General features: G+C 37.4%; 2 protein-coding genes and 1 pseudogene across 3 annotated transcripts; 2 read left to right on the top strand and 1 right to left on the bottom strand.

The window, feature by feature from the left end:
* Positions 1-29,766: 29,766 nt before the first annotated feature.
* On the bottom strand, positions 29,767-37,569 carry LOC127639914 (DNA-directed RNA polymerases I, II, and III subunit RPABC3). 2 transcript variants are annotated; one of them, XM_052122250.1, is made up of 6 exons: positions 37,439-37,569; positions 37,144-37,262; positions 35,595-35,678; positions 35,413-35,506; positions 33,380-33,463; positions 29,767-30,776 (listed from the first exon to the last, which is right to left on the bottom strand). In XM_052122250.1, the coding sequence occupies exons 2-6, from the start codon at positions 37,214-37,216 to the stop codon at positions 30,659-30,661; spliced, it is 453 nt and encodes a 150-aa protein (XP_051978210.1). In that variant the 5' UTR covers positions 37,217-37,262; positions 37,439-37,569; the 3' UTR covers positions 29,767-30,658. The 2 variants fall into 2 exon arrangements, with proteins under 2 accessions (XP_051978210.1, XP_051978209.1); XM_052122249.1 differs by having other exon boundaries at positions 29,768-30,776; positions 37,434-37,563.
* A 258-nt stretch (positions 37,570-37,827) lies between these two features.
* On the top strand, positions 37,828-101,189 carry LOC127639761 (lisH domain-containing protein ARMC9-like; annotated as a pseudogene).
* A 17,474-nt stretch (positions 101,190-118,663) lies between these two features.
* LOC127639381 (UDP-GlcNAc:betaGal beta-1,3-N-acetylglucosaminyltransferase 7-like) lies at positions 118,664-124,776 on the top strand. Its single transcript, XM_052121352.1, has 2 exons — positions 118,664-118,830; positions 121,455-124,776. Exons 1-2 carry the CDS (start codon positions 118,715-118,717, stop codon positions 122,689-122,691), a joined length of 1,353 nt encoding a protein of 450 aa, XP_051977312.1. The 5' UTR covers positions 118,664-118,714; the 3' UTR covers positions 122,692-124,776.
* The last annotated feature ends 19,403 nt before the right edge of the window (positions 124,777-144,179 follow it).

Below are 144,179 nucleotides of genomic sequence, written 5' to 3'. Positions count from 1 at the left end.
AGGCAGAATTAAATCTTCATATCCTAACACAGTAGCAGAAGTAAGCTTCTCCTTCAGCAGCTCAAACACTGATTGGCAAATTGATGACCACAAAGCTCAAAACTCTCTCTTTGTGGTGCCAGACTGCTTGATACACAGGTTCACTAAATCATGGAGGGGGCCAGCATTTTTAGAAAAACCTTCAATTAACTTTCTGTTGTAACTACAGAACCCTAAGAAAAAGTCATTAATTGTTTGACTGCTTCAACTTTAGTGTACCTGGATCAGTACCAATACTTCGAGCTGAGATTTGATGACCGAAGAAAGTTACATCTTGCTGCAAGAAATTACACTTTTCATGCTTAACTTTGAGACCTGTTTATTTTATTCTGTTAAAGACTACTTCCAGTCTCTGCAAGTGCTCTGGGAAAGTGAACAAGGTACACTAGCATGACCTGAAAAATTAGATCACCCATGGAAGCCTGCATACGATGTTGAAGGTCCATTGCAAACCCCAAAGGGCATTCGAGAATACTCAGAGATCCCAAATGTAGTCAGAAATGCTATATTATATCTGTCTTGCTCGTGGATGGTGACATGATGATATCCACTTGCTAAATCAATGGAAGAAAATAACTTTGGTCATTGTAACGTGTCTCGATTAGTCTTTGAGTTCAGCTTCCTGTAATAGACACAAAGCCTGAGACTGCCATCAGTTTTCCTAACAAGCATGATAGGTGAAGCATAAGCACTAGTGCTTTCTTGGATTACTCCTTTCTTAAGGAGTTTGGTGATATGTTCACCCCTACAAAATTCTCTGAAATCTCACCTCACATGTCTCATTGGACTTCACACTCGACATGAGACAGAGTACCAAGTATGGTTCTGGCCTGAAACCAGATATCTACTGGGGAGAGTTTCACAGCCTGTACAGGAAACAACAGTTTATCTAAAGACACAAGAGAGGGAACAAGAATAAGAGTAAAGGTGTGTTGGCTGGTTCTAACAGGAAGTCCTGTGAACCATCATCTAACATTCTTTGGTCCCTTGACCATTATCGTTGTAATTGATGAAGCTACTCTGACTATTTTATACTCAGACTCAGATGTTGGCTAAGCCTATGGACTGCTCTCGCACTGCCTGGCTCACAGCAAGTGAGGGTACAAGTTTCCCTGCTGCACTGACAATTTACCTTTCTTTTTGGCAGTCTGTTTGTTTTTCTTCACTCTTAGCTATGTGTCCTACACATTACACCGGTAACATATCATCTGTAAACCTTGGCTTCATCATGGGCTTAGAATGAGCCACAGGTTCTGACTTAGTGCACTTCTAAGTGAGTTTCTCGACAGCTTGTGTTAGCTCTCCTATAGTTTTCCTTGTTCTGCTATAATGTTTTTAGAGAGTAGCAGGGTTTTTCTCAGATATACCAACATCAGTGCACTAAGCTTCTGCTATCTCATACACAATACTTCTGTTGCTGTCTAATTTTGTGACACAAGATTTTGGATCTTCTAGAGACCACATAAAGGCTTAATCTCACGCTTCAATTTGTGTTAACGAAGCTCCCTTCTAAGGCCTGTGTCCGTGCTTAATTAGTTTCATAACAATATGGTACTTTTCCCCTCAATGAATTGATCTCAGATTGTCAGTTCACATTTGATATAGCATTTGAAGATTCTTTCAAAATAGAACTCAGAATTTGAGACAGCATGAGAGTAAGCACGAACATCCTCACCTTCCATTTGTTTATGGCTATAGAGCGTTCGTAATAACATGGACACACTGACATTCTCGAAAAGCTTCTCTAAGGTACACAAAGAGGTCACATAGTCACTTTGGTTCATTTTCCAACCCCAATTTAAGAGGGAGAATATGAGGACTAACTGGTCCTCTGTGGCCTGATTTCTAGCATGTAGTACCCTGCCACCTTCATCAATTAACTTATCAATTTGCCTCCCATCTTTGCTTAAATCACCACTGAATGGTTGTATGTGATGCTCTCTTGGCACATATACATAAGACCTGGTTGGCTCTCTACTCAAATTAGTGATAGCTGCGATTGTCTTGTCATGCTTTCTGTTGAGTTCATGAATCTGTCCCTGAACATCATGCACACTTCTACCTGCACAATGTTCATCATCGGTGTTTTGCAATACTGGACTATCATCATCAGATTGTGACATTTTGAAACGATCAAATTATCTCAGTTTGACTTTTTTGAAAATTATGTTATGTAACAAAAAGTCTCTTAATCAGTCCGTAAAGTTGAAACCAAAGGATATATTGTAGAATGTCTGAATAATATACTTATTTTCTTCCTTGGAGAAAGTCACTGGATAAGTGATCCATGATAGGTATAGGTACCTGAACAGTACCCCCGTGGAATCAGCAGTTCTCAGGTGCCCTCTCTCTCACATACAGCAGTCTTGTCACCTCGCCATGTCACTTCTGGCCAACGACTGTTCACTGGACCACTGAAGACAGCCTCCACTCTGTGTCCTACAGGCACAGATACCACACTCCTTGTAGTGGTCGATAGGGCTGTATATAAAGAAAAATAATGGTGATGAATTTCAGCATAGTGAAACACAGCAGAATGAAAAAAATGTAATGAAATACGGAAAATGGAATACAGTAGCGGGTAATAACCAAATGAAAGGAAAAACAGGGCATTAGCTTACCCATATACATTTAACATATACGTAACACGTGCTTAAATCACTAAAAGCATTTTATGAATTTTTAAGCAGGCTTTAAGGACATGTAACAGTTTAAAACAATACAATTCTCATTACACGTGTTCATTTAATTGTAAAACACTCTGGGCTATAAATCATTAAATTATATTTGATTAATACTAAATTTACATTCCCAGTCATCGCATGTGCACAAAACGTGGTCAAACTCCACACGTGCAATCCATAAGCATCCTTTAAAAATAACCCATAACAAACACTCAATTTTAACACATGACCCTTCTGAACACACAAGTAATGCAATTTATAAGCATTTTGTGAAAAATTTGATATTTACCCAAAGAATTCTCAAACGATGAACAAAATTGGGAGCTCTCTTGACAACGTATGTTCTCACGTTTCTAACACAAGTGAGTGCTGGAAAGTAGGTGTCGCAAAACTCGCAGGCGCAAAGCACGATCTGGCATCCATGACTGGCGTGATTTTTAAGGGCTTCAGAGATCATCACTCCTAGTCGGAGTTTCCAGGAATGTAAAGATGTTATCTATACAATGCATGCAAATCAAGCCACATATACATGTACTGTAATTAATCCAAACTGACTTCAAACTTATTTTTCTGTCTGCTCATATGAATGTAACACATCATTAGAAAGTGTGGGTGCTTTGTAGCCTATGTAATAATTATCAAGAATATGATTTTTGCCCTAATATCAATGGTCTTACTAGAAAAAACATTGCATGTAAAATGGCTAGAAATAGCATTTTAGCTTAGCGTAACGCTGATAGTTTACACAAGGTTTATTTCTCTTTCTTCTGCTCCAAACTGATTTCAAACTTATTTTTCTGTCTGCTCGTATGAATGTAACACATCATAAGAAAGTGTGGGTGTGCAAATTGATTAAATATGTCATTTTCTTTGTAGCCTATGTAATAATCTTTGGTGTCCCCAGAATGTGTCTATGAAGTTTCAGCTCAAAATACCCTACAGATAATTTATTATACCATGTTGAAAATGCCAATTTTGGGGTGGGAATAAAAACGAGCTGTTTATGTATTTGTGTCTTTAAATGCACATGAGCTGGTGCTCCCCGCCCAAAACCAGAATAGGGCGCAGTTTCTGCTTCGAATAACTAGACATCATAAGCAATATGACTGACAGTGAAAATAGTGGTGTTCAGCTCTATATGTTTGAGTCAGACACTGATTCCGTCAGAAGTAACAACTTTGAGAATGAACCAGGAAGTTTCCGAATGGTTATTTGATACATTTATTTATTTGTTGAAGAGTTTTTTCAACAGTTTTGCAATGATGGATGAGCAACACACACTCACAAATACTGTTACAATGTTCGCTATGCATTATAACGAAACAACACACACAAACAAACATGTCTAGATGTGCTACGCTGCTGCTTCTGCTACAGAGCAAGTACAGAGAATTGCTACTGCTAGAATATACACATACATACTGAGTAAATATGTGTACATATTGCTGCTGCACAGTTAGACAAAATGCAAGACATGCTGCATCGAGCATGTATGGCATACTGCTGCACAAACAGACATTACAAACAAACCCTAGTTTACAGATCTAGACCAATGGAACTGGGGTGGAGGTGGGTTTCAGAGAAAAACTCACCACGTGCTACAGTGAAACCAGCTGAACTGCAAAACTGAACAATTTAAAAGTTAGACAAAGAAAGAGACACAAGTTGATTGGCTACCCGATTATGTGTCAAAGGACCAATCAACTTACACCATGTGAGCTGACTGGTCATAAGCATCAAGAGACCATGCGTTACAATGATTTTGCCACAGGTAAGCAGTGTTTTAGTGTAAATTCCCCTTATCTGTGGTAAAATTACTGTAATGCATGGTCTCGGGTGTATTATTGCTTTTATAAAATGGCAGCATGAGCAATATGTTTAGACATCAATTAATTTACATATATTTATAATAAAAATCTGAATAAAAAATGATTCCAAGTAGTATAGTTAATTATCATAACTGTAGGCTGATTGAGGTTGCCAAGTAACATAGCAACCTGTCGCATTTATGCTGCATTTACATTGTATCGGAATTACTGTAATTATGAAATGGCAACTTGAAGATTCCATTTTATAGCTGTTCACGTCCTGAGACCTTGGAATATATTAATTTCTATGGCAACAATCATTACTAAATCAAAACAGCTCTGTTGTTGATAACAAAATCAATCGACCGATTAATTCATTAATTCACCTCTATATATATATTTATTTTTTATTTATTTATTCATTTATTTTATGTTTCTATCACAAACGATTTCCGAGTTAAATTAATTTAAAGGACGGCCGTAATAAAACCTTGTTTTTGAGAAAAACAGCCACTAAAGATTCTAAACTATTCTCATACAATGTTGAACAAAATTGGAAGATTTATTCAAGTGTTTAATTATTTAGAAATAATTAACAGTTTAAGTCCTCACAGACCACCATTGTTATGCACATGAATGCAATAGCGAAACATACATGTTAAAATTATTTTCTTTACTAATAAGCAGGATTCAAGCAGTCCACAGATGCGTTTTTTTTTTTCTTCTTCTTTTTTTTTTTCACTTCTGTTCACAGTGGCACAGGGAAATGAATGGTTAAGAAAAATCCTCTGAAAAAGCAGCTTTGAACTAAAGTGAAAAGCTCATTTGGTATTTTGGAATTATGTAAGATTCGCTAGATGTCACGGAAACACTGTTACCGAGCAAAGCAACAATTACAACTTAAATTCAAGTCTGTTCCCCATGTAATTGTCATTGTTGACAGCCTCAGTCCTTATTTATATTCATTATATGGAAAATAGTGGCCTGCATATTCTTTGAAAAATTCACCATTTACATTCAGCAGAAGAAAGTCATACAGAGTAAATAATGAAAGAAATAAACTTTTTAGATATACTATTCATTTAAATAAAGTATACTGATTTAAATGAATAATCATGATTTTCCTGTAAAAAATATAAAAACAAATCCTTAAAACAAGATCAATTAGATTTATCTTGTTTTAGAAACAACACTGCATAAGATATTTGGGTTTTTCAAAGAATGTATTTTTAACATGTGTATTTTGTCTTACTGTTCTGGCAGAGTTTTTATAGTCAAAACAAGAGAAAAAAATCGACCAGTGCTGAAGAAGTTATCCAAAGTATTTAGAATACGTTACTGACCTTGAGTAATCTAATGGAATACGTTACAAATTAAATTTTACAGAATGTATTCTGTAATCTGTCGTAGAATACATTTCAAATGTAACCCTCCCAAGCCTGGTAACTTGAAACTAATTAAGTAGGGGCAAAGCATGTCAACCCAGGTGTTTGAAGTTCCACACCAAGAGTCAACACTTGGAATCATGCTGTTAATATGGCATGTAATTCAATGTGAAGCTAGCATTAGCCAACAACAGAGGCATTACCAAGATGTCTAAGAATGTGTGGCAAGCAGCGATCGCAGCCGAAGATAAGGTCACATCTGTTTTGCTACCTCCAGCGGGCCTATAACAAGAACCAGACAAGTCCCATCGCTTGGGTTCCGAGACCTAGCTTGGATTAGGACCAGCGTCAGGCAACACTAGTTATTATTGTAGATTGTAAGAGCTGAATAAGGTCCCTTTCTTCTGCTCTATATTTTCCTGGCAGGATTAAGGGGCGAGCATGTGTTTCTCAGGCTACTATCAGAACATCTTTCTCGGTTCGTCACAACTCGGTCCTTCCATCTCCCTCAAGACAAAGTTCTGTGACATCTTCTTTAGGTTTAATGCTAATTTAATTAGATGTGCCAGTATGAAGGACATTTTTTTTTGTTCTACACGCTTTTTGTAGTGGACAAAATTAATGGGTAAAGTGGGTGCAGAATAATAGGGTTGAGGACTGAACTGCCCTCAACCATATATATACATCCCTTCAAAAAAAGGCTACTTACTGTATAACTATTATTATCATCATTATCATCATCATCATCATTATCATCATCATCTTTCTATTTTCTTTTTAATTACTAAAATAATTAATTGACACATCCAATATTAACCAGTGATTGAAGATTTTCTTTTGCACATGACTTGAGAGTGCAATGAGGTAAGCAGATTATCTGGATCCTAGAGTATGTTACACAATTTTGTTTTTTATGTCTTATGCATCTGCGATGGACTGGCGACCTGTCCAGGGTGTCCCCCGCCTTTCGCCCAATGTTAGCTGGGATAGGCTCCAGCCCCCCGCGACCCTGTACACAGGATAAGCGGTTGACGATGGATGGATGGATGGATGGATGGATGTCTTATGCATCTTCTTTTATTTGGACTCAGGTTTCGGCCTTGACTCAGACTTGACCCTCTCTGGTCTCTGCCTTGACTCTGACTTGACCCTCTGTTGTTTTTGTCTTGTCTCAGACTTGACACTTTCTAGTCTTGGTATTGTCTCATACATGATGCTCTCTGGTCTCAGTTTTGACTTGGACTCAACGCCCTCTGGTCTCAGTCTTTTCTCAGACTCCATGCTCTCTGGTCTCAGTCTTGTCTCTGACTTGACCCTCTCAGGTCTCAGTCTTGACTTGGACTCAACACTCTCTGGTCTCAGTCTTGACTCTGACTCAACCCTGTCTGTTCTCAGTCTTGACTCAGACTTGAACTTTTCTGGTCTTGGTATTGACACAGACTTGACCATCTTTGGTTTCAGCTTTGACTCAGACCTGTCCCTCTCAGGTCTCAATCTTGGCTCAGACACAACACTCTCTGGTCTCGGTCTTGACTCGGACTTGACCCTTTTTGGTCTCGCTCTTGAGTCAGATTTCACCTTCTCTGGTCTCGCTCTTGACTCGGACTTGACCCTCTCTGATTTTGGTCTTGATTTGGACTGGACCCTCTCTGTTCTCATTCTTGTCTCCGACTAAACCTTCTCTGGTCTCGGCATGGACTCTGGTTTGAACCTGGTCTTGACTACAACACTACCTATCAGAACAGATCTGCAATCCATTTTTGGGTCACGACCCACTAGTTAAGAACCACTGATCTAGACAATGCTCACATATCATCAATCACATCAAATATTTTGACATTTTCAAGGAAGTCTTTTCCCTCTCAAAAGTCTCTCAGAAGGTGACAGCCTGTTTTCACTTTAAAAAGTCGAGATTTGCACGCTGCGTTTCTTATCTGATAGCGGGCATACAATGAAAATTCACTTTAGAATGTCCACGGGGTTCATTATGCAATTGTGCAGGTGTCTAGCTGTTTCCTTAGACCACCTTCCGCTCTTAGCTACGATATTACAAACTATAAATACAGCAGATCATGTCTGGTGATAAGTCAGAACCCCATGTGTGCAATAGCAAAATAAATACAATGCCATCTCGATGGTCAATCAAAATCCTTTAAAAATACAAAAGCAGGGGGCCTGCTGACAAGATGTATTAACTGGGACATGTTAAAAATGACAGCTAATCAGCCACCAGTCTTCTGTATCTTTGTGACCTTGCTTTAGGAAAAGATCAAACTGCCGCCACGTCATCCCAACCTAACCACGCTTCCAGACTTATGTCAGATTTAACAAACCGCATGGGCCATCAGTCTTTAAATATTACTCATTAACTTGGACAAGGGACTTATGTTGGCTTGGCTTGAATGCAAGATCCTTTTGTTTTTAGTCACAAGTGTATAGGTTGGTCGTAAAGCATGGAGGTCTGTGTTTTGTACCAGAAATTACAAGCTTTCTTGAAATGTTCAGCTGTGTGCAGGTTTGTCTAAGTTGGGATCCAAAATGTGGATCTGTACTCAATTAGTCAGCTCATAAGCATAGGCCTAGTGTTATAGACTGAAAGCAAGGTGATGGGGAAGAAAGGAGTCAACAGGGGGGACTGTTTTTGGAGACAACCTAGCTAAGGAAGCTTAAATAGTCTTATTTGAATGTGCTACGAAAAAAAGGTATTTATTGTAACGAAATGGATGCCCTACTATATTTTGGAAAGATGATTTTTAAAGTACATTTATGTAAGATTCTAGTCATTCTATCAGACATTATGTTTTTAAGTGAAAATAAATTCCATTGTGCCATGTCAACCTAAATGAATAAAAATCAGTTATCAAGGATTCATTCAAGTGTTAACAATATGACTTTCCCATAAATAGTAGACAAAATGAAATATCCAAGGTTTCACTTTTTTTTTTTCTTCTTTCTTTCTTTCTTTCTGGCTATTTTATGTGATTTGTGAATATGTTACATTTGATGAATCTAGCATAATAAAAAATTACAGACTGAACTTTTTGAACTCAAATGAAGTACAAAGTGGGTATATTCAAACAAAGTATGAATATTTTGTTACTGTATTTAAGCTCATATATATATTTTTTTAAATTTGTATTTATTTTTTAGACTGAACACCGAATTAAATCCACATCTGCAAATGTAAACTGCATGTGCCGCCTTGATGGAGATATCCAATATGCAAACAAATCCTTTGAGTAAAATATTTTTATTAATTCGATTCAAATCTGTAAAATTGGTACCCTGGAGAGGATATGTTATGTGTCCACACAGGAACTGACGAGAAAAGACTGTTCATGTAAGTTTTAATCTGTGTTTCTGGCTATAAATTAATTTGGTACATTTTGGGGCTTAAATATTAAAAATGTGAAATTCTGATGAAGGTATGTGCCTCAACATTTGTTTCAAGTCTCACACCTTTCCTGCATGGAGAATTATTTTTATTTGTAATATTTAACAATTTGCAAGTGAGTGAATGCGTGTGAATCAATAATGACCAGTTGTGCCATTTACTTTTTTTTTCTTAATGAGCTACTCTAATATTTCAATTTCATAATAAGTATCTTAACTTGTACTTGTATGACAACTGGTGTCCAAAAGTCTTACACCCATAGTGAAAGTGCTTTAAATTATTATTATAATTTTTTTTTTTTCACATCAATCTACACTCATATTTTTGATAACTTTGCAAATTTATTAAAAAGAAAAATTTAAATATCACATTGACATAAGTATTCAGACCCTTTGCTATGACACTTGAAATAGCAAAGGGAAATATCAGTTTCTCTGGATCATCTTTGTGATGTTTCTACACTGTGATTGGAGTCCACCTGTGGCAAATTCCATTGATTGAACATGATTTTCAAAGGCACACGCCTGTCTATATAAGGTCTCACAGCTGAAAATGCATATCAGAGCAAAAATCAAGCCATGAACCAAGTCAAAGGAACTGACTGCACAGCTCAGAGACAGGATTGTGTCGAGGCGATTATGGGGAAGGCTGCACAATGTTTTTGGCTGCATTGAAGGTTCCCAAGAGCTCAATGGTCTCCATAATTCTTAAATGGAAGAAGTTTGGAACAACCAGGACTCATCCTAGAGCTGGCTGCCTGGCCAAAATGAGAAATCGGGGGAGAAGGGCCTTGGTAAGTGAGGTGACCAAGAACCCGATGCACTCTCTGGTTGAGCTCCAGAGATCATGTGTGGAGATAAGAGAAACTTGCAGAAAGACAACATCACTGCAACATTCCACCGATCTGGGCGTATGGCAGAGTGGCCAGACAGAAGCCTCTCCTCAGTGCAAGACACATGAAAGCCCGCTTGGAATTTGCAAAAAAATCACCTAAAGACTCTTAGACTGTGAGAAACAAGATTCTCTGGTCTGATGAAACAAAGATTGAACTGTTTGCCTCAATTCCAAGCGTCATGTCTGGAGGAAACCAAGCACCGCTCATTACCTGCGCAATACCATCCCAACGTTGAAGCATGGTGGTGGTTGCATCATGCTGTGGGTGTGTTATTCAGCGTCAGGGACTGGGGGACTGGTCAGGGTTGAAGTAAAGCTGAACACAGCAAAATACAGAGATATCCTTAATGAAAACCTGGTCCAGAGCGCTCAGGACCTCAGAATGGGCTGAAAGTTCACCTTCCAACAGGACAATTAACCTAAGCACACAGCCAAGACAATGGAAGAGTGGCTTAGGGACAACTCTGTGAATGTCCTTGAGTGGCACAACCAGAGCCCGGACTTTAACCCAATCGAACATCTCTGAAGAGACCTGAAAATGGATGTCCACCGATGGTCCCCATCCAACCTGACAGAGCTTGAGAGGATCTGTAGTGAAGAATGGCAGAAAATCCCCAAATCCAGGTGTGCAAAACTTGTAGCATCATATCTAAAAAGAATTTAGGCTGTTATTTCTGCCAAAGGTGCTTCAACTAAGTACTGAGTTAAGGGTCTGAATATTTATGTCAATGTGAGAATGTTTCAAAGAGAATCTTGTGTGACAAAAGTTAACTTTAACAAATTTGCAAATTTGCTTACATTTGATTAGTGACCAAAACTTATACATACATTTAAATGACAACAATCTCTCATTTTCAATGTGTTCCCCACTCAATAACTTTAAATGTGATTGATGAAGTCTACTTCCATCATCACATTACATAATATCTGATTACAATATATCTTAAAAATAATAAATTTAGAATGAATATGATTTTGCATGCCAAACCCATAACAGAAGATCATTTTCTTTATGTAAAACCATTTTTTTTTTTTTTTTTTGGAGGGGTGGGAGTGAAATGTGACCTGGACGGGCCTAGATAGCTCAGCAAGTATTGATGCTGACTACTACCTCTGGAGTTATGAGTTTGAATCCAGGGCATGCTGAGTGACTCCAGCCAGGTCTCCTAAAGTGGTGGCTCAGCGGTTAAGGCTCTGGGTTACTGACCAAAAGATTGGGGGTTCAAGCCCCAGCACCGCCAAGGTACCGCTGTTGGGCCCTTGAGCAAGGCCCTTGACCCTATCTGCTCCAGGGGTGCTGTTTCATGGCTGACCCTGCGCTCTGACCCCAGCTAGTTGGGATATGCAAAAACAACTGCATTTCATTGGCTCTGTACCTGTACTGTGCACAATGACAATAAAGTTGAATCTGTTTGGCCCGGTTGTTAGGGAGGGTAGAGTCACATGGGGTAACTGCGACATGGTTGCGATTAAGTGGTTCTGGCTCTCAATGGGGCGTGTGGTAAGTTGTAGCATGAGCCTCCACATGCTGTGAGTCTCTGTGGTGTCATGCACAACAAGCCACGTGATAAAATGCTCAGATTGGCGGTCTCAGAAGCAAAGGCAACCGAGACCGTCCTCCGCCACCCGGATTGAGTAAACACGCCACAACGAGGACCTAGTAAGTAGTGGTAATTGGGCATTCCAAATTTGGGGAGAAAAGGGGATAAACAAAAATAAAAAAAGTGACCTGGACATGTCTTCTGTGTGATTTACCCTTTACACCACATTCATTTCTGAAGGCCACGGTTACAGGCAAATGCTGGCTCCATAATGAGTCCATGGCCTTTTGGAAGTTGAACCGGTCTGAAAATTCACCTGGAGAAATTCGGACAGAAGCGGGTGAATCGTTCTTTCAACAAAAACACACAGAATTGATTCTCCAGCCAATGTCATGCTTCAGTAGTCAAGAGAATCCAGCTCATATCCAGCACAGGTGGATTGTCGACAGATCCTCAAACCAATCTTCAATCAATCTCTTACAAGATTATATAGCACAGCACTGTTTTATAGATATTGACTAAAATGTACACTGTGACCATCTGTCTTTTATTTTAGAGTTTAGAGGCCATCAATGGTAATATAAAGATTGTTCATTTTCTCTGTTACTCAGTATACACCTAATATATATATATATATATATATATATATATATATATATATATATATATATATATATATATCGTGTTACAAATGTAATTCAGTTGTAACTATGAATTTCTTTTTATTACTGATAATTCAATTCAGATATGTCCAGATCATATTCAGAGAAGGGATTTCTGTATTTCTCTTTACAAATTCTGTCCGCTTGTGCTCGAGTTTCGTCTACTGTTTTAAATTCATGGGCTGATGTGTGCAGCACACCGGCTCTTCCCCAGAAGTGAAAACCTGCCTGGCATTTCCTTGAGAGGTTACTTATTTATGAATTTCATTTCCACGCTTTATGAATGCTTCAGACACTTTAAGGAGGAGAAACTCTAAATAGCCTTAGCAATGTTAATAATAGCCTGAAAGCAATATTAACTCAAGAGTCAATTATTTGAATGAGATCAGATAAAATGCCATTTTATATGAGATTTACTTTTTTTATCAAATATAATTTGATGAAATTCACACACTGAAATATGTAGCTTAATAGGGCAGCAGGAAAAATGAATTAATAGGTTGGCATGCTAGATTATATGTATGTTATGCTGTATTTTATTTTCTGAATGTACAATACAACATGTGCTGTCTGCCTTAAACAGTATGCAAATACTTTTTTAATGAAAAATAAATTAATATGAATGTACATTTAATTTTGACGATAGAAATAAACTAGAATGTTTTGTGTGTATTATCCATTTGTAAATCGCTACTCTTTGTATTGAAATGATACTCCCTTACAGCGCACTATCCTTTTAAATAAAATTAATTACTTTACCTGAATGTATTTGTTTTTATAGTACTTTTAGGATGTCAAATACACTTCACGTACACATTTAATACACTTAAGTGTACTTTTTTTCACAGTGGTATTATAGGCGACAATCCAGTTTGGGTGCTGAATTGAATGGAAATGTTTGTGGTAATCAACATTATGCCACAAATCCTGACAATAGTGCAGTAGATATGTTATCTTAAGCACCTGAAACTTGATAACACTTTTTTATTATTATTATTAATAATAATAATAATAATAATAAACTAAATTAATTATTACAATTTATTATTATGAAAAATTTTAAATGCTCTTGCAACATTATTGCATGTTTTAACCTGATAAATATTATAACCTATATAAAATAATACATATTATAACCTATATAAACTTCTATTCACAGTTTCTTGTTTTTGCAGAAACATGATATAACACAACATTTATAACACAAAATGTAATAACATACACTGGGTTTTAGCCATAGATTTGCATAGAATTCTATTGTTTTTTGTATATATATATATATATATATATATATATATATATATATATATATATACACTACCGCTCAATTTGGGTTCATGATTGAAATGTTTCCCGTGATCTTAAAAATCTTTTGATCTGAAGGCGTATGCTTAAATGTTTGAAATTAGATTTGTAGACAAAAATAGAAGTGTGACACCATATTAATTTATTTCATTACAAAACAAACATTTTATTGAAAAAAAAAACTTGGACCGAATAGTTAAGAAAAACAGCAAATAAGTGCCCAACATATAGATGGGAACTCCTTCAATACTGTTTAAAAAGTTGGTTGAGAAAATTACATTTCTGCAAAATCTTGGCAAATTCTGGCCACATTGAAGATGCTAAAATATAACACAGTTTTTATTTATTTGAGATTTTTTTTCAAAGCAGCATAATTCTCAAATTTCTATTTCTATTATTCCATAGTTGTGAGGACTTTACTATTATTCTAAAATGTGGAATAAAATAAATAAAATAAAGAATGAGTAAGTGACCCTAAACTTTTGAATGGTAGTGTGTGTATATATATATAACACTACACCTAAAGTAAAATCTTATTTATTTTATTAATGAATAATTTTTCCAAATGAGGATGTCCACAGATCTTCCCAGAGGGAGGTTTTGTGTTTATTTTGCTTCTGTAGATAAATTTGTCCCCAAAGTATAGCCAAGTAAGCACACACACACACACACACACACACACACACACACACACACACACACACACGTGTTTTTATCCCACAGCTTGCTCCGATTACTCATGCTTAGTGCATCTTCAAAATGGACATGCTATCGGTTTCTGACACACTGCCATGTACAACTGACCCGCAGCATAAATGTGGACAGATGCAAGGCATGATGCTTAATAGTGCGCATTCGGAACAGGAAGTTTGAGCCTGTTTTTAGAAATATAGGCCATGCATTCAGCGCTAGTTTCATTGTCTGAGTATTGTATAATATAAGCCTGCAGTGCATCAGACAATGGAAATGGACAAAAATCGTATGATTTGGCATTTGGCATGGTTAATCTATGATCCCTAGTTCAGTCATCCGTTAAGATCATTAAGTTTGGTGGCTTAAGTATTGTCCCAGATATCCTGTTTATCTGTTTACATATCATACACTAAGCATTCACATAAAAGATAGACTATTCCCAAATCCAGCCAATGACGACAGGCTATGGGAAAACAGGACAAGCAATATAGAGAGATATAGCCTCACAACTGGCATGGCCCTAGTGACCCAAAGGGTGCAGAAGGACACGTCAACATGTTAAAGTAATAAGGGCAGCAGGCTATGGTTGCGAGTTCTTGCCCTATCGTTAGCATTTGTCATCACAACAGTTTCTTAAGCAATGATTTAATTGACTATGGCAGTATACAGTTCAACTATATTTAAAATAACAAGCACGAACTGAGGTCAAGAGTTCAGTCATGACTACTGTAGCCCTTGCAGCGCATTGTGCAGTAATGTTTTCTGAAAGATACTACAGCTTTATAGTCATCATAGCTCAGAGAACTTAAGAAATGATGGCGAGCAACACATCGACACTTGCCAAAGAACAATGAAAGTCTGCTTTAACGAAGATGTTTTAGGGGTGCCACTTGGCCATGTACTAGGACCTTTTTCGTTTTATATTCATTGTTTTTTATTGTATAGTATTTTCTTTTATTTTTTCTTGAGAACTCAGTTGTGAAGTCATTAATGGAGCATGGCTATTTTTAGAATGGCACACTAGTTTATAAATTGTTGAACACGGTGTAGTATGTACATTATACAGTTTTAAGCATTATTGCATGTTAAACTCTTTGAACAAGTAGTATGTGGTTATAGATGTATACAGAAGTGTGGGCCTCTCAGGCAAACTTGAGTAGACATCACATCTGTGTGTGCATGGATAAATATAAACTTATATTTTTTGTTAGAATTTGCTAGATTTGAAAAGGCAAATGAAGGTGGATAATGTGCTGCACATGTAAATAGTAGACAATAGATATGTGAGCAAATTGGATTGTACAGCATGAACCAAAAAGTAAATACAATTGAAAAAAAAATTTCCATTATGGCTTGTTTTTTTTTTATAACAAAAATTTTAATTTACATTTCTCAGTAGTTAAGCACAATCCTGCTATGTTATGTCATTGACATCACAAAACATAATTTAAAGCATTAGTCTGGGGTGAAAAAAAATCTAAAAGTGTTTAAATGTCCAGTCAAAGAATAATTCTTAAAAATATTTTAAATATGTTAAACTTTTATGATACATTTTAAATATTTATTTGATGATAAAGTGCCACCTGGCCAAAGAATATTTCAAACAGTAGTATTTCAACATCAAAAAAATATCTCTTTTGGATTTCTGTTTAATTTTGTATTAAAATGTATATTTCTTTGTAATTTCTATATGTTTCCTTAATAAGCTAAGAAATGGTATTGAGCTGGTAAAAAATCATTGTCACATTTTAAAGTAAAAAAAAAAATCTAAAAACAGATTTACAACCAGTCATTTTCCAAAGAGTAAAATGATCAGTAGTACTGTAAAGTAAAACTAAAAAAATAGTACTTTAAACTTCTAAACAAACTGAATTTTGTATCTTTAAACTTTTAATGAAACTTGGAAATATGCCTAGAAATGTACTACATCTTAAACTGTTGCCCTCATAAAATATGTGGCACTTATAGCACAGTCAGTCAAATATGCATTAGCATTTCAAATACTGATCTTGATTCACACTTCAAACATTTCTCACTACATGTGTTAACAGCATTATGATCAAAGGAAATAACCGCTCTGATGTTATTAGTGCAATTCTAGAAATATTTTAAAAATATGTAAATGCATGGCATTTGAGTGGGTCAGATCTTACTTTCATGACACATTTTTTAATACATATTATATATTTGATATATATATATATATTAGAATTTGACATTTAAATGTTTAAAAAATGCATGTACATGCATGTAATTTCAAATATGACACACTTAAATCTGAAAATGTAAATGAGACGCATGTCCAGACTCCAGATTTCAGAATTTGCAAAACCACTGAGATCTGAATGTGAGGGATAATAAATTATATAATAAATAAAGTCATTAGATGTAGAAATATTGTGAACGTAAAAGATGATTTTATTTGATATAGTTTTTATATAAATGACATATGTACAAGACTGTTGCATAAATTTCAGCCTTTCTGGATCATTACCGAGACATCTCATCTATCACGTTAAATATTTCAGTGCATGGTTCAGAGTGTTTTTGGGTGTGCTTCTTCTGTTATTTGAAAGGGATTGAGCACAGGGCTACTGCAGTAAACACATGCAATCTCTCTCAGGAGTTCGGAGGCCGATTAAAAGCACCTTTGCTAATTGGATTTAATGAATGATTTAACATGGCACAGCCTGATCAAATCAAACTGCCTCCATGCTGGCCAGTTAATCTCGGGTCAGTTATTTGTAATAGGAACATGTCTCAAGACACAGCAGCTCAAGCTCCTTAAGGGCCGGATGCCTCCCTCCCATCGAGTTTTTCAACTTCTGTTTACTTTGCCTTTATATGCCAGTCAGCTGTCTTTCTCTCTTTATGTCAATGTATGTCTCTTTGTTCATCTTTCCTTTCATCTGAGTTTGAGCTTTCATTTTCCCCCTCTTCTACAGTTCACACTTACATTGCACAAAGCATAATGTAACAACTGCACATAATGGAATGATGTTATTTCGCATGGTGTAATAAGTTATTTTATGGGAAATGATTACATTATGAACTCACTGCAGAAATATTGTAATAGCAGTACATAATGTAATAACACACAATGAATAAGTGAAACAATGTTTATAAAATAATTGTATCTCAACATAACATGAGCACAAAATATAATAATAATAAGAATTGATATATAAATATGTAGATATATAATGTTTATTTAGTTTATTTGTTATATATTGTATTAAAGTGTAGAAATTGTTATGCCTTAAAAAGGATACTATTATTTTGTTTAAAAATTATTACATGACAATATTATTATATTTTTTATTCAAATGTTTTAGTGAGTTCAAAATCTTATATTTTTCATATTGTAATAACCTATTACATTTTTCACACACAAAAACTATTTCATTATGCACTCTTACATAATGTAATAATTATTAATTTTGAGAAAATTATTACATTTATGAATGTAAAGCTTAACTTTTAAGCTTTCTTATTATGTCATGATTTGCTAAAATGTCTTATGTTGCATTTTTTATTACTAAATTAAATGTTATGAAATAATGAAAAAATTATTATTGTTGTCATGTTGGTTGTTTATTTTAACCAGAACCACTACAATATTATCACAATATTTATTTATTTCACCACCACTAACATACATTTATTACATTACTAGTATATAAATAATATATTTTTTAATTTTATTTGTTTTTTACCAGGTCCACTACAATAGTAGTTATTTATTTACAAATGTATTTATAAAATAATAATATATATATATATATATATATATATATATATATATATATATATATATATATATATATATATATATATATATATATATTCATATTCATATTCATATTCATTTATATATTCATATTCATATTAGAAATTTATTTATTTATTTTACTGAACAGAAATGTATTAAATTAATATCAGTAGTATTATTATAATTAAATATGTAATATAATAAAGTTAAACAATTAAGTAAAATAATAATTATTGTTGTTATTTTGGAAGTTTGGAACTCTACTTACAGTATGTTATAAATAATATATTTAGTAGTGGTCAATAAAGTAATTAATTATTTATGTAAGTATGGCAATTATAATAATATTAATAGTGAAAATAATAATAAGTGTTTCGTGTACATCCTTAAAATATGATTTACATTCTTGACTGGAAGATATAGATTACAGATGTTTAGAGACTGTATCTATGGACACTGATGGGACGGGGAGTGTGTCACATAATGCAGTTCTGCTAACAGACAAATGCATCTTAATTACTGGAAGTAGGTTTTGGTGGGTTGAGTGGTCATTATTCTGCAGCATTATTCACAATATGGTCATTATAAACACATACTTAAATGAGTTCACATACTATTCAGAATGTCAATACAACAATAACATAGTAATAACATTTTATTTTGTATTATATATAATGTTTAGAGAACATTTACCTTTTTCAACTTGCTCAGACTGACATGTTAGTCTCTGTTTTTTGTGTGTGTTTTGTTTGTTCTTGCTCTGTGAAGCTGCTCTCTCTCTCTCTCTCTCTCTCTCTCTCTCTCTCTCTCTCTCTCAGTTTCTCTCCCTCTCTTGCTGTATTCTGTGCTGGGTTCAACGACGGGGCACTGGGTCATGCCATGCGTTTGATTTTCACACTGTTTCTCCTCTGAATGCCACATCAATTTAATCAGGGTTAACAATCTAGGTGCCTAGCTAAGCAGAGGAGCCAGCGGCTTAACGTGGCCCTGCATGGGTGACACAGATGGGGTGATAATCCTGACGGCCGCGGGGAGGACGGGGCACTGAGGGGCCATCAGGTCAGCGAAGGGTGCACGAACACTAAACTGAAGTGAAAGCACTGGGGGCAAGAGAAGTTTACACTTCAGTTTATACTTTTTGTTTTTATAAGGGGGTGCTCTTTTTTGGATTGAATGAATGTGAACAATGGAATGCCATTTTGTTCACAAATAGCCACTGTTGTGAAAGTGTTTCGGATTTTGCACTGGACACCTGTTGTCTTAAACTAAAGGAGACAATAACAAATTTGTAATTTTAAGGAGACTTATTTTTTATTGTTATAGTAACAGTTAATTACTAAAAATAAATAAATAAATGTATAAATAAGATGATTTAAAATTATTAAAAAAATATATATATATATATATTTGTATAATGATAATAAATAGACTTAACATAAATTTAAAAAGAAAATAGGCATAATAAAAATAATAATAATAATAATAATAAAAGTTAATAATCTTTATTTAACATTTCTATATACATTTAGTTAATGTTTCTCAATACTTATGTTGGAAATTTATATATTTATTAATATTCATTAGAAATTAAAAACTTCCATATAATCTATACTTTTTTACTCAAATAACTCAAATTGTAATATATATTATTATAATCAAATTCTAAATATAATAATATTTTTTATACATTTAATGAATTGGACATTTTTGCTTAATGTGTTTATTTAACATATTAATATTTTATTTAAATATATAATACAAATAAATGAAACTAAAATACATAGTTTTATAATAACAATTAATGACTTGAATAAATAAATAATACAAATATGTATAATAATAATAATAATTCCTATTTTGTACGTTTTTGGAACTTGGACCACTACAATATGATATAAATGATAATAGTTGCTCTAATTCAAATTAAAATAAATAAATAAATAAATTATATTAATATATCATTGTATTTTTCTTATTTAATAATGATAATAGTAATAAAAAATAATAAATTTTTTATGTGGTTGCATATGATAGACAGATAGATAGACAGACAGACAGACAGACAGACAGATAGACAGACAGACAGACAGACAGACAGACAGACAGATAGACAGACAGACAGATAGATGGATGAATAGATATAAACCACTGATCTGTAAAGTCATTAACAAACAAGTGATGATTAATAAATCTTTAATGTACACTGAAGTTATTTATTTATATTCATTCATTAGAAACTTCCATATAATCTATACTTCTATACATTCACATTTTAATATATAGTAGTATATTAAAATTCAAAATATAGTAATAAAGACATTTAATACACTTAAATTTAATTATTTGGACATGCATTTATATTTAATGTGGTTATTTCTGTTTTGGTAATAAACACTTACTTTAAAAGCAATTAATGCTTAATAAAGGCCATATTAAAGCACTAAGTAATAAATAGCTAATCTAAGTGAGGGCTACATATGCATAATAAACATGTATGAATGATCCAATACTCTGAAAAGTTATAAAGAATATAATTCATAAATTATTGTTCAAGTTACATTAAAGTTTATTCAAATGTATTCATTAGAAACTTTGATCTATATGTATATTCATTTTGAAAATACTGATCATTTAAGCATTATATTTTGTTTATTAATGACTTCATAATGAAAGCTATCTATCTACACAATAAAAATGGCAATCTGGGTAGTTTTTAAACACTGTTGGGGAAATATAGGATAATCAAAGTTGGGTCATTCAGTTTATTGTTCGCTATGGGAAAAACATAAGCCTGAGCGATATAAAATAAAGCACATTAAATCAACATAATTCAACATAATTGGACCGAATTCATTCTGAGCAATGACATATATTGCTATTCTAAAGAATAGAAGTAGTGTGAGCACATCCAAACATTAAGGCAGGTGCACGATCATAAAAAGACAAAATTCATAAAACAAGGAGAGAATTGAATATTCCCATCAACCCCTCACATAATGAAGAATCAAGAATCTCCTTGTTTTAGACATATTGCTGTTCTCATATAAAGTTCAACAAAACTCTTCTTTTTTGTTAAACATTTGAATTAAGACCACTTGATATTCTCTCGTCTTCCTGTTACCATACTGTAACTGCCACCTCAATTAACACTTTTTACTTGAGCTAACCCATAAAAATGACCTAATGTACTGTATTCAGGTTGATTCAGTGATGTTAAATAATATTGTTTGATTAGAATAAAACCAGTTAATTTAGATATTACCACAAGAGGCACGTTTTTACCTAACTTAAAAAAACATTTACAGTGCATTAATGTGCCTTCAAGATATTTTTGTCAATTTTCTGCATTTATTTTTGTTATATGCATCCCACATGCATTATCACAGAGGACATTCAAATACAGACTGAATCTAGACATGCATGCCACAACACTTTCGGTAAAAGTCACACTGCTCACGCACAGTATGTATTATTTATATCATTTTTTTAGAGGCAGTGACACACATAATGTACAACTCTTAAAAGCATCCTTTAACACTATTGTATACCTTAATATTTAATAAAGCTCTTTTCAGCAATTTTGCCTGCGTGAAATACTGAACAAAACACTTGATGGTTTTGCATATTGCAGTGCTCTCTAGCAATATATTTTTAAATATCTGGGCAAAAGTGATGGTTTTCGGCATTACTAGTGTTACTAAAGTGCATAAATTGAACACTAAGAGGCTTTTAGAATGTGCAACACAAAGCGGCATGTTGGTGTCCCTTATAGTGACACTTTCAAAAGCTCAGAAAGTCGCAGAGTGCTTTAACCCTTGTGCATCAATAAAAAAAAAGTTACTCAGAGGTCCTTAGAGGACAAAAATGTCTGTGTCAAAAAACTGCCATAATAATATTATATATTAGTATTTTTTTTCACTTTCAATGAGTACATTTTTTTAACCAACATCAGCGCCGATTATAACTACCAAATAATCGTACATTTTCAGGATTTTAACCCTTTAAATGCCAGTTTGTTTACATAATACCACTGTTGTTCTCACACACACATTTCTCAATACAAAACACACTCTGACATCCATACCAACACACCCACACAAAATGCAGTGCTCTATAATCCAGCAAAAATACAATTGTAAAAAAGCATGTATTTGCTCCATAGGCTAAACATGAGAAAATGGCACCATTTGGTTAAAAATATATATATATTTTTGAATCCAGAGCTCCAGAATGAAATATATCATAGAATTCATGATTTTATGCTTTAATGGCACTGGGATCAAATATTGTAGTTTTAATGGGTTTCAATGGGGACATTTTTGTCCTGAAGGTCTTGAGTGTATTATAGATGTATTATAGGAACTGATGTTGAAATATGAAAATTCCCCCCAAAATACACACCTTTGGCAAAATGTATGCCGTTGGCATCAACACAGCCAAAATTATTGAAAAAACTAAAATGAAAAAGACCAAAATGTCCCGAAGATCGCACAAGGGTTAAACAAATTTTACACTTATTTTCGAGGTCAAATTAAGGTCATTATGGCCTCGTTTGAGCTTGCAAAATATCATATAATTTTCATCTCTAACAAACTACAAACTCCCAACAGATCCATTGACCGAAAAAAAAAATTGTGGACACCCTCCATCCCAATGAAAGAATTGGGATAAAGTTCATCTACAGTTCACTGATATGCAGTATCATAGATTGACATGGTTAAGAATGCTGTTCTTTTAAGCTGATTCTTTTTGGAGGGGTGGGGGGGCATGAGTGCATAACTAGCGGCAGACTTACTTCAGCTATGACACACGTGACATTTTCTGAACTTCTGACCCCAATCGACGGGTCATCTTTCGGTCAGACTTGTCCTGCGGGCCAGGGGTTGGTCCACTAAAACATGACTGAAATACCCCGCCATTGCTAATATGCATCATTTTCATCCTTTCCAGCCCCCAGTCTAGAACCAAGAGTTCAATGAAAGGCCACCAAATTTGCCCCGCCCTAAAAAAAAAACGTAATTTGTTGACAAGGAACTTTATAGAGCGAAGCTTTTTTGCTCCGCCCATCGTTTAGCGACATCCAATACCTGACATTTGCTTTGAATTAGATGGCTGTCCAGAAACACAGTGCCCCCTGTTGTTTAGAGCTGGAGTTGAAGTGTATTTTTAAAACATTTACTTTCTTTATTTCCATGATACATTTTGTTCTAGAATGAAGGTGTTATTATAGGAAAAGATCACAGAACATCACAGTCTACCTGAAAGTCAATCCGCCGTCTTCTACAATAGCAATTTAGTCTAATTTTTCACTAATCCGTGAACAATCCCATAAAGACTAAAAACAGAAACAATGTGTCAAATTGAAACATCGTTAAGTTAATTAAACTTCTTTTGAGATTTATATAATCGCAATTATACTATATTAAACACTTACTTACTGAAGCAATTAACGCTTAATAACAGTTGTAATAAAGCATTTACTAACTGATAGCTTGTATTTTGTGTAACCTAATCTAAAGTGATAACTATATACGCCTAATAAAACATTTATTAATGATCTTTTAATGAAAATATTTGTATTAATGGATGCAGTTTCACAAGTGGTCTCAGACTGAATACCCCACAGCCACATCTTATTTGATTTTATTCAACATTGTAAAGAGGTCCGAAATAAAATGCTTTCATAATCTTCAAATGGAGATACAATAGAACTGAATTACTCTCGGTGTAACCAGCCAGACAACATTTTTCCAAGAGACAATGTAAAATCATCCAGGAAGTCACAAAGGACCCTAAAACAATATTTATTGGCTCAGAGTTTCACAATCACAGTTTATGAAGAAAGATTTATTAAAAGGGGGGTAAAATAGGATTAACTGGAGAGTAACACTGAACCAAGACGTACGTCAAATCCTGTCTTCCATTTGTCAGAAGCACCTGGACGATCGCTCATGGGGAGATAAGTCAAATGGGAATTGTTCTGGCAAACACAGATCCCGTGTCTGATATAAATACCGTAAGAATAAGGTTAAAGTAATGTCTTTTTTTTTCTTTCTTGTGTTAAAGCATAGGAAGATAATGCAAAGAAGCAAGACCATGAAATTACACTAACAAAAAGTACCACATATTAACATATTTTATTTATTTATTTGCACGTGCAAAGGTACGTTTTCAATGTGATGTGAAAATATCACCTAAATATTGCATTGCAGTGTGTCTGCGGTGTTATTCATCCAACATGTTATAACTGAACTCAATAGGAAAATAAAGAGAAGTTCTCAAAACCTAAACAATTGTATTGTGTCACCTATGAGTGTCGGTTCACTGAGCTCAACATTCACACATGTTGTATTGTGTTTTAAGTAGTTTATGGGCTCCCTCTAGTGCTGTATTGCAGTGCATTATATTATATGTTGCATAAATACAATAAAGGTTTTTTTCAGCATTATGAAATGCACAGATAAAGGGGAGCATGGAAGTAATACATTAAAATGATAATAATAATAATAATAATAATAATAATATTGTATAAATTAACATTAAGCAAGATTAATATAATAAGTGATGTAAAAGTATTGTTCATTGTTTGCTCATGTGCGATTATTGTTAATGAACAGAACCTTATTGTAAAGTGCTTCCTATTTATATAAAAATAATTCACTTTGACTATCAGTAAATTTTCATGTCTCAGTTTATCATAATTACATTTTAATGAGCTACATATAATAATAATAATAATAATAATAATAATAATAATAATCTACCTTATTATTTAATTATTTCTTTCTACAATACTTTCCAAAAAATGCCATTGATAATTTTTTGTATTATCATTTTTCACAAATAAATAAATAAAATAAAAATAATAATATACATACTGTCCCGGCTCTTTTCTGTTTAACCCCATTATGCTGTGACATTTTCCCCTTTCTTTCTGTCAGTGTAACAGGAAAAAGACGGGCAAGGAGGAGGCGGCATCCGGCTGAACGGTAAATATAAACTTTAATAAGAAACTCAACATTAAACCAACATAAACAAACACAGACACACATGCAACGTGGCCGAGTGCGGCGCTCTCTCTCTCGAACTGGTGCCCCGGCTCCCCTTAATCTCGCTCTCCCACAGATCAGCTGATTCAGCGCCGGCCACACCCTCCTCCTCGTCACCCTCCTCCCCTGCCCGATTCACGCCGGGGCATCATCGGACTGACATCATTTTAAGGATCTGCATATGGGAAACCTGTATTTGTTGAACACAAATCTGAAAACAACCCTTTTGTGGTTCCCCAAAGTTTATGGTAGCCACTGCCCTGGTACTTTGTGCCCGAGGTGGGAAAATATAATTATTAGTAATAGTATTACTGTAATTGATTTGCCCATAGAAAGGCTCCAAAAGATTTTATTGGAGTCAAATGATCCATTAAAACAGTGCGAGAGCTCCGCTCTTACCACACTGGCAACAGGACATTCTAGATGACGTCAAACCTACAAACAAAGAAAGGACCATGTTTAAATAATTAGCTGTTTTTTAATTTCTCCTTCATCTGGGGAGTATTATATCAATTCCTAAGTTTCTTACTTCTGTCTACCCAGTACATCAGTCATTTCTGGATACTGCATGAGTCTGATTGTGCTAAATCTTGTTACAAATGACAAAAGTCAGACTGACATGCTGTCTGGGTGTGTTCAATTACCTATTGTCATGGAAAGAAATTAGTATGAAGTATGTTTTCTGTGTACCCTAAGTTCTGTGTGGTGTTTCTTCAGGCACTTTTAGCACTGTGGATTTCTAGAAACTAGTGTCTCAATAAAAATTTAAGTTTATTTAATTTGTCTACTGACAATGTTATTTTTTATTTTTTTTTCAGTTTTTCAAAACTTATGAAAATCCCTACCACAGTGTCATTTCCAGCACATCTCAAATTCTATATTGTGTTTAAACTTTGTGCGATCTTCGGGACATTTTTGTCTTTTTAATTTTAGTTTTTTCAATCATTTTGGCTGTTAATGCCAACGGCATATATTTTGTCAAAGGTGTGTATTTTGGGGGGAATTTTCATATTTCAACCTCAGTTCCTATAATACATCTATAATACACTCAAGACCTTCAGGACAAAAATGTCCTCATTGAAACCCATTAAAACTACAATATTTGACCCCAGTGCCATTAAAGCATAAAATCATGAATTCTATGATATAAAGCTTTCATTCTGGAGCCCTGGATTCAAAATTAAATGTTTAAATATTTTCCAACAGATGACACCATTTTCCCCTCATGTTTAGCCTATGGAGCAAATACATGCTTTTTACCTATTTTCTGTTTGCTGTATTATAAAGCACTGCAGGCCAACTGTATAAATGATGATGCAGCTAAACTAAAGGCTTACTCCTTTTTTCTAGCTGTTTCATAGCAAACATTTAATGTATCCTAAATACAAACAATTATTTTCGCACATTTTCCCCATAATACACATAATATATATATTATGGGGAAAATTGTATGATGTGGGGGAAATGACAGCACAACTAAGCAGGACAGTAGTAATAAAACACACACACACACACACACACACACACACATATATCTATATATATATACATTTTTATAGTAGTTCACTCTTTATCTAGATCATCATAATTTTAAACATGTAATAATTTGTATTTGTTTCATGTATTTTCATAGTTGAATAATGCAAGAATGTGTAAAATGTTAAAACAGTCTAAAATTAAAAGACATTTGAAGAGTAAAAAATATGAAGACCTGTTAAAAAGTCATAAAATCAGTTTTAATATTAATAATTTAATTTTAGTAGTATGATAGTATTCCATTCTGAACATAGCCTTTACTCTCAACAGTTCCACTAAATAGACCAAGTGTGTTCTAGCAACATAGATGAATACTGAATTCACATGAAGAATGAGTCAATAATGATCTTTTTTGCCAATAATGTGAACATACTAAAGACAGGGAGTCTGCTGTGATACAGCAGCAGGATCACTCATATTAAGTGATTACCTCATCTCATTCCTCAGATTCAGAGCCTGCTGGATGGTCTATTGTAGCGGGTTCCTCCAATCGCTCATAAGAGACCGCCATCATGACCTCTCAATTATATATATACAGGGTTTGGGAATAACGAAATACATGTAACAGGATTAAGTATTTAAAATAAAAATATAAGTAACTTTATTCCACAGCAGTTGCAATTGAAATCATTGGTAATTAGAATACAGTTACATTCAAAAAGTATTTTGATTACCGAAGAGATTACTTTTAATTTTATTGTCATATGTTTCATTTAATATTTAGTCCTTTCAGATGGAAAACATTTATACATATAAATGATGTGATCCAAAGTGCATTTGAACAGCGGTGAAACACTTTCTTATGATGTGTTACATTCATATGAGCAGACAGAGAAGTACGTCTGAAGTAAGTTTGGAGCAGAAGAAATAGAAATAAACCGTGTGAAAATTATCAGCTTTATGCAAAGATAAAATTATTTTCATATATATATATATATATATATATATATATATATACACTAAATATATACAGTAGTAGCCAATAATATTGGCCCCTTTTAAATATGCTTAACAAAGGTTGTGAAAACAAAAACTGCATTGTTTAGTCTTTTAATATTTAATTAAAAAATTCACAAAAATCTAACCTATAACTGAACTAGTGGAAATATCTCATTATTAAATAAATATTTTTCTCCAAAGCACATTGGCCATAATTATCAGCACACTTTTATTCAATACTTTTTGCAGCCTCCCTTTACCAAGATAACAGCTCGGAGTATTCTCTTTATTCTTTAGGGATTTCATTTCAGGACTCCTCTTTTAAACAATGCAAGTGAATGTACTCCATTTTGGACATTCCAAAATACATATCATGTCGACAAATTAAGTTCTTCTGAGAAGAACTTTATTTGTCAACTGGAGTTGTGTGGATTATTTTGATGCACCCTAAATATGTATTTTGGACCTTCAAAAAAATGGAGTACATTCACTTGCATTGTTTAGAAGAGGAGGCCTGAAATTAAATCCTAAAAATCTTAAATTCTCTTTTGATGAAGAAAGAAATTGGATGGCCTGAGGGTGAGTAAATTATCAGCACATTTTCATTTTTGGGTGAACTATTCCTTTAACACGATTCTCACGAATTAACACGAGATAAAAAATACAAATAAAAAATGACATCACGCAAGTTTTTCGGTATAATGGGGGTATAATGGGGGTGGCCTTAAAACCACCCCCCATTATAGCAGGGGAACGCCTTCTGACAGATGGGAATTACTGTCAGATTCTGTTCCCCCTGTGTGCAATAAGAAATAAAGCTCACACAAGTATTACATGGAATACTTTAATAAAACAAATTAAAATGTGGGAATTAAAGAAATATTAAAATAATATATATATATATATAGGCTATATATGGGAAAAATCTAAGTAATTCAAAACAAATATTCAAAATCAATGAAAAATACACAATTTCAATCTCTTAATTACAACTATGTAAAAAACATTCAACTTTATACATTTTTGGTATGTTTATCTCACTGAGATTCGGCATTGCTGCACATGCTGTGGCCTTACATACAAATATGGTGGAACCGCCTTCCACAGGCATCACGGGGTACAGAAGTGCAAAAACATTTGAACAATTGCGCTGTAATGTAAACATCAATGTTAATTTCTTTACCAAAATTAGCTTGAGGAATAATAGTGTTTTTTTGCAGAACGGGCCACAAAACGGCGCCGCGATATGCCGAAGGGGGCAGCTGCTGTCAAATCCACTGTTCTAAAATAAGGGACTTAAATGAGGGTCAGTTTTACCAATAAATGCGTTGTTAATATGAGATATTAATAAAAATTGTATACCCTTTCTTACATGCTGAAATTAGAACTTTCCTGACCCCTGATTGATATAAAAAAAAAATACATATTTATATGTTAAAAATATATGTAGCCTATTTTTATCTTATATATACAGTATGGTTGGTTTATATGTATTTTTTCTTCCTTCACCTGTACTTGTCTTTATGACACTGTCTGATCTTATCGAACATTCATTTAATAAAAATCCAGTTTTAGTACCATTTGTGGACTTTTCGGACGGTTCTTTACCCACCATAGGCACATTTTCCAACTTATATCAATGTTAAATTCGCCATCTGACCGGCTTAAATACGGGACAAATCGTGTCCCGTACTGATTGGATATGGGTCGCATTATTGTAACTTTAAATACAAGACGGGACGGGTGGCAACCCTAGGATGCACCTTTGGAAATCTGTGTGACGTCACTTCCAGTGCTGCAATAAAAAATAAATTATACAAACCATCCATAATATTTACTGTATATTTCTATGCAAACCATGCACATTTAAAGTCTCAGATTGATTTGCCTTATACAAATTCAAGCAAACTGTTGCAAGGCCGATTCACCAACTTTATACTTGCAAGATGATCTTTAGATTTATTTTTTCTTCCCGTCTGTTTTCTAAATTATTTATTTTATGGTGTTTTTTACAACACAGAATATATATATATATATGTGTGTGTGTCTATTTTCTGCATATTTGTCACATTGTTTTATCTTTCTCTTAATTTTTTTTTCATGGTATATAACTTGTAATACATTTCTTGATTAAAAACTTGTGATTTTGTGACTGATTGTACTTTTTTGAATTATTTAATGAAAAACAGTTCTGTCCTTCTGGGGTAAAAAACAAACACGCGAGCGCGCACACACACACACGCACACACATTCAAATAATCCAAAGAACAAGTTAATGTTCATTCAGTTTCAGTAACAATTATCTGCACCTTCCTAGTTAACAGAAATCAAAAATAGGTGGGTAACATTTCCAAAATCTCCTGACAGTTTATCTATGGGTTAAGCTACATTTTCAATGTACTACTTTGTGGCAGAATTCAAATATATTGATTATAATCAAGGGTTAAAATATTACGAGGTCCCCTCATTTAACTGCAAACTAGTACCAATGATGATTATTGTTCTTGTGATGCCACTATGACCCCAACACTGCATAATGTACTGCACACACTGGCACTTTCATGCAGTTGAAAGACCTCATACAGAAAAATGATATTTACTGAAAAAATAAACTTAGATTTATGTAACACACCATCACATCCATGGAATGATTCATAAATCTAAGTTTATTTTCTTTTAAAACATTTCTTGGTCATCATAGTGCATATGCACTAATAGCAATGAAAAACAATGCAACTATTGAGCAGTCACATTTACCGATCATTTGAACATACAGTATATATCCACATATTTTGAGCAATATCACTCTCATATCAAAGGAAAGCAATGATATTCTTATAAATTAAGTCATTTTCCAAAGTTTTCATAAGTCCAACGAAGTGAGCATCCCTAAACGTTCCACAGCAGAGGGAAAACAATCCAATCAGCACAAGTGTGGAGAGCAAGATGTTGCTTCTTCAGAAAGCAAGTTTCTTCATCAGTAGATAGACTCTGGAGTCCACTTCAAATCCATGCAAATTATTGGCATCCCCTTGAAGTCGCATCAGCAGGCCTCCATAAGACACATATGCAGATCTGTGCAGAGATGCATTTTCATGAATATTACATCAACTATTACATAAACTATGAGGCAACTTTGAAATAAAACTGAAGAAACCCACTAGTATTTTGTCATACTTTAATTGTACATTTTTATATATTGCATGTGTATATATATTGACATGACATTTCCAACAGTTTGAGAAGCGTCCTGTGGTGTGCAGTGTTCGGTTAATTACTGAAAAGTATCTCACTACAAATTACTTCTCTAAAATTGTAATCACATTGTACTTCCGATAATCATTTCCTCAGTCATAATTTCTAAAACATACACTTTCCCTTATAGAAATATTTAAATTTAAAATAAAAATCATATTGTTAATAAAGCCAAAATTCATGACCATGTCATGTGACTATAGGGGATTCTCAAACTCAGTAGCGGTTTTAGGCACGGGCGAACCGGGCATTCGCCCGGGGTGGCATTTTTTCATCTCACATGGGGGGCGGCACTCTTACGTTTGTTAGCCTATTTGCTATGATGCTTGCTATGCTTATACAACAATAATTCGGTTTTAAGTCAACAAACACGAGATCTAATGTCACCATAATATTGTGCTTTGCAACCAAACTGTTACAAGTTCAGTTATTATTTATTTCCATCAGTTGGGTTACGTTAGGCCCTGTAATTAGCCAACGGAATTTTTTTTTAATCTGTAGGTAGTTTCAAAAAGACGACATTTGCTATTTATTTACTACTTATTTGCTACATGACACATGCCACATGCCATGAATATGAAGGAGGTTTTTATGCATGTTTATGACATCTGTCATTAAGTGTCACATTAAGTGTCAACGTTGTCGTTGATGCAGCCACGTCAGCCATCAAGGAGAGATTTTCCACATTGGAAAATGTGGGAAAGAAATTCGGGGTTTTGACAAATTTCCCAAGTCTTGCAGGTGAGGAGCTGGCAGAGCAATGCGAGGCACTAGGCAGCACACTGCACTTTAAGGGGCACTCTGATGTGGACAGTAGAGAGCTTGTGCAGGAAATTAAGAACTTCCCTGAACTGCCATCAAAGACCATGAGCCTCCTTGAGCTTATCACTTTTATGCATGATAAGGATCTATCGGAGATCTACCCCAATTTTTGGACTGCTATCAGGATTGCACTTACTCTGCCAGTCACTGTGGCTCAAGCAGAGAGGAGCTTTTCAAAACTAAAGTTGATCAAGTCATACCTGAGATCAACCATGTCCCAGGTTGACGGCAAGGCTCACTGGCCTTGCCGTCATCAGTATCAATCACTCAATAGGGGAGCAGATTTCATACGATGACATCATTGATGATTTTGCATCAAGGAAAGCCAGAAAAGTCAGGTTTTAGTTTTAGTTTGTGTTTTCTGTTCTTAGTGCAATAGTGTAATAATTAGATTCTCTTTAGTGTGTTTTCACATTTGTGTGTAATATATAATATATATATTCTATTCTATATTTTATTTGTATATGATTCTTAATGTGTTATATTATTGTTGCTCTCTGCACTTGTTACATTTTTTATATATCTGATTGTGTATACATGTTTGGCACTTTTATGTATATAGTGTATATTTAAGTTCTGATAACTGTCATAGTTTGCCAAAAGACAATGAACACAATTCTGCACAATGTCGGATGTTAGGAAGGATTTGTGTTGAGGATTTGGGGGGGGGGCGCTCAAAGTTAGTCTCGCCCAGGGTGCAATTCAATGTAGAACCGCCACTGCTCAAACTTGACAAGAAAATGTCCAGGTCTTATTTAACCCAAAATCAATAGGGGGAAACATTTTTAAATATGTATATTTATGTAAACACCGACAGACATTTTCAGGTCTCTTCAGAGATATTGGATTGGGTTCAAGTCCAGGCTCTGGCTGGGCCACTAAAGGACGTTCACAGAGTTGTCCCAAAGCCACTCTTCCATTGTCTTGGCTGTGTGCTTAGGTTAATTGTCCTGTTGGAAGGTGAACCTTCGGCCCAGTCTGAGTTCCTGAGCACTCTGGACCAGGTTTTCATTAAGGATATCTCTGTATTTTGCTGTGTTCAGCTTTCCTTCAACCCTGCTCAGTCCATGCCACTGAAAAACACAGTGTGATGCTACAACCACCATGTTTCACTGTTGGGATGATATTGCACAGGTGATGATCAGTTCTTCCAGACATGACGCTTGGAATTGAGGCCAAACAGTTCGATCTTAATTTCATCACACCAGAGAATCTTGTTTCTCACAGTATGAGAGTCCTTGATTTGCTTTTTTGCAAATTCCAAGCAGGCTTTTATGTGTCTTGCATTGTGGAGGGGTTTCTGGATGCACTGTGTTTGTATGTGTATATATATATTGCAGAAAGATAATTAAGCCTGCATATACGACCAATAAGATTTGTTGCATTGTGACTATTTTCAGGACACTTAAGTGCATTTTAACCCCCAAATTCTCATTACTGGAACACATCTAGATGTTTTACTTTCACTATTTCCATTGTACAAATCCAGGACATTTTCTTGACAGGTTTCGTGAGAATCCACTTATAGGTCAACAACTCATTCTCAATAGCCAATGGAAGAATAAAAGAGAAAAAAATGAAATGAGTAAAAGCACACTCACAGTCGTGTGGCTGCTTCTGTTGAGGTCTCATCTCCTTCAATCCTATACACCTTACCATACATGACATAGTCAAACTGATCAGCCCTGTAAGCAAATACAGACAGCATCAATAATTACCAATCCATTCTGCTTTCATTAATGAAGAACAATGAGTGACACTTAAAAATAAATTCAACAAATCAATTGAACCTCTGAAATGTTTTTTTGTTTGTTACATTTAGCTATATTTATAAAACATGAATAAAAAAAAAATTCAACCTTAAAAAAGTGAAAAAAAGGTATATATATTTTGACACGTCAATTGTTTATTAAAAAAAATTAAAATAGACTTAGCCATTTATAATGGAAGTGAATGGGGCCAGTCCATAAATATTACAATGCACAAGATTTCAAAAGAGTAACCACAAGACGTAAACATTATAATTGTTAATATGATTTCAGTGTGATAAAATGTCTGTTCTACAACATTTTAGTGTTATTAAAGCAAAAATTACAGATACAGTAAGTCGCTTACAATGGAAGTGAATGGGGCCAATCCATGAAAGTTACAAGTATTTTCAGGGTCTTTGCAGGTTTGATGAAGCAACATTCAAGACTTTAAGACCAACTAAAGAAATGTAAGTAATAAAAAAAAAATATTTAGTACTGCCCCGAAGAAGCTTTTTGACATAACACATATTCACATGTATTCCACATGACAAAATAGAAACTGAATTTACACACATGATCCTGTTCAGAAGTTTACATTCTCTTGGTTTCTAATATGGTGTGTTGCTTTCTCAGTGATCAATGGCTGTTTATGTAATAATTGATTTGTGTAAATAAGTGTACATTTTGTGTACTATTTGTATACATTCTGAAAGGGGTGTGCAAACTTCTAAATACAAAAGGTTTATGCAAACTTCTGCACTTAACAGTATTGGCGATATAGTTTGTGAAAATGTATATTTGATTTTAGATTTAGTTTTTTCACAATTTAACCACATTTTAGCTTTTTTTAATGTACAAATTCCACGTAGCCTATCCTATCCAATCCATATGATGTCATATTGCATGTGTCATTTTTAAATGACTTGTCATGTCAGGTACACATTAACACAAAATTCACAACTCTGTAACCAAAAATTCGAAACACAACCCTGACATCTGAACATAAGTGCTTACGTAAAAAGTGCAGTGTAGCTGTCAAAATGTGACATTGTCTGATTTACCTCCGTCCTGTGGGGAAATGAACATAACAGAAAACCACTCGCTTACACATTCACGTGCTGCATGAAGAAATGGATTGGCTTCTTTCAGCTCATTGCTGAAAACACATTTTTTATTGGTGCATTTCTACTTGTGCTGACTGACAAGATGACAAAGAGTGCACGCCAAGTGTATGACATCATTGCCATGGTATCCAGATAAATTCAGCAGATTTGCAGAAAGACTAGAATGAAAGAATCGTCAAATCAACGTGCAACGCCTCGAAATTGCTTCTCTTCTCTGCAAATGATACCATAGACAATAGCGAGAAGGAAAATAAGTACATCAAATGTAAGTAGAAAATAATCAGTGAGCCTTCCAGCTGAAATCAGGACATAATTACAAAGTTTAGAGAATTGTCGGGACACCGGGACAAGCCTCTTCTAAACGGGATGTCTGGTCACCCAACTTAAACGCAACGAGAAAACAATCCCGCAAAGAGAAAACAACATTTAATGCCATGAACTTACGCATTAAAGACCTTACGATTTAAGACATTTTTAAGGCCTTATTTTGCGGAAGGACAAATTAAGACTCTTTAAGACCAGCGGAAACCCTGATTTTAACATTAACGGATTGGCCCCATTTACTTCCATTGTAAGTGCCAGCAGTTTTGCTTTTTCTTTAAACAAATGAGGGATGAGTTGTGATTATTTTTGTGGAAATCAAAATAATGCCAAAAATGCTGTTAAATGAGCTTAACTTGTATTGAACACAGAAGATTCCCATAAGTTCACCCCTATTCTTCCATGTTCATTCATACAAAAAAAGACAACCCACATTACCTGGATGGTCTATCATCTTGAGGGTTGTATTCTCCATCATCTGGAGTGCCGTCCTCATACAATGTGCTGGCTATCACCAATCTGAACTTGTCCCCTGAGCGAATGATACATTGTGATGAAGAAACTATCATTATGAGACAAACAAAACCGATGAGGACCATCAACAATCTGGAAAGACTTACCAAGATCAACAGGATAAATCTGAATGTTTACATCAAGGATGAGGTCCATCTTGAAAGACTCACTTTCACAGTGCAGACGAGATACTAACATAAAAAAGAGGGTTGGGTCCTGTTTTTTTATAACTGTTTATAACAATAATTCAAGTATACTTGCAGCCAGAAGTTTGGAAAAATGTACAGATTTAGCTGTTTCTTGTGATGTGTACTTAAATTCACCAAAGTGGCATTAAACTGATCACAAAGTATAGCCAAAACATTACTGACGTAAATAACAGCAACATCACTATTTGAAAAAGTCATTTTTGAACAAATCTTTACAGACCCCATTTCCAGCAGCCATCACTCCAACACCTTATACTTGAGTAATCGTGCTAAATTGATCATTTGGTTCTATAAAATCACTTACTATTATATCAAACACAGTTGAAAGATATTTGGTTCATTAAATGAAGATTAACATTGCCTTTGTGTTGTTTTTGAGTTGCCACAGTATGCAATATACTGGCATGTCTTAAGGTCAATATTAGGTCAAAAATAGCAAAAAAGAAACAACTTTCTCTAGAAACTCGTTAGCCAATCATTGTTTTGTGTAATGAAGGCTATAATGATTGAAATTGCCTAAAAACTGAAGATGTCATACAAATGTGTACACTACAGTCTTCAAAGACAAAGGACAGAAAGAGATGTGGAAGACCAGATGTACAACTAAACAAGAGTATAAGTACATCAGAGTCTCTAGTTTGAGAAATAGACGCTTCACACGTCCTCCGCTGACAGCTTCATTGAATTCTACCCGCTCAACACCAGTTTCATGTACAACAGTAAAGAGAAGACTCAGGGGTGCAGCCTTATGGGAAGAATTGCAAAGAAAAAGACACTTTTTAAACAGAAAAACAAAAAGAAAAGGTTCGAGAGGGTAAAGAAACACAGACATCGGACAACAGATAATTGGAACAGAGTGTTATGGATCTTAACCCCGTTGAGCTTTTGTGAGATCAGCTAGACCAGGGGTGACCAACCCTGCTCCTGGAGAGCTACCTTCCTGCAGAACACACCTGCCTGTCATTTTCAAGTAATCTTAAAGACCTTGATAAGTTGGTTCAGGTGTGTTTGATTAGGGTTGGATCTAAACTCTGCAGGAAGGTAGCTCTCCAGGAGCAGGGTTGGTCACCCCTGAGCTAGACTATAAGGTGCATGAGAAGTGAAAAGACAAGACAGACAAATCTATGGCAAGTGTTACAGGAAGTGTGGAGTGAAATGTCACCTGAGTATCTGGAGAAACTGACAGCTAGAATGTCAAGGATCTTCAAAGCTGTCATTGTTACAAGTAGAGTATTTTCTTATGAGAACTCTTTGAAGTAGATTAAGAAGTTCTGAACCTTTTTTTTCAAATTGTATTAGTAATTTTTCCATGTTATTAATGTCCTGACTAAATTGTGATCATTTGAACGCCACTGAGTAAAAGTACACATTTGTTTCCATAAGAGCAAAATCTGTCCATTAGTCAAACTTTTGGCCACCAGTGTATGTAAAAGCATCTTCAACTCACCTCTGTCAAACTTTTTCCCATCTGGATCAATGTCCTTCACGTCAAAGATATCCTCAAACAGAATTCCAGCCATTTATGCAGGAATTTAGCAATACACTCTGATATTGGGGGTGCGTTTTCTGACAAAACAAAACATAGAGCAGTTACTAATAGTAACTAAATAGTACCCTTCTGTCCATACTAGCATACTACCAGTCTTGTTAGTAACAACAGCAGCAAATATTGTCTATCTTTGTTTGAAGCAACATTAATACAAATAATCTTAAAAAAAAAAAACAAAAGTCACATACTTTACCCAAAGAAATTGTGTGTAAAATCGTTCCAATTAAAATAATCAAATTTACGGGTGTGGAAATAATTTCGTTTCTCCTTATTCAACACAAATCTGAAACATTGCCGCGCGACAATGTGCTCTTTCACTGCCCATGTGATTTCCTGTTCGATCCGGGTCATGTGAAGTTAATAAAATATGTGAATGTAAAAAAAAATAAATGTTTTAGCACATATGTAGCTTGAACTATATGATATTTAATTGAAAATATACGTATACAAATACTCTTTAAGTGTTATTTAATATTTGAAGGAAAAAATGTCCTACACTTTACGTCAATTAAAACTACAACGTTTTTACGACAGATAACTCCGACGACCGTGAGTTCCGGTGTGGTTGCTAAGAGAAAGCGTCTCCCTCATGGTTGCCAGTTCTAGCTAAACAGCTTATATTTATCGTGTAGAAATCGTCTTTAGTACCGTTTATATTTCTACAGGTTGGACATTAAAACCACGTTAGATATGTTCAGCGATTTTTGCCCATGAAATCACTTTGCTGAGGTGAGTTGTATATAATAATTAGATAACGAATGCAGGTAAATCAGTGGGATTCTAGCTAGACTTTAATCTGCTCCTTTTTATAAATAACGGCGACCGGGACTACTTTTTGCATGTGAAATATTTGTTTGACAAAATGGTTTGCTAATTTTGCTGTTAGCTTTTAAATGTTTGCTGTTTCATGCATTGTGTCGTGTTTGCATGTACAGTTGAACGCAGAAGTGTACATACACGGGTTGAAGTCATTAAAACTCATTTTTATAGTTTTGACAAGTTGTTTAGGACATCTACTTTTAATTGACTATATCACAATTCCAGTGGTCAGAAGTTTACATACACTAGTCAACTGTGCCTTTAAGCAGCTTGGACAATTCCAGAAAATGATCTCTAGCCTTTAAACCATTAGACAATTAGCTTCTGATAGGAGGTGTACTGAATTGGAGGTGTACCTGTGGATGTATTTTAAGGCCTACCTTCAAACTCAGTGTCTCTTTGCTTGACATCATGGGTAAATCAAATAAAATCAGCCAAGACCTCCAGAAAAATAATTGTGGACCTCCACAGGTCTGGTTCATCCTTGGGAGCAATTTCCAAATGCCTGAAGGTACCATGTTCATCTGTACTAACAATAGTATGCAAGTGTAAACATCATGGGACCACGCAGCCATCATACCACTCAGGAACAAGATGCATTCTGTCTCCTAGAGATGGTGCATGTAGTGCAAATCAATCCCAGAACAACAGCAAATTACCTTGTGAAGATTCTGGAGAAAACAGGTAGACAAGTATCTATATCCACAGTAAAAGAGTCCTATTTAACATAACCTGAAAGGCTGCTCAGCAAGGAAGAAGCCACTGCTTCAAAAACCACAATAACAAATCTAGACTACACTTTGCATGTGCTCATGGGGACAAAGATCTTACATTTTGGAGAAATTTCCTCTAGTCTGATGAAACAAAAATTGAACTTTTTGGCCATAATGACCATCTTTATGTTTGGAGGAAAAAGGGTGAGGCTTGCAAGCTGAAGAACACCATCCCAACTGTGAAGCATGGGGGTGGCAGCATCATGTGTTAGGGGTGTTTTGCTGCAGGAGGGGCTGGTGAACTTCACAAAACAGATGGCATCATGAGGAAGGAAAATGATGTGGATACATTGAAGCAACATCTCAAGACATCAGCCAGGAAGTTAAAGCTCGGTCATGGGTCTTCCAAATGGACAATGACCCCAAGCATACCTACAAAGTTGTGGCAAAGTGGCTTAAGGACAACACAGTCAAGGTACTGGAGTGGCCATCACAAAGCCCTGATCTCAGTCTGATAGAAAAATTGTGGGCAGAACTGAAAAAGCATGTGCGAGCAAGGAGGCCTAAAAACCAGATTCAGTTACACCAGTTCTGTCTGGAGGAATGGGACAATTCCAGCAACTTATCATGAGAAGCTTGTAGAAGGATACCCAAAACATTTGACCCAAGTTAAACAATTTAAAGGTAATGCTGCCAAATACTAACACATTGTATGTAAACGTCTGATCCACTGGAATGTGATGAAAGAAATAAAAGCTGAAATAAATAATTCTCTCTACTGTTATTCTGACATTTCTCATTCTTAAAATAAAGTAGTGATCCTAACTGACCTAAGACAGGGAATGTTTTCTACAATTAAATGTCAAGAATTGTGAAAAACTGAGTTTAAATTTATTTGGCTAAGATGTATGTAAACTTCTGACTTCAAATGTATTTATTCAGAATTTCACTTTCAAAATCAACCTACCCTAAGATATATTCACTGGATTAAAAAGTGTGACACCTGGCCCAGATTTGACCTACATATTATGTTTTCACCAGACTATATAACCCACTTCAGCTTAATTTTGACACCAGTTTATTCACTAAGCCTTTGGATATCTATTTACAAATCAACTTCTGCCCCAGTGACTCATTTGTAAAGCAAATGAGTCACAAATAAGTCATTGTAGAGCAAATGTTTGTGTTGATGTTATCATGTTTTACATATGATCAGCATGACAAGCAAATTTTTTTTTTAGCCTACAATTGAAGTATTTATTTACTTTTTAGCTTTGACATTGTGTGCATTTGACATCTTGATCTCATTCATTTATGTTTTGTTTTCCACAATCATAGTAAATTCATTCTTTATGTGCACATGGTGTTATCATTAATACAAATTAATAACACAACATTGTGTTGCCAATTTTGTTGTCCAGGCAGGTAAATTGTGGACTCAATGAACTCCAGAAAATCTCCAAAGATGGGTGACAATCTGGCAAGTGAAAGTGATCTGCTGTCAATGGTCAGCGAGGTGAGCTTACAAAACTTTCATTGGTTTCAATATATGTTTTGATAATATTCTTAAAAGTGCAGACCGATAAAAACAAACAATGTAACAATTTACAGTATCTGAAGTTTGGTGAGTTCGAAGATACTGTGAAAGTCTTTGAAAAGGAAGTCATATGCAAAGGAAAACCTGCCCTCAAAACTTCATCACCCTCACCCCGAGACTCCAAAACCATCCTCATTCACGTGAGAGTGTTTTCTGCTCTAATCATTCACAAACAACATGAAGAGTAAACTTGTAGTATGTGTGCAGGATTTTGAGATAAATAACTAAAAGTAAATATTTTATCCCTCACTACCGAATACTTATAAAGTATGTTTTAAGTGTGTAATTCAACCTGTCACTCCAATTAGTATGCTTGTAATATACGTTTTAATAGTTAAAAAAAAGAAAAGAAATGCAAAATCTAGAAAATAAAGAAAAGTATTTTCACTTGTAGTATCAGATTATTGGAACAAAATTACCCAATATACAGTGGGGCAAAAAAGTATTTAGTCAGCCACCAATTGTGCAAGTTCTCCCAGTTAAAAAGATGAGAGAGGCCTGTAATTTTCATCATAGGTACACTTCAACTATGAGAGACAAAATGAGAAAACAAAATCCAGAAAATCACATTGTAGGATTTTTAATGAATTTATTTGCAAATTATGGGAGAAAATAAGTATTTGGTCACCTACAAACAAGCAAGATTTCTGGCTCTCACAGACCTGTAACTACTTCTTTAAGAGGCGCCTCTGTCCTCCACTCATTACCTGTATTAATGGCACCTGTTTGAACTTGTTATCAGTATAAAAGACACCTGTCCACAACCTCAAACAGTCACACTCCAAACTCCACTATGGCCAAGACCAAAGAGATGTCAAAGGACACCAGAAACAAAATTGTAGACCTGCACCAGGCTTGGAAGACTGAATCTGCAATAGGTAAGCAGCTTGTTGTGAAGAAATCAACTGTGGGAGCAATTATTAGGAAATGGAAGACATACAAGACCACTGATAATCTCCCTCGATCTGGGGCTAAACGAAAGATGTCACCCCGTGGGGTCAAAATGATCACAAGAACGGTGAGCAAAAATCCCAGAACCACACAGGGGGACCTAGTGAATGACCTGCATAAGCCAGTGCATGTCCAGGCCCATCTGAAGTTTGCTAGAGAGCATTTGGATGATCCAGAAGAGGATTGGGAGAATGTCATATGGTCAGATGAAACCAAAATAGAACTTTTTGGTAAAAACTCAACTCGTCGTGTTTGGAGGAGAAGGAATGCTGAGTTGCATCCAAAGAACACCATACCTACTGTGAAGCATGGGGGTTGGAAACATCATGCTTTGTGGCTGTTTTTCTGCAAAGGGACCAAGACAACTGATCCGTGTAAAGGAAACAATAAATGGGGCCATGAAAACCTCCTTCCATCAGCAAGGGCATTGAAGATGAAACGTGGCTGGGTCTTTCAGCATGACAATGATCACAAACACACTGCACGGGCAACGAAGGAGTGGCTTCGTAAGAAGCATTTCAAGGTCCCGGAGTGGTCTAGCCAGTCTCCAGATCTCAACCCCATAGAAAATCTTTGGAGGGAGTTGAAAGTCTGTGTTGCCCAGCGACAGCCCCGAAACATCTCTGCTCTAGAGGAGATCTGCATGGAGGAATGGGCCAAAATACCAGCAACAGTGTGTGAAATCCTTGTGAAGACTTACAGAAAACGTTTGACCTCTGTCATTGCCAACAAAGGGTATATAACAAAGTATTGAGATAAACTTTTGTTATTGACCAAATACTTATTTTCTCCCATAATTTGCAAATAAATTCATTAAAAATCCTACAATGTACCTATGATGAAAATTACAGGCCTCTCTCATCTTAAGTTGGAGAACTTGCACAATTGGTGGCTGACTAAATACTTTTTTGCCCCACTGTATGTATATACTAACCTAAAAGATTATTAGGAACACCATACTAATACTGTGTTTGACCCCCTTTTGCCTTCAGAACTGCCTTAATTCTACGTGGCATTGATTCAACAAGGTGCTGAAAGCATTCTTTAGAAATGTTGGCCCATATTGATAGGATAGCATCTTGCAGTTGATGGAGATTTGTGGGATGCACATCCAGGGCACGCAGCTCCGTTCCACCACATCCCAAAGATGCTCTATTGGGTTGAGATCTGGTGACTGTGGGGGCCATTTTAGTACAGTGAACTCATTGTCATGTTCAAGAAACCAATTTGAAATGATTCGAGCTTTGTGACATGGTGCATTATCCTGCTGGAAGTAGCCATCAGAGGATGGGTACATGGTGGCCATAAAGGGATGGACATGGTCAGAAACAATGCTCAGGTAGGCCGTGGCATTTAAACGATGCCCAATTGGCACTAAGGGGCCTAAAGTGTGCCAAGAAAACATCCCCCACACCATTACACCACCACCACCAGCCTGCACAGTGGTAACAAGGCATGATGGATCCATGTTCTCATTCTGTTTATGCCAAATTCTGACTCTACCATCTGAATGTCTCAACAGAAATCGAGACTCATCAGACCAGGCAAAAATATTTCCAGTCATCAACTGTCCAATTTTGGTGAGCTCTTGCAAATTGTAGCCTCTTTTTCCTATTTGTAGTGGAGATGAGTGGTACCCGGTGGGGTCTTCTGCTGTTGTAGCCCATCCGGCTCAAGGTTGTGCGTGTTGTGGCTTCACAAATGCTTTGCTGCATACCTCGGTTGTAGCAGTGGTTATTTCAGGCAAAGTTGCTCTTCTATCAGCTTGAATCAGTCGGCCCATTCTCCTCTGACCTCTAGCATCAACAAGGCATTTTCAGCCCACAGGACTGCCGCATACTGGATGTTTTTCCTTTTCACACCATTCTTTGTAAACCCTAGAAATGGTTGTGCGTGAAAATCCCAGTAACTGAGCAGATTGTGAAATATTCAGACCGGCCCGTCTGGCACCAACAACCATGCCACGCTCAAAATTGCTTAAATCACCTTTCTTTCCCATTCTGACATTCAGTTTGGAGTTCAGGAGATTGTCTTGACCAGGACCACACCCCTAAATGCATTGAAGCAACTGCCATGTGATTGGTTGATTAGATAATTGCATTAATGAGAAATTGAACAGGTGTTCCTAATAATCCTTTAGGTGAGTGTGTATATATATGTATTTTTTGTTTCTCTAGGAAGATTTTGTCAGCTCCTTTAACAATGGAGACTACAAGATATTCTTTGAGCTGTGGGCTCAAACTATTCCTCCAGAAATTCGAGATTTTGATCAAGTTGCCCAAAAACTGGAATTCTACGTGCAGATTCATTTCACCATATATCCTCTAAAGTCCCCTGTTGGAAGTCACGTAAGTGTATTTTATAATTGATAAAGGTGATAAAATTGCTTTTTAAAATTCTTCCCACCTTAATTTGTTGTGTTGTTATTTGTAAAACCATACAGAAGTGTTTCTTCAACTTCTGGCACTTTGAAAGTTTTGATAAAAAAAATGTCACACTCACCAGTTTGTTTCATTTGTCTACTAGCAATAACAGTGTATGTACATGCATCTCAAGAGATTTTTGCCATTTTTTTTTATTTTTTTATTTGTAATTATTTTTAATTTATTTTATTTTGAAAGTCCTTAAAATTCCCACCACAATGTAATTTCCAGCACATCTCAAATTCTATATTGTGCAATATAAACAATGACATTTTTAGTGTTATATCAAAATAATTTTCCTACAATAAATATTCAAATGGTTTTATTTTACTCGTTATCCAGGTTATAGTTTAAAACATGTAATAATTTTTCTTTTTATAATAGATTTTCATAGTTTAATATTGAATGTCTGGGTCCAGCATAAGGCTAAAACAGTACAAATCTACACATAAAACATATTTGAAAAGTACCAAAAATAAATGATGAAGGCCTGGTGAAAAGTTTCCAAGTCAGTTTTAATGTGCTCCTCACATAACAAACAGAAAAGAAGTTCAAAATCTGTTTATTTGAAAAAAAGTCAACCCCTGTTACATGAAACTGGCCTTAGTTGAAGAATCACCCGTGTGTGCATGCATCCTGTTTAACCAACAGATGTCCCCACAAAGTAAAATATTCAAGCCTCCAAACCTCTGGTTCAGTTAAATACACAAGCTAAATCAAGATTAAGTTTGATTTAGCCTTGTAATTTAGTATTTTCAGCTTCTAAACCTCAGTCTGAATAAATTAATTGCTTATTACAGGATAAAGCCGAGTTTGACAAAAGGATCTCTCATTTCAAACATTACCTGGAGACTAGAGGGGCAGCTTTGAGTCAGACCACAGAGTTCCTGCCATACTACGCCCTGCCCTTTGTGCCCAATCCCATGCTGCAGCCATCCTTCCAGGAGCTTTTCCAGGTACTTCTTTGCACCCTTTTTATGCCTAGACTCCACTGCCTCATAGGTCCATTATAGTGCATATTAAAACACATTGTGAAATAATACTGTAAGATAAACCTCAAATACACTGAGCATTAATTGCATGATGGAAAAATGGAAGAGGTTTTAATGTGCTGGCAATTATTCCTATGGTATTGTAGGATTCCTGGATGCTAGAGTTGAGGGAAAGGCTTGAAGTTTCAGTCAACGACCCTGAAAGCTTCGAACGCACCAAGACTTCTGACTTTATATGTATCCTTTATCTCATTGCAAGCCTGTATAATTTTTATTAGAATTTCCCTGGCTGAAAAGTACATCTTTAACCAGCCCAATGTGAAACAAGCTTGTTTTCCAATGGTCTGGCTTTTATGGTTTGCTGTTTTTAGAGGGGTTTTGGGCACATGTGAGCTGGTCAGGCTGATAGACTAGCTAGGTAATAAACCTATTCAGAAAGCAGGAAATGTTATGTCTGTTATGTCCCATGTTTTGAAATTGTTTTAAGTAAACATGGCAGCAGTTGAAATGTATGACATCAAACAATAGCGACATTACAATAGCATAAATGCTTTCTTGCTTGCCTATTAATGGCAAGACTTCTCTCCAAATCCAGGAAAGCCAGAGGATTATTTTTAAATGACAATAACAGATTGCATGGAACAAAAATATGGTTAACTTCATTGTGCATTGTCATGTAATGTACATGTCCTTATATTGTGTCAGAAGAATGGTCAGTGGATTGTGAAAGCTTGTTCTATAAATGTTGTATTTAATGAGCAAATGGGGACATCTTTACTTGATGTTGTTTGAGGACCAGGACAATAACTGACATTAATCCACCTAAATGACAAATGATTTGTTCGCATGGCTCCTTAACACCCATTAACCAGAGAGAAGGCGCATAAGGCAACACAGGTAAAGTAGTATGAAGTATCTCATAGATTTTGACTAATATTGTAGTCTGGGTCCAAAATTAAGGTTTTTACACCCCTGCCAATGGGGAGGTTTTTTTTTTTAAATTTGCCCCTGATAATTGGGAAATTTTGCCGTTTTTATCTGACAAACAGTGTGTCATTGTGTCACATGCAGCAGCATAGGACGTAGTTGCGGACATACCCGTTCTAGATATCAGAAATGGAATTTAATCTAGTAAAAACTTTATCTGTAATTATCTGTAACTGCATTTTTCTAGTAGAATTTCATAATGATCTGTCATTAACTCCTGTTCAACTTACAGATATCCATTACTATCACTAGTCTGACTGGTTAAACATCTAAATACACACATCATCTATGTACTTATCATCGGAGATCAAGAAATGCATGCCAATTCCCATTACTGATATCAACAATCGAATTACAGCTAGTAAAAATGCTATTTTTTTTTTATCAGTATTTAAATTTGCACTAGTAAAAACATCCATTCTTTATCAAACAATATGCCATTACTCTCAGAAATACCAAGTATAGATATCAAAAGTGACATTATCTAGTAAAAATACTATTATTTACATGTAACTGCATTTTACTAGTAGAATTTCACAATGATCGGTCATTCACTCCTGTTCAAAATGCAATTATAGATATTCTGTATATTACTATTACAGGTCTTACAAGTTAAACATCTAAATACACGTATCAGCTATGTAACTCTCACCTGAGATCAAGGAATGCATGCAAATGCCCATTACTGATCGACAGTTGAATTACAACTAGTAAAAATGATCATTTGTGATAGCAGTATTTAAACTTGCACTAGTAAAAACATCTACTCTTAATAAAAAATGATGTCATTACTCTCAGAAATACCCATTCTAGATAACAAAAATTAAATGATCTAGTAAAAACATAATTATTTATGTGTAACTGCAGTTTTACTAGTAGAATTTCACAATGATGTGTTATTCACTTCTGTTGAAAGATTTCCATTACTATCATTAGTCTTACTCGTTAACAATCTAAATAAACATACAGTATCAGCTATGAACATCTCACCTGAGATCAAGGAATGCATGCAAATGCCCATTACTGATATCGCCAATTGAATTGATCTAGTAAAAATGCTAATCATTTTTAAATTATCTGTAATTTGAGTTTTACTATTGGCAATGTTAATTTTATATACACTCACCTAAAGGATTATTAGGAACACCATACTAATACTGTGTTTGACCCCCTTTCGCCTTCAGAACTGCCTTAATTCTACCTGGCATTGATTCAACAAGGTGCTGAAAGCATTCTTTAGAAATGTTGGCCCATATTGATAGGATAGCATCTTGCAGTTGATGGAGATTTGTGGGATGCACATCCAGGGCACGAAGCTCCCGTTCCACCACATCCCAAAGATGCTCTATTGGGTTGAGATCTGGTGACTGTGGGGGCCATTTTAGTACAGTGAACTCATTGTCATGTTCAAGAAACCAATTTGAAATGATTCGAGCTTTGTGACATGGTGCATTATCCTGCTGGAAGTAGCCATCAGAGGATGGTACATGGTGGCCATAAAGGGATGGACATGGTCAGAAACAATGCTCAGGTAGGCCGTGGCATTTAAGCGATGCCCAATTGGCACTAAGGGGCCTTAAGTGTGCCAAGAAAACATCCCCCACACCATTACACCACCACCACCAGCCTGCACAGTGGTAACAAGGCATGATGGATCCATGTTCTCATTCTGTTTATGCCAAATTCTGACTCTACCATCTGAATGTCTCAACAGAAATCGAGACTCATCAGACCAGGCAACATTTTTCCAGTCTTCAACTGTCCAATTTTGGTGAGCTCTTGCAAATTGTAGCCTCTTTTTCCTATTTGTAGTGGAGATGAGTGGTACCCGGTGGGGTCTTCTGCTGTTGTAGCCCATCCGCCTCAAGGTTGTGCGTGTTGTGGCTTCACAAATGCTTTGCTGCATACCTCGGTTGTAACAAGTGGTTATTTCAGGCAAAGTTGCTGTTCTATCAGCTTGAATCAGTCGGCCCATTCTCCTCTGACCTCTAGCATCAACAAGGCATTTTCGCCCACAGGACTGCCGCATACTGGATGTTTTTTCCTTTTCACACCATTTTTGTAAACCCTAGAAATGGTTGTGCGTGAAAATCCCAGTAACTGAGCAGATTGTGAAATACTCAGACCGGCCCGTCTGGCACCAACAACCATGCCACGCTCAAAATTGCTTAAATCACCTTTCGTTCCCATTCTGACATTCAGTTTGGAGTTCAGGAGATTGTCTTGACCAGGACCACACCCCTAAATGCATTGAAGCAACTGCCATGTGATTGGTTGATTAGATAATTGCATTAATGAGAAATTGAACAGGTGTTCCTAATAATCCTTTAGGTGAGTGTATCTGTAATGTGATTTGAAACTAGTAAGAAAACATTTTACAAAATCTTCAATTGCCCTCCAATTTATTGATATCTGAAATTCATATTTCAACTAGTGAAAACCAAATTCAAGGTATCGAAATTTAGCATTTCTACTAGTTGTAATTTAATTGCTGATATCAGAAAAGGTCATTCTACCAATAAAAGTTAAAGATATAAAATGGCTTTTAATGCATGAAATGCTGTTTTCCATATCAAGAGTCTATTTTTTATTAGAATTTTGATCTCAAAAATGAATGTTTTTACTAGAGCAAACGTAATTACTGACATCAAAAATGTACTTTTTCAGTAGTAGCAATTCCATTCCTAATTAGCATTTTAACTAGTGAATATTTAATTGTTCATATCTATAATTCATATCCTGCATGTGATTAAATGTCAAAAAAGCTGACGGTATATGAAAAAAGAAACTTTAGGCATCCTAGATAAACATCTAATGGTCATTTTTTCACAGGTAAACATTGTTATAAAACATGCGAGTTGCGACAGATGTTTTTATGTAGATACCACAGTTTGTATGTCTTTGATTTGCATTGTTCACTTCAAACCAATCAAATGTTTGGATGCACCTACTTATTCTTTATTATTACTGTTTTCTATAATTTAGAACAGGGGTGCCCACACTTTTTTGTGTGATGATCTACTTTTAAATGACCAACTCAATAAGATCTACCAACTAAAAAAAAAACAGTTTCATTTAAAATAAGAAAATGCTTGTTGGGACTACTGCATGTTTCCCTACATGGAATTCATCTTCTAATTAATAAAAAAATATATAATAATGTTCAATGTTGATATCATTCAGTTTTAAAACTAGACCCAAAACACCTACAGCACAATAGATTACAATAGCCAGGGCATTTACCTTATTCTGATGATGAGTAAATATTGACCAGGCAAGGTTTTGTTTATTCAGTTGCCATGACAACTAGGTTTGCGCATACGCGCCTTCCAAGGACTTCTGAGAACAGAGCGCGAAATTGCGACGCGCTCCTTTTCTGATTCCATTCAGTTTTGCCTAATCCGGGCAGTAGCATCACAATTTCGAGCACTGTTCTCAGAAGTCCTTGGAAGGCGCGTATGCGCAAACCTAGTTGTCATGGCAACTGAATAAACAAAACCTCGCCTGGTCAATATTTACTCGTCAATGCAAGTCAGACAGAAACTAAAAGATGGAAAGACATTGTATTTATTTTTATTAAAATTTAACAAAAGTACATATAAATTTTGTGCGATCTACCAACATTGCCTTTGCGATCGACGTATTGGGCACCCCTGGTTTAGAATAACAGTAAGTCATTCAAACTCTGAAATAACTCAAATTCAAGTGTGGGAATGGGTTATTATCCAAAAAGCATGTCATATTTTAGCTTTATCTAGAGTCCAGTTCTGAGTCTGCACACTCTGGTCAATTGCTCAGTGAACTTCTTGAGGTGCTATTTAAATGGTATTGAAGGCATTCCTATGTAAGATGGGCACTTGTTCAATGCCGTTCTTTTAAGGGTTAGTTCACCCAAAAATGAAGGTTAAGAGAAAGATAAATCAATTTTGACTGGTAGTGTACATTAGCAAGGAACAAACTAATGTCATTTTATTTACTTGTCGCATTTGCCGCTTGGAGATTGTTCATTTTGGACACTGATTGTGCTTAAAGAAGACCGTCATGGCAATGCAGCTCTTTTGCATCATGCAAGGAAGCTGACCATGTATTTGACTGCTTGTTTTGTGTCTTTTGTCAGGTCACGTAGATGTGATTCAGCAAATGCAACTTCATATGGCCGATGCAGAGGGGAAGTCTGCCAGCTACTTGAGGAGATTCACTAAACTGCAGGCCGACCATCACAACCTCATCGGAGTTACGGCCGAGCTGGTGGATTCACTGGAGGCCACAGTCTGTGGAAAGATGGCAAGCAAACGTCATCTCCTACTTTACATCCTTAATAACTTAAGACATTTTTACCTTTGTGATTTGATAGTTCATGCATCAGAGGGTTAAACGCAGATAATTACACCTGGCAACCTTCCTCCAAGCGTACTCATGGGAATGTCACTGTTTTGGTAGATCTCCCCGGAGTACCTGCAGGGCGTGTGTGTTCGGCTCTTCAGCGGTCCCATGAGACAGAGTGCTGCTGAGAGTATAGACTTCACCAGACCCGGCACTGTGAGTCACTGGACACACAGTCGTTCCACTCAAACACTTGGAGTTTCATTAAACCAAATGAGAATAGAACTCATAATAAGTGTTTAAAAAGATAAAACTTCCCAACCTTGGCTACATCTTGTGAAGTGGCAATACTTGTCTAAGTAAGATTTGCATTTTAGGCTAAATTCACACTGCAAGCAAATTTGAATTTGTGTTTTTAATCCAGGCCCTGTTTCCTGATAACGATGGAGCTTTGCTCTTCAAGTAATAGTTTGTCCAAATTTTATTTTTTGTTATACACTCACCCATGTTGTTTCAAACCTGTGTGACATTCTTCGAGTTGCTTTTTTGCCATTTTATCAAAGTGAAAGGGGACTGGGGCTTGCAAGCTCGATGATCTGTGTAAAGAACTGAAACCGAAATCCGAACCGATCATTCAGAATTCATACACATTTCTAAAACTTTGATTTGAATCCATTTTCAAACCACATATGAATGGCAAATAATCTGATTCGTTGCTGCATTTCAGAAAAAGAAAACCGCAAGATAAACTAGTTGGAAAAACACTTTTCCATAATCTCTTGTTTTTTTTAACATGCATTTAATTGTAAATGGTCAGTTTATTTAGTAGAGAAAGACAATTGTCGCCTATGACTTTGGAGCGAAACTACAGGTAAAAAAGGTAACAGAAAGGTGGCAGCACCATTATTTTATTTGTACACACCGATAGATGGGTCTATTACTAAATTCAGTTCACTCCTTTTTGCATTATATGCCAGAGTCCAAAATTGGAAGAATAAAAACCCCAGATTTGTGTTGTTTTTCAGAAGTTGGAATGCCTTTAGCAATATTCAGATATCTTAAAATCCTTTTAGATTCTGTTTTCAATGGTTAAAAAGGTTTTTTCTCGTCCAACAAAATGGAGGTCTAAAGTACAAATGACGGTGAAACTAAAAATGTTCCAATTTACGAATGGAGCCACATTGATACAAAAGGGCATGTTTGTTCTAGAACAGAATCTAAAGGGTTATTAAGATATCTTTAATACTTCTGGAGTTATAGGCACTCCAACTTTGGAAAAACAGCATGAAAAATGTTTCAGTAATAGATCTACCTATCTCTGTGTAAATAGAAAATAATGATGCTACTACTTTACTTGGGTTATGTAGTTATTTCATTGTTTTACCTCTAGTTTTGTTCCAAAATCAAAAGAAAAATAGTCATTTTGACACTCTTCCAAAAAAAATTAAATATTGGATTACTCTGTAAATATTAAAAAAGCCAAAAATAGGTGGCCTGGGTCGCTCAGCAAGTAAATACACTGACTACCACACCTGGAGTCGCAAGCTCGAATACAGGGAGTGCTGAGTGTTTCTGGCTTCCTAAGCAACCAATTGGCCTGGTTGTTAGGGAGGGTAGGGTCACACGGGGTAACCTCCTTGTGATTGCTATAATGTGGTTCTCTCTCTCGGTGGGGCGCGTGGTGAGTTGTGCGAGGATGCTGCAGAGAATAGCGTGAAGCCTCCACATGCACTAGGTCTCCGTGGTAACGCGCTCAACAAGCCATGTGATAAGATGCGTGGATTGATTGAGACGCAGAGGCAACTTCTATTCGTCCACTACACCACCACGAGGACTTAGCACATTGGGCATTCCAAATAAAAAAAATTATTGATATTTTGACTTTCATAATTTTAGGGTCGTTGACAAATAAGGTTGTCCGAGGTGATAAAAATGAGAAATATTTAAACTCTTAAAAACTTTTAAAAGTTTAAAACACATGTCATGTTTGTAGACATGTAAACTTTGAGTTCATGATGTTTTTAACAAATTGTTTGAAAAACATTTACAGCATTTTGTACAAAACAATTGATTTAATGACTTGTCATGAAATGTCATGTGGTGCAACCATCAAGTTAAAGTTATTAAAACAGTTTCCTTGCACCTTGAATACAACTCCATTGATAATTTTCAAAAAAGTTTTCAAACATATGATTCAAGGTGGAAAATGTTTTATACAAATATCATGAATGTTTAAGTCAAGAATACCAAGAAGTTCTCACAGTTGTATTAAATGACCTAAACAAATGTGCCTTTTTATTAAAATGTCAAATTATTGATATTTAATTATGATAAAATGATGTATTTTAAAATCTTCACACACAGTCTTGTGGGTCTAAAGAGATCTTCTCTGTTTTATAACTGTATTTAAAAAAAAGAAAGAAAGAATAATAATAAAAGTTTATTCTGCACAACTCATGCCAACATTTCTTTTTTCAAGAATTTCAGCTTTTAATGAGACACTGACTTTTTGTACTGTCTTGGTTGCAACAATTGATATTTTTACTTAACGCCCCAGAAAAAAAAATATAAAAATGACTTTGAACTAAATAATTGAAAACATGTTCATCATAGAATAGGTGTATTCAAGTAATTACTTGGTTTGAATTGCATTTGTAATGTATATTTGAAGAATTGGATAGATGCGGACCAAAAAATGAGCATCACGTCATTGACCCTTAAGTATATCTTTTAGCCGTAAAAAAATTTCATGAATCTAAATATTTTTTTTTTTTAAACTTTGAACCGGGACCTGGTTGAGTTGTCACTATAATGATTAATTAACTAAAAGCAAACATAATCTTACACAAATGAAACTACAGTGTTGCCAGTTTACAGAAGCTCAAACACACAATTGTTTTAATCGGTTTCACATTTCATGGTCATTACATAACTCCCATATTTGCCTTTGTGTTATTTCATTGTTTTGATGACTTGTCTGTTATTCTAACATGTGGAAAATTTTAGCTAATAATGTGTCCAAACATTTGATAGGTAGTGTATTTGTGCATAAATCCCAATAAGTCCAATGTGGACTGGAACATTTTTCATATACTGTACAAATGCTTTGAAGGATCCCATACTGTTTGGAAATTGTGATATTCCCTAAAATGTTCCATTATTTCCATGCTTTTGCAGCAAGTGTCTCCTCAATCTTATCTTCTTGTGTGTTTGTGTGTGTTTGATCATCCGTTCATGAAGGGATATTACTCTATGAGCCCTTATGATGATGGATATGTAAGTTCCTGAATGTTTCATCGTCTCACTTTCTGCACATATTACCATCAACCCTGCCTGTCTTCCCATATATATATATATATATAAAAACATTTGTTTTTCGTCCCAAAGCCCTTTTGTTAATCTAGTTCCCATTAGATCGCCCTAGTTTCATGGGACGCATGTCCTTGCAGGGCTCGACCTTAACGCTTGTCTAGGACAAGTGGATTTTTGTGCAAATGAAAGAGAATTTTGCTTGAACAAATGGACAAGCAGACTGATTAAAACGTCAATGACAAACAATATAACCGACTGTAGTTGTGATGGCCTAGGCGTGTGCCACTTAGTAGAAATGTCATATTCTTATTCTGCTGTTTTTATGAATGGAGCCACATTGATACAAAAGGGCATGTTTGTTCTAGAACAGAATCTAAAGGGATATTTGCACTTCACTGCAAAATGCTGCCTGCATTTTGTGAACAAACAGCGCTTCTCCTTCAGTGTTTAGTCAGAGATGTGTGAGCACGAGTGGGCCTCTAGTGGATATATGCGGCACTTCAGCACAGAAACATAATATACACAACACATTACAGTTTAATCATCTTGCATCGCCTTGCTGGAAAGCAAAAAACATTTAATAGGTCCTGATTTACTTCTCTGACTCTTAAAACGAGCTGAATTCCATTGTATTATCTATGCTGCTGAAAGAGATTAGGAAATGTTTTCAATTGCTATTTCTCACTCTTGCTATGTTGCTATGGTTACTAACAGCGCATTTAATATTGAATGGAACTACCTGTGCATTCAATGTTTAAACCGCAGACATTCCAGCTATTCAGAATTTAGTATTTCAACACTGATCAGCCATTTCTGTAACTGCTGATTTCTTGGGATTTTTACACACAACAGTCTCTAGAATTTACTCAGAATGGTACAAAAAACATCCATATGTGTATGTATATGTATGTATACTATTAGTATTTATGAATTATATGTGTGTGTGTGTGTGTGTGTGTGTGTGTGTGTATATATATATATATATATATTATATAACTCATTTTAAAGAATCTAGTAATAGAAGTAATTTAAGAATATTTTAATTGCTATGTAATACAATGGGTCAGTCCTTCTAGTCTTAATAGACATGTCAAGCCCTACCCATATAAGCAAACCCTATATTGCAACAGGATACACTTATTATGTGCCAACCCAATTCTTGTGAAAGCCACATACACAGACGAACTACAAATATAGAAAACATTTAAGATTTGCCAAACTTGAGATTGTTCACATACATAACTTTACCTAGTGGAAATGTTCCTATCATAATTAGTTTGAAGTTAAACCAGTATAGTGTGAACAGACCTTCAGAGAAGGATGTTTAAATATGACCTCAAAAATGCCCTCATATACCCATATCCTGCAAAACAAGTCAAGCAAAATAAAATCAACATTCCTCATTCTAAACATAATACAAAACCTTTTTACCTGATCTTCCACAGTTCGTTTTGTCTTGAGTTGCGGTGTAACCCTCCCTCCTGGAAATGCTTCTAATTGCATCCTTGAGATGCCAGAATCTGCCATGCACTTTGGCTTGCAGGAAACCAGATCCCACAGGTGCAGTACTATAAAGACCATGGGGAATTCCTCCCACTTACCCACCCCCATCTCCCCTTTAACTTTCCTGCTTTTCTGACAGGTTTGTCTTTTAGGTAATTCATAGCATATACATGTCGCCCCACCATTCTGCATGCGGTAGCAAATGTTGTTGTAGAATGCATGCTGGTGTATAACTGCAATAACAGCTCATACTATTGTTTGTTTATATTGAGCTAAACTCATGTTAGATGGTTATAGAATAACCATCTAACATTGAATTGACACACACATGCATTTGAAAGTCAGTGTATCAATTTACAGATCCAAGTCTTACATCTGTAAGGGTTTAAGTGATGAGCTGGCCCAGACGTTTTTTTTTTAATGATCTGCGCTAATATTGTGGGAAAATCTGTTTAATTCAGCAAAATGGATTTCATGCTACACTACGTGATTCTGAGCTCTCTATCAACATATGTGGTACCATGCAAGGAAAAATCTAATCAAAGCCTACAGCACTAAATGTAAAAGTGTTATTGTAGGCTTATACTGTAATGATTTGGCGGAAAATTGAAGACTACCATCATTCCTCCTTGTATGTTTACTGCATATCATGTCAGTAAACACGCAAGGATAAACGACGGAAGCCTGAAATTTCCCGCCAATTCAAATGACAGCTTTGATTTTGAAAATGTTGTAGGCTTACCGTAGTGACTTGGTAATATTTGGCTAGAAATTTCAGGCTTCCTTCATTCGTTCGTGAGTGTTTATGAACATGATGTCAACTCACAAGGGTAAATGGCAGAAGCCTGATGTTATCTACCACAAAGCTGGCAGCTGTGAATGTAAAATATTTATTGTAGGCTTCAATAATCCTGAATCAGGGTCAATTTCAGGCTTTCGTAATTCATCCTTGCACATTTACGTCATGTCCGTAAACACGCAAGGAAGAATGATGGAAGCCTGAAATTTCCCGCCAAATCAACCCAGACAGCTCTGAATGTAAAATCATTATTGTAGTCTTGGCGTAGTGAATTGGTGTAAGCCAAGAAAGCGTTTAACACAGATTTTTATGTACTGGCACAATTATTTTATTTTATTAATTCTAATTAAACTTTAAATGAAAAATCCACAGTGTACCTCTTAAAAATGGTCAAACATTACTGAGGTGAGAGTATAGCACTCAGAATCAAACATAATCAAATTTGGCCAAATATTGAATAAACAAACATGCATAGGGTGGGGGATGTGTAGAACTCTGTGAATGACAGACATTCAAATTCTGCAGAAGTCTGCTTTGTGCTGCGTTCGGTATCGGCAGATTCCATGTTGGCCTGATTGCAATTATAATATGCAAACCTTGTTATGGTGTGTCTTTACTTTATTTGTATTTTTTCTATTTAGGTGTCCTCAATGCTACGGGCATCTGGGGCACCTCAGTAAGTCCTTTTGAAGCATTTTGGATTGTGTGCTTTATGAAATTGGATTGCTTTAATTTGTGATAGTTGGATAGACCCCATGAAGTGGTTTGATGGACGCAGATTGTTGTGTTGGCATATTTACAATGCAAACAAGAAGAGTGGGTCAGGACATATTGTGAAGAGTGTTTTAATATCCAACAGCTTTTAGTTAAGCCATAAACCCCGATTTGGCAGTTAACATAAAATTTTTATGGACATTCTTTTTCTAAAGAGCATTCAATTGGACAAAAAATACTTACATGCCTTTATGAACAAGATGCTATCATCAATATTTTTGGCCTGTTTTCCTAAAAGAGGAAGACTGAATATTTGAGATTCATACAATACCATTCATGCAATACATACTATTTAGTTTTTTGTCCAGTAAGTGAAAAACTGTACATTTGAGATGTATACAGTCTTTTCTAAAATATCATTAAGTAGCTATAATATCATATAGATGACCTTAAAACTAATGGACAAAAAGTCACAGAACTTAAATGCTTATCTCCAGGAAGATAACGAGGAGCAGCACATGATCTGGTTTTTATCTTGTAATGTTCCAAACTTATTCTGTAAATGTGATCAAACCAGACCTGGTTTCAAACCAGACATAATATCCCCACTGATTAGACTGAAAGATTGATCCAATGCTTTCCCATCAGAAACCTGCAGATATCATGTGCTGATTCATCAGGAAATCATTTCTTTTTTTCCTGCTTTAGGAGACCCAAAGATGTGCCTTTGCTGCCTCCTCTGGACTATGAAAAGCTGAAGAAGGACTTGGTGAATGGATCAGACAGACTGAAGGCTTTACTGCTCCAGGCTTTGCGCTGGGTAAATCTCAACACAGTGAATAGTAAATTAAATAAAGCTATAAACATAAGCACAACTGGTGAGATATTGAAGCATCTCTTCTGATGTTCTAACTGACATTTGTTTCTTATTAGATTTTACAGTCCCTTACAACAATGGACCATTGTAGTCATAGTGTCCACTAAAATGGCATATTAACAACAGCTATTAATACTACTATAAAACTGTGGAAAATTAGTTTTTAAACACAAGAATGCATCCTGTTTTAATTCATTGTAGATTTACAGTAGTAACAATAGCTGTAGTAGCTATATTATTTTGGTGGAAACTGTGGTTACCATTGTAAAGTTATGTAAGGGATATGATGGTGATAATTTGTGTTTGGATATTTTAACACCAACATGAATGCTCCAATTGCATTTGTGAAGTTGTGTGTTTTCATGTCTTTTCTTTCTTTCTTGCAGAGGTTGACTCGATCTCTTCATGGTGAGCAAAGAGATACAGTACTTCAGGCTTTCATTAGCAATGATCTTCTGGAGCGCTACAGTACCAAACAGGTGCGTTATGAACTCTTACAAACCCTGTTTCACTATGTAATGACATGCATATTTGTATTCAGGGCTGGACAATATATTGAGTATTTACAATGTATTTATGATGTAAATTCAGTATTGCTTTTTTTCATCTTTACACTAGTTTCGCAAATGTTTCTTGCCTTGAGTTTCTAAGACAGATATTTATCAAAAAAATTCTGATTTAAACTTCAGCAGCAAAATTGAGTTGAATTGCTAAGTTTGATTCATCTATGTAAATTAGTTCATAGTCTCAGTGAATAGATTCATAACTTCGATTGAACAATTCGCTTGTAGCATCACTTGAAACTATTTGCTGTCTCTTTGTGGGATGTTCCATGTATTAAAGTTTGTGCTGTCCCACATACAAATATTTCAATACTTAAGTGATTAAGTAATTATAAATAATTATATTTAAATAATTCATTTAATCAGTTGTGACTATCACTTTTTACAATACAAAAAGTGGCTTTAGAATGCTGTATATTGTTTATTTCCATATCATTGAACATAAACCTATCATTGGCCTACAGTCCACAACAATCCATCACATGGATGCTTTTGGAGCATCTTAATTAGGTTGCATCATGTTATAAACAACAAACAAAAAACAGTTTGAAACTTAAAAGAAAAGACAGGGTGTGAGACTCATCCTGGGCCATGATTAATTGCATACATTTTTTAACACATTATTTTTTATATAATAACACTGAAGGAGGTTAAATTGACAGCCCTTAATTTAAATGTATTTGTGTGAGACTAAGACCATTTTTAATGGTGTTGATGATTGCAAATTAAGTAGCAAAAACAGCATTAGTGTTTGTAACTTCAGTTCATTTATGTGTATCAGTTCAATGTCTCCGTTTCAGTGATTTGAATAAAAACGTATGATTATGTGTAAAAACGTACGGTTATGATTTGTTTGCTCAAAAATGCTCACTGAAGTCTTCACATAGCATTTCACATGTCCCAAAATTTAGTAAAATATTGCTGTTTATTGTTGTGTATTTGTAATAATGTTTATTTTGTAACAAACACTGTGGAAAACATGTCTTGATTATTTGGGCCCGAGCACTGATGGTGCGAGGACCCTATTGTTGTTCTAGGCGTTTATTATTTATTTATTTTTTCCCAAATGAATTGAATTTTTGAGGGCCTAAACATACACGAAAAGTCATGAAACTTTGCACACGCATCAGAAGTGGTGAAAATTTACATCTGATATGGGTTTCAGAATTAGGTGTGGCAAAATGGCTCGATAGCGGCACTTACAAACTTTCAATATGCTTTTCACGCTACGTTTCACCTACACATACGACAATCGGTACACCTGTGTAACATGCCAATACCTACAAAAAAGTCTCCTGGACCCATGCCCTAAACTCAAAAGGAAGTCAGCCATTTAGATGTTTCTCTTCTATTTTTGCTCAGTTTTTGCCATTTCCAGGCCTCTACTTTAACAAACTCCTCCTAGAGATTAGATAATCAGATCTACTTTATATTTGGTTATTCTAATCTAAAGGCCTTGGCGATGCTACATTTCGAAGCTTTTGAGTTTTCACTGCATTAAGTGGCCATGGCGGTCTGACAAATTCGGTGTTTCACCATGAAACAGGAAGTTGTTATAACTCATACATGCAATATAAAATCTACCCCAAACTTCAGGGCACACACGTCAGATAATCACTTGCATGTTTTAGCTAACCATTCAATGTTTGTTTAGTTTGAAAGGCTCAGACTCAGGTGAAAATCACCCAAGCATAAACTCAGAACACAGAATAAAACATTAAGTAGCAGGAAACTGGACCAACAACTATACCCAGAGGCATCTAAATCAGCCGATTCACTTGTTGCCAAACCAGTTTTGTTTATTTTACAGAAAACTGTCCTTAATCTAATCAACTCTAAGAGTGAGATTGTCAGACAATATATGGCACGACTCATCAACGCCTTGGCCTCTTTGTGCGATGGTAAGTAAAAATGCAAAAAGAAAATAGGAACGCAAACACTTAGAATAATCATTTACTCTGGCTTTGTGTACCTGTGATATCATGAATTGTTGTACAAATATGAAGGTTTACAGGAATAGTTCACCCAAAAATGAAAATTCTCTCATTTTCTCACCCTCATTCCATTCCAGATGTGAGTTTATTGGAATAAACTTGAAAATGTTTTGCTTTGTTATAAAACAATATCAATGTGCAATATATATAATCACAATTTTAAAAATAAAATAAAACATAATAATAATGTTTATACAGATAAATGCTGGGAAATGCTAATATAACACATCCTCCATGTCTAGGGCGGCTGTACTTGTCTCAGATTCCCTCTCTACTGAGGTTTCTGCTCGACTGTCTGAAGACTGAAGAGAAAGAGTCTGTAACTCGAGAGAACGTGCTGGCAGCACTGCAGAAACTGAGCCTCAGGTACGACATTTGGGCCTGACTCGCACCTCGTTCAAAAACATGTTAAGTACTAAGTCCTACAGACTGTAATAGTGGGTTTCATGTTGTTGTTCATGCCATACATTTTTAAGGTGTGCACACACTGAGAGCAAGACTATAAAATTGCTAAACATCTTAGGACAGCTACAGTTGAAGTCAGAAGTTTACATACACCTTAGCCAAATACATTTAAACTCATTTAATACATTTAAACGTTTTTCATCATTCCTGACATTTAATCGTAGAAAACATTCCCTGTCTTAGGTCAGTTAGGATCACTACTTTATTTAAAGAATGTCAAATGTCAGAATTATAGTAGATAGAATGATTTATTTCAGCTTTTATTTCTTTCATCACATTCCCACTGGGTCAGAAGTTTTACACTTTGTTAGTATTTGGTAGCATTACCTTTAAATTGTTAAACTTGGGTCAAATGTTTTAGGAAGCCTTCCACAAGCTTCTCACGATAAGTTGCTGGAATTTTGTCCCATTCCTCCAGACAGAACTGCTGTAACTGAGTCAGGTTTGTAGGCCTCATTGCTCGCACATGCTTTTTCAGTTCTGCCCAAAAATCTTCTATCAGATTGCGGTCAGGGCTTTGTGATGGCGACTCCAATACCTTGACTTTGTTGTCCTTAAGCCATTTTGCCACAACTTTGGAGTTATGTTTGGGGTCATTGTCCATTTGGAAACCCATTTGCAAGCTTTAACTTCCTGGCTGACATCTGGAGATCTTGCTTCAATATATCCACATAATTTTCCTTCTTCATTATGCCATCTATTTTGTGAAGTGCACCAGTCCCTCCAAGCACCCCAACAACATGATGCTGCCACCCCCATGCATCACGGTTGGGATGGTGTTCTTCTGCTTGCAAGCCTCACCCTTTTTCCTCCAAACATAAAGATGCTCATTATTTCCAAAATTTAAATTTTTGTTTCATCAGACTAGAGGAAATTTCTCCAAAGTTCTTTGTCCCCATTTGCACTTGTAAACTTTTATGGTGGCTTTAGAGCATTGGCTGCTTTCTTGCTGCAGTGCCTTTGAGGTTATGTCGATATAGGACTCGTTTTACTGCGGATATAGATACTTGTCTACATGTTTCCTCCAGCATCTTCACAAGATCCTTTGCTGTTGTTCTCGGATTGATTTGCGCTTTTTGCACCAAACAACCTTCGTCTATAAGAGACAGAATGCGTCTCCTTCCTGAGTGGTATGATGGCTGCGTGGTCCCATGGTGTTTATACTTGCATACTATTGTTTGTACAGATGAACGTGGTACCGTCAGTTGTTTGGAAATTGCTCCCAAGGATGAACCAGACTTGTGGAGGTCCACAATTATTTTTCTGAGGTCTTGGCTGATATTATTTGATTTTCCCATGATGTCAAGCAAAGAGGCACTGAGTTTGAAGGTAGACCTGAAAATACATCCACAGGTACACCTCCAATACAGTACACCTCCTATGAGAAGCTAATAAGCTAATTGTCTAAAGGCTTGACATTATTTTCTGCAATTTTCCAAGCTGCTTAAGGCACCGTGTGGCTAATCAATCGAGGAGAGGGATAAATGCAGTGAGATGTGTCAGTTCGGGAGAGAGAGAGCTACAGGCAGCTGCCCTGTATGTGTTTATGTGTGTGTGTTTTTTTGTTTGAGTTTAATAAAACATTACTTTGATGCTTCATCCGGTTCCCGCCTCCTCCTTTCCATTGAACCCTGTTACATTGGTGTCGAAGCCCAGGAAGGAGGAGGAAAGTCCTGTTTCTGACGGCACAGCACGCACGCACGCTGCACGAGAGTTTGTTTGTTGCCTGCTTAGCACTGCTTATTCTCATACGTTCAACGTTATAGTCATCGTTCATAGTTATATCCTTTGTCATTTTACCGCGTTTCAGATTCTTCCGCTTTTTCTCCCGTTTCATCTGCGTGTATTTTACCGGTTGCTGCTGACACCTAGCTAGAGTCTGTGTTTGTAGCCTTTAATCCTTAAACATCTGCCATTTTTAAGCACGCATCGGGTCTTCCCGTATTATTCTCTTATCGGGATTCAACTGCGCGCATATTCCACCTGTATCCGCGTTCTATTTTTATCGCGGTTAAACTGCGTGCATTTTTTTTCAGCGCGCACCCGTTTTTTCTCCTCTGCGGTACACAGATTATTGCATCGATCTCAAAGCACCGCCTATCAAGAACAACCACCACCAACAACAAACAATTTTGTGAGGGATTCAAATCAATCTCAAAACCCTCACCGCTCAGGAACAACGAACAATTTGCGGTAAGTCATGGCATCGGCTCATGTTATTTGTTCATGCATTGCATGTCACATGTTTAAAATAGCCTCCTCCGTCAGCAGTGAGGGATTCACTTGTGATAAATGTAAGGAATTAGTCAGGCTGACGGAGAAGGTTAATGAGTTAGAGACTCGCATCCGAATGCTAGTAGAGGTCAGTGAGAAAGAGAAGCCGTTAGATACTGTTTCAGATGCGGGCAGTACAGAGAGCAACACACACACTTTGGTTCCGGTTATAGAGCCCCTGCAGCAGGGCATTTGGGTGACGTCTCGGCGGCATACTCGTTCAGCAAAGAGACACCACTCTCCCGCACCTGTTAGGGTTTCCAATAAATTCTCCCCACTCAGTGATACACCCACTGAGAATCATATTGAAAGAGCCCTTGTTATTGGTGATTCTATTGTAAGGAACGTGGAAATAGAGACTCCAGCCACTATTGTTAATTGCATTTCGGGGGCCAGAGCGTCTGACATCAAATCAAATTTACAAGTGCTGGCTAATGCTAAACGTAGATTTTCATGTCGGCACTAACAATGTCCGGCTTCGCCAGTCGGAGATCACTAAAGATAATGTTAAAGAGGTGTGCAAATTTGCAAAAACGATGTCAGACAATGTAATATGCTCTGGTCCCCTCCCTGCTGACGAGGTTTATAGTAGATTAGTGTCACTGAATGGCTGGATGTCTGAGTGGTGTCTGCAGAATAAAATAGGATTTATAGACAATTGGAAAAGTTTTTGGGGTAGACCTGACCTGCTAAAGAGAGACGGACTCCATCCCTCCAGGGAAGGTGCCGCTCTCCTCTCTAGTAATTTGGCTCATAGACTTAATAATGATATTAATTGACTAAATGGGGCCCAGGTCAGGAAGCAGACAAACTGGTTAATCCGAACGTCTGCTAGCTGCCTTGAGACGTCACACAGGTCACATAAACTACAACACATAGAGACTGTATCACCTAGATATCTCATAGAGACTGTGTCTGTTCCACGAACTACGAAACACAATACCCTCACTAAATCATTTAGAAAAAATGTGATTAAGGTCAAACTTGAACAAAACAAATAAATTAAAAATGTACATCAAATAAAAATAGGGCTACTAAACATTAGATCTCTTTCTACCAAAGCACTAATTGTCAATGAAATGATTACAGATCATAGATTGGATGCGCTCTGTTTGACTGAAACCTGGCTTAAACCGGATGAATATATTAGTTTAAATGAATCTACTCCCCCAGGTTATTGTTATAAACATGAGCCTTGTCTGAAGGGTCGAGGAAGAGGTGTTGCTACAATTTACAGTGAAGTTTTTGGTGTTACTCAGAGGACAGGATATAAATGTAAGTCTTTTGAACTAATAATGCTTAAGGTGACACCGTCAAATACAAATATAAATAAAAATTATCTGTCGTCCTTTACCCTTGCTACAGTGTATAGATCACCCGGGCCTTATTCAGATTTCCTTAGTGAATTTGCACATTTTTTATCAGATCTTGTAGTTACTGTAGATAGAGCCTTAATTGTTGGTGACTTCAACATTCACATAGATAATGAAAAAGATACATTGGGATTAGCATTTATCGATATTCTCAACTCTCTTGGAGTCAAACAAAATGTAACAGGACCAACTCATCGCCATAATCATACGCTAGATTTAATTCTTTCATATGGAGTTGATGTTGATAATACAGAAATTCTGCAGCAGAGCGATGACATCTCGGATCATTACCTCGTCTCTTGCATGCTGCAATCAGCTAATGTTACTCAATCTACACCACGCTATCGTTCAGGTAGAACTATTCTTTCGACCACTAAAGATAACTTCACTAATACTCTTCCAGATCTATCTCATATACTCAATAAACCCCAAAGCCCAGAAGAACTTGATGAAATAACAAAAAATTTAAATGCAGTCTTCTCTAGCACCCTTGATGTTGTCGCCCCACTTCAATTAAAGAAAATTAAAGAAATAAGCCCTGCACCATGGTACAATGATCGCACTCATTCTCTCAAGAGAGCAGCTCGGAAAATGGAGCGCATGTGGAAAAATACAAAATTAGAAGTATTTCAGGGTGCATGGAAGGATAGTGTCTGTAGCTACAAACACGCACTCAAAGCTGCCAGGTCAGCATATTTTAGTAAACTCATAGAAAATAACCACAACAATCCTAGATGTTTATTCAGTACTGTGGCTAAATTGGTTAGGAATAAAGCCTCAACCGAACCAGATATTACGTCACAGCTCAAGAGTAATGACTTCATGAATTTCTTCACAGATAAAATTGAAATAATCAGAAATAAAATTGGAATTATGCAATCATCTGTCATAGCACCTCAGAAAACAGTGTCGAATAATTTCCCTCATGTGCAACTTCAATCCTTCGCTATCATAGGTCATGAAGAGCTAACAAAACTTATCGAAACATCAAAAGCCACAACTTGTTTGTTAGATCCTATACCAATTAAGCTCTTAAAAGAGGTATCTCCTGTAATATCAGAACCTCTTCTTAATATCATTAACTCCTCGCTATGCTTAGGACATGTCCCAAGAAACTTTAAAATGGCAATTATCAAACCGCTAATTAAGAAGCCACAACTTAATCCTGGAGAACTTGCTAATTATAGACCGATTTCAAACCTCCCGTTTATGTCAAAAATACTAGAAAATGTAGTATCCTCCCAAATATGTTCATTTCTACAGAGAAATAGTATATATGAAGAATTTCATTCAGGATTTAGGCCTCATCACAGTACAGAGACTGCACTTATCAGAGTTACAAATGACTTGCTCTTATCATCTGATCGCGGCTGCATTTCTCTTCTAGTGCTTTTAGATCTTAGTGCTGCATTCGACACGATAGATCACGACATTCTCTTGAATAGGCTAGAGAATTATGTTGGAATTTGTGGAGTGGCATTAGCATGGTTTAGGTCATATTTAGCAGACCGCTACCACTTTGTCTATGTAAATGAGGAATTGTCAAACCAAACAAAAGTAAAATATGGAGTGCCACAGGGATCAGTTTTAGGGCCTCTGATTTTCTCCATGTATATGCTTCCCCTTGGAGATATTATCAGGAATCGTGGAATAAGTTTCCACTGCTATGCTGACGATACACAACTTTATATTTCTTCAAAACCTGATGAGATTTCACAATTCTCAAAATTAGCAGAGTGTATTAATGAAATAAAAGATTGGATGGCCAGAAATTTCCTTCTACTCAATTCTGACAAAACAGAGGTTCTAATTATTGGACCAAAAAACTCTAAAAATAAGCCACTAAAATATAATTTGACTCTAGATGGATGTACTGTTACATCATCTTCAACAGCGAAGAACTTAGGTGTTATATTTAATACCAATCTGTCCTTTGAAAATCAAATTACAAATGTTTGTAGAACAGCATTCTTCCACCTAAGAAATATTGCTAAATTAAGGCATATGCTCTCGGTTGCTGATGCCGAAAAACTAATTCATGCGTTCATGACCTCAAGACTAGATTATTGTAATGCATTACTGGGAGGATGTCCAGCAAGATCAATAAATAAACTTCAATTGGTTCAAAATGCAGCAGCCAGAGTGCTGACGAGAACCAAGAAATATGATCATATTAGCCCCATTTTATCATCGTTACATTGGCTACCTGTTAAATTCCGTATTGATTTTAAAATTCTGTTAACTACATACAAAGCTTTGAATGGTCTAGCTCTGCAGTACTTAAGTGATCTTCTACCACGCTATATTCCAACACGTTCATTAAGATCGCAAAATTCTGGCATATTAATAGTTCCTAGAATATCAAAATCCACTAAAGGAGGAAGATCCTTTTCATATTTGGCTCCTAAACTATGGAATAGTCTCCCAAACACTGTTCGAGATGCAGACACGCTCTCTCAGTTTAAGTCTAGACTAAAGACTCATCTATTTAGCCAGGCGTACACCTAATTTATCCTCCAACCCACAATTAGGCTGCTTTAGTTGGGTCTACCAGAACCAGAAACCAGAAACATTGAGCATGATCTCTAACTCTGCAATAAATTAAATGGCATCTACGCCTACATCTTTTTATTTGTTTCCCTGTCTCAACCTCGGGACTCCTATCCTGAGGTCACCAGATCCGGCTGGATCCAGCACCATTCCTGCTTCATGTTGGACTCCACTGCTACATGTCGCAGAATGATGATGACTAAATGCAGCCGGTGCCAGCCAAACATCACTTCAATCTATTATGACGGACTTCAGAGGATGAAATGATGCCAACTCCAACCTGCATCACCTCGGTCTATTTATGGACTACGATCTTGAAATGAAATGCTTAGACTAACTATTGCCAACAAAAGCCTTCATCAGCCAATTAACAAGGACAGTTGCATCTATGTGAACTTCTGCAATTAATCAAGATGGACTTCAAAGACTTTGGTCATTAATCTTACAGTTCAAACACAATCGATGTTTAATCACTGACCCTTAACACTTAGTTTAATAATTTTAAACCATGATTTTACCTATACATAATTAATATTTACATTACATTCATAATGTTAGCCAGAGGGAACTGGCCCCCACAGTGAGTCTGGTTTCTCCCAAGGTTATTTTTCTCCATTAATCTACATCTTATGGAGTTTTGTGTTCCTTGCCACAGTCGTCTACAGCTTGCTCACTGGGGTTATTAATACAATTATCATTTAATTATTTTTAAACACTATTAAAAATCGTATTTTATCTAAATTACACAATGATGATTAATCGACTTTATAGACATTACAGTTTTATCGACTGTTAATGCTGATATTCTGTAAAGCTGCTTTGAAACGATGTGTGTTGTGAAAGGCGCTATACAAATAAAATTGACTTGACTTGAATGCACTGATGTAGAGTTCCCGCCACAACAATCCATCCCAAAGGAGCCGCCGCGGCCATCCACCGGGAGACGGAGGAGTTGCTACCGGCCGCCTGGACTCAGAGAAATGTCCACCATCCGTGAGGAGAGGAGGGGCTCACTGCCGGCCACCTGGAGTGGTGGGGCTGCTGCCAGGGGCAGAGGAGTTCCCTACCGGCAGCCAAAACACGGCAGGTTCGGAAGAATGGCCACCGTCCACGAGGGGAGGAGGGGCTCACTGCCGACCGCTTAGAGAGGTAGAGCTGCTGCTCTAGTTCCATTTCATCTTCCAGTGGTCTGAGGACTGGCTCCGGTCCACCCGGGAAGGAGTGGCTGTTGTCCGCCAGATGGTGGAGGAGTGATGGAGGACCAGGCGACGTCGTATCTGGGAACTGGTAAGTTTTTCCTCTCTCTCTCTCTCACTGTCGCTCCGCATTGGCCTTTCCCTCTCCTCTGTTTGTTTTTGATTTTCCCTCCCCTTGTCTCCCTGCCAGGTCACTCAAGGGCAGGGAAAGGAGGGGAGGGGTGGATGTACGTCATACTGGGGGTTCCCTGGCCTGAGGCAAAGGAGCGAGGTGTGTACAAGGAGGAGGGCGGGCTAATTGGGCTAATCAGCCGATGAGGATAAATGCAATGAGATGCTGCAGTTTGGGAGAGAGAGCTACAGGCAGCTGTCCTGTTTGAGCTTATTAAAACATTACTTTGATGCTTCATCCGGCTACCACCTCCTCCTTTCCACTGAACCCTGTTACACACAGTTCACTTAGAAAATGTATTCTTCTGACCCACTGGAAATGTGATATAGTCTATTAAAAGTGAAACAATTTGTCCGTAAACAATTGTTGGAAAAATGACTTGTGTCATACACAAAGTAAACACCCTAAACGACTGTCTAAAACTATAGTTTGCTAATATGAAATCTGTGGAGTGGTTAAAAAATGAGTTTTAATGACTTCAACCTAAGTGTATGTAAACTTCTTGCTTCATCTGTAAATATGCTAAAAGTGAAGCTTTGTGCCATGTCTAGACGAGCACAACAGTCTGCTATGATTAGAGATGGTTTGATTGGCTGGTTGGTTAAAGAGCTCCATGAATCTGACTGTCCGTCTGACTACACGCTGGAATACGCCATCTCCCTCCTCATGAACCTCTGCCTGCGAACTCAAGGTAACAGCTACATGACCACACCATTTAATTATTATAAACGTATGAAAGAAATCCATTTTAAAGGGTCTAATTTAATTGTTTATCACCATTTGTTTAATTATTTGTCCACCATTTGCACTTAGCACTTTCCATGAATAAGTTACAAAATGAAACACACACACACACACACACACACACACACACACACACACACACACACACAAAAAGAAAAGTAGTAAAAGGAGACTTGTTTTTGAAAATGTCCCACCTCATGAGGTTCAAATTAATATAATATGAGCTGTTTTATTTTACATTTATTTAATTTTGAACGGTTTGCTGATTTTGTTATGGTCAGAACTGTCTGAATAGTTTAAACCCTGTTTGTTTATTTATTTATTTGTTTTTTAAACCAATTTTTACATTTTGCAACCCTGTTACTTTGTTTGAGTACAGTTTTAACGTCTATCTTTTTTCTATAAAAATTTAAATAAACAATAAATATGAATAAAAGGAATAATTGAATTTGTTAAATTGGAGAGAGAGAGAGAGGGAGGGAGAGAGAGAGAGCGAGAGGGAGAGGGGGAGAGAGAGAGAGAGAGGGAGAGAGAGAGGAACAACTTACCAGTTCCCAGTAAATTAGTAACTTAATTTAAACTAATCATTAACTAATTTTAACTGGTCATTAAATGTGTACGTGTGTACACTACCGGTAAAAAGTTTTGAAACACTCATTCTTTAGTATAATTTTTATATAATTTTTTTTTCACATTTTAGAATAATAGTAAAGTCATTAAAACTATGGAATAACAGAAATGGAACTATGGGAATTATGTTGTGACTAAACAAAATCCAAAATAAATCAAAACTCTGTTATATTCGAAAGTGTATGTTTGTGTATATGTGTGTATATATATATATATCTTCAAAGTAGTCACACTTTATCTAGATTTTGCAGACATGTACTCTTGACATTTTCTCAAGCAACTTCTTGAGGAATCACCCTGAGATGATTTTTAAACAGTATTGAAGGAGTTCCCATCTATGCTGAGCACTTATTGGATGCATTTCTTAATTATTCGATCCAAGTCATCCATTTCAAATATTTTCTTTTTTTTTTTTTTTATAAAAGTTTAGTTTTATAATTAAATAAATTAATATGGTGTCACAATTATATTTTTGTCTACAAAACTAATTTCAAACATTTGAGTATACGCCTTCAGATCAAACGATTTTTTGCCATGCCATTAGTGTATGAATGTGAGTGTGAATGGGTGATTGGGAAACAGTGTAAAGCGCTTTGGTAACCTCTGAGGTTAAAAAAAGCGCTATATAAGTGCAGACCATTTACCATTTACCATTTAGATCATGAGAAACATTTCAGTCAAGTGTCAATTATAATTATATATCATCATTTTTATCAAACATGTCTAAACATGCCTCTAATGTTAAAAAAAATAAAAAGTAATGGGACACCTATTTGTGGAAAGTGTCTCTTAATAACTAAAATCTTAATTTGCAAAGGTCTATACAGGAATGTAAACAGTACAATCATTATTTAAAGATGTCGCTCACATTATAGGTAAGAAAAAGTGCATGGAAGAGGCCAAGCACGTCTTGAAAGTTCTGACTGAGCTACTGGGACATGAGAACCATGAGGTAAATCCACAATTACTCAACCGCTAACTGCAAACAAGGTGTGTTATTTGAGTTAGCTTTCCTGTTTTAGTCACTGCCTATCCGATTAGTAAAAAGCCTGAGCCAACGTCACTTTGCTGACTCCTTGTTACGTCAAACGTTCCTCTAATAAGAGGGCTTTTGTCAACATTGGATTAAACAGTTTACTTGCAAGTGAACCATGAACATTTCACTAAATTCAGATTGTAGTTTTTGATCATGTATGTTGGAGATAAGGATTAATTAAACAACTGAAATTAATGAAAAAATAAAGATAAAAAGTGTCATACTTTGAAAATTATTCAACATTAGCTTTGGTCAGACCAACACTGCACTCTATTTAGAAACATTACACTGTATTACAATTATATATATATATATATATATATATATATATATATATATATATATATATATATATATATATATATTATTTTTTTGGGTTCCTGGGTAGTAAGTGTTATTTCCTAATTTCTTATGCCTCAAAAGTCTAGAAAATGGTTATTATTCCCCACAAACTTTGCTTTTGTGACCAGGACAGTGATATTTTGAAATGTACCTTCCAGAACATTCCAGATAGATTCAGTGCTGAGTAAACTCAAGTAAATTCTAGAATTTTCCAGTAATATAAATAGTAGTATAAATAAAGGGGCCTGAAGCCCAACAGTTCAGTTTAGTTCCAGCCGCCTGAGTGGATACATATCTGCATTTTTCTGAGATGGCATCGAGAGGATGTAAGCATCCGGCAGACACATTTTGCTTTGTCTGTGGACAATTTATCAAGATATGAGCGAAAAGTACTGTGTGGAAGCATCTGCTATGATGTCTGAGGCCTACAAGGCATATTTCGGCATGCCTGTGGGGGATCAAGATAAACCCTGGGCACCTCATTTCACCTGCGAGCACTGCAAAAAAACTTGTTGCTCGGAATTTTAAGTTTTAAAATGTGTTAATTTTTTAAATTTTGTTATTGAAAAAATATATAATATATGAAAAATGTTGCAAGAATCTCTTACACATTAGTCATGGGTGAAATAAATGTATTTTTGTAGGATGGTTCAGAGGGGAAAAGAGAGCCATGAAGTTCACTATTCCAAGAATTATGCGGGAACCCACTGACCACTCAAGAAACTGCTACTTCCAAATGTCGGACTGGCAAGACTGCACCTGCTATCACATATCCGGACCTTCATCCATCACCCCGGTGCCATACTGACATAAGCTCCCCTCACCCACTCCTCCGAGAGAGAGCAGCCGTCTTTAGAAGAGAGCAGCAAGTCAGAGAGCGAGGAAGATGTTGTAGATCCAGATGGCAATTTTAGATGTGGAGCTAAGGAGAGAAACCCATACTACAACAACCAAAAAGACCTCAATGACTTGATTAGAGATCTTGGTTTCACCAAGTCTAATGCCGAGCTTTTGACGTCTAGGCTCAAGCAGTGGAACTTGATGGATGAAAGTGTGTAAGTCGCAGATCAGAGGAAGCGTCACCAGACTTTTTCCAGCTTCTTCCCCCGTCAAGATGGGCTCTGCTTCTGCCACAATGTGACCAGTTTGTTTGAGGCAATCAGAATCGCCTGTAACCAGAATGAGTGGCGCCTCTTCATTGACAGCTCATCCAGGAGCCTCAAAGCCGTGCTGCTCCAAAATGATAACAAGTACCCGTCTCTTCCCCTGGATCAATCGGTGCACCTCAAAGAGGATTACAAGACTTTGCTGGACGACTTGAAGTATGATGAGTACATTTGGGGGCTGATTCATGAAAGTGATTTAAAGTATAATCGTAAATCTCGAAAAATGACTCCCTTCTAAATCATTTGTAGTCCTTATTGTATTACTTTAGTATAAATACATGTTCATTTGGATTCATATGTTGTACCGACGCGCAGCGCACGAGACTCGACTCGCAACTGATTTCAATTCAGGTGACGTAAGAGAAACAACACAATCCTCTAATGAGTGTAAATACGCATAGCAAACAGACGTTTTGGGTAAAGCAGTCAGTTTTCTATCATATTAAACTATTTTTTACTGCTGCTTTTCAGTATTGAATGGTTTATAAAGTATATTTATAATAAAAATGTCTCTCCCTTTATCCGCCATCTTGGATTTACCCTGGGAAATATACATACAATGCTACCTGAAAATGTGGCCAAAATCAGATATCTTTGGAGGCAGCATAATCTAGCTTTTGGAACAGCCACCACATTCGGAGTGTCAATGAAGTCTAAAATGTTGCCTCAGAAGGAAGTTTAGTTTACTTCAATACAGAGAACGTGAGGTGATCAAGTCTTTATTGGTGTTTTCAGAGTATGGAGGAGATCTTGCGATGTTACACAAAAGAAGAAAACCCTGAACTCAACAGACAGATCGAGTTCATCATTAAACAACTTAACTCAGGTGTGACAAACCCACAGTTAATATGTCATTAAAGCATATTATATGCATAGAAATGAACAATCAGCAGTGAAGGAGTAGTTAGAACATCAGTGAGTTGCTGCCAGTTTCCAAATTCAACTTAAACAGATATATGGTGTGTGTGTGTGTGTGTGTGTGTGTGTGTGTGTGTGTGTGTGTGTGTGTGTGTGTGTGTGTATATATATACTGTAAGTGTGTCATTCCTGTGCTATAGCCATTAGACTGGATTATTTATAGCTCTATCTGCATATTTAGCTGGAGAGGAGAAATTATTTAAAACTTCGCCTTGAAAAACTTCTGAAAGTGTGCTTCCGTCTTCCCTTCTACAAAAGTTTCCTTCTGCAACCTAGAGTTAATCATTGTTGATGATAGATTCTTTGTCATTAATAATTTTTAGATTAAGCTTAGCATACATAATGTTTGCTGGACCGAAATCTCAATTAGCTCGTTTACATGCACACCAATATGATCTTTAAAAAAATCTTTACATGAGATTCAAAATGATTGGATTATTCTTTGTTTTTGATGTCAAAACATAGAGTCATGTGCACAATGGATAAGCAAGTTGTTTATCTGCGATGCAAAATCCACGTGTGTCGATTGATTTTAGCTTAAACCGTTTAAGACATTACCCCGATAAAGGATTGAAGCTCAAGACATTTACTTGACCGCTGACATTGACGGCTTAAGCATAATCAGTCTAAGATTGTGCATGTCAATTTGATCATTGTAGTAAATTGCAATCATTTACTGTAGTACCAATATATTTAACTTTAATGAAATATTGGTAAATTACACAAATTAGTTTAACAATGAATCAATTTGTAGTTTAAAAATAGGCTGCACACATACATATTTGGAGTCGTCCTCATGCATTTTCATAAAAATAAAATATATCCCTAGTAAAAACCCAACACTGAGGTCACATTTACACTAATCCATTTTGGTTTAGAAACTCACATTTTCAGTTTCCTAACACTGCTTACAGTGGGGAAATACTGTTCTAGTGTAGGAGAGGCATAAACTAGCCAGAATGTTTGCATTTCTTTATTGGATGGCTGTTTCTCATTTGAAAACAGCAATTGCTGGCAAAATGTAAAACCCCAGTGCAGGCCTATACAGATTGTTCCCCATAAACAGTGAATAAAACATAAAAAAGGGGATTTCAGGGGCCAAATGTTTTTGTCTTTATTTTTCTCCCTTTATATTTGGGTGTTCACTTTATTCAGTAAATCTTTACCCTCTTCATTGACGATTTTGCTCTACAGCAGACGTCCCTGAACATGAAGTGGAGTCCGATGAGGATGATAATGATGATGATGAGGTAATTCAGTATGAACATGTCATTTGAGAAAATGCTTACCCACATTCTTTCTCTGCATGCCGCAAGATTGATTGTGGGGTAGAGATATCGAGGCTCAACTTAACATAAATTACTTAGACGTAGACTTTTTATTTCACATTATGAGTGTGGAAGGCTATGACTTTATGCATTTTAGCATTCGTTTAAGTAGGCTTGTGATGATGCCAAAATGTAAGTAGTTGATACAAATAACAGTAGTCACATTTCCATCCATGTTACCAATTTAATTTATGCGACAAAATAAGAATATTGCAAACAAAGCAGCAATTCTATCCCATGTGTTAAAGAGAACAAAATCTTCACTTCTGGGGAAATTGATGCAAAATAGAAATTAACATGGATGTTGAAGCCACTGTAGCTCTTTTATTAAATGTTATAAATTACTTACAGTGTAGATCATACAGACAAAACACTCATGTTTGCTCTTGTTCAGCCGCAGATGTCTTGTGTTTAGTAACAGACTCGTGGCAGACAGTTCTGCAAAGGAAAAGTAGCCAATCATTCTGATAAACAGAGCAACATTTGAGATCATATGACAGGGATCCCAATTTGTTTTCAACCAGGGACAAATTCTGTCAATTCTGTTCCTGCTCATCTCCAAACGGGATCTAGTCCCTGCACTTTCCCTATTGCTGATTCAATAATTAAACCTATTAGCATTAATATTGTTATTTTTCTTAAGGATAATATAACAAACTATTGCAATAATTTCAATAAAGAAAAGACTGTGAGCCAATGTTTTCTTATATTTTTATATTAGGCTATGCATTGTATTTTATACTGTACAATACATGTAATTCTTACTATGCACTATTCCATGTGTATTTGTTTATTATCCAGGCATTAATCCAGACATTATAAAAAGAGTTGGCTTCAGGAGTCCATTTGTATTATACTCATAGCAAAATACATTTGCAAATATGTATTCTGAGAACATTTTTTTATGTGCATCTGTATTCCTATACAAATTATATAGGGATATATTCAGTAACTGCATTTCCATCACAGTTTATGTGCATGTCTTCTTATTCTTATCTGCCTTAAGTGAGTGGAAATGTTTTATATTTGCATTTTGGAAATGATATTTGCATCTTAGTGTTAACATCCAGTATTTTTATGAAATATTCAAACCTGTGCATACAAATAATGGAGGTGGATTGAAACCCAGCTAGTGAAAATTCATGGTTCTCAATATCTATTTCAAAACTACAGCAAAAACTAATAAGCTGTTGAACTCACTGTTTTATTTATTCCTTTATGAACAAATTAAATTATAACAGTGACATGTAGTCTTCCAGTATTTCCAATAAGTAAACATTGCTTCATGTTTTTCAAGTAAACATTCAGTAATAAAAGAATAAAGAACAAAGAAACATTAAAAGAGTTAAGTATCTAACAGCAGTATGACGTATTCAAGCAAACATACAGAAAAGTAAAAAAAAACATTGCCAACAAATTAGGTACTTTAATTTTATGTGAAAGTCTTCAATGCATGATTAGTAAGTGATGATGTACAGTCAGCCGGTTGTTATCGATAAATAAACACTGACAGGGTGATCAGGAGGGTGTATCAGAGTTCTTTTGATGTTTATTTTGTGAAAATTACTGTCTGACTGCCCATTATTAAGCCAATTGCAAGACTACTTGCCAAATAAATAAATGTACATAAAACCTTAATTTGTGTTGAAATTTAGTAATTATGTGCGATTTTAAATAAATCGCTGTAAAGCTAAAATCCATCAACGGTTTGCGTGAGTTCTGTTGGTGTTTATTGTGTAATTAGGGAACGTCTGCTTCCTCATTATCCAGATTATTACAAGGCTATTTGCCAAATAAATAACATTGAAACATTGATTTGAGTTGAATTTATTTTGTAGGCTTATTTGTAGAGATCGCACAGTGATCCAAGAATCGGGAAAGATGGCTCGCAGAAGCCGCATGAGCGGTTTGATATGTGGAGGTGCGGTTGTTACAGAGAAATATAAAACCACTAGATGGTGCCATTGACAGAATCGAGTATTCCAGAGAGCTGTGTAAGTTGTAATGGAAAATGTACAGTCAGCTGGTTGGTAATGCAAAAGAAACACAGACAGGGTGAACAGTCACGTCTGGGTTTGTATCAGCCTAAAGGGGTTTATTTTGCGATAACGACTGGCTGACTGTATGCTTATTACATTGTAACTAAGCAAAGAAATTTATGAATGGACAAAGTATTGATTTCCATTGAAATTATGTAATGATATGACAAGAAATAAATTGCTGAACAGCTGCAATCCACCTGTTTTTTTGTTTTGTTTTCTTGGTACTTATTTACTGAAAATGATCATCTGGCTCCTCATTATTCAGGTTATTACAAGGCTACTTGCCAAATAAATGAATGAATGGATATGAAACATAGATTGGCGTTGAAATTATGTCATTAGATTACTTGTAGTGATCGCACAGTGAACCAAGAAGTTGGAAAGATGGTTCTCAAAACCCGATGAGCGGTCTGATACGTCTTAATCCCAATAAATGCGGTTGTTACTCAGAAATATCAGACCACTAGATGGCACCATTGACCAGTCAGAATTGAGTATTCCAGAGCGCCGTTTAATTACATAAAACATCGAGACAATATTGTCAGGGTTTGACATAGCAATAGGCCTGTTTACATTTCAATTTAGTCAAAATTGACTGCGATTACATTAATATCTCATGCCTAGAAGTGCATAAGTTGTGTTCAAGCTGCATGACTGCGAGGAGTGACCTGCAAGCGCTCTCAACCGTGTATGTAGAAATACACATGTGAGTTATAAAAAACAAAGCCTTTCAGTCAGGCAGTGCGCATTTATTCTAAGTCGATAGTACTACCGGTTCTGTAGAAAGACTGGTATCATCACTTTTTTTTTTTTACTGCCGTCACGGAAAAGTTCCAGAACTTTTGGCATCCTTAAGTGTTACAAATTTTTACCAACTTTTCCTTTCATCTCACCGTAATCTTTATTTATGGTTAACAGGAGGAGGTTATGGAGGCAGATCTGGATAAATACGAAGTCCTGCAGCCTCAGTCGAAAGAACTCACTGGGGAGTCTTTACTGACATCAGAGTATCTTGGGGTAAACCATTAATACACATTTATAATAAAACAACAGAAGATTGGCGTTTACACCAGGTGGACATGTGGTTTAAGGTGCCGTTCAGACCGAACGCATTTTTGCACTTAAAAAATCTAGACGAAAGGCAACACATTTAACAGAATGTGTTTTTTGAGGCGCAGTTCTGTTTTAACTGAAACGTGGCACTCCTGCACAAAAAGCTGAAAAACAGCTGAGCACAGCAAAACATTCAAAGATATCCATCTTGTGCAAGTTTACATAGAAAAACAATGGAATAAGAGTGCAAACAGACACACAAATTCATTTGGTGTGAACGGCCCTTAAGTCAGTTTGGAAAAGGACCTGCTACATGTCAAAATATTTCGTGAAATAGGCCTTTAAAGGTCTTTGAAATCTGCTCTAGCTTTAGTTTAGACATTGCTTGGATGATCAGGCGATGAGTTGCACTGTTTGTTTGACAAGTGTGTCTCTTTTGGTTTGTAGATAATGACCAATATGGTAAAAATGAAAAGAAGATCATGTCCTCCATCATCACGCAGCATAGATGAACCCCTCCAGAGGCCTGTTACACCCAGTTCCCACAAAAACATCAAGTAAGGACTTAATTCTGAATCAATAAACACAACAAACTAAATCTCCAACAAGAAGAAATGCTGTTTTATAAGGGAGTTCACAATGTTCAAAGTATGGGAAATATTAACCACTCTGCATATATACGTAATATTTTCGTAATCAAATGATCCTTGATCAAATAATAATTCTGAAGTGTTTGTGTAGCATTGATTTAAAGGAATGGTCCAGGTTCAATACAACAAATGGTAAGCTCTTATCGATTAAAGTATAAAAACTTTTGGGGACCTGGGTAGCCAGTCAGTGGCTACCCAGTCAGTCTTTACCACCTAGTCAGTGGTAAAGACTCTAGCTGCCACCCCTGGAGTTTGATTTGAATCCAGGGAGTGCTGAGTAACTCCAGCCAGGTCTCCTAAGAAACCAAATTGGCCCGGTTTCTAGGGAGGGTAAAGTCACATGGGGTATTCTCCTCATGCTCGCTATAATGTGGTTCGTTCTTGGTGGGGCGTGTGGTGAGTTGAACGTGGATGCCTTGTTTCTGTGGCAATGTGCTCAACAAGCCACATGATCAGATTCTTTGTTTGATGGTCACAGATGCGGAGGAAGCTGGGATTCGTCCTCCGCCACACAGATTGAGGCGAGTCACTACGCGCACTGGGAATTGGGCATTCCAAATTGGGTGAAATTGTTGAAAAAATAAATAAAATACTTAAATCTCATCCCTCACTTTGTAAAAACAAATAAAAATCATGTGTGTTAATTTTTGGAAGCCAGGTCTGTAATTCTGATTTTATTTATTGATTTTATCACCCAATTGCAACTTTATAGCTTGCAATATTTAATTCATTTTCTTGCATTTCTGGCAATTTCGATATTACGATTTTATATCATGCAATAGCAAGTTGTAAGGCCAAATTGTGAGAAATAAAGTATTAAAGAGTTGTGAGATTTAAAGACAGAATTACTTTATTTTATTTTTTATTCCATGGATGAATGCACCATAGTTATTTGAGCCATAAAGTGTAAAGGGAGTTATGGAAAGAGGAGCCGAGAACCGGCTTGACAATATAAATAATATTTAATCAAACAAAAAGACACAAACACACATATATGACGGACAGCTACCTGTAAGCGATCTCTCTGTTGCACCACCATCCGCAGTCGGCCTTTATCCTTCTCGGAGGCTTGATTAGCCTGATAAGGTACCAGGTGTGTAGAATCACGACCCACCCTCCGCCCTGCCACAATTGTCCTTCCAGTGGTGGGACTACTTTTCTAGGCTAATGAACTTCTGGTTATATGTTATCTGGGAGGCGTGTTCTCCATGTAAACAACTCCTTTCTGGTATCCTTGCATGTATCATGAAGAAGTTTGCAGGTTTGCGGCATTACATGGTCATGACATGCGTTGAAAGATTGCATACAGTACAACTCAAGTTTAGTTGTAATATTTATGTGTTATGGCATTACTTGCGAAACAGTGTGTATTTAAATGTTTATTGTGGTGTAATGCCTTGATCCCTACGCCACCGTTGGATATCTACTACTATAAATTCATTTTTAGTTTTTTTTAATTGAGGAATGGTACAATTCGTAACAAGTCGAACCCAAGATATTCCTTGAAATTAATAATGTTAGGTTTTATGTTCATATCAAATCTAGACATATCAAAAACTTATCTGATAAGTCAACATTTGATGATTTCATCCGAAATGGAAATAAATGCTGTTGAAAATCACCCATATCAAGATTTTAAAGCATTTAATTATTTGAGAAATTGTACTTTTTGTGGCTTTTGTTGGCACTCTCAAGAAAACAAAATCTACAAATATGTTATGTTTTAACTTGGATGTTTCCCCATCATGCATAGAGACTTGACAGATATGGTTCATGTGCATGTTTGGTTTGCATGTTGGTTTAGTAGCCGCAAATACATTTTTTTTTATTGGGATAAAATAAAGTACTTGACATGCTAAATGACACCTAAAACAGAATTTTGCTAATCATTTTCTAATAATTTTTTGCATGCAGTTTTATGAGAGGCTTCATGGAATATTTGTAATATTTATAAAATGCATTTGTTACACTGCAGTGCCAATTTAAAATATAGGCAAAAATGTGCTTAACATGGTGGAAAAATAAAAAGATAACAATTTACAGTCTCTATATTTACACTTCCCTTTTAAATAATTATTTATTTTAACCTGAAATCTTTGTTAAGAGATAAAAATGTATGCATTAACTATCTATTTGTTTGCATTGGAGACATGTAATCTTTTCATCTTAAATCAACATGATTCTGCAAGATTCTACAAACAAAGCCTCTCAGTGACACTTACCCACAGTAAATGTCAATGTCTCTAAACTCATCGCTGTCGTCTTGTCGTCAACGGAGTAAAGATGTCAACAGTTCTGCCCTCAAGGCAAACAGTGTGTTAATATGCAAGCAGGAACTCAGAGCTCAGGATCTCCTCATTGTTTCTATTGAAGCGTACTGGATCAGTGATGTGAACAATTGTGGTTGCCTATGATGCGTGACTGTCCTTGTTTTGACCTAGACATTTTCCTGTGCAGTTTAGCCAGTGAAATGCTCAAATTTTATGAAATGACAATGTTTCGAAATTCTCATCAGATTATTCAAAGACGTTACATTGTGGTAGACGAGTAAAGCATTGGATAGAGAGTAAAAAAGTGATTTAGATGTCAATGTATTGTTTGGTTTATTTTCCTACCATTTGAATATATAAGCCTACCCTAAAATTGAGTTTGTCAACCTGTCCGAGGCAGATTAAAGGAATAGTTCCAAAACTTTACTCATCCTCATGCCATCACAGATGTGTAAGACTGTCTTTCTTATGTGGAACGCAAACTAAGATTTTTAGATGAATATCTCAGCTCTGTAGGTCCATACAATTTAAGTCAACAGGGTCCAAAAATACAAGACTTTGACAATGCATTGTTAAAAACGGTAATATTTAACGTACAACGTAAAATGCCTGACAGGGAATTCAGTGAACATTTTTGAATGATTTCGAACAAATCATTGAACCGATTCATTGCAATGGACCGTTGAAAATTAAACTGAATGAAACTTCCCAACTCTATTGCCATGTTTTTCTACTCTCAAACTTGCAAATTGAGACACAAATAGAGATTGTGAACTTAATGCCCAAATAAAAAAGCACATTCAAATCATTGAGATATTCAATGTTGGTTTATTACACCCTGCCAACAAAATAATATCAAATAAATTGCATATAATCATATACGATTAGACGCAAACAAAAATTAATCTGTGAAGAACAAAAATTCCGAGCAGCCAACCACACACCTCTTTATGCAGGACCCATCCGCACAAATACCCTCTAAAATATCTTTAAAATTCGGCCAATCAGTACCCAAGATTAGCGGATGGGTGAGGCGGGAACTAACCGCTGCCTTCACACTATGGTTTTTCCCCTGAATTTAATCGCCAAAGTCACCATGGGATACTTGTGAACATCCCCATGCACACACCTCACCCTCACCAGTTTAGCTAAACCCAAAGCCCCGGGTTGAACCAAGCATTGGTGGATGGTGGTCTGATTGCAGCGGTATCCAGCAAAGCTTGGTAAATACCCCCTGATCCTTACCGAATCCGGTATGCTCCAGCCCGATAGGGGGCAGCCTGCGGGACTTCGGAGACCCGCACCACCGTCCCCACCTCCATCAGCGGACACTGATCCCGGAAGTGGTCCGGTCTCCGCACCTCCAACAGGCCGGCCCAGGCGTTGCGGCCGCACTTGTGCTGGCGAGCGCCCCACCTGAGGAGGAGAGCGGCTGAAAGACGGGGAATGGGAGGGTACATTCTCCCAAGGCCGGGAAGCTGGTCTCTGGAACCCTCCACGCCTGCGCGGGGCAGGAACGGGCCCTGGGGAGAGAACAGAAGGAGAGAACATAGGGGAGGGGGCGAGGGCAGGGGCAGACACAAGGGAAGGGAGAGAGAGAGAGAGACAAAGAAGAGGGCTCGTCTGCCCTCGGGATCGCCGCCAAGTGGTCCTCCGCCAGCCGAACAGCTTCCTCCTGCGACGCCGGGCGATGGCACTGGACCCACCCCGCCGTCTTCCGAGGCAGCCGTTGAACGAGCTGTTCCAGTACCACCTGATCGATTACTCCCTCGACGTCGCGGTCCCCCGCGAGCAGCCACCTCCGACAGGCGTCCCGGAGCTGTTGGGCGAACGCGAACGGGCAGTCGGACATTCCTAGTTTCATGCCCCGGAAGAGCTGGCGATTTTCTGCCGGGCTCCGACCGACCCGCTGCAGAATAGACCTCTTCAGATCGGTGTAGGCCAGGAGGTTCGTCGCTGTCAGCTGCTGTGCCGCAAGTTGAGCTTCCCCGGACAGGAGAGGAATCAGGCAGGCTGCCCACTGTTCTCGGGGCCAGCCCCAAATTTCTTCTGAGCGCTCAAACAAATCGAGGAAGGCCTCAGGATCATCTGCTGCCCCCATCTTCTGTAGCATGGGGGGGGGCAGTGTAGCGCGGGTGTCCGGGGTCACGGTTGTGGCCGACGCCGCCTCCTGGCTGAGGAGGCTCCGGATAGCGAGCCGGTCCTCTGCCTGAGCCCGCATGATTTCGAAAAACCGGCGATCTTGGTCCTGCCTGAGCTCAAGCAGGGATTGCTGGTGGCCTTGATGCAGCGTCGCGAGGGACTGGAGGACTTCTGCCAGCTGGGAGGACTCTATGGGGCGACCACTTTCCATGCTTCCTTTAAAGTTCCCGGGTTTCGGCACCAGTATAACGCTTTTCGATGGGAAGGAGGACAGGAAACAGGTCTTCACCACAAGGTAAGCTTTTTTAATTCTCTTTGGTTCTCACAGTATTATTATCGCACACAGTACAAATGTCAAACACTGGGTTTGCTTGTCGTCTCTCTCTCCTCGACTGGAGGCTCTGTGTCTGCTTTTATGCCGCTCTCCTCATGCTCACTGGAATCAGAGACAGGTGTTAGGCATAATTTAGCTCAGGTGTAAGCGCCCTTACCGCTTTCCTCTCCCGGACGGGCGCTTGACCACGCCCCCGCTGCCACACAACCTTTCATTAAAAAGCCTACTAAAGGCAATTTAATGTGTTTTCAGTGCAAAAATGTAAAAGTAAGAACAGATATGAAGGGCAAGACAATTTTTTTTGTTGGGAAATGGGGCAAATATGTGGCGTTCTTGGAGGGCTCTCGGGGTGGGGCAGTGGAGATTATTAATGTGTGTAAATATTATATATTTTTTATTTTTTATTTGTTTTTGTGAGTATGTGCTCATGTGTGACCACAAGGGTGTTGTGGGTCGGGTGGGGTTGGCGATTGGGAGGGGGAAAGGTGGTAGTTGGGTTAAATGTTGATTCTGTGTATATATGTTTTGCTTTTCTTTGTTTGAAGTGTTAATCACAAAAAAAACAAAATGTTAAATATATGATGATATTGGAATTGTAGTTTGGAGGAAAAAATATACAAAACTATTGTGAGGGAACGCAAAATTATTGTGAGTGAACAAAAATAAACTATTGCGAGAAAATGCTAAACTATTTTGAGGAAATGCAAAACTATTGCAAGGGAACACAAAGAAACTATTGAGAGGAAATGCAAAACTATTGCGAGGAAATGCTAAACTATTGCGAGGAAATGCTAAACTATTGCGAGGAAATGCTAAACTATTGTGAGGGAACACAAAGAAACTATTGTGAGGGAACACAAAGAAACTATTGCGAGGAAATGCTAAACTATTGCGAGGAAATGCTAAACTATTGTGAGGGAACACAAAGAAACTATTGAGAGGAAATGCAAAACTATTGCGAGGAAATGCTAAACTATTGCGAGTGAACAAAGTAACTATTGCGAGAAAATGCTAAACTATTGCGAGAAAATGCTAAACTATTGCGAGGAAATCCTAAACTATTGCAAGGGAACACAAAGGAACTATTGCGAGGAAATGCAAAACTATTGTGAGTAAATGCAAAACTATTGTGAGGGAACACAAAGTAACTATTGCGAAGAAATGAGAAACTATTCTGTGAGAACACGAAGAAATGCTAAACTATTGCGTGAGAACACAAAGAAGCTATTGTGAGGAAATGCACCAACTATTGCACGAGAGAAACTATTGCAAGGAAATGCTAAAATATTGCATGAGAACACAAAGAAACTATTGCGAGGGAACACAAAGAAACTATTGTGAGGAAATGCAAAACTTTTGCTAGGGAATATAAAATTATGTAAGGAAATGCGAAAATATTGTGAGGTAACACAAAGAAACTATTGCGAAGAAATGCAAAACTATTGTGAGGAAATGCAAAACTTTTGCTAGGGAATATAAAAATTATGTAAGGAAATGTGAAACTATTGTGAGGGAACACAAAGAAACTGTTGCGAGGAAACGCAAAACTGTTGCGAGGAAACGCAAAACTGTTGCGAGGAAACGCTAAACTGTTGTGAGGAAACGCAAAACTGTTGCGAGGAAACGCTAAACTATTGCGAGGGAACACAAAGAAACTATTGCGAGGGAACACAAAGAAACTATTGAGAGGAAATGCGAAACTATTGAGAGTAAATGCAAAACTATTGCGAGGGAACAAAAAGTAACTATTGCGAGAAAATGCTAAACTATTGCGAGAAAATGCTAAACTATTGCGAGGAAATCCTAAACTATTGCGAGGAAATGCAAAACTATTGCGAGGGAACAAAAAGAAACTATTGCGAGGAAATGCAAAACTATTGCGAGTAAATGCAAAACTATTGTGAGGGAACACAAAGAAACTATTGCAAGGAAATGCAAAACTATTGTGTGAGTACACAAAGTAACTATTGCGAAGAAATGAGAAACTATTCTGTGAGAACACGAAGAAATGCTAAACTATTGCGTGAGAACACAAAGAAGCTATTGTGAGGAAATGCACCAACTATTGCACGAGAGAAACTATTGCAAGGAAATGCTAAAATATTGCATGAGAACACAAAGAAACTATTGTGAGGAAATGCAAAACTTTTGCTAGGGAATATAAAATTATGTAAGGAAATGCGAAACTATTGTGAGGTAACACAAAGAAACTGTTGCGAGGAAACGCAAAACAGTTGCTAGGGAATATAAAACTTATGTAAGAAATGCTGAAACTATTGCAAGGAGAACATAAAGAAACTATTGCAAGGAAATGCAAAATGATTGCGTGAGTACATGAAGAAACTATTGCGAAGAAATATAAAACTTATGTAAGGAAATGCAAAACTAATGCGAGGAAATGCTAAACTATTGTGAGGGAACACAAAGAAACTATTGCGAGGAAATGCAAAACTGTTGCGAGGGAACACAAAGAAACTATTGCGAGGAAATGCAAAACTGTTGCGAGGAAATGCAAAACTATTGTGAGGGAACACAAAGAAACTATTGCGAGGAAATGCAAAACTGTTGCGAGGAAATGCAAAACTATTGTGAGGAAATACTAAACTATTGTGAGGGAACACAAAGAAACTATTGCGAGGAAATGCAAAACTATTGCGAGGAAATGCAAAACTATTGCGAGGAAATGCAAAAATATTGCGAGGAAATACTAAACTATTGTGAGGGAACACAAAGAAACTATTGCGAGGAAATGCAAAACTATTGTGAGGGAACACAAAGAAACTATTGCGAGGAAATGCAAAACTATTGCGAGGGAACAAAAAGAAACTATTGCGAGGAAATGCAAAACTATTGCGAGTAAATGCAAAACTATTGTGAGGGAACACAAAGAAACTATTGCAAGGAAATGCAAAACTATTGTGTGAGTACACAAAGTAACTATTATGAAGAAATGAGAAACTATTCTGTGAGAACACGAAGAAATGCTAAACTATTAGTGAGAACACAAAGAAGCTATTGTGAGGAAATGCATCAACTATTGCACGAGAGAAACTATTGCAAGGAAATGCTAAAATATTGCATGAGAACACAAAGAAACTATTGTGAGGAAATGCAAAACTTTTGCTAGGGAATATAAAATTATGTAAGGAAATGCGAAAATATTGTGAGGTAACACAAAGAAACTGTTGCGAGGAAATGCAAAACTGTTGCGAGGAAATGCAAAACTGTTGCGAGGAAATGCAAAACTGTTGCGAGGAAATGCAAAACTATTGCGAGGAAATGCAAAACTATTGCGAGGAAATGCAAAACTATTGCGAGGAAATGCAAAACTATTGCGAGGAAATGCAAAACTATTGCGAGGAAATACTAAACTATTGTGAGGGAACAAAAAGAAACTATTGCGAGGAAATGCAAAACTATTGTGAGGGAACACAAAGAAACTATTGCGAGGAAATGCAAAACTATTGTGAGGGAACACAAAGAAACTATTGCGAGGAAATGCAAAACTATTGTGAGGGAACACAAAGAAACTATTGCGAGGAAATGCAAAACTATTGCGAGGGAACAAAAAGAAACTATTGCGAGGAAATGCAAAACTATTGCGAGTAAATGCAAAACTATTGTGAGGGAACACAAAGAAACTATTGCAAGGAAATGCAAAACTATTGTGTGAGTACACAAAGTAACTATTGCGAAGAAATGAGAAACTATTCTGTGAGAACACGAAGAAATGCTAAACTATTGCGTGAGAACACAAAGAAGCTATTGTGAGGAAATGCATCAACTATTGCACGAGAGAAACTATTGCAAGGAAATGCTAAAATATTGCATGAGAACACAAAGAAACTATTGTGAGGAAATGCAAAACTTTTGCTAGGGAATATAAAATTATGTAAGGAAATGCGAAAATATTGTGAGGTAACACAAAGAAACTGTTGCGAGGAAATGCAAAACTGTTGCGAGGAAATGCAAAACTGTTGCGAGGAAATGCAAAACTATTGTGAGGAAATGCAAAACTTTTGCTAGGGAATATAAAACTTATGTAAGGAAATGTGAAACTATTGTGAGGGAACACAAAGAAACTGTTGCGAGGAAACGCAAAACAGTTGCTAGGGAATATAAAACTTATGTAAGGAAATGCGAAACTATTGCAAGGGAACGCAAAGAAACTATTGCAAGGAAATGCAAAATGATTGCGTGAGTACATGAAGAAACTATTGCGAAGAAATATAAAACTTATGTAAGGAAATGCAAAACTAATGCGAGGAAATGCTAAACTATTGTGAGGGAACACAAAGAAACTATTGCGAGGAAATGCAAAACTGTTGCGAGGAAATGCAAAACTATTGTGAGGGAACACAAAGAAACTATTGCGAGGAAATGCAAAACTGTTGCGAGGAAATGCAAAACTATTGTGAGGAAATACTAAACTATTGTGAGGAAATGCAAAACTATTGCGAGGAAATGCAAAACTATTGCGAGGAAATGCAAAACCATTGCGAGGAAATACTAAACTATTGTGAGGGAACACAAAGAAACTATTGCGAGGAAATGCAAAACTATTGCGAGGAAATGCAAAACTATTGCGAGGAAATGCAAAACTATTGCGAGGAAATGCAAAACCATTGCGAGGAAATACTAAACTATTGTGAGGGAACACAAAGAAACTATTGCGAGGAAATGCTAAACTTTTGCTAGGGAATATAAAATTATTGCAGGAACATCCAAAACTACAAAATACAAAACTTGGTAACACTTTACTATAAGTTAGTTAACATGAACGTACCATAAACAACACTTATTAAGCATTTATTAAACTTAGTTAATCTTAATTACAATATATAGTAATACAGGGTTCCCGCAGATCCTTAAAAAGTCAGTTTTCCCAAATTTAAGATCGTAAAAAGTCTTAAATATCTTAAATGATACAACAAAAGTCTTAATTGTCAGTTAAAGAGGTCTTAAATTTGGGGGTGGAAATATGGGAATCGTGATATTACCTAATGTGATTATCAAACTTCAACAGAATACGATTCAATTAACTAAATGCATGCACTGCATCTTTCAGAGTGAAAACACTGTTGTATTTTCTCCACGCATGAGGGGCGTTGTGTGTGTTTGCAGCTGTTGCAGAGCAGTTCACAATCATTTAGCCATATCAGAAATGTAATAATTAACTATCACAAAAGATCAGGTGTTGATGATAATGATATAATGTTGATGAAATATGACAATGTTTTAATTGTTTGTATTATAATACATTATATATTATTGTAAGAGTGCACATTTTATTTCTAAATGTATGAAAAACTTTTTTGAGGGAACTTAATACTTTTGCGAGGACACTAGTTTAGCTTTAACTGTTTAGTTACAAAGATATTGCCCTTGTGACAACTTCCCAATCTGACAACTTGCCCCAACCTATAACCATTTTCCAGTTCCTTTTTTTTTTTTTTATCTTAAAATTTGATACAATTTGCTTTTCATAATGTAATTTTAGACTTTTATTGTCCTGTATGACTGTTTTATAACTCTTCAGGAGAATGACATCACGGTTTCAACTTAATAAATCTTCATGTTTCTCTGAAATTATTAAATTTCCGGAGCCTTTAAGCTACTCTCTGCCTTCCCCGATGCCACTCTTCCATCTCAAATGCACTGCCTGATGAAATCACTTTGATGTGGTTTCAGTCCCTGCAGGCGAGAGTTAGTTTGTGAATGCTACCATCCAAGCATGATATCAAACGGCCTTTTGCCCTTTCTGTACTCACCAAAACCAGAAGACTGATATGTAGCAGTATAAATGCTAATTATCTCAAGTTTTTTTAAATATTGGTAGTGCATGCACTAAAATAGTTTTTTTAATTTTTTTAGCATGTTTGCACTCTATGGCCTAATTCAATTTCTGTACGATTGACAACCATGTGGCGGCTCTCTCTTAGACTACTTCACAATTCCTTGTGAAAGTGAAATGCTTACAGGTCCCTTAGTGTGGCGTGTGTATGTTAATGATGTCAGTCGTGTGCGAGGTGCATGTGTGATATTTGTTGTTATTTTTTGTCCGTTTAGCAACCGATTCGGAATGCTGGCGTTCCTCGGTGGAGTCGGGACTTGTGGGGTCCCCAGAGAGACTTATCCCTCCGCCGGGCCAGAATGACACAAACAGCCATTTGTACAGGTTGGTTTGCTTCCCATTTTGAGTCTCCATTAGGCCAAAATTGCCATTTTTTTGATAGTCCACAACAGTGGGTCTCATTTATCAATAATAGTTTCTTTGTGTTCTCACGCAGTAAGGTACCTACCTAATGTGTCTGAAATTTTCCACCTATTTAGGCTGAGATTTTGTGTGTCTTATCACGCATATGTTAGCATGCAACTTCACAACAGCTGCATACACACATACATTTGTTCTTTCCTTTGCTGTAATGTTGATTAATATGAAATAATGTAAATCAGCCCATGTCTGCTTTTAGTAATTTAAATAAAACATGCCCAAACCATCTGTATATCAGGTCTTATTGGTAGGGTTGCACAGTATGTTGGTGGCTGTTATTAATGTGTAATTGACCAGGAAATATTATGTTTTTAACCAAGTTAATGATCTATGTTAACTAGATCTGTACTGTGTGTTATGTTGTATTTGGGCTCGTTTTAATTGGCATCATCTGCAGTAAACAACAATATGCCATTCTCCATATTCTGTTTTTGTTGCATGTCCAATATTGTTACTTACAGATGCTCCCCATTAAAACTAGCCCAAAAACAACGTCACATAGTGCATAGATCTTGAAATGACCCTGAACTTGGCTATAAACGCTCATTTGTGCTTGTTGTGTTTTTTTTTACCTATTTCCATGATTAAATGATCAGATTACATCAATGATCAAAATTGAACTTTCACAGGTTACAAGCGTTTGCATGATACAGGGTATGTGCGTGTGTGCACACAACTCAGATTTTAAAGTCCGGATTCAAAACTTATGAGCAACACCTATTTTGTTTAAAGGGTGTGTTCACACAAACTTGTAGTTTGGTTCTCTTGGTCCTCCAGGACTAAATGAAAATGATACATTTAGTCCTGGTTCGTTTAGCGTTCACGCTGGCATTTTTAACACCGGACCTAACCTTACAAAACCAAAGGCATCAAGGAAAAGTCACGACCTGATTGGACAGCTTTTATGACGTATATTTTTTTAAGGAACTTATGGAACATCCAAAACAATGCTGTCTGCTGGGCAAAATGCGTTCATTATATTTATATATGTATATATGGTGGTATTTTTACCAGCTGAGAACAAACGAAGAGTTAATAAAATGTGTAAAGGAGTCAAAACAGTGCCAGGAATTCCTCTGTTGTACACACAAACAAAGCTATGCTTCAAGGACAGCTGACAGCGGTTCCGACGCCAGTACCGAACTATAATGGCAACATGATGAGAAGAACCAGGTATGCTTGAGGTCAGTATTAGGCTAATTACTTCCTGTTTTTGGTCCGTTTAGATGTCTTTGGTCCATGCTGCCTTCATATATCAATCGAACCGTACCAGAGTTCGTTTGGAAGAGGACCGAGACACGCTTTTCAGACGGTCTCAGTTCGCTTGATTAGTGTGCACCAAGGTTCGGGTGACAGCGTTCACACTTGCTCAAATGAAACGCACTAAAAGAGCAATCGCACCAGAGTTCGTTTTAATCGAACCAAACCTGCCAAGTGTGAACACACCCTAAGTGAGTGGTTTTTATTAATAAGTTTACAGCTCAAGTTTCAAGGTTTACATGGCAAAAGGTGAAACTATTGATTACAGAGATTCCATATCTGTGAATTTCTATGTTGCTGGAGAGCTGCAAATAACCACACTGGACACAAAAATATATTTTTGGGGTTTTATCTGTTTTATTTCATAAAATTATTTTAAACAAGGAAAACAGCGGTCGATGGGGCCGTTTATTTTATTTATTTTTTTAAATAAAGAAAATACAAAAACTTTGTGCTTATGAAATAAGGTACAATGAAATATAACAAATGAAATGAGGCCAATGTCAAAAGAAAATAAAAACAGAACATTAGCTTACCCATATGCTTCAGCATACATCACCTTAGTACATGCTTATATCATTCACAGCATTTTATACATTCAACACATGCTTAAACTCACAGAATTGTACTTATTTTTAACCAGGCTTTAAGGACATGTACAACAGTTTAAAACAACAGAATTGTCATTACACATGTTCTCACATATAATACGTATAACACTATTCACTAAACATGAAATCACTCTGTGCTATAAATAATTAAACAAGATATGATTAATTTTAAGTTGACATACCCAGTTCTCACGTGTGTACAGAACGTGGTCAAACTTCACACATGCAATCCATATGCATCCCAAAGTATTCTCTTCCGATTAACAAAACCGGGAGCTCTCCTGCACAATGTATGCTCTCACGTCCATCGCAAACTCCGGTCTTAAAATGGCCATGTCCAATTTATGGGTAGATTTAAATTACATGCAATGTATTCACTTGGCTTCATCTACATTTTGCATAACCTTTCCAGCACAGCCGTTTGTCTCATTGTCTGAAAACATACTGTATCCTGGAGTTGTTAATGTTGTGTATGTGTGGTTTGATTGGTTTGAAATATTATCTAAAGTTGCATGGTTTGTCAATGTAAGGTAACATTGACACTAACAGTAGGTCTAAAGAACTGGTGTGACATTTCTTGCTCAATGTGGCAAGGCATATCTAGAATGTAAATGTCCTGGGGATCCGGTGTTATCAAGTGTGTAACTCAGCTGTGAAAGACAGTGAGCTGGAGAGAGACCAGAGGAATTTGGGGCTTGGAGCGAGGTATCGAACCTTGAGTCAGCATTGCCACTGTGACATGAGTTTCAAACAGCTGCTAAACAAAGGGCTGATTCAAGTTCCTTCCTTCTCAAATCCCCATCCAACCTATTAGACCTGACTTCTGGAGAACTGGACATGTAATGACCCTTTGGACACACGAGCAGCACATTCTTATGGATAAAGCTATATTTCACTGCCATCGAGCATCTGGTCAAGTGTATATGGGTCATTGTCAGTTTGTAAGTTTCACCTAAAAATTAGATATCTTTAAAAATGTATAGTTTACAACACGTGTCAAGTTTGTAGAAATGTAGTATTTGTGTCCACAATGCTTTCATAATTTTTTTAAAGAAATAAATAGTATTTTCTGCATAAATGTTCATCGATCAGCCACAATATTAAGGGGGCTTTCACACTAGCACTTTTGGTGCGCACCCCGGTTCGAATGACGTCAGAGTTCGGTTCGTTTGGATGATGTGAACGCTGTCTTCCGAACTCGGGTGCGCACCCGCGAACCGTACTTCGGGTCTGCTTAAAAAGGTGGTCTGGAGTGCGGATCATGTGAACTCCAGTGCGGTTCGCTGCTGATATGAACGCAATCGAACCAAACCGCGGAAGTGAACCGCTATTGATGGCGTATAATTTGGTCGTCAGTCTCACACGCGTCACTTTCAAAATGAGCGGAAAGGGTTTACTTTCGATGCGTGCGTGCTGCGTGTGTGTGTGTGTATACACTTACCTTGACGAATAGCGGGATTGACGCTTCACGCACTGCAAGCAGAGAGATGATTTCTGCTTGCCTTCGCAAAAATTGTCTTCGGCGGACAGCCCGCTGTCTTTTGAGCGATTTCAGTATTTTTGCGGCAGACAGACGCTAAGTGTGTTTCTGTATCTTGATGTTAAAAACAAAACCAAAGGTTAAAAAAGAAGAACAAATGTGAACCGAGCAAGTCTATTCATTGAATTTTGACGCCTTTTCATTTCAGCGGTTATCAAGCAACACGATTACGCACCAGCTGCAGCTTGATGGCGCTAAGCGTACCGCGGTTCGGATACAAATATATAATGCGAACACGGTCCATCGGGGGCAGGGGGGAGGGGGGAGCAATCGAACTCGGGTTCGGAACAGGCAATCGAATCAAGTGTGAAAGCCCCCTAAAACCATCTGCCTAATATTGTGAAATTCCCCATCGTGCCACCAAAACAGTGCCAACCTGCATCTCATAATAGCATTTTATTCTTCTCAGCACAATTGTACAGAGTGGTTATCTGAGTTACTGTAGACTTTGTCAGTTTGAACCAGTCTGTCCATTCTCTGTTGACCTCTCTCATCAACAAGACATTTCCATCCACAGAACTGCCGCTCACTGGATGTTTTTTGTTTTTTGCACCATTCGGAATAAATTCTAGAGACTGTTGTGTGTGAAAATCCCAGAAATACTCAAACCAGCCCATCTGACACCAACAATCATCCATGCAATTATCTAATCAGTGTGGCTGCAGTGCATACAATCATGCAGATTCAGGTCAGGAGCTTCAGTTAATATTCACATCAACCATCAGCATGGGGAAAAAATGTGATCTCAGTGATTTGCACCATAGCATGATTGTTGGTGCCAGATGGGCTGCAGTTATTGCAGCAAAAGGTGTCTCTACCAAATATTAATGTGTGGGGGTTGAATACTTATGCAAGCAAGATGTTTCAGTTTTTTTTAATTTTCATAATATTTCCCAACAAAAAAAAACAATGTCACCTTACAATAATTGATTTTGAGTTTCAGTGTTTTAAAATAAAATATCAATCAGAATGAAATTTCAGTGTACCATTTGTAATTCGGTAATATGAGAGAATTGGTCAGGGGTCTGAATATTTTTGCAAGGCACCACATATACATATATATATATATATATATATATATATATATATATATATATATATATATATATATATATATATAATGACTTGTCAAGTGGTGTAACCATTAAGAAGAATGTATAAAAAAATGTCCTTGCACATTGAATACACGTGAGTGTACACACCTTAATCATTACTTTCATATTGAGTCAGAAATTTCAAAAGGTTTTCTTGGGTTACTCCATACCAAAAATATGCATTTTCTTAAAAATGTTAAATTATGTAATATTTAATTAATTTATTTATTTATGAGTTTGTTTATTTATTTATTTATTTTTGGACTCAACTACTGTATGTTCAGATTCAGCAAAAACAGAGTGAGATTATTGTATAATATACATTTGACTGAACAGTCAAAACATTTTTACCATTTTTCAGTGTTTGTGTAACTGGGTTTTGAGAAATCATTTAAAAATCTAATTAAAAATATGTTTCAAGTTTGTAGAAATTGAATATTTCTCCACATTGGTTTTATAAATTAAAACATTTATATATTTATAGAATTTTCTACAAAAATGTTAAATATATTTGTAAAGTGATCAATGGAAAGGAAGAGGCGAGAACCGGCTTTTCAATATAAATAATAGTTTAATGATAAACTTAAAAGACAACATAAACACACATGACGGACATGTCTGTAAACGATCTCTCTCTCCCCCACGATCTTCTGCAGTCGACCTTTATACCTCAGAGGCTTGATTAGCCTAATACGGGACCGAGTGTGTAGGATCACAACCCGGCCCCGCCCTCCACCCTGCCACAATATTTAATTTAAAAACGTAAGGTGATTTTACCATCAAATTAGCATGTATTAAAATACTTGTACCTTGAATACATATAAATAGTTATTAATACAAATAAAAAAACGTTTTCAGATATAGTTTTCAATTTTTTTTTAAGTCATGAATATCAAGTACTACATTTGAAGTTAAAATGTCAAAATATCTTTTTTATTACATTATTCTCTCTCAGTCAAAGGGGTCTGCATGATTTTTCTCTATTTTGAATGTTTTTATGTTTTCTTTCTTTGATTTCTTGGAAAAATGTAATATTAATTTAGTAAAATATAATTGATTCACTGCTTCTTTTTTAAAAAGAATTTAGAATAAGCAATTATTCTAGACTTATTCCAACATTTATTTTCAAGAGTTAAGAGGCTTTTTTAATGTATCTGGATGATTAAAATGCTTACAAAAAATAATGAATTTTATCTCGATGCTTGAAAACACATTCATCACTGTATACGTGTATTGAAGTAATTGTTTTTAATTTTTCATAATTTTGTTACTGAGTCCAAAACCATTTTGTATTTTCTAAATAAAAGTCTTGTTTATATCACTACCATGCTGCGTGGTTACTAGGTGATTGCTTATCGAAAGAGCCCACCTATATTCTGGACTCTAGATATGGCTCCGTTTCCTCCATCCCTACCCATTTTTATCATCTAAAAGTGAGTTGTGCACCAAAGTTTAAGGGTGGAAGAATACAGAAAACTTGTGCTTGCCCGTGCAGAACTTTCCATTACTATTTTGGAGTTTGCCCCAAGTGTTTGTGTACAGGGCTCCCAGTCAAAATACTCTCTATTAATAACTAACTTTATTAAACAGTTTTGACTTATCTCGTAAGTTAAGGCATGAACTTTGGCAGCCCTAAATAATACACATCTAATACTGAGTTGTGCTTGAAAAAGTAATGGTGCTATAAGCTCCATAGATGTCTTTCTGGCACAAACACCTTGTGAATTGCAAACTTTCAGATGTAAATGACTCTGCTAGTCACTGTGGCCAACTCGAAGTTGCAATGGGCTGTTTTTGGAAAAACGTGAAATTGCGTCACAATCTCGATTTTTCTAATTATGCCATTGTTCCCATGAAATTCAAACAGTAAATGTTTTTATGCTCTGTTAAATAGCTGTAACTGTTATCAATAGTGTAACTTTGGCTACCCTGAATAATACATATCCAATACATGGATCTGTCTTTGAAAAATGGAAATTGTGCTTCATAGACCTATATCAGACACAAACACCTTGCGAAATGCAAACTTTTGGATTCAAATGAGTCTGTCATTGTAAACAACTCAAAATCAAATTGCAAATGTAAATGAACTTGTCATCTGGTTTTCTTCTCACAGCGGGCAGATCATGCGCTTTGCATGCCAGCCAAAGATTCCTTGCAGCCCTGACAGTGACGCAGGCAACACTGGCAGGTCCCGTCTCCCCCCGCTCGCCCCCATGTTCTCCAACAGTGAGCCGCAGCAAAGTGTCAGCAGGCCTGGTTCGGGCGGGGTCTCGAGCGGACGGCCCAGCCAACAGAGTGAGTGTCAGCATTCCCATCAATACTGACATCTTGAACACATCGCTCAAACAAAAGTTGTATTTATCTTATCTAAGGGATCAGACACTAATTCCACCCATGTTTAATGATTATCCCTGAGAATCCCATTAAGTGTCAACGTGTCGGTTCTGTGACATATTCTTGACGTGTTGTATGCATACATCACATGTCGTCTGTACAATACACCCTTGTTACATAAGTATGTGCACCATATGTCGTGTGTGTCATCAGTGCAAGCACTTATACTAAATTATATTATACTAAAGCAATCAGGCTGCACATTACTGTGATTTTTACCATGGTAAAAGTGCCATTAAGGGCAATGTTAAGCCCCTTAGAGGAATATTACGTGTTCAATGGAAATAAAGTTCAATCAAGAACTTCTCTTTGCAAGACCGTTTCAAGGATGTAAACAATAACAAAAGAATAAGAATGCAATTATTCCTGAAACATCTCTGGTATCATTACCGGTTAACATATTTTCTCAAAGAACATCAAACTTTTACCTAAAGTGTCTTATCCAGACTTGATGTTGATACTGAGCATGTCTATGTGAGTTTAGATCCTTATAATTATTTCCTCTTCGGAGAGTTTGGGAATATTGCACTGCTGCTATTATTATCAATGAAGCCGTCTAATGAAACTGTCTGCGTGACCTGCGGACAAGGAAAGGATTTGTTTTTTTGTGTTGCTACTTTGGTAGGCTTTTTGGATAAAAGCTTCGGCAAAATGATTAAATGTAATAGTAAATGACTAATGCAAGCAATCTACAGTCACTTTTAGAGCCCTGCCTCTCAAACTTACAATTAGTTGGCATACATTTCTTTCACCGACCAGAGAAAAGATGTGTGCTACAGTTGTTAGTACTGCACATATCCAGAATGAGAATGAGCTAGTAGGAAATGTTAAAGGAACAAAAACGTCACTTCATTAAACCGACGAATAGTCCTTGAAATGATCTATGGTGAGGCACTTACAACGGAAGTGAATGGGGCCAATTTTTGGAGGGTTCAAATGCTGAAATGTGAAGCTTATAATTTTATAAAAGCACTTACATAAATATTTTATGTATTATTTGAGCTGTTAAAACGTTTAGAGTAAAAAAAATAAAAAATTCGGCCATTTTTTGGGTTATCAGGGTAGAGTTGTAAAAATTTGATATAACTTTAAACAGAAAAGGTTTGGAATAATTTTTTATTTTTTTATTGATTACCACTAAATATTAATTTGACTCGTTCCTTCTTTTCTTTAAGATAAAATGCAAAAGTCTATGCTACAATGAGGCACTTACAGTGGAAGTGAATATAGCAGTTGTGGTCACAGGTGTTCAATTATAGTAATTAACAACCGCTTTGAATGTGACTCATCCAATAAGAATTTAGTGTTTGAAATATCCATTTCAAATGTTGCCATTTTACAGTGGCTTCCGACTCTGCACAGCCAATCAAAATTTAGAGCATTCACTTTTATTAAGTAAGGTATGATATTATACAGCCAACTGGACATTATCTTGAATAAACCCTGACAGGATGATCAGGATACTTTTGTAGGGGGTTATTTTGAGATAACGACCGTCTGGCTGTATGTTATGCCACTTATTACATGGTTACTTATCAACTATTGAGTGGTCATTTATACAGTGTCGCCATGGACAATGGTCGTTATTCTAAAATATTTGACTACTAAATGCTGTGATTTGACCATGCTGTGTAATTATAAAGCATTATGCATTACAGTGTTTTCCCAAGTAATACATTTATTAGGCTAAATTTATATATTTTTTTTTTTTTACAGTTACAGAGCAATATGTGTCAATCAAAGTTTGTTCTATGAACCAAATGATTGCCGATGTCCATCCATTCATCCATCTCTATCTATGTATACATTCAAATATATATAAAATAAATTCAAATGAGCTCTTATTTTACACAATATTGACACAAAATTCACTCAAAAATACTCAAAAACAGGCAATGTTATTGGCACGGTTATAGCAATGGCTGATTAGTTGGCCTGCCCAGTACATTGATTTATCACTAGTGATAGGTGCACTTGAGAGCCCTTTTTTTTTAACATCCTCTTCCTCGTTGTTGTGTGTCTCTAGAATGTTCTGTAATTGTTTTATTTATTATTTAAGTACTGTATTTTGTTCATGCCCACATAGTGTCACTCTGTCTGATGGCCAAACCCTTTGTTGTGTTGGTTGGCATTGTTTGTTCAAATGTGATGAAAGAAGAAACATGTACGATAAACCGAATGAGTCACAAAGAAAACAGAATGTTTAATGGAAATCTTTTAGTTTAAGGTTACTGGTGTTCCCAGAGTGTTTGATTTCAGGGGGGGAAAGCTTAAGTTACAGAATCTTTTAGCATTTTTAGCTAACCTTGATTGCATGGTGGAAAGCTGAACAAGGAGAGGAAATTGGGGGGAGAGATTATTATTAATGCAAATACAGGGGTGTTATTTGACATGAGATAAGAACACCTGAACTCTTCCTCTTAGTTTGTTCGATTGTTCTTGTTTTATTGGAACAGCTGCCAAGTAGTACGAAGCTAAGGGTCTTTATGACATCAAAGCCTGGTGTCATAAAAGAGTATCAAAGGTGTCATTTGTATGCATTTATATTTTTTATATATGATGAATAGTACTTTGGTTTTGACTGTTTAAGTCTTTTTTTTTTCCTGTGTTAATAGTAGTGAATATTAGTTCATATTGTTCTGTACAGTACCTCTATCTCAGAAGTTTTGTAATGTGTTACTGTTAAACTATTCAGTAAAAGACATTACAATGATGACATTTGCAGTATTACAGCCAGGTTTAGGGCATGTAAACATCAAATGTATTGTATTCAGTCATTTGTTTATTTGATCACATATCACACTTATCCATTCTTTATTTTTCTGTCTTCTTTCACCCTATTCCTCTTCCACCATTGCTTTCCAACTAGTTTTCTATTAATTACATTAACTGTTTATCTTGTCTCAAATAACATTTTATATCGACTCCACTGTGAGGTCTGATGAAATTAGACTCGTCATTAGTGTCCATATTGCATTTGGCGGTGAGTCTTTCCTTTTGATGCATTTGTGTAAAGTCAGTTATCCTCTTTATTGCACATATGATCCACTTTGTTTACTTCCTGAGTGGTCCATCATTTTATCTTAATGTTTGTAATGTTACGAACAGGAAAGTGCATCCACAATGCCTGTTCTGACCACAATCTGATCAATTTCCTTTCAAATAAAATATGGATATTTTAGAGCTCTTCTTCTGCTGTGTCCGTCACAAGTATTCATCCAATCATTGTTACTGACATCGCGAATATGCATATAAAAAGATAACCCAGGGTTAGGCTTAGTTGGCACGTGTACTGAGCCAGCAGTGAGTTTCTCCGCAAACTTGTCTACCACAGGGCTAGGAGGAAGTCATCCAGGGAACACAGCAACATAGCGGCTACATACACCTTCAAGGTAGAGGGGGACAGCCGTCCCTCCAGCCTCTCCTGCTGGAAGGAAAGCACCGATTCTGACTGCGCATCTCCGGGGGCTCTTTATTTCTCTTCTTTTTTTTTTTCTTTGCTTCAGGAAGAACACCACTTAGTGAACAGACGCCACTACATGGCATACAGGCACCTCATAGAGGGAGCCCTATCCTGAGTGATAGTGTCTAACACGGCGGGTGGTAGGCCACTTAGGTTTCAGCGTCCCATCCTGGAGATTCCAGAGGTCTGGTCCCGGGTGCCAGATGGTGCCCCATCCCTGAGAAAGAAGTTCCTTCCTCAGGGGAATTCGCTGGGGGGGTGACGATGACATGAGGAGCGTGAGGTCCGAGAACCAAGTCTAGTGGGCCCGTATGGCTCTACTAGGACGGCCTGCTCCTCGTCCTCCCTGTACTTGCGCAGGGTCTGTGCACGTACGCTCACTGGGAGACATTTTTGTAGTCTAGGGGGCCAGCTGTGTGGCAACGCGTCTATACCGAGTGGTGCCTCGGTCTGGGCATACCAAAGCGGGCATTGGGAGGATTCTGGGGAAACAAACAGGTCTACCTGTGCCTGCCAGAATTGACTCCAAATAAGCTGGACCACCTGGTGGAGTCTCTACTGTCTCTTGTTCCCTAGGGGAACATCTGCCCATAGAAATGTGAGGTCGGTGTAAGGGCTGAAGAGGCGGCGACAGACCAGCATGATGGCCACACAATGTGTCCCGCTGCACCATGCCCATCTCAGGATTCGAGTCTGGAGCCAGTGCTGAAGCGGTCTCATATGCATCATCACGAGCGGTGGGGCCACTGCTGAGGATGTCATATGCACCTGAAGCCTCTGAAACAGTTTCTGTTTGAACGCCTTCAAACAGGTCATCACCGACTGTGCACGGTCGTTGGTGAGGCACGCCATCAAGACTGAGTCAAACTCCATGGCGGGAAAAGAGATGCTCTGAACCGGGAGGATCTTTTCCCAGTTGACCCGAAGCCCTAGCCGGCTGAGGTGCGTAAGCACCAGGTTCCTTTGTGCACAACACATCCTGAGAGTGAGCTAGGATTAGCCAGTCATCGAGATGCGAATGCCCACTTTCCTTAGCGGGAAGTACGCATCCTTCAAGTCTACCGACGCAAATCAATCTTGATGTCGGACGCTCGCTAAAATGCGTTTTTACATCAGCATCTTTAACAGGAGTCTGTGTAAGGCCCGGTTAAGTACTTGCAGGTTCAAGATTGGCCGCAACCCACCACCTTTCTTCGGTCCAATGAAGTAGGGGCTGTAAAACCCCATTGAGGTCCCCAAATCGCCCCCAACACACACTATTAATTATTAATGCAGGTTAAAGTATGAACAGGGTGAAACATGAATCAAATTACCTCTGATTCCATTTACCCAGATTTAGAAAAACGAGGGTTTAATGATTTCAAGTGTGAAAAGCCCTATTGTGATATTATTTTCATGAGTCACACTTTACCCCTCAGTTCTCTCATAATGTCAATTTTAAAAGAAAAAAATATATATATGTTATTTAAAAAGTATATTATTTATCAGCATTTTACATCTTTTCACCTTCCAGGCAGTCAGTCCAACAGGAAGTGAAAAGGGAACCTTTCATCAGGAGCGGTCTAACGACAGAGGAGCATCCAACTTCCTGTAACAGCATCCAACGTTCTTATCTGGGTCAGGCCAACTAATACGACCGTAATGCTGGTGAAACAAAGCTCGGGATTGTGGCTCCTGAGGACATTTCAACCCCAGTTGTAACACTACACGCTTTAGCAATAATCACAACAAGTACTTTCATTATGCCACAAGCCTCCAAACACCTGGCACTCCACTCCTGCTTTGTTACTCTTGAATCTCGACCACCCTCACTCGCAGACAGATTAAGCTTGTTTACAGTAAATGTAGATGTATAATGCTTATGAATGATACTTGCACATATGGTCTTTGCTTTAGTTTTGTAACAGCTTTTGCTTATAGATTTACTTTCATATTAGAGTGTTTTATTATTTTAATAATCATAGTTGCTTGGCATGATGTGGTGTGTAAAATAAACTGGACAGAGTTGACACAGGTTAATTTGAAATAATGTAGTTGTTTTGCTCATGTTTTGAAAGGGTTTCCTACTTATGATTTCTGAATATTTTTGTACATTTAAAATAAAGTTTATATATAAAATGAATTTATTTTGTCTGTACATTAAATAATTAAACTTATCAGGTGCACAGGTAGCAGTCTAAACTTGCTGCTTATTGCCTGCCGGACCAGTGCCTTCAGTTGTCCTACTATGGGGTCATTACCCGGGAGCCACCCATCATAGATGTTTTGCCCCATTAAGCTTGGAATATCTCCTGTAAAGAAGAGTTCAGGGACATCTCCCTATCACCCTCCCTGCAGCTGGACACCAGATCCTTTCCATTGCCTCTTATTCTTGCCTTTCCATTAAGACATTCTTCCTCTACCTATCGTAACATGATTATGTCAGTCGCCCCTCCAACGTCTGGCTTGGCTCCTCTTTACCATACAACAGCAACAGATTTCCTGGGCTTGGAAGGGTGTCCTAGGTGGATCTTTTTCGAAAACTAAGCCTGGCCTGGGGTACATTCCACAGGTGAGCCCATCCTAAAACTCTATCAGATGGACCCTTCCATACTTTTTAATATACTTGCTGCTGCTGGCTGACTGCTCTAATCACATACTCTTCCTCTTTCATCCTAGAGGTCACTACCATCGCTTTCCTCCATCCAACGTCTTGTTGCTTCAGTCTTGAAACTGCCATTTACAACATCCTCTACCTTCCAAGCATGACCTGCAACACTAAGCTAGGTTTATAGACCATTTCAAGGACTGTTCGTTGGTGACGTCAAGTCATTGTTCCATGAACATTTCCTGCTTGTCAAAACAGAGACTTTTTAGCAGAGATAGGCCACTTAAAATGAATGGAAGAAATTGGACTGCCCAATTGCAGCCAATGTCAACAGATGTAGAATGGAGTCCCGCTTTACAGGAGAAACATTCACTTTTTAGATACAGAAATCGCCTGTCAATCAACTCGATAATGCTCATTAGCTATATAAGAAGGTAAAGTTGTGTGTTATTTTATTTGTAATTTTTTTTTGCGTAATCAGTGTTAAAAATGAACAATTTATTATACCAGTTGTGACGGAACGAGGCGTCCCTCCCATGGATCATCGTCTACCGTGGTGACTTTTCCCCATTTGGCTGGGGATTGGGGCATGCATTGCAGTCAACAGGCCAGAATGCTGGGCAGCTTTTCCCCTCAAGTGCCAATGCCCAGGGAAGCCGGGCCGCTTGAGTGAAGCTGCAGCGTGCCTTGGACCAAGGAGGGGAGCGTGTCGTGTCCACCGGGACACCACCCACTATCACCTGGACCTTCCCTTGTCTTTACTATTCTTCCTTCACATAGTCCTTTCCACCCTGAAGGCCCAAGTTTGCCCTTTGTTTTGGACATTTTAAATAAATTCCTCTCCGAGGCCTGATGCCACACCCACTGTGTCTGTCTATGGCTCACCCAGTCACACATTGTTGTCAGATTTTACTGCTTATTTGAAATATGTTCTTTTATCGTAATCTTGACCAACTGTTTTGGTGATTTCGGTCTTTCCCCATTCAAGTAGATAGGAGCTGCACTTGACACTTATTTACATAGAAAAATAGCTGCCCAAACTGCCCAAGAGTATTCCTCAGCTGCCGAGTAGAAAAATAGACTTTGTTGAAAGAATCTGGAAATACATTTGTATCGTTCTAATTCCATTTTTTTTTCATGCTGTGAACAAATGCATATCATGAGAGAGCGCATCCACGATGTACCGGTTGCGTGAGCGTGAATTTCCCCGCTGGCACTTGGATTTGCTTCGTTCTCACACAAAACTGAAAGCGCTCTCTCAAATATATACTGCTCTCTTATGAAATCTCCCTGCTCTCACTCATAGACTGCATGTGCAAGCTCAACGCGTGTACTGTGCACTCACAAATCTATTATAAAGCCATATGCGCTGTCTCTGTTCATCTGTCACAATGTGTCCATTGTGACGAGTTCAATATGATATCGGGTCGATGTGTCTTCATGTGTTTGTGGCAAGTGCGGTTTCACATGGAGACGGACACTAGCTCATGTGATAATCAGAAATATAGGATATAAAACAGTTAAGTAATTCCATTGTCCTAAGGATAAACATTTTAAAATAATGACAAGTAGAAATAATACCTTAAGTTGAGTTAGAATGTTGTGTGGAAATGTCCTCTAAACTTCACTTTGCCCTATAACAGCCCTTATATAACATTTGAAGTTCATTTTGGTTTTATTATATCTTGATCAGACCTATGGCAGATGAGAACACAGTGCCCTGCTGTGTGTCACGTCCTTCTCCAGTTGGTCTGAACATCTGCACATCTGAACGCACACAACTGCCAACTGAGCAGTGTTGAAATCTCAAGTGTACTAATTTGCTGCTCGATACATGTCTGTGAAGCTTGCGCTTTGCACTTTTTTTTACTCCCTTTATATATGTATATATTTTTTGGCCTGATTACATGCGTATAATCTTCAAGAGCCAGATTTAGTGTTAGTACCATAAACACCTTGTAAAGTGTTTTAAATGATGTTGAGCAACAACTAAGTTTAAGTTTACAGGGGAGCCTGGGTAGCTCAGCAATTATTGATGCTGAGAACCACTCCTGAAGTCATGAGTTCGAAGTGTGCTGAGTGACTCCAGCCAGGTCTCCTAAGCAACCAAATTAGCCCGGTTGCTAGGGAAATTAGAGTCATATGGGGTAAGCTTCTCGTGGTTGCAGATATTTATTCTCGCTCTCAATGGGGCATGTGGTAAATTGTGAGTGGATTACAGAAAGTAGCATGAGTCTCCATATGCTGTGAGTCTCTGCGGTGACATGCACAACGAGTCATAAGATGCGCAGATAAGATGCGCAGATTGACGGTCTCAGAAGCGGAGGCAACTGAGACTTATCCTCCGCCACCCGGATTGAGGTGAGTAACCGCGCCACCACGAGAACCTACTAAGTAGTGGGAATTGGCATTCCAAATTGGGAGAAAAGGGGATACAAAATAAAAAATAATAAAGTTTAATACTCTATTTTCAAATCACTAACACGAAGTATGATCAGTTTAAATAGTGATGCTTGTCTTGGCAAACACCAATAATTATCTAAACCTACACATGGAGTGAAGTCAAGGCAAGAATTATCCTGTTTCTAGAGTACTATTGGCTTTGATATGCTTACTGATTAACGAGTCACAGAAATGAAGTCGAAGCACAATACAAGGAAGCCAGCTGCACATGACATAATTTCTCATTATCCATGTGGTCATAGATTTGCCTGGCATGGCCATATCTTTTAATGGTCAGACTGAAACAGGAAGAGGAGCAAGTGTCAAAAAAACAAATGGCTAGAGAGTCTGCAACAGAGAAGGAAAACGACATAGATAAGCTTGAAGATACTCCTGGGCAAATATTAAGGTAACATTGCATTTATGCTGCAAAAAGCATATTCTTAATACCATAGGGGGAATATTTTTAATGATTAAAACCTTCAGTTTTAATAAACATATGGTTTGGAATACTATTATAGTGCTTTTATTTTTTTATTGTAAATTTACTTGTATCTGGTTGTTACATATTTTATGTTGTTAAGATTTGGTTAGGTTTAGGCACAGAGGTTAGATGAGTGCTCATAAATATCTATATAATAAAGAAATGTTCATAAAATGATTGTGAAAATGTACCTGTCTGTTACATGTTTTATATTGTTGATAATTGGTTAAGTTTAGGAATGGGGTCGGGTTTGGGGATGTAAAATATCTATATGATTGCATAATATCTCTACACACAAATGTATATATACATTTAAAGTACAAAAAAAAGTATTGTTGTAAAATGGTAATATCCAAAGACTGACTCCCTTAATGCTACCTACCCAGTGCATCAGAAACAGATGCTAGGGTACTTTTGACGTAGTGGCTGTATTTGACATATCGGGAGTGAGAACGGGTTGTAATTATAGTTCAACCTGAAAATGTAATTTTTTACCACATCTGTATATTTTTATACTTTATAGAGTATCATATTTTTAGCTTAGCAACATGCTAACATCCATCTTGTTTAGAATACTGCCTTAAAAGGGAACTGCCTTACAAAACAAAGCTCATAATAAAAATAATAAAAATGAACAAATTAGATTGCATTGTCGTTGAAGTGTATCTTCTGAACTACAGAAACAAGTTTGAGAACATGGGTTTACTATTGTGGATATTAGCCCTTATGTGTGGTGTAACTGTGAAGGGCCCTCAATGTCAATGGGTTAGCGAACACTCCATCAGCCATGTTTATCTGGAGACAGCGGTGTGCTTTACTGATAACAGATGACACCACGCTAGAGCCAGTGCCTACCCTCCATCCATCCTGATTTCCTTTTCCAGCACTGATTCACAGCCTGGAGTCATGAATATACAAGCAATATCCAGTCAAGAAATAGCTGCCTAACCAGTTTGGGTCATTCCTGTTAATAATTGCATAACACAAACTTTTTAGAAAGGAACATGTTGATTTTTAATTCAAAAGTGAAGTGTGTACTATTTGCTCCACTAGCCGTACCAAATGGAATTGCAAAAATAACTAGATGGGCCAATTTCCTGAAGAAAATGTGAATGGTGCTTGCCATGACAAATCTCTTCACAACAATGTCCCACCAATGGGCAAAGTATGCTGCGGAAAGTCAAAAGATGACTCTACGATGATCTGGTGCAAAGATATGGCTGGGTCATGTTGCTGTACAGTTACTAGGGTGCATGGCTAAGGCAGTTGCCAAGGTTTGAAGATGCTTGCTATACCGAATCAAAAGTGGCAACACTCAAGTCTCTATGGCATTCTGATGCGAAGATATCCCTCTGATCTATTTTTAATGTATAGTCAGTCTAAAGTGTTGGTTGTTAAGGTTTTCTGTATGGATGCCAGGGGTGTGGCTAGGCAGTTGCCAACGTGATACATAAAAGCGGCTTGCTAGCTAAAGTCAATAGAAGCTCACCTCCAAGTTTTTATAACATTCTGATCCGGAAATATGATTCCACTGAACCCTTGTCAGTGTGATGTCTATGAGATTTTTTGCCTGATTTTTCACGTACTGGACAAACATTGTACTCCCAGTTGCTTATTAATGTCATAGCAGAACTCCCCTCAATAAGCCATATGATTTGATGATTTGAAACCTCATTCTTGGGTGTATGACAAAACACCATTGGTCAAAACCAATGAATCACCTGAAAGAAGTTTTATAGCACCCATGGACATGACAAAAACTGCAATATCTGCTCAAAGTAGTGAAATTATTTAAAATTCACCTCTTACATTCACTTTATCGTGATGAATGAAAACGAACATAATTTCCATCTATAAAAATGGGGAAAACATCTAGTGTATGACCCATGTGCTGCTGTTAGGACAAGTGGGACACTATGTTTTTGGTTGCCTGGTCTGTGGTATACAAAGAAAAGTAAATTCAAGTCATTTTTATTTGTATAGCGCCTTTCACAACACGCATAGTTTCAAAGCAGCTTTACAGAAGATCAGCATTAACAGAAGATAAAACTCTAATGTCTATAAAGTCAATGAATCATTATTCTGTATTTTGATAAAATAAGATTTTGAGTTGTGTTTAAAAATAATTAAATAATAATTGTATTTATAACCACAGTGAGCAAACCGAAGGCAACTGTGGCAAGGAACACAAAACTCCATAAGATGTTGATTAATGGAGAAAAATAACCTTGGGAGAAACCAGACTCACTGTGGGGGCCAGTTACCCTCTGGCTAACATCATGAATATAATGCCAATATTACTTATGTATAGTTAAAGTCATGGTTTAATTATTAAACTAAGTGTTAAGAGTCAGTGTTTAAACAAAGAGATAGTTTGAACTGTAAGATTAATGATGTCTTTGAAGTCCATCCTGGATTAACTGCAGGACTAACAGTTCATATAGATGCAATTGTCCTTGTTATTGGCTGATGAAGGCTTTTGTTGGCAATCATTAGTCTATGCATTCCATTTCAAGATCGTAATCCATCAATAGGCCGAGGTGATGCAAGCAGAGATCAGTGTGGTGCATTGCAGTTCAACCTGGCCGGTAATTTCAGTGAGGTTCGGTGTGGTCCATCCTAAATCCAAGGTTCAGACAATGGCATATGAAGAATCCCATGTCTTATGGTTGGTGATGGCATCAGTTCATCCTCTGCAGTCCATCATAATAGATTGAAGTGATGTTTGGCTGGCACCGGCTGCATTTGATCATCATCACACAGTGACATGTAGCAGTGGAGTCCAACACGAAGCAGGAATGGGGCTGGATCCAGCCAGTTCTGGTGACCTCAGGATAGGAGTCCCGAGGTTGAGACAGGGAAACAAATAAAACAATATAAGCATAGATGCCATTCAAGGATAAATTAGGTGTATGCCTGGCTAAATAGGTGAGTCTTTAGTCTAGACTTAAACTGAGGGAGTGTGTCTGCAGCTCGAACAGTGTTAGGGAGACTATTCCATTGTTTAGATGCCAAATATGAAAAGGATCTTCCTCCTTTTGTGGATTTTGATATTCTAGGAACTATTAACAGACCAGAATTTTGCGATCATAATGAATGTGTTGGAATATAGCATGGTAGAATATCACTTAAGTACTGCGGAGCTAGACCATTCAAAGCTTTGTATGTAGTTAACAGAATCTTTTAATTAATACAATATTTAACAGGTAGCCAATGTAATGATGATAAAATGGGGCTAACATGATCATATTTCTTGGTTCTCATTAGCACTCTGGCGGCTGCAATTTGAACCAATTGAAGTTTATTTATTGATCTTGCTGGACATCCTCCCAGTAATGCATTACAATAATCTAATCTTGAGGTTATGAATGCATAAATTAGTTTTTCGGCATCAGCAAAAGAGAGCATGTGCCATAATTTAGCAATATTGGGTGGAAGAATGCTGTTCTACAAACATTGGTAATTTGATTTTCAAAGGACAGGTTGGTATCAAATATAACACCTAAGTTCTTCGCTGTTGAAGATGATGTAACAGTACATCCAGGGAGAGTCAAATTATATTTTTTAGAGGTTTTTGGTCGAATAATTAGAATCTCTGTTTTGTCAGAATTGAGTAGAAGGAAATTTCTGGCCATCCAGTCTTTTATTTCATTGATACACTTTGGATTTGTGTATTTAGAGAATTGTGAAATCTCATGAGGTTTTGAAGAAATATAAAGTTGGGTATCGTCGGCGTAACAGTGGAAACTTATTCCATGATTCCTGATCATATCTCCCAGGGGAAGCATATACAAGTAGAAAAGCAGAGGCCCTAAAACTGATCCCTGTGGCACTCCATACTTTACTTTTGTTTGGTTTGACAATTCCTCATGTACATAGACAAAGTGGTAGCGGCCTGCTAAATAGGACCTAAACCATGCTAATGCAGCTCCACAAATGCCAACATAATTCTCTAGCATATTCAAGAGAATGTTGTGATCTATCATGTCGAATGCAGCACTAAGATCTAAAAGCACTGGAAGTGAAATGCAGCAGCGATCAGATGATAAGAGCAAGTCATTTGTAACTCTGATAAGTGCAGTCTCTGTACTGTGATGAGGCTTAAATCCTGACTTAATTTTTTGTATATACTATTTCTCTATAGTGAAGGGTGAGGGTCAAAATCCCTTGTCTCTTCAGATATATCAATACACACACACACACACATATATATATATATATATATATATATATATATATCTCCTTTTATATCAATATCTATCTGTATTCTGTTGCTTAACTTCTTTAATAAAGTGATGAATTAACTATATGCATGATCACATAATCGATTCTATTTTCTTATGCATAACTGAAATATACTTTGAATCATATGTGTGTTGAATGCTAACTAGTCTCTTTTAGGAACATTCCAGAGTCTTTCTCTCTGTCCTGCACGTAGGCTGAAGGTCTTTTGGGGATAAGCTTATCTGTGATGCTCTCCAGCCTCTCAGGGGAGGGGGCTGGGGGAATGCGTTAAACATAGGTTCCAGATGTATTCTGTGTTTGATTGTTACCTTTCCATGACTAATTATATGGTTTAAAGTCCTATGTAATAATACCTGAATAGTAGAAGTGTGATTTTCTCTTATTATTTCTTTAGGGAAGAAATGTATGTTATTTCTACCCCTCTCCTCTGCCCGAGGAGTGAATATTTTATCTCTCTGTTTTGGTTTAAATGGCCTGATAACGTTTGATAAAGATTTTGTGTAAGGTACGAGTTGGCTTTCGATCTCCTCGTGAGACTTTGCCGCTGGCTCTACCAATTTCACTGCAGACTATACTTCAGTAAATTTTTGATTCTTTAATTGAACTTCTCGACTCCTGGTCTTCTTTCTCCATATCTGGTCCGGGTCACAACTGTTATACCCCTAACAATAGAAATTAACATATTTGGGAGGATACTACCTTTTCTAGTATTTTTTACATAAACGGGAGATTTGAAATCGGTCTATAATTAGCCAGTTCTCCAGGATCAAGTTGTGGTTTCTTAATAAGTGGTTTGATAACTGCTATTTTAAAGGTTCTTGGGACACGTCCTAAGGATAGCATGGAGTTAATAATATTAAGAAGAGGTTCTGAAATTACACTAAATGCATCTTTTAAGAGCTTAGTTGGTATTGGATCTAACAAACATGTTGTGGCTTTTGATGTTTCGATAAGTTTTGTTAGCTCTTCATGACATATAACACAGATGTATTGAAGTTGCACGTGAGAAATTATGAGACACTGTTTTCTGAGGTGCTATGACAGATGATTGCTTAATTCCAATTTTATTTCTGATTATTTAAATTTTATCTGTAAAGAAATTAATGAAGTCATTACTCTTGTGCTGCAACGTAATATCTGGTTCTGTTGAGGCTTTATTCCTAACCAATTTAGCCACAGTATTGGATATAAACACCTAGGATTGTTGTGGTTATTTTCTATGAGTTTACTAAAATATGCTGACCTGGCAGCTTTGAGTGAGTGTTTGTAGCTACAGACACTATCCTTCCATGCACCGCAAAATACTTCTGTTTATGAAGTTAATACTTCAAATGCACTCCATTTTCCAAGCTGCTCTCTTGAGAATATGAGTGTGATCATTGTATCATGGTGCAGGGCATATTTGTTTAATTTTCTTTAATCGAAGTGGGGCGACACTTTCAAGAGTGCCAGAGATGACTATTTATATTTTTTGTTATTTCATCAAGTTCTTCTGGGCTTTGGGGTTTATTGAGTGTATGAGATAGATCTGGAAGATTATTAGTGAAGCTATCTTTAGTGGTTGAAAGAATAGTTCTACCTGAATGATAGCGTGGTGTAGATCGAGTAACATTAGCCGATTGCAGCATACAAGAGAAGAGGTAAAGATCCGAGATGTCATCGCTCAGCTGCATAATTTCTATATTATCAACATCAACTCCATATGACAGAATTAAGTCTAGCGTATTATTATGGTGATGAGTTGGTCCTGTTAACTTTTTTCTCCAAGAGAGTTGAGAATATCAATAAATGCTAATCCCAATGTATCATTTTCATTATCTATGTGAATGTTGAAGTCACCAACAATTAAAGCTCTATCTACAGTAACTACAAGATCTGATAAAAAATGAGCAAATTCACTAAGGAAATCAGAATAAGGCCTGGGTGGTCTATACATTGTAGCAAGGACTTGAGACGACAGAGATTTTTTATTTATATCTGACGGTGTCACATTAAGCATTATTAGTTCAAAAGACTTACAGATCCTGTCCTCTGAGTAACACCAAAAACTTCACTGTAAATTGTAGCAACACCTCCTCCTCGACCCTTCAGATGAGGCTCATGTTTATAACAATAACCCAGGGGAGTAGATTAATTTAAACTAATATATTCATCCGGTTTAAGCCAGGTTTCAGTCAAACAGAGCACATCCAATCTATGATCTGTAATCATTTCATTGACAATTAGTGCTTTGGTAGAAAGAGATCCAATGTTTAGTAGCCCTATTTTTATATGATGTTTATCTTTAATTTGATTGTTTTGTTCAAGTTTGACGTCTCAAGGCAGCTAGCAGACCTTCAGATTAACCATGTTGCCTAATAAGATGCCTCGTTCTGGCGAAAAACGAATATAGCATCACATGTATCCACCGTTTTCCTGAATGTGGAAGTGTTCCATGATTCATAATGGGAGACTGTTTTTCATTTTCCGGTCTCCAGTGATTTCACCTGCAAGTATGTTTGTTATTAGTGTATAATAAGATGTTTAGTGCATTTAATTGGGAAAAATTGGCAAATAAAAAATGTGGCTCCATAGTGCCGATAGAGTTGCGATGATCATCTTTTGACAGTGCCACACCCACGCTGGTAGAGAAGCGATGTCCTGAGGTTAGTTACACCGATAACTGCTTTAAGTTGAGCCTGATCTCATTGTTGTTCTCTGTCTGGATCGCTTGTTTCTGTAGATTTACATTGCTTCTTATGGAAACCAAAATGAGAGAACAGTCCAGCAGCAATCATAATCATCATAGTGCCGCCTAGTGGTTGGTCATGAAAACTGTAGATAAATAGCTGAGAAGGTAACCTCAGGATGTGACAAGCGCAGTTAAAAAAATCCATCAGTGGGAGGGCGGGGCCAGGACGTGATCCTACACACCCGGTCCCGTATTAGGCTAATTAAGCCACCGTGAGGGATAAAGGTTGACTGCAGAGGATCGTGCGGGAGAGAGAGATCGTTAACAGACATGTCCATCATGTGTGTTTATGTTGTCTTTTAAGTTTATCATTAAACCATTATTTATATCGGCAAGCCGGTTCTCGCCTCCTCTTTCCCATTGATCACTTCACACCATCCAATAATGGACTTGACCAAAAACCAAAAGGTAACTATAAATATGTAAATATAATAAAAAATAAACTATTTCCCCCTAAAATGTTTGTTTGACGTCTATTATATTATTATGCTGTTAGCTTAGCAAAATGCTAACTTCAAACTACTAGAATCAGGGTCAACCGTGCCAGACACCTTTTTCAGCCATTTTGGTTCTGGAAGTATTTTTGCCATAAGGATTTCATTAAATCAACCAACCAACCAGCTCCATGGTAAAAACAAACTTTCATTTGAAGCAGAAAATACAAAGACTGTGTAATAAATGTATTTCCTGAAGGAATGAATTACAATCCCATTAACATTGCGAAAAATTAAATACAATAGAAAAATATAAAATTGCTGATTTAAAGTTGTTTATTGTAAGTATACAAATATTTTTTTGGGTTTATTACAAAATATTACGATATATGCAAACCTGTGAATAGTAGGTACTCATTTGCATCAGTCATAGTGTGTCATGAGAGTGGGCGATCGCTGAAGAGCTCTTTTCGTGAGATTTGTTTGCAGCGATTCTCTGATTGGTGGATCTCTCTTCAGGATCATGGGCAGTGTAGTTCTTTACCAAAAATTCCACTATTAAACCTTTTTTGATGTGGTTGTTGTTGTTGTTGTTTTTTAATAAAGTTAAAATAACATGGACTGATGGCTTCAACAGAAGCATGTACCACTTATTAACAACCACAGATTTCACGGTAGGTCTGCCGTTAAAAGTTTATGAGTTATTGTTAAAATCAATTCCCCTCTGGAGAAAAATAACAAAAAATTATGGGAGTTTTACCTCTGTAACTCCTGTGCTGCTCTTGATTAGAGTATTATGCTGTTAAGTTAGCAAGATGATAATGTTAAACTCTATTGAATTCAAATTGTTAGTCAAATTTCCTGTTTGCTTCACATGAATAGTGCTATTTGTATGTGTTTGTAGTTGCTGCCTGTGTAGAGATTTTCATATCAGTCTCATAAGAGATTTCATTGTAGTTAGAATACTCCCTTAGAAAGCAGTAGCCAGTGTAGACAGCAAGGCAGCTCAGTACAGCAGTATTGGAAGAGAGCTTTTGACATGCCATGGTAGTGAATTATTACTATATTTAAGCACCATGGAAATTTCATGGTATTTGTCCAAATAATTTTAATTTTACATAAACGGCAGGTTGAACAGGGACTCGGCTCCCTTGTTTTGTACGCCGGACCGTGAGGTTTTCATATCGTAGGTACAGCACAGCTGAGGATTCAGATGTTGGTTTTTCAGCAGTTTAAGAGTAAAACAGCACAGCTTGAGTCATGAAAACATGTCCAGCGAGCTCATCCCCTGCGGATATGTCTAACCTCGCCAGGAATTCTGTTCCAAAGTGCACAGCACTCAAGAAGCAGGATGGTTTCCATAAGAAGTACACTGTCATCCTTAAAATTATTATTTATTTATTTTTTCATTATTATCTTCATTTTGTATGTTGTTTGCATTTATCTTTCTTTCAAAATCTGAATGAGAAGTTGACATGAAATACTTTTGGTAAGTTGACTTGCAAAATGTTATCCTCCAAACTATTTTAAACACGAAAATGGTGACCAGTTACAACACCTAAGATAAAGCCCTTGGAAAGATATTTCCCTTAAACTAAAATTTCAATAATAATTTTTTTGTCAACCACCCAAATGTAGTTACTGTGATTTTTTTTTTTTTTTACTAATATACACAATAGAAACATCAAAAGTAAATATGCAAAGGCATAAAGCTAAAACAAAAATTGTTAGCATAAAGCTAACAAAAATGTAAGCTATTTTGGACCCAAATGTCAATGTATGGTTAATGAAAAACTTCACCATTTTAATGGGGGAATACAGACATACAGGTATTTTCTAGAGGTACAGTAAGAGGGATGGCAAAATCGTGTGTGCAAGTGCAAGAGATATAAATGAACAGCCCATTCATTAGTTGGCAGCCAGTATATATTGACTCTATGTGAAAGGCTACTTCAGAAGAATACAGAAATGTTTACCATTTGTGTTATACCTGCCATTTAAGAAGGATGCAGTTCCTGGGAAAAATAATGTATATGTCAATGACAGTCTTTATATACACATGGAAAAGACGGTGTTCGTCTGGACTAATTGGTTAAAAGCTTTCTTAAATTATAGAAAATGTAAGTGTGAAAACAAATTATATTGACCTACTGATGCACAACATTACTGATAGTATTAAGTGTAATTTTCAGGGATGTCTTTTTATGTGCCATTGTAATTCTAGAGTTTACTCATGCGCTTTGCATGTTCTGGTGAGTCCCCAAACTGCAAATGCGCGGACTGCATTCAGAGTTTGCGCCGAGAGTAGAATTTATTTCTCACAAAATATAAACAATTAAGCCTTGCACCACTTTATTTACATGGACCTCCCATTTGTTTTTGGAAATACACCCACTGTTTGAGTGCATACGTCCATAGAAGCCACGAACACTCCCCCCCCAGTTTGTGCATGCCCAGGTAAGAAAATTGCACTTAGATTTAGTGCTTTCATGAAAATTGGACAAGACGTAGTGCATGATAATTGCCCATAATGTTAAGCCTAATGCAGGTTAGATTATAGAGCCCTTAATGTTGCTATTGAAGTTGCTATTTTTCATGCTAGGTTCAGTTTATGGTAAATAATAGTTTCGCAAACAAGATGTAGTGCACAGTCATAGTAAGCAATGTTGCGCCTAAAGCAGGTATAAAATAGAGCTCTTAATGTATTTTGAAGTAGCTCATTTTCATAATTTTTAGGATAATTTTTTGCTAAATAGTAGTTTAGCAAACAAGACTTAGCACATGGTCATAGCACAATATGTTGAGCCTAAGCGGATCTGAAAATAGCCCTCAATGTTTTTAAAGTAGCTACTTTTCAAGCTAGACTAATTTATGATATATAATAGTTTTTCTAAAAAGATGTAGCACACGGCCATAACACAAAATATTGCGCATAATGCGGATACGAAAATAAAGCTCATAAGCTTTTTAAACTACTGTAGCTACTTTTCTGCTAGGATAATTTTATGCCAAATAATAGTTTAGCAAATGAGACTCAGCACACAGTCATAGCACGTACGTAACATTGCACCTAACACAAGTAGGAAAATGGAGCCCTCAATTTGTTTTTAATTAGCTACTTTTCATGCTAGGTTAATTAGCGCATGGTAATGTCATGTAACTTTGTGCCTAACATGGGTATGAAAACAGTGCTCTTATTGTTTTTACACAAACTACTTGTCATGCTAGGTTAATTTAATATCTTGAAATGTAAAACACATAATCATTTTATGACTGATTGTAATGTAGCAAACATATCTAATAGTTACCACAACAAAACATGTGTAATTTTTTAGCAATTATATTGCTTTAAAAACAAGTCATGAGACTCTAAAGTGTGCCATATTCAAGGCAAGTTTCCTTTGGTATATTGCCGTGTCTGCAAAAACAAGATCAGTCTTATTGGCTGTTAACAACAAATGCCTTTGACAGTTTCCTATGGACTTTCACATTCCCAAGGGGTTGTAGTTCAGACTGAAGGACTTAATCTGTAGGGCACACACACACATACATACATACATACACATACAAATACATACACACACATGTATACTGATGAACTGATGGAAAAGGAGCTGTTGTTTTGGGGGCAGAAACAGAGGGAATTGTGGTCCAATTATGGTTAACTTGAAGGCCAAAGGGGGGAGAGAGGAAAAATCCCCCTGAGCCACAGGATGCACATGGACAGACCATGACAGCCAAAATACAGCAGGATATGATGGGAGAACAAAAGGAGAAGAGGATTGTGGGATGCAGCTGTAGTTAGATTAAATAATTCCTGTTTTTTTTAAAAGGTGTTTTTGTAGCGAACCATCCAGGAAGCGTTATCTGCGCTGTTGCCGGTACTTTGCTGGCTGCATGTATTCAGTGTTAAGATAAAGCCCTTTCAAACAGAAAACAGATGAGCTATTTGGAAAATATAGTTATTATGATCTAGATATTTCCTGTTTCTGAAGAAAATGTGAGTGGTTTGCCCATGCAATATCCGGGTGTTGTGGGCGTTACCAGAGCGTTGCTATGCAGTTGCAAGGGGGTTCAGAGTACTTTGCAGTCTGGTTGCTAGGGTATTGTCGGTGGTAACCACTGATCAGTTGTGGTTACTCTAATTACACCATGTAAAAAAATAGTTTTCTTGGTTTCTGAGTAGTAAGTATTATTTCCTAATTTCTTATGCCTCAAAAGTCTAGAAAATGGTTATTATTCCCCACAAACTTTGCTTTTGTGACCAGGACAGTGATATTTTGAAATGTACCTATTTTCCAGAACATTCCAGATAGATTCAGTGCTGAGTAAACTTGGAGTAAATTCTAGAATTTTCCAGTAATATAAATAGTAGTATAAATAAAGGGGCCTGAAGCCCAACAGTTCAGTTTAGTTCCAGCCGCCTAAGTGGATACATATCTGCATTTTTCTGAGATGGCATCGAGAGGATGTAAGTACACGGCAGACGCATTTTGCTATGTCTGTGGACAATTTATCAAGATATGAGCGAAAAGTACTGTGTGGAAGCATCTGCTATGATGTCTGAGGCCTACAAGGCATATTTTGGCATGCCTGTGGGGGATCAAGATAAATTGAAAAAATATATCATAAATGTTGCAAGAATCTCTTACACATTAGTCATGGGTGAAATAAATGTATTTTTGTAGGATGGTTCAGAGGGGAAAAGAGAACCGTGAAGTTCGCTATCCCAAGAATGATGCGGGAACCCACTGACCACTCAAGCAACTGCTACTTCTGCATGGTGGCCCCTTCCAAATGTTGGACTGGCAAGAATGCACCTGCTATCACATATCCAGACCTTCATCCATCGCCCCGGTGCCATACTGCCATGAGCTTCCCGTACCCAATCTAATGCCGAGCTTTTGACGTCTAGGCTCAAGCAGTGGAACTTGATGGATGAAAGTGTGTAAGTCGCAGATCAGAGGAAGCGTCAACAGCCTTTTTCCAGCTTCTTCGTCAAGATGGGCTCTGCTTCTGCCACAATGTGACCAGTTTGTTTGAGGCAATCATAATCGCCTGTAACCAGAATGAGTGGCGCCTCTTCATTGACAGCTCATCCAGGAGCCTCAAAGCCGTGCTGCTCCAAAATGATAACAAGTACCCGTCTCTTCCCCTGGCTCACTTGGCTGGATGCCTTGAAGTATGATGAGTACATTTGGGGGCTGATTCGTGAAAGTGATTTACAGTATAATCGTAAATCTCAAAAAACGACTCACTTTTCTGACTTTATGTGAACGAACTAGGTACATTTCAAAATATCACTGTCCTGGTCACAAGGAAATAACACTTACTATTTAGAAACCAAGCAAACAATTTTTTTACACAGTAATCACTTCAATGGGTAGATGTTTTATTTTTTTATAGATTTTGTATGTGTTATGTATTATTCCAATGATAAAACATTGAAAATTATATTTTCAAGGAATGTCAGTTGACAAAAATCTCCAGACAACATTAGAAAATTAGATGTGATCAAGGAGCTTTATACAGCTTTATGTTGTGCTTGCCATTGAAGAGACTGCACATCTATCCTTCACAACCTCACAACAAGTAAATAAGGTCTTATGTCTAATTTAATTGGGCCCATTAATGCTTAAATCACAGCTATATAGTTCATTAAATCATTTGTGAAATTTTATAATCACTCAAGTTATTTTTGTTGTTCTGAAGCTTTACTCTAAATCTAAAACTGAATTAAAGGGAAGTGGAAAGTTTGCTAGTGTCCCATCTCTAACACTATCAAAACGACACAATTCATTTTTGTCCAAGTGTTACACCTTTCCCTGATTCTGATTTAGCACAAACGTTGACATTTCCTATCAGGTAGATGAAACATGCTTACGCCAGAGAGGGAAGAGTTTATTTCTAAATGAAAACTGTATTCTCTTTCATGTTGCATATGACGCAGGGCCTTTTGTTATTTGATTGACAGTCTATAATCCTGATTTAAGTGCATATTAGAGATAATCTAAGTGTTTACTTCTACTCTAGAATGCTGAAGGGAAATTTTAACTACTGTGGTTTGGATTAGATAAAATGAGAGATCTATAAACAACTGACATCCATTTTTACAGGCAGACATATAGATAAGACAGACATATAGATAAGACAGACAGATAGATCAGATAGATAGATAGATCAGATAGACAGACAGATAGATCAGACAGACAGATATACAGACAGACAGACCGATAGATAGATAGATAGATCAGACAGACAGATAGACAGACAGACAGACAGATAGATAGATAGATAGATAGATCAGACAGACAGACAGACAGATAGATAGATCAGATAGATAGATAGATAGATAGATAGATAGATAGATAGATAGATAGATAGATAGATAGATAGATAGATAGATAGATAGATAGATAGATAGATAGATAGATAGATAGATTCACAATACAACATCCAACGCAAATGCAAATATCCTGCTGGATTTGGATGAGAGCATGTGCGTTGGATGGGTGTGGCCACGTCGCGTCATATTTGCATGTATGTCACTCACGCTTTAAAAGACTCCCGCAGCAGACGGATTCTTTAGCGATGTGATATTTCACATCCTAGAATAAAGTTTTATTCAACGAGTCGGTTTTAATTAGCTGCATCAATGTCTTTTTCTTGCGATTACACACTGGATTGCCTGAAGAGAGACCGTCCGTCCATCACAAGAGAAGAAGACTTGTTGAAAATAAATAAAACACAAACAAGATTAAGTTTCAAAATGTGAGTACAGCTAAATTATTTTTATTTCGTGACAAGTAAGCACTTTGTTTTCACTTTAGAATGATTTACGGATTTAATGATTACCTATGACAATACTTTATTTTCTATCGGCTTACAATATTATAAACCCATAAAAGTTCATTGGCTTGATGCATGTTTAATATTACGACGTTTAAAAATGAACACATGAGAAAATCAAAGATGCAGTGGAATGGGTCAACGATAACATCTGTGTATGGCAATAATTATATACACATATCATTTAGTTATTACTCCCGTCTCATTCATAATCGAATATTCAGAGCCAGCTTAAAACATTGTGTAGACACAATATTGTAGTTTTTTTTCATAGGCATAGAATATTAATAAACAAATATTAAGATAATCGAATTTTTATCGAGAGAAAAAAGGAGGGTCAGTTTTTATATTCACAATAAAAAAGATACATTTTCAAATATGAATATCTATAAAATAATTTCCATTCCTAAAATTCTGCATTTTGATTAATCTGTTACATGTTTAGTGTAATAACGTGTAATTGATAGACTGCGTCCCTTTGAATAGCAATGGTCATTGTAGAGTAATTTGTTATATTTGAAACATTCTATCAATTCAAAGAGAACTGTTGAGAATAATACATCAAACAAAAAGCAAATGAAAACAAGGGCTATCATTATGTGCACCTAATTTTATTATGCAAAGCATTTCATACGTATTTCTGGTAAGTAATAGCTGCAAAACTTCCCTAGACTGAGAAGTTATGGTTTAGTAAAACTGCATTTCAAGCTTAATCTCAGAAACATGCAAGTGTATTTTATTATTTAAAACAGTGATTAGAGTTTGTAGTAACAATGGTTATTACAACGTTACTATAGTAAAACCATGGTTAATCAAATCAAAACCAGTGTTTCCCAACCACTGTGCCGCAGCACACTAGTGTGCCGTGAAAGATTGTCAGGTGTGCTGTGGAAAATGACCAAATTCCACAAAATAAATAAATGCATGAAATAAAATTATTTCAGGGATCCAATCTTTCTGAGAAATTCACCATTTTGAAAGCATAATCGGTCAGTTTTGTGATTGTGAAGAGCAATGATTAATGTGCAGAAATGAGTGATATTTTTACGTGTAAAGGGTCATCACATGACTCGCGTCAGCGCTGCAGAATACATTGAAGTATATGAAGTGACGTCACACCAAAGTGTTTTTCACACACATTTTTGCTTCACCAGTAATGTCTTTGAGAGTACTAAGCAACAAGACATATTCAAAAAATGTCCAAATTTGTCAAGAGACATTGAAGGTCTCGTAATTTCTTTCAATTAAATATTACCTTATCCTTTATGATTATCAGAGACCCCAGTTATTGAACTCATTTAAATTCACCAAGAAAACGTTTAGACCTAAACATAAACGAGTCCTTTTATTATGTTCTGCTATCAAAGCAACTGCAAGCTTTTTTTCTCTCTTCCAAATACATGTTTTCAATGTTTATTGTGCACACCTCCTGCTTTTTTTACGTGACAAACTGGTAAAATCGCCCCTCTGTGACGCTTTCTGCAACTCTTGTCATGTGGAGGGCGATGCGGCGCTTGACGCTGGCGTTGAACGGACCGTTGACGTCTCGACTCAACTCATGTGAAATGCACTTTACAATAATAAAACTCAAAATGATCATTATTTGTCTATTATTGTGGTCTTTTCTGATAAAAGTCATGCTCAGCAGTTTAAATACTGTAGGAAAATGATCCCGTAGATCTGCTTTGTGTTTATAATGCTTATACTGAAGTCAGTAGATTTGTAGCCATGCATGTTTCAATAAAGGAGAAAGACGTTATTGAAACTCACTATTACTAGACTATTATTGTGTTTTTGGATGAAAATCATGCTCAGACTGAAGGAAGACTATAGATCTGCTTTGTTCTTTAATGCTTAAACACTATAAAGTCTCTTGGTAGATTTCGGTCATGAATGATTCACTGACTCACTCATAGCACATAAGATGCTCATTTGTCGCCACCTAGTGACATTTCCAGAAGGGGTCACTGAACTAATCAGTTAATAAAATTGAACAAATTTGTGAAACAGAAGCAAGCCTCACCAAAATACTCTTTATTTTGCAGCTAATTCTGCACAAGTGTAAACTTGAATAAACTTGAATCACTACACTAGCTGGAATTGATGCATTAAGCTTATTCTTTAAAAGATATCCCGAGGTAATTGTATTACCTTAATCGCCCCTCACGAGTTTGCATCTCTGTAATTTGTTGTGGCTTTGCAAGAACAAATCAACAAATTAGAAAAGAAGAAAATGTGATATTTTTTCATTACCTATTTAGCGCTCTTGCCACCTGTGACCTCACACATCGTAGCCTACCTATGTAGAACATGGAACAATATTCAAAATATTGACGATGGTTAGCCTATGTGGGATAGTGGTCTGTAAAAACTGCAAATATGTAATGTTATCTCTTAAATATAATGCGGTCATGAGAGCTGCAGTACAAAAATATGTCAACTACCCATATATGTTTAAAGGCATTTAACATTTTTCAGAATTGTTCAGGATATTTGTTCATTGTGAGATGGCGCTTACATTTCTTGCTTTTGTCATATTTGAATAGGATGACCACCAGAGAGCGATGGCGAGTTTGCAAGCACATTGGCATCGTGTTCTTCTTGGCTATAGTGACACTTACCGTTGTCCAGAGAGGAAACGTCAACTCATTACAAGACATACAGACAGAGAGCATTGAAAGACAGACACGAATGGAGCTCATGGCAGAAGACAGTCTGCAGAAAAGGGGCCGCCTTTCCCCCCCGACTAACTTTTGGAAGAATAAGGTGCAAAAAGTGGAGGCCACAACAGAAGATCCCAGAATCGCCCAAAGCCAAGGGCCCACAACCTGGGATATCACCAGTTCAAACTGCAGAGCCAACCTCAACTTCTCTTCTTCAGAGTGGTTCACAGGACTGGAACCCAATTTCAAGCAATTCCTGCTCTACAGGCACTGCAGATACTTCCCTATCCTTATCAATCATCCAGAAAAGTGTGCTGGGGATATCGAGTTGTTGATGGTCATCAAATCGGTAATAACGCAATACGATCGAAGGGAGCTTATTAGGAGAACTTGGGGCAAAGAGCAGGTGTTTAACGGCAAAAGAATCAAGACCATTTTCCTTCTTGGGACATCTTCTAATGACGATGAAAGGGCGAACCACCAGAAGCTTCTGGAATATGAAGATTACATTTATGGAGACATCCTACAATGGGACTTCATGGATAGCTTCTTCAACCTCACCCTCAAGGAGATCCACTTCCTGAAATGGTTCGCCACCTACTGCGGCAACACCCAATACATCTTCAAAGGAGATGACGATGTGTTTGTCAGCGTTCCCAACATCTTTGAATACCTGGAAGACAGACAAGACTTGAGCAAACTCTTTGTTGGCGATGTTCTCTTAAAAGCCAAGCCCATTCGCAAAAAGATCAATAAGTACTATATTCCGCATGCCTTGTATAATAAGACCCACTACCCACCGTATGCTGGTGGAGGCGGTTTCTTGATGGGCGGCCCTCTTGCACGTAAACTCTATGGAGCGTGTGAAACTCTGGAACTCTATCCCATTGACGATGTGTTCCTTGGGATGTGTCTGGAGGTGCTTGCAGTGCCCCCAATAAAACATGAGGCATTCAAAACATTTGGACTGGTCAAGAATAAAGCCAGTAAGCTGAATTGGGAGCCATGCTTTTATAAAAGCTTGATAGTGGTACATAAACTGCTCCCACCTGATCTCAAAAGAATGTGGGAACTGGTCAATAGTGATTTGGTCTGTTCGCAAAAAATTGACTTTTTATAGCCCAAGACTAAGTCTCGGTGTTCATGAAAATTTGAAGGAACTAAAATAAAGTATGTGTAAGAAGAATTTTGAGGTTACTCAAATGCAAAGTACTCCTTTTTTGAGGAGGTTTCCGGACTATATTTTAACCTTATTTATGTATCAAACAAGATAAATGTAATTTGGATAATGTGAACAATGGTTCTGATTCGCAAGTTTTGAATTTCTGTTAGTTAGTAATAGTTCTTTCAAAACAGTCTTGTAAATTGTCACAGAATTTACTCAAAAGTGATTTTACACAGTGTTGGAATTGTGTCAGAGCTCTTGGGGGGTGCCATTATGCTGCGTTCACATTTTGTTGGAATTACTGAAGTTTGGAGATTCTACTTGGAGCTGTTCATGTCCTCGGGAAGTTATGTGTTTCAATGTGACACTCATAATGCCAAAACGGCTTTGTTGTTGATAACAGCGAAATATCAATAGGCATCAATGGCATAATAAAATTTAATTTCAAGAGTTTACATCTTGTATTTACATGTTCTAGGAAGATGTGAATGTTTTTGCATGTTGGAATCTCTGAATTATGGTAATTACAGTAATTATGACATAACGTGAATGCACCATTAAAGGAATAGTTCACTCAAAAATTTTAATTCTCTTATTATTTACTCACCCTCATGCCATTTGCTGAACACAAACAAAGATTTTTAGAAGAATTTCTCAGCTCTGTAGGTCCATACATTGCAAGTGAATGGGTGAAGCTCCAAAATCCACACAAGGGCAAAATAAAAGTACTCCCGACATCTCCAGTGGTAAAATCAATGTCTACTGAAGCAATATGATAGGTGTTGGTGAGAAACAGATCGATATTTAAGTATTTTTTTTACTATAAACTCTCCTCCCTGCTTAGACAATCTCCACTTCAGTTTCACTTTCCCATTATTCTTCTGTTTTTGGTGATTAATGCATATCATCCCCTAATGGTCAGGGAAGAGAATTTATGATAAAATGACTTTAATATTGGTCTACTTCTCACCTACACGTATCAAATCCTATCTGAACACATGGATTTAACCACTGGAGTCATATGGATTACTTTTATGCTCCCTTAATGTGAATTTTGGAGCTTCAAAATTTTGGCTTCCATTGTGAGGACCTACAGAGCTGAAATATTCTTCTAAAAATCTTTATTTCTGTTCAGCAGAAGAAGGAAATTCATACACATCTGGGATGCCAGGAGGGTGAGTAAATCATGAGAATTTTCATTTTTGGGCAAAATATCCCTTTAAATAAGGACCACTCTGCCAATATAAGTCTGTCGGCATCTGTAAATTTAGACGGAAACAGTGCATAAAATGTACTGACAAAAAAAAAATCTTATTTGGATTACTGTGACAGATAATGGACAATGTTATGTTGTATCAGACACTTAACCACCCCCCCCCAAACACAACCCCTCCTCAGTTCAAACACTGGATTTGCATACAATTCACTTCAAAATGTATTTTGCTTGCGTTTCATTAATGTGGTCCAATATGTGCAATTGCTTAAAGGGTTTGTGGAATTCATTTGAACTTTTCAAAGGACTTTAAGGCTACAAAACCCCCAAAAGCATGAAGTCATGTGTCAGAAGTGTCAAAAGTATGTGATTGTCCCAAATAGTAGGAAGCACATTCTCTACCTCACCAATTTACTTTTAGCTGCCACTCTTTGGATTAATGTTATCTTACAATGTGTTTATATTACTGCTGAAATTACATCACATTATGTCATTTACATATATTTAAATGATTGGAACTCTTTACTGGCTTGTCTTGTGAATTATACAAATGATTTGATTTTCTCATAGATTTCAGATGCCTTTGGTAGAGGGTTTACTTTAAAACTGTGAAACAAAAAACTGTTGGTACATGTAAATGACGAATTAATTTATGAAATTCCTCCTTGGTTCGGAAAGGTGTAGGATATTTAATTGAACTTCAAGGTTACGTAAAACATGGACATTTGTAATCCAGACTACGTGGTGTGATTGTGTAAAAACCAAAAGGACTGGAATGAGCAAATTGAGGTGAAAATGTATTAGTATTTGTAAATAAAAATTCCTTAAAAATGGTTTGCTTGGTTTTTTTAAAAATCCTTTCCAGCGTTAACTAATATTTTACATAAAGGGGTCATGAAATGATATTTTGATATTTGTCTTTGATATTTTCACATATAAGAGGTTACTCTACAATAAAAACATACTGCAAGTTTCATACCTCTAAATAAATGCCCCATTCCAAAATATGAATATTTGTTTTCCACCCTTCTGAAACAGCAAGATTTGAGATCACCCCAATCGTGACATCAGCATTATCCTGTACACGCCCCTTAACGTGCATATGTAAATCAAGCAGGTGTGTCCACTCACGTCTGTCCTTCAATCACAAGAGCAATACTGCTGTGAGAATAAGATGACAAGTAAATATCTTGTCTTGAATGATACGGCAGTCCCAACTATTTTGTCCTTGGAGGCAAAGCGTTTATTTATAATCTATTTAAAAGTGTGTTTGTAAAAACTTAAAAAGGTTATTTTAGGTGTTTAATGCAATGCATGTACAGATGTTCACACAGAGAACATTTAGAGGACATGCCAGCAGGTACCTGGAGCCAGCTATTGTCTACAAATGGAACATTGAACAGAAAGATGTCTTGGAACACCTGAGCCAATGGGACAAGGTCATAGTTGGTGGGATATGAGAGCAGACTCACCAGGTAATAATTGGCTCTTAGTTAGCAGATTGAAAACAATCTGAACAGTGAAACATACTTACATTCATTGTAATGCTGTTCTGTTGATCTGGGGGTTCGGGTAGTTCTAATTCATGATTTTAAAAAAACATTTTACTTATTAGTGTACAAATGTGTCTAATAAGACCCTAAATGGACAGAATGTTATTACACTGGTTTATGCGCTAGTTTTACTTAAGCAATATCTAACTTATAGTGATATCTTAAATGTTTTACACACATAACATTACACAGTTTTTACACAAAAACTGGAAAAATTTGTAATTTCACCATAGAATAAATTTTTTTAAGATTTCAGTCATGTTCATGACTTTTTCAGGTAATTCAATTGCCAGATATTTCCTGTTATTCCATGACTATAGGAACCCTGTACAATTAACATTCTGGATAATCTATGCAACATGTTGGCAGCAAGAAGTTCTGCTGGGTTCCTCTGTTGAACAAAACACCAGTTCAAAAGTTTTGATACCCTATTGTAACCAATGACTGTTTATTGAGTGTAAATAAAGAGTGCTGGTTGAGAATGTTGCAAACTCTTCACACTTCTTTACCATGATGCAAGGAGAATTACTCTGGAAACACCCACTTGAAATCTGCCACTTTATTCCATATACTCTGTGTAAATATAATTATGATGATCAGTCAAACAAAGAGAGCTTTATTAATCAAAAGTGTCCTAAAAAGTCTCTTATATTGTGGCTCTTGGATAATCAGGTTCTCCATGAATGCATGCTCATCTCATCAATCCAATGCATGTGGGGCATGTGTCACAAAAGGTCAATGTGTCTTCAGTGAACTTCAATTATATTTTCCAGGACAAAATGATGGAAATGTTTAGTGGTGCATTTGTAGCCAAGACTTTAATGTTTGTCTAAGTCCAGAAATTGATTTAAAAAAATAAACCAACTCTTTAAAATGTTCACCGGAATAAAAGTGTAACAAATATATATTTGTTTCATTTAATTATTCTTTTACTTTTAACTAACAAGCCACTTCTCCTTCTTTGATGTGTTGTTTCTGAAAATGCCCCGACTTTTTGCAGCCATCATGATTGATTTGAGTCAGTGTTCTTGCCTGAGGAGTCTGCCACCATCTGGTCATCTTCTGACAGTTGACAGAGGTTTGTGTGACAGAGGATCACTAGACATTCTTCCAGCAGCAACAACATCATTAGCTCTAACAATACTTATCTCATTTTAGTTTAGTAGCATCTAAATTAACTGTTTTAATTCAAGTCAAATATTTTAATAAAGTCTTAATATTTAATCTCACAAATTCTTTGCAGCCCTACAGTAATTTTGGAAAACAGAATCTACCACAGAAACCACCATGTTGAAACTGTGGCTTTTTATGTGGAATCATGTGGATTCACCTATTTAACTACTTCTGAAGTCTACTGCAGCTCACCGCAGTTACACTGTGACTGGTCCGTGCTTTCTGCAAGCCATCTAGACCGCTAACTTTGATGATTATAGTGCGGACAGCCTCAAACTGTTGCAGCGCATCACGTCAACTAACGTGTCCTGCATAGACTGGGTGTAAGCCTGTCATTATCTTTTGTAATTAGATTAATTGATGTTTGATCATGTGTTAGGAGAATGGCCTCTTGCTTCCCAGTTGCTTCCTGATAACTGTGGATCTTTGCAGCTTCCTTCTTACTCCCCAGGCAGTGGATCGTTCTGCCTTCTAAAATGACCCTCATCCTGGGCTACACCATCGTCCTCCTTGTGAATGATATGCTCCCTGTTACAGGAAATGCTGTCCCGTTAATAAGATTATTCAAATATTTGTTGTTCCTTGAAGGAGTCATATCGTACTGTATGTCAATAACCTGTAATACGCTTCCCTCGTCTCTTTCCAAACATGACATGTACTTTCTTCTTCTGTGAACTTTAGGGTTTGGGTAAGGGGATAGCCTGGTGGAGGCCAACAAATTTGGGGGTGTTCTCATTTAGAATCAATCCATCACCATGAATGGGGAAAACTAATGAAATAGTAAATAACGAACACTACATTTGGTTATATCAGAATCAAAATAACCTTGAAATGACAAAAATAATATGATTCATGCTATTGTAGTGGGACAAACAGTGAGTATTACATAGTCATCTCTTTGTAATCATTGTACCACACCCCCTGGGTGCATTGCTTGTCCAATCAGAGCTCTTTAGGGATCCTATAAAATGAAACCGTATGGCACTGCTTGTGTGTCAGAGCACCGCTTGTACGTCACTGCCTGAGGACCACCCATTTTCTGGTTTCATTCATCCTACTTTCAAGCTTCGGTACGGACTGTTTATATCTGCGGTCAGCTGGCGGCTGTTATTTTCTCAATGATTCCCCTCAACATCATCCCTTGGACGTTTAACCAGCGCTGCTGAGTTACAGGTGTGTTGATGCCGGTTTGATACTTGCGTGGGTGTGCGATTTCTGTATCTACAGCTGGAGTTACGACATAAAGGAAGAACCATTGGGTTTTAGGAAACCTCTCAGCTGATTAAGCCTGCGGGGCAACATACTTCAATGCTGCTGTTTTGTCTCTAGATTTGTTTTCTTTGCTTTGATTTGTTCGTTTTGATTTGTTTTCTTTGTTTTGATTTGTTTTCTTTGTTTTGATTTGTTTTCTTTGCTTTGATTTGTTTGCTTGGTTGTTTTGATTGGTGTTTTATTTAACCTCTCCTTTGGGTGATCGAGTACTATGTGAATCACCGCCATTTAAGTGCTATATTTATTGGCCTGTGAGGTTAATCTATTGTGTTCTGCTCATAGAGAGTGGTTAATCCATAAACTGAGGTTTTGTCACCATTTTCCCTGTCTAACAACTGCTACTATTTTTGTGTTGTTGAAGTGTTTCATTTCATTTATTATTATTATTATTTGTGGTTAACTTTGTTTCAGTTTATAGGAACCGAGACCCAGGGCAGGCTGCTAGCTATCCTCGTGTGGTGGGGACTTCTGTCACTGAGTGACGTGTGTTCACGCTTTCCTTCATTGGTGTGCTGATGTGTGTGTGGTGAGATTCGTGCACTGGGTGGTAAGATTTAATGATAGGAGCCTTGTGCTCGTTCGCTAGCTTATACCTGCCACTGGTAAGCCTCGGTTTCTTGTTGTGTAGTGTTTGTGTTTATGTGTGCAATTTCTGCCTGGGTCATACAGTTTTAATTATAACATGTTTTAAAGTTTCTGCTGGATAATTGTAGCCAATAAAGCTTTTGTATTTTTGGTATCCACGTCTTGGGTCTTGATGTGAAACAAGTGAACCTGTGTGCCCTTTGTGGTTTATCTATTTAAAGATTGATATTTCCCTGTTTGACAGGGTGGCGTAGTCCGCTGTACTAGTTTTGCCCTGCTTCCTCCTAACGCCACGCTACATTCTGCCGTAAGTCGGCAGGATAGTGTCTTTATTTCGACCAAGACGTGGATGCTTAGTTTGATGGATGTTCTAATTATGATCTGTATACTGTTTTGATGGCCTAGTAGACTGTGTTTTTCTTTATCTTCTCTTTCTTTTTATAATTAGTGTCAGAGACAAAGCAGCAGTGTCGTTATTTCAGTGGACTTGGAGCATTTCAGTTGCTGTTTTCTCACCGACTCCTTTTGCTTTTACTGAGGTTGCTTTGGTAAGTCTTGTTTAATGATGGAAGAGGAATTACAGGAATTGAGGGATCTGGTTGCGCAGTTAAAGGCGGATAATGAAAAGTTGCGGCATGAACCGGGTCGTGCTGCTCCGTCTAGTCCAATAGCTGGTCCCTCTAGAGAACCTCTTGTCCCCTCCATTGATCAATCAGTGGGTGCCAGTGCCAAATTAACCGAACGACTTGTATTTATTCCAAGGGACCGAAAATGTCCAATATTTAATGGTATGTCGGGTATTGGCATAAATGAATGGAAAGAGGAAGCGAACGCTTGTATACGAACTCGTTATCTGTTGTTGGCAGATCAGGCATTTTTTCTGTTTGATCATTTAGGGGGGGAAGCGTGAGAGGAGATTCGATATCGCTCTGTTGCTGAGCGTGGAGACCCTGAGAAAATATTTTCCATCTTACAGGAGCTATATGGGTGCTCCCAGTCCTATGTTGCCCTGCAGGAAGCCTTTTTCTCTAGGAGGCAGCGGGAGGGGGAAACCTTGTTGGAGTTTTCCCTGGCCCTGTTGGGCCTCCTAGAGAATGTCAGGCAGAAATCGCCTAACGCCATGCCAAATGCTGAGGTTTTGTTGAGGGATCAATTTGTTGAATATGTGGTTGATAGTTCCCTTAGGTCGTGAATTGAAACAACTAGTTAGCCGATCAGCCTAACTCCACGCTATTAGAGGTGCGTAGCGAAGCCATACGATGGGAGAGGGAGGGAACACCGGGTGGAGCCAGGGGTCGAAGTCTTTCCGTTCCTTTGGCACAAGGGTTTCAGTATGGAGTACAGGGGGGCGCACTATTAGGTGGTCGTAGCTCACCTGAGAAGTCTGAAATGGGTGAGCTTAAAGAAATGTTAAAGGCACAACAGCAGCAGTTAAATCAGCTTACTCAGAGTATTGCACTGTTACAGGGCCCCCATTCTCGCCCTCGTACCCAGTCTTTTCGTGGTGGGCCTGTTATTTGTAGGCGTTGTCAAAAACCAGGTCATTTTGCAAGGGAATGTGAGGGGGAACATGTTTTGTCCCGGTTGCCTTTGCGCCCGCATGCTGATCAAGTGGTCACTGGGGGTGGACAGCCGCTTGCTGACCACTTGTCGGAAAACTAGTTCCCGCCGTGCTGAAGAGCCACAGCTCGGTTGGGGAGAAAACCGGCTCCGAGGTGAGTAGTCAATCCAGCTCCATCCCAAATTTAATGTCCTCTTGTCCACATTTGGATGTTTTAATTGGCGGCATTAAGGTGCCTTGTTTAATTGATACCGGTTCAATGGTAACAACAATCACAGAAAGTTGTTTTTTTCAGTATTTTGAGCCATGGGGTCAAGACCGTTTAAGGTCGTGTTCATGGCTGCAGCTTAGGGCCGCAAATGGGCTCTCGATTCCATATATGGGTTATATGGAGTTGGATATCGAACTCTGCGGTAGGGTAGTGCTGCGATGTGGGGTGCTGGTGGTCAGAGACCCTCCTGGTGGTTTGCGCTCTCGAGTCCCAGGTGTGTTGGGGATGAATGTACTCGGGCGATGCTACCAGGAGCTCTTTGGTCAGCATGGCCCTGCTCTGTTTGATTTTCCTATGGTTTCTGGTGCACCACTTCCAGTTTTTCAAGCCTTACAATACTGCCATCAAAGTAGCGATCAATTTTCTGTTGAGCACACAAACAATGTAAAGGTGCGCGGTCCTCGGGCATGTCGGGTCTCAGGCGGTACAATTAAGTTGGTTGCCACAACTTGTGCAGAGCAGTTGGCAGGTGGTACAGTGCTGTTTGAGCCTACTGAGTTGGGGTTACCGGAGGGTTTGTTGGCCTCCCCCGCCTTGGTGCGTGTGATTGGAGGTGCTGTTTATGTACCGGTGGTCAACCTTGGCACCTCCGATGTCCTGCTCTTTCCACGTAGAGTATTAGGCACCCTCACTCGAGTGCATATAGTTAGTCTACCAGCAGGTGTCACTGAAGTTAGACCTGCAACAACCAGTGCTTATTCCCAATCTATCCAAGCAGTAGGTCCCACTGTTTGTGAACAGATTGCAGCAGTGGATTTGACTGCGTTGCCAGAAGTGGAACAAGGTAAGGTTAAGGCCTTGCTTTTGAAGTATCAGACCGTGTTCTCTGCATATGATGGTGATTTGGGATGTACCAATCTCATCTCTCATGACATCCCGTTGTTGGACGAAGCTCCTGTGCGGCAACGACATCGTCGTGTACCTCCCTCAGAGTATGAAATTGTGAGAGCCCACATTAATCAATTGCTGGAGTCTAAGGTAATTCGGGAGAGTTGTAGTCCCTACGCCTCCCCAATTGTTTTGGTAAAAAAAAAAGACGGTAGTCTACGCATGTGTGTGGACTACCATCAGTTGAATGCCAAGACGAGACGTGATGCGTTCCCCTTGCCTCGTATTGAGGAATCGCTGGATGCGTTGACCGGGGCCTGTTGGTTTTCTACCATGGATTTAGCCAGTGGGTATAATCAGGTCCCTGTCACAGAGGGGGATAAGCCTAAAACTGCTTTTTGCACCCCATTTGGTCTGTTCGAATGGAACCGGATGCCGTTTGGGTTGTGCAATGCCCCTTCTACTTTCCAGCGACTTATGGAGAGGTTATTTGGAGACCAACAGTGTCAGTCTTTACTTTTATACCTAGATGATATTGTGGTGTTCTCCACCTCAATTTCCCAGCATGTGGAGCGGTTGGAGGTCGTTCTAGGCCGTCTGGAGAGGGAGGGGTTGAAGGCAAAACTGGAAAAGTGTGCCTTCCTCCAGCGAGAGGTGAAATACCTGGGTCACGTTATCTCTTCCGGGGGTGTAGCAACAGATCCTAGTAAGATCGAAGCTGTGGTCCAGTGGCATTGCCCCTCCAGTGTCACAGAATTACGATCCTTTCTGGGCTTCGCCAGCTATTACCGGTGGTTTGTAGAGGGGTTTGCCAAGTTGGCTGCCCCTTTGCATAAGCTGGTGGGAGAGTTTGCTGGCGCAAAGGGGAAGCAAACTGGAAGGAATTTTGCTGGCGCCTGGAGTGAGCGGTGTCAGGAGAGCTTTGAGGGGTTAAAGGAAAAACTTACCACCGCCCCAGTACTTGCGTATGCAGATTTTTATAAATCCTTCATCCTGGAGGTGGATGCCAGCCACCAAGGCTTGGGGGCAGTCCTTTCCCAGGAACAAGACGGTAAGGTGAGACCAAGATCCAAACGTGCATCACCTTCCCCGGTCAGCTGGAGAGAATGGTGCAGCTTCTCTTCAGCAAGTGAGTGGTATGGTAGCAAGCTTTTTTAGGCCTTGGGATTAGGGAATGTCGGCCTGGTTTTGGAATCGTCGGGGCGACGATCCGGAAGTGGGGGGTAGATTGTAGTGGGACAAACAGTGAGTATTACATAGTCATCTCTTTGTAATCATTGTACCACAATCCCTGGGTGCATTGCTTGTCCAATCAGAGCCCTTTAGGGATCCTATAAAATGAAACCGTATGGCACTGCTTGTGTGTCAGAGCACCGCTTGTACGTCACTGCCTGAGGACCGCCCATTTTCTGGTTTCATTCATCCTACTTTCAAGCTTCGGTACGGACTGTTTATATCTGCGGTCAGCTGGCGGCTGTTATTTTCTCAATGATTCCCCTCAACATCATCCCTTGGACGTTTAACCGGCGCTGCTGAGTTACAGGTGTGTTGATCGAGTACTATGTGAATCACCGCCATTTAAGTGCTATATTTATTGGCCTGTGAGGTTAATCTATTGTGTTCTGCTCATAGAGAGTGGTTAATCCATAAACTGAGGTTTTGTCACCATTTTCCCTGTCTAACAACTGCTACTATTTTTGTGTTGTTGAAGTGTTTCATTTCATTTATTATTATTATTATTTGTGGTTAACTTTGTTTCAGTTTATAGGAACCGAGACCCAGGGCAGGCTGCTAGCTATCCTCGTGTGGTGGGGACTTCTGTCACTGAGTGACGTGTGTTCACGCTTTCCTTCATTGGTGTGCTGATGTGTGTGCGGTGAGATTCGTGCACTGGGTGGTAAGATTTAATGATAGGAGCCTTGTGCTTGTTCGCTAGCTTATACCTGCCACTGGTAAGCCTCGGTTTCTTGTTGTGTAGTGTTTGTGTTTATGTGTGCAATTTCTGCCTGGGTCATACAGTTTTAATTATAACATGTTTTAAAGTTTCTGCTGGATAATTGTAGCCAATAAAGCTTTTGTATTTTTGGTATCCACGTCTTGGGTCTTGATGTGAAACAAGTGAACCTGTGTGCCCTTTGTGGTTTATCTATTTAAAGATTGATATTTCCCTGTTTGACAGGGTGGCGTAGTCCGCTATACTAGTTTTGCCCTGCTTCCTCCTAACGCCACGTTACACTATGTTAATTTAAAGGTCCACCTCTGTGCCATCATGACACCTGTGGTGTTTACTGCAGAGTACATGACTATTTATCTGAAAATAAGGTCCATCCATCCATTTGTCACAGCTAGTCTGGGTTGCAGTGGCAGCAGGCTAAGCAGAGCAGCCCATATGTGCTCCTGGGGGACCACAAGGTGTTCCCAGGCTAGTTGAGAGATATGATCTCCCCAGCGTGTTCGGCACTACTTCAAGCCTTTCCTGGATGTCTGAGCTCTGCACTATATACCTTTGGGTGAGCCCAGCCACTCGGCAAAGATAGATAATTTCAACCACTTGAAATTCTATCTGAACTCTTATTCTTCAGTCACTTCCAAAGCTCATGATGGTAGGTAAGGTTTGGAGCATAGATTGACTGGTAAATTGAGAGTTTCGATTTTAGGTTCAGCTCCCTCTTCCCTACCACGTTCTGGTACAATAACTGCATTACTACAGCTGCTGCACCAATTTGCCTGTTGAACCTATGCCCCAATTTACCTTTACTTATGAACAAGACCCTAAGATACTTAAAAACCTCCACTTGGGGAAGTAACACATTCCCTACCTGGAGGGGACAATCCAACCTTTTCTGACAGAGAACCATGGCCTCAGATTTGGAAAAGATGACTCTCATCCCAAACGATTTAAATTTGACTGCAAATAGCCCTGTGTGCATTTGAGGTCACAGCCAGACAATGCAATCAGGACAACATCATCCACAAATAGCAGAGATGCAACCCTGAGGCACCTACACTGGACACCCCCCAATCCTCAGCTATGCTTTGAAATCCTGTCCGTTATTTTCACAAATAGGATAGGTGACGAGGGCAGCCTTGGCAGAGTCCAACACCCACTGGGAATAAGACTTACTTGACTTACTGACGAGAATGCTGACATGGCTCTCACACTGGTTTTGCAGGGACTGGATGGAATGCATTAGCAGCCCCTCCACAAGTACCCCATACTCCCATAGCGCCCCTCCACAAGACACCCCGGGGAACATAGCCCTAATAAGCCTTCTCCAAATCCACAATAAACATGTAGACTGGATGAGCAAACTCGCACACTTCCCCTAGGATCTTCACATGTGTAAAGAGCTGATCACTGTTCCGTGAACGGGACAGATTCCACATTCCCTCTCCTCCAGCTGTAGGTTCAATAATTGTCCAAATTCTTCTTTCCAGCTTCCTGGCATAGGCATTCTAAGGTAGGCTAAGATGTGTGATCCCCTAATAATTGGAGCACTCTTTCAAGGCACCCTTTAAAAACAAAATTTAAATAAAAAATGGGAACCACCACACCAGCTTGCCAATAACCAGGCACTGTCTCTAATCTCCACACCATCCTGAAAAGTGGAGTGGTGGGGGTGTAGTGGGCTAAAGCACTAAAGCACTAAACTGTTAAGCAGAAGGTTGTTTGTTCGATCCCCACAACCACCACCATTGTGTCCTTGAGCAAGGCACTTAACTCCAGGTTGCTCCGGGGGATTGTCCCTGTAATAAGGGCTCTGTAAGTCGCTTTGGATAAAAGTGTCTGCCAAATGCATAAATGTAAATGTAAATGTAAATGAAAAGGTGTGTCAGCCATGACAGCCCAACAGCATCCAAGAACTTTAGCATCTCATGCTGACTCTTGTCCAGACCTCTGCCACAGAAATGGGAAAAGACTTTCCAGAGTCCTCCATCACAGAGGACATGTTAATCGGGTACAGAAGTTCCTCAAAGTGTCCCTTCCACCACTCCACTATATTGCCAGGTGTGGTCAGCAGTGTCCCTCTTTACTCTGCCTGAAAAAAGCCCTGTCTCCCAACATCTTAAGGTTTGCCAAAACCAATGCATGAATGATATCACATATGGTTTAGCAGGTCAATGCACCATTTTTACAATCTGAATGCAGATGTGAATTAAATTAGAGCTTTGTTGGAGTGGAATATCAACATAATTATAAGTCTGGCCCTTTTTTCTTAACAAAGCTAGACAAATACTGTGATTATGAACTTGCTATGGACAAGAGCTGCTAATATTGTGTTTTATTTTAAATATTTATATATTTTTTAATTGAATTGTAATAGTGGTAGAATGGTAATATGTAGTAAATAAGTGTGTCCCATGAGTTATTTGAAGCCTGTAGAGCTATCTCATGATGTACATGATCAGGTGTACATGATGCAGTGGGCTCCCCGGCCTGTAGGAAAGGAGAGAGGAGTGTGGCAGGGAGGAGTGCGGGCCGGGTCGTGATGCTGCACACCCGGCCCCTAATCAGGCTAATCAAGCCCTCGAGAGGGCTGGCCCAAGACTTTATGGGGTCCTAAGCATTATTATTATTTTTATTATTATTGATATAAAAGCTAGCCATGTTAGATGTCATATTAGAAGTTAATGCAACTGTCTGTCAAAAACAAAAAAAGATCTCACAAAAGGCATGGTTTATCCATATAAATATTTTGATTTGGGATTGTTGAAAACTCTAGCACTGGCACTTGGGGCAGGTGGCGCTGGTTCATGTGCCCCACCTCCAAAATATTTCAACAGTGCTCCTAGGGAAGAAGAGTTACTGTACATAGTTGACGGAACAGAATGTTATTTTCTCAACACAAATTATTATACACTGCAGCAAGCCATCTGTACACCTAAGACAACAACCGTTAATCTATAACTAGCTAATTGAGGAATAATGATAATGGAATATATTAGCAAAGACCCCAAAATTGTAGGCTAATGTAAATAATGTTAAGCTTTATCAGTACTAAGTTTATTTAACAGAAGCTTATTTTTATTACAGAAATATATACCCAGGAACACGGTATTATTTACACAGAACACAAAAACTTCTATCTAAAACTAGCTAAGTAATATGTTGTATTATAATATATTAAGATGGCAAGGCTATTTATGGATGTTTAATCAAATTTGAACTATCCTAAAACAAGAAGATATGCTACCTAGGCTATGCTAACTAACTAGCCAGCTAACGTTAGCTCGCAACATAGCCTAGCTACTTAACATACCTTTATCTTGCTGTTTTTTTTCTTAGTTTGCTTATGCCTTGGGCCGGCTCTGGATAAAGGCGACCGGGGGCAGCAGTTCCAGAGAGAGAGAGAGTTACGGGCAGATGCCTGACACATGTGTGTGTGTTTGTCTTTTGTTTAAGTTTGTTATTCAAATATTATTTATACTGTTAAGCCGGTTCAAAGAACAATATGTGTAAGGCAAAACCCACAGTAAAAATATGGTGGTTTTTATGGAAAGGCGTTGTTTTGTATTTGCATATAAACCTGATGTGTGTTATTCAATGTAACCAAGTGTAAAAATGAATGTAATTTACCATGAAAATCATTCAATTTAATTTTTTTGTATTTTCTTTATTTCTTTTTTAAATTTGTATACTGTATAATATGACTCCATCGACCATAGCTTTTATTTTTTATTTATTTATTTGAACAGCCATCAGAATAAAACCTCAAAATATATTTTTTGTATCCTGTGTTGATTATTTTCAACTCACCGGCTATATCATTGTTAAAATTCTTGGACCCACTTTATATTAGGTGGCCTTAACTACTATGTACTTAACCATTTGATACAATGTACTTATTATGTACATGTTGTAGGATATTTGGTATGCGACATTTAGCATGGAATTTAGGGTCTTGAAATATGTGAGCTATGAACTAAACTAAACTGTCCTTATTGTACATTATTAGGTAATGAAAAGTATAATGGAATTAGTCGTGTTCGACAACCATTATAAATTAGATAAATAACAAAGAACTAGATTATTTGTCTTAATAGATTCTCCACCATTACATTGTAATACACATTTAGTTGTATCCGCTCACAATTTCTACTGTAAGGAATTAGCTTTAATTATGATTAATTCACTTATTTGAGTGATATTACTCTCATGGCTTATTGAAAATAATATCACACGTATTTAGGAACAGCTTTGAAGTGAAATCTTTTAGAAACAGGGATGAGATTATTCATCAAAATATACCACAGTCAAGTCATCTTTGAACACAGACAAACTTTATTACTAATCTAAACATAAATCTAATCTAACACAAATATACATGAGACAGGTTGGTGAAAAGAGTGAAAGAATGTGAAATAAATGATCAATACAGTGAAAATGAACTTGATGGAGTCTGTTGACAATGAGTCTACATCGATTTGCTCTCGGATTATCCAAATTATTTAATTAATACACCAGCACTTTGAGCACAATATTGGAGATGTACTTGCATGTCTTTGTGGTGTTTCCTTGTGTTCTTTGTGTTGCTTGGTTCTTGGCGCTTGGTCGAAAGTTCGTTCCGTCTATGTTTTTGATCTCTTTATGATCGAATTTATTGTCTGTAAATAGCTGTGAAGAGAGGCCTTCTCATTCGGTCTCAGGACGTCGAGTCATGGACCTGGCAGTCAGCGGAGTGACCAGATGAAGAACGTGCAGGCAGAAGAGTCCTTTGTTTCAGATTCTTAAAAATATCCCGCAATATGTCCGACCCGCATGCAATTTAGATGTATAACGTGTATATTTTTGCAGTGTTCAGTCACAACAGAAACGAAAGTGTCGAGAGAAATTATATGAAAGTATAGGTCGAGAGAAAGTATAATTAAAAAAGAAAAATGGAATGATGTAAAAGTGAAAGTCAACAAAATATGTATACTCAAGTAAAGTACTAATTTTCAAAAACTGTACAGTAAAAAAAGTATTTGTACAATGTTACTTTCCACCACTGGCATTGTTTGAGACATAAGTGTTGGACCGAGTTTGGCTAATGCCCTAAAGCTAGCAACACATCTTCTGTGTTTGAAACGTCACTTCCGGCAGCTGAAAAACAGAAAGTGCTTCCATGCAATAAAAAAACAATAGTGTTTTAATTAAGATGATACTACACTAGATGGCTGAGTGCATAGTGTAAATGCACAGTGTTTTTTGGTGTTGGGACACTGTTTTTGGGACTTGAAGTTGGAGTTGAAGGTAATGTTGACCTTCAATTTCATTTGTACTTCATCTCAAATACTGGAGGAGCCTAGAAGCAAATGAGTCAACACTGGGTAAAAATATAGTTACCCAACCGTTGCTTGTTAGATCACCACCCAGACAACAGAGGGCACCCTCACATGAATTCAAGTTTTCTCATATTGTAAAACCTTTGACCACTTGCATAAAATCTGGTCTACATTGCACCTTATTCTAGCAACAACTGCCAACACAGACAGGACTGGTCTGTCTGTCTGTCTGCCATGTAAAGCAACACACCACAGTTCATTTTGTTTTTGCATGCTGTTTATGGGCAGGTTTATCTGTAATAGTTGATACCACAATAGTAGGCTGATATGGAAAACTAATTCAAATAATAGCAACGAAGTGTCTTTACTCCATTTGGTTGCACAAAAAACACCAAACAAATTTCAAAGTGTGTAGACTTTGTTGTCAGAATTTACATCCATCCAAAAGTAATAATAATTATTACACCAGTTATAACTCATGAAAAAAAGTGGAATATTCTGCTCATGGATACCTAGTTTACTTGCTTTATGTGCCTCAAATGAAACTTCAAAGATTTGATGCCACTAACCTGACAAACTTGGCAAATCCAGTGATTACTGTAGTTCTTCCCAGTGGTTAAATTGGGATTTTATTTTTAATTGGTACCCCAACCCAAGCCCTCACACCCTGACACCCACACCAATTTAACTTCTGATTCTTTCTCAGAAATGCTAAATGTATCAACCTGGTATCCTGTAATTTAACATTTACCAAGATAAATAAGTGTTTTAAAAGAACTGTTCATTAGTAGTTCATGTTAAATTATTGTGCAGAGGAGGAGGGCGGGACCGGGCCGTGACTATGCATGCCCGGCCCCCAATTAGACTGATCAGCCGAGGAGGGGCACAAGTGCAGCGCAATGCGGCAGTTTAGGAAAGAGAGAGCCACATGCAGCTGCCATATGTGTGTTTGTGTTGTGTGTCTTTTTGTTTAAATTCAATATTATTTTGGCTGTTCAGCCGGTTCCCGCCTCCTCCTTTCCCAACCTTAACCTTGTTACATTGGTTCCCGAAGCCTGGGAAGGAAGAGGGATGCGCAGTCGTGGAGTTGCTGCCGGCCGCCTGGACGTGGAGAAACGTCTGCCGTCCACTAGGGGAGGAGGGGCACGCTGCCAGCCAGAAGTGACTATGCACGCCCGGACCCCAATCGCACTAATCAGCTGAGGAGGGGTATAATTGCAGTGGAACGTGGCAGAGATCCACATGCAGCTACCATGTATGTGTTTGTGTTGTGTGTCTTTTTGTTTAAATTAAATGTTATTTTGACTGTTTTGCCGGTTCCCGCCTCCTCCTTTCCCAACCTTAACATTGTTACAATTATATAGTCAACAAATACAACCTTATTGTAATATGTTACCCAAACAGTGTTTAAACACTGTCCAAATAGTGCTTTAGAAATAGTCTAGACTTTCAAAGGACTACTTCACTAGGCTTCCCAACTTACTGTTACCTGAACCTTCAACTTGGATTGGATAGGCACAATTTCCAAACATATACTTTCCAATATGTTTACTGTACTATCTGTACAGTAAACATATTGGAAACATACAAAAATAAAGGGGTGGAAAGTAGATTTTGTAATTCACATCTCTAGCCAGAAGCAAATAAAAACCGCAAAACCATTTGTGGATCAATCAATGAGGATAATACCATCAAACATAAACAAATATTCATGCAACGACTAAGACTGGTGTATTTGCAGCTTGAAACAGTGTTAAAGTACAAGGTAGGTCTTCTTAAAGGCCTGCAAAATATCCATCCATCCATCAAAATCAAATCATATCCCTTTTATTGTCACTCAAGTGCAACAGTAGGTGAAAGTCTTGGGTGCAGTTCCTAGCAACATAGCAGTCATGACAGTGATGAGACATATACAATTTACAATAAGCATCAGATCTACACAACACAACTGACATATCTAATATACACATAATTACTCACAACACAATATACAAATAATAATATGTAATGTACAGGATACAATACACATAATATAGAGCACACATACACAATAAAACAAAGTATATATACAATACAAATTGTAGGTTGTATTGTGCTGTATTGACATTCAGTCAGTTGATAGTCAGTTGCCAGTGTGTTGTTAAGAGAGAATAGAATTTATGACAGTCCTTTGTAAGATTAATAAAGTGCACTGCTGATGTATTTTGATCATGAGAGATCAAGAGTTCAAAAGTCTGATTACTTGGGGGAAGAAGCTGTCATGAAGTCAGCTGGTGCGGGTCCTGATGCTGCGATACTGCCTGCCTGATGGTAGCAGCGAGAGCAGCCATTGCTTGGAGTGTCTGATGATCCTCCAATGTTTTTTCACACACCACCTGGTACATGTGTCCAGGAGGGAGAGAAGCTCGCCTCCGATTATGTGTCTGGCAGTTCACACCACCATTTGTAGGGCTTTGTGTTTGAGGGTAGTACTGTTGCCGTACCAGGCAGTGATGCAGCCAGTCAGGATGCTCGCTACAGTGCTGGTGTAGAACCATGTGAGGATGTGTTGGTTCATTCCAAACTTCCTCAGCCATCTCAGGAAGAAGAGGCGCTGGTGAGCCTTCTTCACAATGGCCTCAGTGTGGATGGGCCATGTGAGTTCCTCAGTGATGTGGACACAGAGGAACTTGAAGCTGCTGACTCAATCCACCGGTGCTCCATTGATGGTGATGGGGTGATCAGATATAGGTGTCAGTGATCAGAACTACCACAGTCGTATCATCAGCAAATGTCATGATGGCATTGGAGCTATGTGTTGCCACACAGCCATGTGTGTACAGGGAATGCAGGAGTGGGCTGAGAACACAGCCCTGTGGGGCCCCAGTGTTGAGGGTCAGTGATGTGGAGATGTTGCTGCCCATTCTAACCACCTGGTGTCTGCTTGACAGGAAGTCCAGGATCCAGCTGCACAGCTAGCTGTTTAAGCCCAGAGCCCAGAGTTTCTCATCAAGCTTGGAGGGCACTATGATGCTGAATGCTGAGCTGTAGTCTACAGATAGCATTCTCACATATATGTTCCTTTTTTCCAGGTGGGATAGAGCAGTGTGTAGTGTAAGTGCAATGGCATCATCAGTGGAGCGGTTGCTTCTGTAAGCAAACTGGAGTGGGTCCAGTGAGGTGGGCAGCACAGAGCAGATGTAATCTCTGCTTAGTCTCTCTCAAAGCATCTGCTGATAGGGGTCAGAGCAACAGGATGCCAGTCATTTAAGCAAGTGATTTTGGATTACTTTGGTACAGGCACAATGGTGGACATTTTAAAGCATGTGGGGACTACAGACAAAGAGAGGGAAAGGTTGCTTCGCACATGCTCTGATGACGTGACCCGGAATGCCGTCTGGACCTGCGGCTTTACGGATATTCACCCGTCAGAAGGATCGGGTTACAACCACAGCAGAGACGGAAAGTGAACTAACCGTATTTAGCTTATCCGGGAGAGAGGCAGCGGTGTTCACGGTGGAGTTTTTATTCCCTTTGAAGTCTGTGGTGATATTTTTTCCCTGCCACATGCTTCTAGAGTCAGTGGTGTTGAACTGTCCTTCAATCTTGTCCCTGTACTGGCGTTTGGCGTTTGGCATAACTGGCTTGTTCCGCGTTCCGGGAATTAAAAGAAGAGATCCCTGCATTAAGCGCCGTAAGAACATTGGTTTTATTCCATGGTTTCTGGTTAGGGTAGATCTGTATTGTTTTCTGATTGGTCCCACCAGCACTGGATCATTCTGAGGGCGGCTGCTTCCTGTTTCAGTTTCTGCCTGTAAGCAGGCAGAAGCAGGACGGAAGAGTGGTCCGATTTGCCAAATGGTGGGTGGGGGAGGGATCTGTAGCCATCCCGGTAGGGAGAATCCAAAACGCGGTCCCCTCGTGTGTTGAAATTGATGTGTTGGTAGTATTTCATGCTATTGACGTGTGTTAAAGTCCCTGGTCACAATGAACACAGCCTCAGGGTGTGCTGTTTGCTGCTTGCTTAAACTCTCATACAGTTTCCTTGAGTGCTGTGATAATGACAACTGTGGATTCCCTCGGTAGCCAGAATGGTCAACACGGAAGCATGAGAAATCCCAAATCAGGAGAGCAGAAAGACTTGATAGAATGTACATTCCTCTGATCACACCAGGATTTGTTGATCATAAAACATACACCACCCCCAATGTTTTTACCTGAGAGGTCTTTCGCTCTATCCGTTCGGTGCTCGGAGAACCCCCCAGTCATCTTTATGTTAAAGACTTTATTCATCCATCCATGCATGCATCTATCCACCATGTTTTCTGTGTAATTGCAGACATTTGAGACACAAACAGACATGCAAAGAACTGGATTGTGTGATTACTGTAAAAACCTTTGTTATAACTGTTATGTAAACTGCCTTCTTGCTGTGTTAGTAAGCTGTTTTTCTAAATAACTTGACATCAATAAAACGCAGATTCTTGAGATAAGGGGCAAAACATGTTTTAAATCATTTCTATTTTTTTTTATACTAAATTAATTTGAAATGGATATATTTGTAGACAACACCAGCATCTACACACTACAGCATCAGAGAATGCTGCAATTGCATTGATTTTAATGGCCATCACAAGAATGGATTCGGAAAAAACAAGGTGTTGTGAAAGTGGTGCTCCAGCATGCAACCTAAAGTTGAGGATATTTCAACTTTTGATGCAATGCACTCTGACGTAGGCATCCGTTGACCAACAAGAATCTCAGACAGGTGGGTTCAGCTTTTTAGGAGCTACAATATATCTAGTTTGTAGGCACCCAACAATACTTGTGAAAAAAATTGCAGTAAGATTTGACTTTGATCAAATATTCAGGTTTACAAATCCACATAATTTACATAGCGTGTTGATGCTCTAATCCACATATCAACACCTCTTGGTTCCAGCAAACCCATGTGGTCACTGTCGGAATTCAGGAGACCATTTGAGGGTTCTGTTCTATGTAAATTATCCATGTGACTCAGTGTTTGCCCTGTGCTTGCGGGTGTAAAATTGTGCCACCTGTCTAATAAATATGCCATAAATCTTCAACTGTGCTTGTTTTAGAAAGTCACTCAGGGATACATGGGGTCACATCATAGGAAACATTAAAGGATTAAACAGTACTTTAAAGATTGTAGAATATGTGGTCTTCAACATGGATTACTATTGAGATGTACTGCATTACTCTCTATGTTTTATTTAAGCAAGCACTGAAACACAGGCTGATGTGGAATGCTTGCTTTTTTTTACTTTTGCTGAACTTCAACTTTATGCACACTTTAGAAAAGTGCAGTTCTGGGGAATTCATAACAAAACCCCACAAGTTCCTGCAAGAATCACTTAGTATTGACAGTCAATGGTTCTAAATTCTAAAGGAAAAAGTTCAACCCAATTTGGATGGTATTAGTTTTATATAGGAACATGGATGCTGTTTTTTTACCTTGTACCTAAAGTTCATTGTGTGGTAGTATCATGTGGAGATGCAGAGTCTAAAGGAAAACATTAAGAATGCAAACCAATTATCAGAATTATAAAGCGTGTGGCAAATTTAGATAATATACAGTAAATGCTGCAGTAACTTGTCTAGCCTACTGTATGAATCTCCAAATACAAAAAAAAAAAACATAATGCTAATGTTTTTTAACCTAATTGCTGCAAAAGTAATCAGCTGCAATAAATACTGTGACAAATCTGTTTAGAATTA

The sequence above is a fragment of the Xyrauchen texanus genome, chromosome 48 (assembly GCF_025860055.1).
Source record: "Xyrauchen texanus isolate HMW12.3.18 chromosome 48, RBS_HiC_50CHRs, whole genome shotgun sequence".
Lineage (NCBI taxonomy): Eukaryota > Metazoa > Chordata > Actinopteri > Cypriniformes > Catostomidae > Xyrauchen > Xyrauchen texanus.
The sequence above is the reverse complement of the archived record's forward strand: the minus strand, read 5'-3'. Positions and strand labels throughout refer to the sequence as shown.

Bases quoted from the DNA above. Each gene is read 5' to 3' on its own strand.
- LOC127639914 (XM_052122250.1), bottom strand. From the start codon at position 37,216: ATGGCTGGAATTCTGTTTGAGGATATCTTTGACGTGAAGGACATTGAT. The intron at 35,679-37,143 runs GTGAGTTGAAGA...TTTTTATGTTAG, and splicing joins TGGGAAAAAGTTTGACAGAG to TATCTCGTCTGCACTGTGAA. The intron at 30,777-33,379 runs GTGAGTGTGCTT...ATCTCTGCACAG, and splicing joins ACAGAAGCAGCCACACGACT to ATCTGCATATGTGTCTTATG.
- LOC127639381 (XM_052121352.1), top strand. From the start codon at position 118,715: ATGTCTTTTTCTTGCGATTACACACTGGATTGCCTGAAGAGAGACCGT. The intron at 118,831-121,454 runs GTGAGTACAGCT...ATATTTGAATAG, and splicing joins ACAAGATTAAGTTTCAAAAT to GATGACCACCAGAGAGCGAT.